Here is a 144,179-nt window from a genome sequence, read left to right as displayed (position 1 = left end):
TATACAAATACAGTTGCCTTGTCTTGCCATTGTTTCTGGCGAGAGCGTGGGCAGTCGCACCCAGCCGTTAAAGCGTACGTGCTGACTGTGTGCTACCTCAGAAATTTCTCATCAGATTTATGGAAGCATTCAGATACCAACATCACCAGATTAATGTAGGGGACAGCTCTTCCAATAGCGGGCTGGATTTAGCAAAACTACATGTCTGATATACTCTGTGCTCTATTGTGCTCTGTGATTACATGAGTGAAGCGGTATTAAACTACTGGACTAACAGCTGTAATCCTGAGTGTGTATGTGTGTGTGTGTGTGTGTGTGTGGGAGTGTGTGTGTAGGGTACTGACAGCTACTCATACTGACTCATGTAATGAATAGTCCAACAAGCATTCTGTGCTATTGTCACTAAGTATAATAATGGCCTTGTCCCAGATTAGTGCACGCACAAAGCAAATTGCTCGTTAATCGCTCAACTACGTGCGTGCATGTGGGCACGTTGCTGTGGTTTATGGCAGCATCTACCAAGTGAGATTCTGGCGTGCAAACACTGCTGAGCACCCTATCTGATGAGATTAAAGATTAATTACTCCCCCTTAATCCCCATATAAAGGAAACGGGCTTGATTGCAGATAAGCCCTTCACCTACAGATTCACGAAATAGTGTGTAAACTCTAGCGATGTTTAAAACACACAAACATTCATGCTTTCTTGCCTGCATACTGTACAAACACATATACATGCGGTAAAGTGTCTGAATATGATGGATAATGTCACTGACTCAGAAATATCCTCTGGGAATGTTTCACTATCACTTGATAATTCAGTATTTGCATGTACACTGTGTTTACTCGGCTTTATGCCTCATGGGAAGAATTCATTATAAATCACTCCAGCTCAAATAAACTCATGCCCTCACACTGCAGCTTCCACAGAGTATTGGATTTGGATCATGCTTGGTGTGGCGCTGCTAAATATTCACAAGCTGAGACGGCATAAACAGCTCCATCTTTAATTTAAATCAAATTTTTTTTTTTTTTATCTATAGGCTCTTGTCATCACGGGTCAAGCTGATGTGAGTCACACACTGTACTGTACGTCATCATTTTAGAAAGGGAGCTGTGATTAGATCACACTGAAGCTGAAAAGTAAATGAGGGAAACAGAATCCAGACAAAGGATCGTGTTGATTTTCAATGAAGTGGCTTCATCGCAGTTTTTCAGCCTTTTGGCAAATCACAAGACTTAATCCTCACAACGCTAAACCTTTTTCTGAATTCTGCCTCATAATTAAAACTAGAGTGGTGTAAGTTGCTGTATGTTGTAAGTCTTTAGACATTTCAATGACGCCTAATGGCTTGCCTACTGAAATATTTGCAAGCAAAAAACACATCTTTGAAATCCAAAAATCCAAAAATATTTAGCGAAAAATCCATAAGCCTATCACTGTTAGCTTCTGATATTCTAGGAAGCTTTCATCATGTGTCTTATTGTTGCAGATGTCAGCTTAAAATGTAGCTGGGCGTGGCGATGAAAATGCTTCCTGAAAGGATAGTCTCATGTTTCCCCCAACAAAGCTGCTGCAAAGGAGATAATGAAGCAGCTTATTGTGTTTCCCTCTGTCTCGGGGTGGCGGTGGTGGTGGTGGGGATGGGGGGGGGGGGGGGGGGGGGCACACATCAGAATGAAAGGAGGAAGTAGTGAAGGAGAGGAAGAGTATTTCTAGGGTAATGGGATGCAGCCTTGGTCTCTGCTCAGTGTGTATTGCATAGAATGAAGATGTGGCCATGGCCATACAATGCTAAGACTAATCAGGTGTATGTTTCCGTGCAGTAAAGGGTGAAGGCAGGCTCTTGTATGGTCTGTCTCCTTCCTCTTTCAGTCTGCTGGCTCTTGTTTTGTTCTCTCAGACCTGTCAGGCAGAATAGAGTCACATCTGCTCCCCATATCTCCTTCAAGTCAGGGGGACATAGTTGGCAAAGCTACCAGCTGCTGGCCAGAATGTATGAGGTTGTGCGTGAGGTTGTGCAGTGTGTACATGCGAGCGCGCACACGTCTGTGTCTATTTGGCTGCGAGTGTTGATGGCTAGCAGTTAACCAGCTCTTGTCACAAGGGACATCATTAGGCTTCGCTCGGCAGAAAAGGGGATAAAGATGGAGGGAGGAGAAGAGGAGGAAATTAGAACGACATCCACTGCCGTCTAATTCCAAAAAGAAGCTCCTACTCTCTGCTTGTTTGGTTGCTTATGTATCTAGTTTTCTTCCCTTGCTCTGTTCTGCTCTCACACCCACACAACTTACTATTGCTTTAGCAACAGATTGCAAGCTCCCAACTATGTTCTACCACTGTCATCCTTTATTACCCCCCACCTGTATTTTTAAAAGAAAAGAGAGGCTTAGGCAGTTATCAGTCAAACTGGATTTTGAATTTTCCTCAGTTTTTGTGTGAGGAAATATAAAGCTTGATACTGCAGCCATTGTGCATTTGTCCATAATAGAATAAAACCATTTTAGATTCACCTCTCTTGCAGCTGTGACTGACATTTGAAAGGGGGCATTGCAACTTCTGTGGTGCGCTGCTGACTGAAACGTCGCAGCCCAGTGATGTTGTAGCTCTCAAACATTGATGTGTTATTCTTTATTGAACAATCCCACAGAGCTTTGGTTATGTACTCTTAACAATTTATGTCTGTGCCTTTATAACAGTCAACATTTTGGAGGACCTTAAAGGGAAACTTTGGTATTTTTCAACTTGGACCCTATTTTCCCATCTTTTTGTGTCTAAGTGACTAATGAGGACAACAATTTTTGAAATTGGTCCAGTATTGAGCGAGAGCGCTTCAGCTGGCAGCTGCTAAACTGGCTGCAATATAATCCAATGGGGCAATAGCACCCCGTCACTGTACGTCCACTAAAAGTGCTTGTTATCGCCACTGACAGGCTCAGATTGTTATTATAAGTGTCTGACAGCGTTATGGAAAGGACTGTACAGAGAAATAAAATGTTTTTCTTTACTTTTTGCTTGATCCAGCGAACCAGGTTTCGCTCAAGGAGAAGTCTTGCTCTGAAATCTCACGAGAGTGGAGTTGTTGTCAGGTCATGTGATGAGCCATTAAAACGTGCTTTGAGGCAAATGGTAAACACCAGCAGACATTTAATAGCATAAGATGCATTCTACAGTGGAATAAAGGTCTTCTGCTTCACCGCATCCCAACTTCTACAGCAGTGACCTGCCCTGCAGCTCATGGATGAGAGAAAAGAAAAAGGAGAGCACATGAGCAAAAAGAAAACGGTATGAAAAAAATAGAAGGAAAATTGCTAAAGAAAAAAGCAAAGTAAGTAACAGAGAAACAAAAAGGGTAGACTCAGTTTGTCCTCTTAGTTCTTAACAAAGCACACTGAGCTTTACAAAGCTCCCCCCCCCCCCACGCACTCCCTCGACTTTGAGGTGGTAGCATTCAGACTCGGGGACTGTAGCAGGCTCCAGTGCTCATGTTTCATCCCTCGCATATGAGAAGGAATGAGGCTTTGTATTATCGCAGCACAGCTCAGATGAATATTACTTAAGCCCACGCACACAGACAATGCATGACCATAAATAAATAATACCCATCTCTCCATGCTCCGCAGCATTAAGAAGTGCAGGAGAAAAACACTGAGAAGCCGGGGGAGAGGAGATGCAAGAGTAATAAAAGGAAAGGATAGAGCGAGAGAGAGACCCAGAGAAGACACAGACAGAGAGAGAGAGAGAGAGCAGAGTGAGGGTGGGAGGGGAAAAGTTGGCAGCTTCTGGCGAAGACTGAGAGACATAGCATCACATTAAAGGCCAAGGCCAAAGACTCCTCAGACCATTAATGAGATTCTGTATCTATCTCCCTCTCTCTCTCTCTTTCATTCTGTGTCCTTCTGGCTCGCACATTCTCTCTTCTCACTCAATCGTCCTCTTGCTTCAAACTTTAATTTCTCCGTTTTGCAGCATATTTTCTCTGACCACACTCTCCTGAGCCTGAGCTTGTAATATTAATATACTAAAACACAGAACATTTTCATCAGATTTGTTATTATAATTGGGGATGGTTTTGTGTGCTAGTACTTATCAAGTGTTTAAAAATGTATTTACTTTTATTTAAAGTTTAGAGATTTGTTTAGATTTGTGTTTGGAGGCTCTCAGACCAGTCATACATTTCATCTAGAGGAAGTAATGACAAGTTAACATCCTGGAAATAGAGACAATGAATCTATACAATATGGCTCAGTTAACTAGCTAGTTGGATAGTGTGCATGAAACATAGAGTACTCTACAAGACCCAAAAACATAACAGCAATAATGTAGTACTCAACCTTCCTGCATATGTCCCTGTGTCTTCAAGGGGGAAATACTTGTCAAGCTGGGAAGAAAGTTTCAGGCCATATAAAGAAATTGACTTCCTACTACTTAGGACTGTAACCTCAGTTGTAAAACAAAAGATACAAATGTAGATGTAGCTTTACCAACTAGAAAAAAACATTTTTAGTTTTGGTTCTATCACCAAACCTATAATGATGTGATTCTCAGAAACATATTGAATACTTAATGTACTATTATATATAATAACATTTCAGTTTCTCCTGACATTGCAGCATTTTGTATTTTCCTCTTGATACCACTACTCCCATGTCTTTATGCTAAATATGAAGCTAAAGCCAGTAGCCGGTTAGCTTAGTTTAGCATAAAAAACTGGAGGTGGGAGAAACAGTTAGCTTGGGACTGTTAAAATATTTTTAAAAATCTGTCAACCAGCATCTCTAAAGATCACTAACATGTTACATAATGTTTGTTTTTATCCATACAAAAACATAAGTGTAAAAACATTATGCTGTAGTGTTACATGTGGTTATGTGCTGGACTATTTCGCAGCCAGGTGCAGTAACTTCCTGAAGTCTCGTTGTCACCGTGAGGCTGCGAGTGTTACCTTTGGACAGAGCCACGTTAGCTATTTTCCCCCTATTTCCAGTCTTTGTGCTACGTTATGCTAACTAGCTGGCATTAGCTTCATATTACTTAAAAGTGGTATCAACATCCCAAAATGACGGACTATTACTTTGACATACTATTGCAGTAGATGACATAACATGTCGGTATCACATATGTAGATTGTTGTAAATGTATGCAGAAAATGAACTGTTGGCTATTTGTTTGAAAAGGAAAAAGATTGTATTTGGATGTTCATCACTTCTAATGTGGGCATTGAATTTCTATAGTCTATAACACCTATATAGACATGATGGAATTCAACTCATGAACCAAATGTCATTCATTCATTTTAGCATCCTATTCTTTGTCTTGTATTCTTGTATCTGTATTTTTTGCACATAATTTAAATACAGTACCACAGGTGAGTGGGGAATATTGAGCATTAAGCACTTTGTATTTTGTTTTGTAATGTTCTGAAATGCAATTTAAATGAGCATGATACAGTGGTAGATAATCAACCTGGATAAGAATCAACATATTGAAACCAAATAGTACCTGCAGGGAAAGTTGAGGGAAAAGTGTTTAGCTTGAGGTGATGTAATTCCTCAGAAACAGCTGTTAGGCATTCTTGCTTGCAGCCCCATATGAATGTATAAATGAATCATTTTAGTCAATAATGAGTAATTTGATAATTTTGCACAGCCAATAAAACATAAATATCACACTGACATTCTAAACCAAATATGCTATTCTTCTTATTTGTTATCTCTTCTTTTCTTCTAAAACTTATATTGTTACCTTTCAGGCTTGCAAAGGATCTCAGGTGTCTCAGTGAACAGTGTAGTCACAGTTCCCCGATCAACAGAGAGACAAGCAGAGATGACCACTCAATACCTACTGTACATGTGTGGATGGTTAAGGGGTGATTTTCAATTGAAGCTGGTTTCAAGTCCCTCTGCACTCTATGAACTGATGGACCAGCATATTGATTACTACTCAGGTTCTCTTAACAAAATACAATACGCACTACATGTACTACAACCATGAGCATGAGGCCAATTTTACCAGTGACACTTAATTGACCTTTGTGTGTCCTCAATTACAATGGTTAAAGGTAAACAGAGAGAGAGTAAAGTAACCTGAAGGGTTTAAGACCCTAGCATTGAAAAGATGGCTGCTTCAACACAATGAATTTCATGCACAAGTGCACCAACAAGTCGCACAACTGAATCAATATGTCGTGTAGGTTGGACTTACAGCACTTAAAACCTCTATTGATCAGTATTCCTTGTGGCTTGCATAATTCAAAATGGCCCTGGTCCATTTTCTGGCAAGCCCTAAGGTCCCTGCGGTGAATAAGGTTCAGACAACAACGATAAACAATCAAGTTTGCTGGTGAAATTTGGCATCTACGAAAACAGTGTGTATATCCGAATTTCTTTCTTTTTGTTTAGGGCAGCAGTTGGGTATAAATGAAGAGTTTAATAGCATAAAAAATAGAAATTGACACACTAAATTCTTTAGAGGGAACTACTGCATATGTAAAACAAAAACATGTATAAAGCCTGTTTGTAGCTGTGTGAAATCTGATAAATTGTCTCAAGTGATTTCACTTGAGGCTCAAGACTACAAATCTGGAATATAAAAGGCATTATCTGAAGAAACTAAAATGTTAAAATTTACACTGGAAACAGGACAAACAGCTAAGCTGTTTCCAATCTTTATGCTAAGCTAAGCTAACCATCTCCTGGCTGCAGCTTCACGTTTAACGTACAAATATGAGAATGGTATCAATCTTTTTCACTTGGTGAGAAAGCAAATATGTGTATTTCCCAAAATGTCCAAAACACTATTCCTTTAATACACTGACAGAGTTCATGTTTGCTTTAATCATTCCTCTTTTAGGGCAACTACACTGTATATAAATATGGAGGACAAAATCCACCGTAAGATGGTGCAGAAATCCATTGTGAGATTAGCAGCTAATATAAGGTTTCAACATCTATCAAGTTAACCATACCAAGTGGATCTTTGTGCTGGCAGTCACGTGTACCTTTATTGCTGTTATTTTGACCTGTCCCATAGTTCACATGAGATGCTGATATATCTCTGATGAGATATAAACATGTAGAACTTTCACACACTGGTAGTCTTACAAATATGAACATGTAATACACTTAACAGTGGATTAGCCTCAGTATGCGCTGTCATAAAAATGATTTGGGTACTGAACAATGAACGGCAGAGTAGACAACTGAAACTGGGTGTTTAAGTGTTTAATAAAGGTTAAATAATTAGCTAAATGTATATTTAAAAATATAATGTCAGTCTAAGCACATTATCACATCATTCTTAACTACAACAGCTTCTCAGAGAAGTTTTGAGACTACCTTTACATGATCTAACAATTACTACATTATCACTGTTATTGAGCTGGTAATGTGAAAAGCAATTACCTGTGCCCACACAGTGCCAACTGTAAATTTGTACACCCTACAGAGGCAATTACCATGCGTCATCATTACTGAGTTTGTCCCGTGCTGAGCACACCCTCTGTCACTAAACCAGAACAAAGGCTTCGGCTGATGTTGTGATATGGCTGCATAAGAGGAGTTGTGTGCGGTGTGTTTCTCTTTGATAGCCCAGTATGTGACCAGCGCTGCCTGACAGGGACTGTTTAATTCAACTCCTACTACCATCACGGTCAACAGCACCAGGACGCAGCCTTTCAGCACCATTACACACACTAATGGAACTGCATGTAATATATCCTCCCTACGCAAACCTTTCTCTCTCTCCCACATGCCGTCTCCGATACAGAATTATCACTCTACCTTCCTTCCCTCCCTTTCTCCTGCCCCTCTGAGTCTGTCACCACCACCAACCCTCCTCCCCCCCCACACACACACGCGTCTCCCTGTCTTCTGGTCTCTCTCTCTCTCTCTCTCCGTCTCTTCGTCGGAGAAAAACGCCCACCTACTGTAGTCCCACTCGAGTGCTGAGTGCAAAAGAAATACAGACTCGACTTGTTTCCGTTCTTCCAGCAGTCTTTACCCTGTGCTTATCATTTCCAAGTTCAACATCAGACATTAGAAGGCTGACAAAGTGCCTGAGGTAAAACTATAAGTGCTGGGTTGCAAGTTTATCTTAAGATTGCAAGCACTCGAGCTCCTTTGTGGCCTCTCAACCTGTAAGCAGTGTTAAAAGATATAAAAAAGAGTGACTAGACCCATATTCATATCATATCATATAAGAAATTCAGGCAACTTTAATTTCATATTGAACAACATGCAACTTTAATATACTTCATACTGACCTTGGCAGTCAGAGCCCACTGAGATTTTCCTTGTAGTAGCTCCCAGCTGAAGATCATGTTATTATAGCCAAAATTATATATAAATTCAGAATTTTTGATGAATGGGAATAACATAAGATCATTTTAAATTCTTTTAAGACTACCACCAATAAATATAAATGTCAGGACTTTATTTTTTACGCTGTTCTCTTGCATGATTTTTAAAGCTTGCAGATGTTTCACAATTCACAAGAGCGTGAGATTTGACAGAAAAAAAGGTCCACTTATGAGCTTTTTTTTTTTTTTGTCTCCTCACCGTGCTGCAGAGGTAGTATTACCTACTCCAGTTTTCCACTTGTCTTTAGGGTGTACCAGAAGAGATAATAATGTGTTGTAATGTAACTTCAAGACTCCATGTAAGAGAGTCCCACTTGGATGCTTCTGGTGGTCCCCGTCAATTTAGCAGTGGCATCCCGGTCTCAATGGAAAACTACGGTTTATTACAAGCTTCAGTTTTATTTCCGAAGCTCTTGGCACCGGCTCTGTAAGTTATGATAACACTGTATTCACCAAAGTAATTTCAGAGATCTTGGAATAAGGCAACATCACTAAATAATGGGGCAGAAAACATGAGATGTTAGACAGTCATGCAGTGTGTAACCAAGCCAACAGTTCTGTCAGATTAGATACCACTGTAATTGGAGGGGAAACCAAATGTGAGCACATCCATAGTCTCAATAATAATCCCTCCTCACAAAAGAAAAACTGTGAGTGTGCACAACTATGGAAAATATGGTAGGTTCAAGTCAAACCAAGTCTGTAAATGGTGATGGAATTGGATGGTTTGTTTACAACCTGTCTGATCATCTGACTGCATGTGTTGCTTTGTTGAATCGACTTTTAGCAAACCCTGCCTCAAGATGTCAGCAATTACTTTGGTGAGTACAAGGCTACAAAAATAATACAGAAGTTGTCTCCTCACCAACATTGAGGAGCACCTGAAATAAAGTTGAGAATGAATGAGACAAAGAGTGAACTTTCACAAGTTTTAGTGGGTATTCCTTTTTGTACTGGCCACAGCTCCACCAATACAGTACTTCATGCTGCACTGTCTCCAGTCAGCCACTAATCCTACACTAGAGACTGGTCTCGAAATGTATTGGACAACAGAAATTGTGCCTCTTGAGCATTTTGAACCGTAAGGCCAGGAGAAGCCTGGTGTAGAAGACAAAACCCTGGATTTTGCTGTCCCCAACAAATTTGTGAGATCAAATATAATCACCTCAAAGCCGAGGCAGTGCTGACTGTTGTTCCTGCTGCTCATACATGTGAGCAGGTTAACGGCACACAATCTGATGCAATCCGGAGCTATTGCAGACATACCAGTCTTTTCAAGCATGCTTGATTTTAATCTGCATCATATAGTTAGAGATAGAAGAGGAAAAGCTGTGATTTTAATGATAAGCTGAAGTCAATGAATGCTCTTGGAGAAACCAGAAAGAACTGGCAGTTATATTCAAAATTATAGGTTGAATGTGGTTGTACATATAATACATGCATAGCCTCCTCGGATGTCACAATTCTTAGAGCAGATTAGTTTGGCCTGCGCAAAAATCACAATCCATAATTCTTGCATCTCTTAACGTCTAACACTATTTCTCTCCTCAAAATTCTGTCTGGCTGTTTTTATTATTTTTGAAAAATTGGTGCACAGGCAGCAATTACGGCAAACTGCTGTTCCACGTCAAGCTCCATCTGGCCATGCAAAGTCCCATGAAATACCATCATCTCTTGCATTTGTTTTCACAAGACAGGAGAATCCCGTATGACCCAAATCTGAATGAAGAACCTAGTGTGTGACCACGTGGGTCACATCATTTGAGCAAAAGCTCTTTCCTTATCACGTAGATCTCAGAATTGTTACGTTCTATGTCCAAAACCATACAAAAAAAGCAATACAGTAACTTTCAAATTGTATCATTTAGATTTTTCAAACAACATTGTATATAAGTAAATGTAGAAAAATTCACATTTTTTAATGACTTCATGCACTGTAGCTGTGTGTATATGTGTACATGCACACTGCACACGTGTAGGTGTCAGAGTTTATCTGCACCCTGGGGACAAGGTGCTATAATGGAGTATTGATGTCGCAGAGGGGTGGGTGAGAAGAGGGCGATAATTAGATTTTGTTCTCACTCTCTCTGCACTGCTCAGATACACAGCGTTTCTAATGAGAGAGCGGCTCTCGCCAATAATTACCTCTGTATTTCCAAAAAGCATTCTCAGCATGGCAAACGGCAAACAGTGGCAACCTGACCTTAGAGAAACCCAACATTAGGCGGTCACATAATTAGTTGTCATTAAATGATGAAATGTGTCAGGACGTGCAGATTGTAAGCAGTTGCTTAATAACCCCAGTAAACAGTCGCCACCAATCCGTTGTATTCGCAGCTGCTGGTGTGCAAAAGCAAAAACTGGACTAGCAAAGCAGACTTTGTGTTTTCTCTGGAAGCACGTTGCATCTTCAGGGTGTGAGTGTTAGGTCAGGTACTGTTCCCTTCCTCCCTGCTCCTCACACTGGGTGCTAATGAAATATTCCCTATAGGGATTATTTCATTACTGGGTGGGAAGTCAAGAGGCCGTAGGAAATGTCAAAGTGAACACACACTAAGACACACACATGCTCATCATATTGGCATGCACTCATTCTACATGCGACATAAGGAATGACAGCAGGTGAATCCAGGAATTGATGATCGTAAAATTAAAGCGAATTCAACTAATCCCTGCAGTAGTTTGACAAAAGTTTTTAACTCAACTTTCTGAACTTTCAGCCACATCTCCTGGCCTCCATCAGCAGACGACTGAACCTTCAAACTCAATCCAATCCTTTCATTATTTCCAAGAGCTTTCAATTTTGCCAAATCCCCAATATTTATGCAAATAAATGGTCACTTGCATATTTTCTTTCAAAAATGTATCTGGAGCCCAGTACCCATAGTTATCAAACTTCTAACAGGCATGATTGCACACATGGAAAGATGTGAGTGGGTGCGATTAGACATGAATTTGCCTGGTATGGCGTTAATAGAGGTGAGGATGACAGTTCCCAGGCCTTTATTAATCTGCTTCCTAAATGAACAGACTAGCAGAAAAAGTGGCTATAATCTATATTGTTATAATAACAATTTCTCAAATGACAATGTGTAATATGACACACTCTTTGTAATGTAACTACAGAAAATGATCACTCAACTTTGCATCTCACCTCAGCCAAAAACAGAGCGAAAAGAGAGTGAATATTGGACTTATGTTCATTAGGTGGCCAAAAACACAGCTCCTAACGAACACCAACGCTGTTCAACATATCAACTTAAAAGGTGATGATATGTCAGTGTTGTGTTCACAACTTGTTTCCGCTGCCCCCAAATGGCCAAAAAAATAATTTATTGCAGGTGTAAGCTAACTTTTTGTTCATCATCATATTTTGTCCAATCAGTCCAAAACTAACTCTGGAGCCCTGTTACATTTAAGAGCACTTTTAAGATATTTGATTGATGAATTTTGAAATAGCTTTTATTCTTTTGTTTAGTTTGCATGTAGTGGTAAAAGTGAAGGATGTTTACGCTTATCTCCAGTCCTCATTTCATGTTTTGCAATTTGATAAATATGGGTCCTTGACCTCAACAATCTGACTTCTTTGCAGACATCTTTTTTGTGAGACTTTATTGGCCCTCAAGTTTGTCTTCTTGGCAGAACTTACTTCAGTGTTGTGTGTTTTCCAGTTCAAATATTACCACAATTTATCACAAATTGACACAAAATGTGATGCAAATTGCGGCACAGATTCAGTCATTACTGAGAGATATGATCATCAAAAACAAAACAAAACAAAACAAAAACTTCTTTTGAGATTCATTGAGATAGTATATCAACACACACATATGGACACACACAATCTTCCACAAACCACAGAGCTGGCCCTTTTCTCCATGGTCTGAGGTCTCCATGGTATCCATAGTCCAAGGTCTCCTTGGAGACCTCATTCACACAAGTTCGAGATGATTTTGATCTCAACCAGGATGCACTGAACCAGCAAAACCACTCTTCACATTTTGGTCCCGTGGCGCGCACACACATACTAACACACACACACAATGTACACATACACATAAGCACACAGGCACACACACACACAAGATCATCTTATTCCTTCTGCTTGACATGGCTTCTGGAGATCAGCACCATTTTCTCGCTTTCCACACCTGGTCGGCTTTCAGGATTGGTTCAACGAGGAGTCACAGTGTAGCATGTTAATGGCAGCTCATGGACATTTACTTTTTGAAAAATCCCTGCAAATATGGCATCAGGTGGAATGTTCTTGGACTGAGTGACAGTGTGACCTGATGACCATGTAGTCAACTCTCATGGGTCCTGCTGTGTAAGTAAGCACAACACAGCACACATATTGGCCACTGAGAAAGTGTATGAATAGATCTTCCCGGAATAAAAATAGAAAAGTGATTAAAAAAAAAAACATGAGAGGTTTTCCAAATTAATTTCAGAATTTCATTCATTATGTCAGTTTCCTGCCATTAGAGAGCAGGAAAGAAAACAGGAGTTGAAACATTTAGAGTGTCATTTCTGCTTTCCGTCTTGGTGGACTGACGGCAGTGGGAGAGTAATAAAGCACCTTTACACTTCACTGCCTCATAAATCCTAATACATTTCATAAATGAACTGCCGCACCCGCCGCTCTCTTACTTAGCTCCCCGTGTTCATTTGGCTGTGTGACTGCAGACAGATTGATTTACCAATGCCCCAGAGCCAGTACCGCACTGCCACTGGGACCCATTTCAAACGCGCCGGAGTCACCCTTACAGGATTACAAGCTTGCGTTCCTCCATTTCCATCACCTCAAATCAAATGTTGCTTTAGCTGGCTTGCAGAGGTTCAGAGTCTGTGTGTGTGTTTGTATATGTAACTGTGTGTGTGGTAGGTTTTTTATGAGTGGATGGAAGATGGCATGCCTCAGGGACTGTTTCGCCACCCTGTTTGATCACTGTTAATATGAGTTCCGCCTCTTTTTGTACCGTGAACTAGAGTGATCATTGATTTTGCGCAAGCTGGATGTGAATTCTCGTCACCTCAGGGGAATACGAGGGAGTTCTGAACAAGGTTGGTGGTTTTATTGTTGTTGTTAGTTCTTTTACCATAAGAAACTGGCTTTTAGCAGGAAGTTCTGTCTTGTTGGTTAATGTCTCATGTCACGTTGACATTTCGCATGTTTCTACAAATGGCTCACTTTTTCTTCATGATTCAGTCGTGGTCTCCTAAGCATGTAGAATATTCAGGCAACAATTAATTTTCCACAATTGGAAAAAGTAATTTTTTCCTTTAATGCAAGCCGCAAGGCCACCGTTTATTACACCTGCTCAAGGCTTGATCATCAAAACGGACTCAGAGTTGGGAGGCAGCGGAGGCCAATCAGTGTGAATCCATTACTTTTCTTATTTCAATATAAAGACATGTTTTCTCTCATCCAGGGGGGTTCAATGGCAGAGAGGCATTTGTGTTCTGGCCTTGCTTTGTGAGTCATCCCGATGAAAGATGAGGACTTGGCAATGCTGGCACAGGCATAACACGCTAGATTTGCCGTGGAAATGTGCCGTGGCAAACCCTCAAAGTGACATCAAGGTCTTTTGCATCGAAGTGGAGGCAGAAGGGGAGAGAGATGAAAGTAGTGCGGGTGGTTTGGGGAAGGAAGGAAGGAAGGTGTGTGTTGCAATACATTTTGTGATAGTGCTTCTTGAAATTCATGATCTTGTGATGGTTTGTATGTGTGACTGTTTATATATTTGTATGCACACACAACAATGCACATTAGCATTTATTACCAATATGATGACCATTACTTGATTTCCTGAAGTATTTTGATATGTTTAAAGTCAAACTGATATTTGAATTCACACCACATTTTGTGTTAAGAAATATAAACTATAGATAAAAACCTCTTTTGGACAAGCTGAAGCCAGTTAGTTTAGCTTGCTAATGTTAGTGCTTATTCCCACTAAATGTTTCTTTTCATTCATGCTGTTGCAGCTGCTGCACCCTCAGTGATGTGTTCTTCTGACATCATAAATAGGAGTGTATTAGTTGCCTCTTGTATGGGTTCATGGTGATGGAAAATGACCAGACTGTTAGACTTGCAGCATAGGACAGTCCTGTAACCTCACAACTCCATACGTCACCCAGTGATTTGAACCATGACACAGGGTAACATACGTATTGCTCAAATCACAGAAGGTACAAAGCAACAAACTCTGTTTACTGTCCATCCACACAGATATTTCACCAATCAAATTACAGTATGGATATTTTCACGCCCACTGGAGAACACTGATGTAGCACCAGAAAAATAAATAAAACTTCAATTTTATTCAAAATGCTTTTTCATTTTTATATTGAAAATTATATAGCCTTGTTTTACTGCTTATTAATACTTTTGTATCTGTGGTTTATCACTGCACAAATAAAATAAACTGATCTTTACATGTTTCTTTATAGACTTGGGTTTATTTTCCTCACCCAGAGTTAGTTGACAGACTACATTGCAGCTGTTGACATTGGCGTGGCAGCTCACTCATCCGCAGTGATATAATTGTGTCCGAAAAGAATGGGTGGGTTCTGCACTTGCCTTTTGAAACTACAAACAATGCAGTCTGCACAACTTGCCACCCATAGGTGGTGATTCATTCTCAGGGTGTGCCGCGCAGTTCCTCATGTAAACCCTGGTTCCCGTAAAAGCTAGCAGCAGAGGAAAATCTCACCAGAGGCTAAATGTAATTAGCTTTGAGAAGTGACTCTGGAAAGAGTCGCTTTTTTTGTAATTAAAACGAAGCAGCTCCTCATGCAAAATTCAATCTAACAGGTTTTGGTCAACCTTGCTAAGAGCAACAATTATTGAAAATATAAACAAACAAAGGAGATGATTAGGTGGGTCTGTTGGAGATTTGTTACAGCTACAGTGTTGTAGCATTAGAGAGGATCAAACAGCTACATGTATATTAATACTCTGGTTGCACATGGTGAATGTGTTTACAAGAGAATAATGGCATGTACATGGCCATATGTATGTCTCAGCACTTGGGCTACTGTATGTCTGCTTCTTTTAACCACTGCACAGCTTTGATTAGACATGAGCAAGACAGAAAGCTACAGGATGTATCTCCCTCTATGTTAATAGTCATGCTGTATCTGTGTATGCCATTTTGTGCTTTCTGTGTGCTTGTCTGTCTCAGTAATTGTGTCTTTGGATATACAGTACACTACAGAGGACGTGTGGAGCACTCAAGCGTAATCTGGTCCTAATCCCTGCCAGAGGCATCCAGCAGCTGGATATTAAAGTGGGATTTTATTTTTATTTTCCTCCAACTGTCTCATGGATGCGATGTCACTACCTGCCATAACAGCAGCAGAAAGTAGACTATAGTCAACACCAACCTTTCCCTCTCCACCTATGAAATAATCATGGGTGTATTTGAGGTCAGAGATGTTCGGCGGAGTCTGCGTTTTGAGTTTAATAAACCGTCAATCACACCTTCTTTTAACTATTCATACATATAAACCTGCTGCGCGTCACAGAGATCACCATCACGCAGAAGGAAGACAAGCCTCCCCATGATATAAAATGTTGCCTTTCTTTGTGAGCGTGCATGCGCGAGTGTGTCTCCTCTGCCAATTTGCGTGACGAGGGAGATAAAAACCCCACCGCCATGGGTAATTAATAAATCAGATTGCAATGATGGAACACTGGGAAGGCGTTGTTCCATTAGTCGCCATCCCCATCCTGTTCCAGTATCTTCCATCTCAGCGTCGCCGTTCGTGGCTCCTAATTAAATTGTACTTTCTGTCGATTGTGCTCATTACTCAGGCAAAACCAATCAGCGGTCTGCAGCTGGGTCTGGCGATGTAGATAAATACGGGAGTAAATGTTGGTTGAGGAACACAACATGGGGTATGTCTTTTGCCTCGATTGTAGAGACAACACGGCGGTGCTTCCTTTGGCGTGAGTTTCAGCACAGAAATGCACCGGAGAAGAGTCGGTGCTTTCGTGAAACTGTCTCCCGATAGTCTAGCAAAGCCTCATCTACATTGAAGAAACCAAAAGCAGGACAACAGGTGAGAAATGTCTCATGTTCTAACCTGACCTCACCTTTCCCTCAAAGAACTATCAATATGCATCACATCAATATTAGATCATTCATACCACCAGTAGGAGGACCATGTGATGTTCCTTAGCTGTACCTCTTTCTTTGGTGCTTTATTGCTGAAAGTTTTTTTCTGGTTATTTGTTTCTGTGCGTATTCTACCTCCCCCTGCCGCAAGACTTCAAATCTCACCTCTCTTCACCTCACTCCCACGCTGACTCAGCTGCATCTGTGTGTGCTTCACTTTAGGACATCGCTGTACAATTTGACTCGTGACAGACTGCACTTGTGTCTGTGCAAGTCTCTCTCTTTTTCAAATAGCCGGCGCTTTAAAAGAGCTCCTTAAAGCTTTCTGTCAGTGTTCTGGAGGCTTGAAAGCAGAGAGGTCTCTGCAGTGTTGATGGAGGTTCTACCTGATAGGATAGGCCTTTTCCCCGACACCTCATCCCGCCTGACCAGTCAACCATTCCACTTATACACGCTGCTTCCACCTCAACACTACAAAGTGATAGGAGGGAGGGGGTTTGTGTGTTTGAAGAGATGACAGCGGGTAAAATAGGACTGGCTTTGCCATTAATGAGAGTTTTTGTAGTTAAAATGAGGGTCGCAGCAGGCAAGTGCTTTGCTCCAGTGCAGTTTGATACATAGCCAAAAGTCCAAACTGTCCGGGGAAGAAGTTTGGAGAGGATCTAAGCTGCCTTTTTCAAAGGTATTCTGTCTTAAAACTACAAAGCTGTGAATTTGTCTCACAGTATTTGAAGGCTGGAAGATTGACATCTGCATAGCAACAAGAGGGAAATGATAGAACTATCATTTCACTCTTCTTGCTGCACATTCACAGCTCAACTGACTTGGTTCATCAAACAGTTAAAGGTAAAATTTACATCTTGGGAAAAACGCTTCTTTTCTTTCCCTTTGAGAATGAGATGAAAAGATTGATACCAATCTGGTGTTTGTGCATTAAACAAAGAGCTGGAATCAGGGAATGTTTAGCCTAGCTTAGCATTAAGAATATAAGCAGGGAGAAAACCAAAGCTTGGCTCTTTCCAAAGGAAAGAGAAAAAATACACCTACCAACAATATATTATATATTTTTTCATTTTGGTCAAAGCCAGGCTAGCTGTTTCCCCCTGCCTCCAGTCTTTAAGCTAAGCTAGGCTAAACACACCCTGACACCCAGCTCCAGACATGAGATTTGTATAAATCTCTCAAATAACCACAGTGCAAATAAGTGCATTTCCCAAAACTGTTGAATTATTCATTTAAGTCCACCCTTATATTTGTCCCAAGAAACGAAACAGATGAAACTGAGCAATATAATTCAGCTGTTGGTCTCTGAGAGTACCCAGTGGGACAGTTTGGGGTTAAATGTCTTGTGGAAAGAACACATGGATGATGGTTGCTGGGGAAAGGGAGAGCATTATTCTGTCAGTTTCAACACACACATATAAGTGCCAGAAAATTCTCCCCATCAACCACACACACATCCACACCCACACACAGAATAGGTTTACATACACACCCTGTTGGAAAAGTAGGGTGCTCAGCATCTCTCGCTGAAAGGCAGAAAGACAAGTGATGCAATGTTTTGCCCATCACAGTCCTAGTTGGCTAGTGTGTGTGTGTGTGTGTGTGTGTGTGTGTGTGTGTGGTTGTATGGGGGGTGGGGTGGGTGGGTGGTTGGGTTTGCAAGTGACAGGGCGAGATGGTGAGAGAGATAAATAGTCACACTGAGGGAAGCGATAATGGACTTTTCTTGTCTGCACTGTGTCGGCGTCTGCAGACGACGAGGCCAGAGCGATGACAGACATGCTGATGTGTTTAACTGCTCTCATTCACTGAGAGAGAGAGAGAAAGAGAGAGAGACAGAACAGCGGAAGACAGACAGCAAGAAAGAGGGAGGGGGGACGGGGGGAGTGGAGAGAAAAAGATGCTGATGCTCTTTAACTCCCTTCCACATTGCCATTGGCAACAAGACCTCCGTCGGCGCTCTGACAGATGCATGGTAATGAAGCCCGCTTTAGGTGAAACCCGTCGCCGCCTTCTCCTCGCACATTCACAATCTGTCCCTCTCTCTTTTTGTCTCGCTTTCTTTCTCCTTCTCTCTCTGTCTCACACACACACACACACACACACACACACACACACACACACACACACACACACACACACTACCTATCTATCCATCCTTATCACCATAAGAAATAAGTCAGTGTGAGAGAAAGGAAAAGATGGTAGAAAAACAAGAACAGAATAGTCATTTTCAAGATATTACCTTTTTGTGACTTGAGGATTTATGGGGGGAAATTGACAAACAAAAAAAACCTTTCCTCCCTTTCCTCTTCTGATATCTAGCCATTGCAAACAGTTTTGGTTTCATTTGTCCAGATTTGAAGACATCAGTCTAATCTGCCTCCACCCCAACACAATGGAGGTGAATGTTTGCAGTGCTCCCAGCATTGACAAATGACAGTGGAACTACCTTCTACTGAAGAAATAGACATCGAAAGACATGTTGCTGTTGTTTTCAGAAATGACTGACAGAGCACATCCAAGGCTTGGATGGACATGACCCTCTCCCAATTCATTCATCAGTAAACAAAAATATAAGTCTAGCCATACTAGCAGAAACTGTACCGTAGCTAAATGTTCACAATGAAAATACCAGCATATTGAGGTTTTAGCAGGTATGTTTACCATGTTCACTGTGTTGGTTTAGTGTGTAAGCATTAGAGACAAAGTATAACTGAGTTAGATGGGAATGTCATAGGTTTGAGCAGGTATTTGGTCATGAACTAAAGTGTTGGACTGTATGAAAATTTGACCAGATGATACACCAGGAGATCAAAGCTATTACAATTCATCCTCTGGGGACCATGAATGTGTTAACCAAATTTTGTGTCAAGGTCAAGGTAATCTTTATTAGCCAGCAGTAAATAAATACAATAAACAACACACACCAACCTACACACAAACAAAATACACAAAAATAGACAAAGAATTACATAATACTGTTCAAAAAGCCAATTATAGCAGGGACAAATATGTTTTTAAGTCTATTGGTCCTGCATCTAGGCAGAAAATATCCACAACCAGATGGACGCAACTTGTACTCACTGAACAGGGTTTTCTTTGTGGCTCTTACTCTGTACAATAGGGAGAGTTTTTCAAGATTTTTTCCTGCAATTTTCCTGCATTCTGCATTCTTACAATGTCTTCCAACCTATTCCTGTTTTTCAGGGTAAGTGACCCAAACCAGCAAATAAAAGAAAAGGTTAAAACAGACTCAATAAAACAAGATTAAAATATTTTCATAAAAGAGGTGTCAACATTAAAACTTCTGAGATTTCAATAAAAGTACATATGCTGGTGGGCCTTTCCACAGACAGCATCAATGTTAGAGTCAAATGTTAATTTGTCAATTTGTTGTCGGGGGCAGCTGTGGCTCAGGAGGTAGAGCGGGTCGTCCAAGATCGGTGGTTCAATTCTCTTCCAGTCCACATGTCGATGTGTACTCAGGCAAGATACTGAACCCCAAATTGCTCCTGATGGCACACAGTTCAGTGTGTGAATGATTAGATTCCTTCTGATGGGCAGGTTGGGACCTTGAATTGGAGCCCCTTCCATCAGCGTATGAATGTGTGTGAGTGGGTGAATGTGACTCATAGTGTAAAAAGCGCTTTGAGTGGTCAGAAGACTAGAGAGATGCTATACAAGCTATTTACCATTTACCATATGGTCCCCAGATACCTATATTGTCAGACAACTTCATCAGCCTGGCCATGAATAAAAGTAAGGGGGGAATTGGCAGAGGCTTCTTTCTGAAGTCAATCATTTTTTTTGTTTTAGACACGTTTATGTCCAAGAAGAGTGTTTACACCAATCACTAAAATCATCTACCACTGGACCATGGTCAATGTCATCATCACTGAGCAGGGACACGATGACAGAGTCATCCACAAACTTAATGATGTGTCTACCCTCGTAGACACAATCCATCAAGTAGATGTTGAGATATATCAGCAGTCATAACTTTGACCTATTGGTGGCGCTAGAGGAAAAGTCAGAACATTACCAAAGTAATTTAATGGCAATCCATCTAATAGTTGTTAAGCTATTTCACTCTGAACCACAAGTATCAACTTCACACTGGCGCGAGAGGAAAAGTCAGGGGATTATGAAAGTCAGTATCCTCAGGGGACCATGACTTTTTTCTTTTTATAGAACCTTATATTTCGCTTTTTGATTTAACAACATGCACAAGAGACATGACAATCACAAATATGACTCACAAATCTATGACAATCAAACAAACAACAACATCAGCTCTGGCAGTTGTAATAATTATTAGTTAAAGTAATTAATCATAACAATAGTAACAATAATGGGATAATAAGGTAGCGGGGGAAATTAATAGCAATAATAATATGACTGATAATAAAAATAAAAGCTGGTAAAAATAAAAAAGAGGGACACAGAGAGAAGGAAAAATGAATAATTAAATCAATAAATAAAATACACAAATGGGGTGGGGGATTGGGGGGGGGGTTGTCTCCAGAATGTTGATTATCAGGTTAAAAGGTTAAGAGACTGATGGCAGCGATCCGAGCTGGACCATGAATTTCTGTACAAAGTCTCATAGCAATCCATCAAATAGTTGTTGAGATATTTCAAAAAATTCACTCTGTCAGATGTACATACTGCATTTTAAATCAATTCACTTTGAGATTCTGGGTTTGTTTTGGATAAATATAGCAACTATGGCATGAACTTCCCAAATTCCAACAACTAGTTTTAAGAATTTGATACATATTCAATATTTTGACTCACGCTTCTGGATGAAATCTTCTCTATGGAGAGCCAGTGCTGAAGAAATTGGTTCCAGAAGTAAGAAAACCTCACTAAAAATCACACATTTGTAGTGACGCAATTCATTAAAAATCTAGCCATGGAACATTACTCTACATTATGTCATGTGGTTCACCTTTTATGTCGAAACAAGGATGGTTGATTTAAAAAAAACAATCAAATGTCATGTTTATTCAATATGTTTCAGCACCCTTTAATAAACACAATTTCCTGTAAGCCCTGGACCATTGCAGGTTAAATGTCACCATCGACAGAAGAGATGAGTCAAGGGGATGAGGCTAGTTCAGACACGTCTATTGTAACAGCAGGACAGAGAGCGCTGAATTATGTGGTTTTAGCAGATACTACATCTAAAAAGCTGAAAAATTACTTTACAATAATGTTGGTGGATATTGTGAATATGAAGGAAACTAATTTACAATTTGTGCATACCTGGGCTGCCATGCTGATCAATATTCATGGCTGTTGTTTTAAATTGGCTTTGCTAAAATCACACACACACACACATATATATATATATATATATATATATATATATATATATATGTCACATATATATACACACATACATAAATACATATACACACATATATATATATATATATATATATATATATATATATATGTGTGTGTGTAATAGGGAGTCCTGTAGTGGATGCTCATTTTTTTAGAATATTGGTAATAAACATGACATTTTTCAGAAAGACTGATGAGAGAAATTCTTATGACCAGTGGTGTGGCCTGACATTTCCACTAGGTGGGGCTACGGCTCTAGTATTTTGTGTATTTTTTTTGTGTAGCTCTGTGTATTTTGGATGTCCAGCCAGCTGCTGGGGGCTAGCAACTAGGCTAGCGGTTTCTAAAAGTTTAAAAAATTTTTTAGTCGCCACTTAGCGACTGTTATCATTTTAAAATTATTGCCACAGTATCACAGCCGTCTGTGTACCTTTGCCTGCCTTCAGCGGGTAAATGTTATCTAATAGGGCAGCAGCAGTTGGGTGGACCACCGCCCAATCTGGCAACATTTCTTGGGTGTAAAATTTTCTGCCCCAGATCCAGTTATTTTCGGCATGCAGTGTCAACCAATCAGAGGCTACCAGGAAAAGCTATACATATTACACACATACCACTATCGGGCAGAGAAAAGTACACCCTTTGGCACACAGACAAAGATTGTAGGCAGCGCTTTTTCATTAGTCATCACACGTTTCAACAACAAAAACAATTTTTCATTAAAATATGTATTTCACAATAGGAATTACAGGAGGGGCAGCGCCCCAGCACCCTTAGTGGACCACACACCCCTGATTGTGACAGGTAGCCTAATATTAGATGCAGAAAAAGCTAGCAAAACAGCAGCTAGCCTAGAGGTAGCATCAGGACTTGGAAATATAGTTAACATAAACAGCATAACCTAAACCTACAGTTTGATTAAACCATAAATTATAAAATTGAAAACTTTGAATTTACATTATGTGAATGTTATGAGTAACACCTGTGCTTTTCCTACTATGACAGGTCAAAATGTCTGCTGTGAAAAAGGCCTATCTCTCAAAGCCTGAGCATATAAAACCGATAGATACCACTTGAGATAAATGACAGAACATGTTTTCTCAGTAACGGATTTAATATGCTTCTATTAGCAAGAGAAGGCAGAATGAGAAAGCAGAATAGAGAGAGAGAGAGGGTGAGAAAGGGAGAGTCTCAGTTGTCTGATCTATTGGTCACTTCATCTTCCAACTGGTTTTCCCTTGCCGTGCAGTTCGTTTGTCACTGCCACCACAGGCTTATGTCTCACTTTCCTGAGGAACTGTGTGTGTGTGCTTTCCACTAGCCAAGACAGAGACAGATGGGCCGACTCCCACTGGTTACATGTGTTTGCTCTCCGTCAGAACGCTCTGCCAAGAGGTCTGGACCTGCATGCCACTGAGGGTAATGCTCTCTCCCAGCGGCTGCCGGGTTGCTAGTTCAAAACCCCGGCCTGCTGTTTCCCTGAAACTGGCCCATTGGGGTTGCAGCGGCTGTACATGGACGAGCTTAGGAAAGTAATGGAAAAGTGCAGATGAGAGGAGAGTTTGTGTTGAACACATTTGGGTGACACAAGCGCACACACTCAAAGGAAAACACCCCTTTTTCTCTTACTCTCTCTAATTATCTGATATAGCACACCTGTCTGGCCTTTGCTAATCCTAGCTGTTCAATTTATCCATTATCCACAGCACCTGTCTATCAAAACCCATAGAGTGACCTAAATGCTGTGACAGCCCAATCAACCAGAAAGCAATGACATCAGTGCCATGTAGAAACTCAAAAAAACAGCCTTTGTAAATCCCTGTGTGACACAAGTGCAAGTGGAACTTTTTGTCCCAGTTTGGGGGTTGACATTTGCCTGTTTTTTTTTTTCCTTCCTCTGGCATCAGCAAAGGATTTATGATGAACAAAGAGAATGAACGCTGGATAAAGAGCTGAACTGGCCTGCAGAGCTGCCGTCCAGAGGGGGAAATAGTTTTGTTTGATGGGAGTTGTGTTTTAAGCCCCGCGGTCTGTGCTGGGTTTAACATCTGCTCTGCTGTCGCACTCAGGGACGAGGTGCAGAACACTGTGGCACATTAAAACACAGCCTGCTGCACACACACAATGGTCGAAGACATAGGCCTTGTTCAGACTGCCAGCTCAAATCCGTTTTTTTGGCATATCCAGACTGTATCCAGATTGAGAAGTCTGAACAGTGAAAAAAAAACACATGAAATGAGATTTTTGCAAATTGGATCCAAGCCACATTTGGAGGTGGTTTGAAAAATGATTCCAATCGGATTTCTACAGATGTGTCTCAGTCCAGACGCTCTGGTTGCTCAAATCAAATTTCAAAGTATCTTTTGCGTCACTCACAACGCGTCACACGGCGACGACGTCAAATCCAGAGTGATGAAAGTGCATCAGAGCGGCTGAGCAGAATCCACGTTGCTACTAGCAGGAGGAGGAGTTCTTTTAGGGTGAGATGATTGATCTCCATTTCTCATGCTTCCACGTTGGAAAGCTGCAGCACCAGTGTATGTAGTTACTGACACCTACGTCGTTACCACAGCAACCCATGCAGATAGGTTGGTAATGTCTGGAACACACAAATCCGATCTGATCACTTGCAAATAACAGTGTGGACAGTCTGTCTTAAAGATCTGATTTGAGAAACAAATCTGATTTGCCTGCAGTCTGAATAAAGCCATAAAGAGGCCCACTACCAGAATAAAGTTCCCGTGCCTAAACACACACACACACACACACACACACACACACACACTATTGCTCACAGCTTCCTGTGAAATGTGACAGTCTGACCTTGGAAGTTGAGCATAATGAGATGTAACCAGTGATGCAGAGTGTATATAAAAGTACAGAAATCAGCTTGACTTAGTACATTGACTATAAGTGAAAATCAAACACATTTATTTTAGGCTACTATGTTAACTCTTATTATGCAAAACAAAAGGAAGATCAACTAATTTCATCCTTCAAATGAACTGTGAAAACAAGTCCTGACAGATTCTAAAAGTAAGATTTGAGATGATATTTAACATGTTCGGAAAGATAGAAATGAAAAAGCCTATTTTAGGTTTTGCCATATGGGATGTGAAAACACTTTAAAGCTTGCTATCTTAGCGCCACTCTGACAGAGCGTTATTACTCTGAGCTTGCATCTGGACACTTTGTTTTACGGAGTTGACAAGTGTGAAGTGTTATGAATTCAGTTATCTTGCATGTCTTTGCGTCATCAAAGATGAATGTGGTTTTTGTGGTGTTAGAATCAGGCTGGGGCGTTCATGTTTGGGAAGAAACACAAATGTGGCTGTTCGGACAGAGAGACCTACACACTGTTAAGTTACTGTAATACAGAGCATGAATCACATCAGATCTCTCTGAATATATGTGTGTGTGTGAATAGAGGGTGTGTCTTTTGGTGTGTCTGACAGTTACAAGAGACCAGTTCACAGGGAGCCTCGGGCTTTCTTCCGAGTAGTGTCATGACCTTTAATACACTTCTGTTTAGCCCTGGACACACACACACACACACACAACTGTACAGGCATATGGACACACACACACACACACAACGCATACATATTTGTGGCATACACAGTCTCTATCGACAGACAGACACAAGGGCAACACTATACTCACAAACAAAGGGAGGGAAAAGCATCCTTGTGTGGACCGAGTTGCTCACAGTGTGTGTTGCTGAGCAAAAACAAAACATCTCATTGTTGTGTGAAACAGTTATGCAAAAAAGAAGTGCTCTACCTGTTCTGAACAAATTATGTTTTCACTGCAAACAAGAAAAAATGGACAGATGGTAGCATGGACGATGTCTCAGTAAACAGAAAACAGGAGAAGAATTGGTTGCCAGAATGTAAACAAGCAGGTGGGCAACGGATTTAATCATTTTCCAGAACTGTCTTTGTGTGTGTGTGTGTGTGTGTGTGTGTGTATGTGCGTGCGTGCGCGCGAGCTTGCGTGCGCTTCCGAATCTGTCAATTAAGCGAGCGAGCCGTTCGAATCCTGGAAGGTGAGCGAACGAGGAGAACCTGGGTAAAGGTGGTTTCCATGGCAACCGCTGCACTTATAGCACTTTCCCTGCTGTACCCATTTCACCTTTGCCTGCGGTGATGGTTTCCACACTGTGCAGCCAAAAAAGGTTTCCTGCCATGTGATAACAAAGAACTGCAGGGAAGAAAACCTGATGCATGGGAAAGGAGTCGCGGAGATGACAGCAATGACAAGCTATTTCTGAGAATGAAGCGCCTTCACGGTTTCACATGCCAGGTAGGAGAGAGGTGAGGGAAAAATGGAGCGTGTGATAGGGGGATCCATCAGCGGCTGCAATAACAGGCTTGTCAACGATCGAATTAGAGTCACGAAAACACTCCTCCTGTTAAGCTGAATCCATTAATTGCAACAAATGATTATACGGTTATTTTGGCCGCTCTGCTCAGAAGGCAAAAATCAATGCAAACATGCTAAAGGTTTCTCTGGCAGTATAAACTATAAATGCCCCCCCTTGGGTGACAGAGTATGCTGTTAGAAAATCTCTCATCCTCTGCTTGGCTGAAATATATGAGATTATTCTCTCTTATCTTGGAGAGTTTAATTGATGCCTGTTGTGGATGCTTGTCTTGCGAGAATGGGAGCTGCCTGTGTATGTGCAGTGCATTCAAGTGTGTACGTGCGCAGATGGTGCTCCAGCCAATTAGAGAAGGAAAGTGGAAAGGGAGCCATTAGTGCACAATTAGCTCTGATTGCTTCAACATTGTTTTGGTGGGCTGCAGCGCTCTGTGAAATGACCAAATGCTGTCGCGGGCCTCCTGCTCTGGCCCCTCCGCCGCGGCTGATGCTCGCAGGCAGCCAGAGGGAACGGGAACAGGCAACGAGACGGTGAATACGTTTCTCGTTGTCAATGCGCTTTTCCCCCCCCCCCGTTCAGTCTGTTGATCTCTTCCTCACCATCGCTTTGGCTTTGCTGTTGCTCTTGCTCAATATTTGCCTGATGCAATACTGCTGCCTCTCTGTTTCGCTCCCAGTGTGTCTACTTTTTCACTTAACTCTGCTTCAGCAAGTCTATTTTTTCCCCACTGTCTCTTTCATTTACTCGTTACTTCTCCGACTCAATGGCTTTCTAGACTCTATCTCATGAATGTTGTTTCCTTTTCTTTCCTTTTTTCTACTTTTTTTTTATTTAACCTTGAATACTTCTTTCCTTTCTTTCCTTGAAATTCAGCCCTTACTATTATTAAGCACCTCTTATTTTGCCTAATTGTGTTACAAGATTCTTCTAGACATTATCATTCATTTGGAAGAAGAAATGAAGCCCTTGGATATACCATAGGGGTGTAAAGAATAAATGAGACTTATTGGAAAACTGATACTAGAGTCAAATTCTGCATGAATTTTAAAAAAAAAATGATACAGTCGTCAAAAAACAATAGCTTCACATAACTTTTTCTAACTTACTGTATGTGTGTGCAGCCTGACTGTCTCTTGCTAGCTCGCTTTGATCCTCAATCACTTACCTGCTTCAAGAGATCTATGACATTCTCACTCAGAAGGAAGACTGGGACTACCGCATCTACTGCTCCCTGACATCTTGACATTGCATTCCCATTCTTCAAAATCCGTAACAGTGAAAAAACTAACATAAACCTTGCTTTAAGAAGACAACGTGTGCGCTGACAGTAGTTAGCAAGACAAGCAGTCAACACAAGGCACGTTACACCATCTTTAGCGTAGCAGCTCATGCTACTTTCAACTGGCCTAAATTCCTCCCGAATACTGAAGAAGTGTTTTATCTAAAGAGACATGCCCCAAGAAATTCATCCTCCAGCGTGGCTGTTTACTAGTTTTGATATGGGCAAGTTATAATTTTGTGATGTATTTCTGATTCAGAATTTGAAATAAAAACAGTGTAAATAATTGATTCATTATCTTTTATTACTAAAGTTTGACATTTTAGACGTTGTCTTGCTGAGAGTTAGACAAGAAGATTGATGCCACGCTCACGTCTGTGCATTACAGTACATATGAAGCTATAAACAGAAGGACAGTAGCTTAGTTTAGCTTAGCTTAAAGACTGGAAACAGCTAGCAAACAGCTGGCTTGGCTCTGTCTAAAATTAAAAATAAATCTGCCTACCAGCAGCAGTGTTATAGGGGGTATGTGCTGGACTATTTCTTGACCGCAGTGACTTCAGTGGGTCATTTGGCCAGAGTGAGACTGTTTTTTTTTTTACCTTTGGACAGAGCCAGACCAGCTGCTCCCAGTCTTTATGCTAGACTAAGCTAGCAGACTTTTTTTTTGTTGGTACAGACATTGAGCCAGAGTGGTATCAATCTTCTTGTCAAACTCAGCAAGAAAATGAATAATCATGTTTCCCAAAATGCTGAACTCTTCCTTTAAAAAAAGCAATCAGACTAATTACAGTATAATCAAATCAGCATCGAATGGCAATGTACTGTATTGGATTGGATTGTGGAGTGTGTATCTAGATTGAATCGTATCGTATTGACTGAGAGGAACAGATATACACGCCTAATGTGCTATAGTGTGACTACATCACATGTAAAACTAATTAAAGTGCTTCTTCTTTTCTGCACCTGAATTGCATGTAAAGGCTAGATCTACACATTTCTACACTTGTTTGTAAAATATGGTCATTGAATAAAAGATTGCATTTATCACTGTGCCGGCTGGGATCGATAGTACTCTTGTGAGGAGAGGGGTTAGTCAGCAAGGACACAGTAAGATAAATTGGAGAATATATGAAAGTACAGAAACCGTTATTGGAAAAAAAGAGATTTACCACAGGGGTGTAATCTGACTGGTCCTTTGATATTCAAAGATATTATTTTTTAAAACTTATTAAGAGCTTGAGCAATTTTTTATACAGGAGACATCCCTGAAGTTCCTACTTATATTTAAATTTGAGTGTAATCTTGGTGGCTGTTTAGGAAGCTGCAGTAATATCAAAGATTTTACTGTACCTTCTAGTGCAAGTGTGTGTGTGTGTGTGTGTGTGTGTGTGTGTGTGTGTGTGTGTGTCTCAGGGCTCAGCAGAGGCACAGATCTTTTGACAGAGTAAGAGTTGAAGACGACAGGGAGCCTCAGCACTGGGGTAAATTTAGGATCCTCACCGAGGAGTAGGCTTCCTGCTTTCTCTCATTCTCTGCCTCTATTTCTGTCCCTCTCCCTCTTCTTCTCCCTCTTTTTGTCTTTCACGCTCTCCATATCTCCATCACACCAGGTTCCCTTCTGTCTCCTTCAGAGTCGGTTGCTTCTCGGCAGGGTGGGAGTAAAGTGTTGATTGGTACCATGCTGGCAAATGGCAGGAGATTGGAGGTAGCCTGCTGATGCAAGCTCATGTTGAGCCCACACCCCCTTTCGGCCTGGTCTGGCAGGAACAAAAGGGATGAAGCAATGGCAGGGGGCTGGCGGACAAAAATAAAAACAAAACGAAATGCCACTGAGTGAGAGAGACACTTTCAGCTCGTCTTTATTTAGGCTTCAGCCACAAATAGTTGCTGTTTTGTTTTTAATTTCACTTGTCAGTGCACTTACCAGCCCAGACACTGTTTGTACGAACCCAAACTGTTATTTTGTTGTATTTGATTGATGCACTGGATTGTAATTACAGTCATTTCCATCAGCGCTCAAAAATTGAAAGGGTGGTCCTCTGGACTGAAAAAGAAAGAGCTTTTTTGGCATCTTAGCCTCTTATTGACAGTAACAGTAGAGATGGACAGGAAACATGAGAATGACATGAAATGTCCCAGGTTGGAACCAGGGATGTTGATTAATGACAATGCTGCAGAAAGAACTTCCATACAGTGGGGACACATGAAAGGAAAAACATGAAAACGATGAATGACGACACAAAATAAATGCAAAGGACTAGTTGGTGTTGGCAGATGTGGTGTTAAAAGATTCAGTTCCAGTCCCTGCCTGTTGTTCTTATCAAGATTTTCTAAAAATATGTTATATTTCTATCCCTGTGTTCTCATACGAAAAATCTGCCAAGTTAAAGGTTAAACCATTGAGATGCATAAGTGATTTGAACCAACTAGGTGTGAAAAAGCCTTAAATGATGGCATATCTGTAGATGTGCCAAATGCAGCTGGGGAAAGTATGTGCCAGCTCTACCTTTTTGAATGAGGCCTGGGGACGGAGGGATGAGAGAGGTCGAGTGGTGGGATTAAATGGGGTAGAATGGAGATGAATGATGAGCCAGGAGGTGTCGTAGCAAGGAGGTCCACCTCAGAGTGGGTGCATGTCAAGAATTCTTCTCTATTTCTTTGTTTTTTTCTGTGCACACTGTATCATGAATTAGCAAGGCAAACAGTTTTTGGTGGAAGTCCGTTTCTGTTTTGTAGAGGAACATACAAGAATAGCCTCATGGCGCCCACCCTAATCTACCTCATCGTCCAATGTGTTGTCCTCAGTTGCTCTATACGTACAAACCTGGCCGTACATGTCTTATTCAAAAAGAGTGCTCCATATGTCAAGATAAAGTAGGTTAAAAGCTGTGTGAAAAGGGATGTTAGATCCTTAAAAATGTGCCTTTCAGTGTCGCCAATTGTCATTCTCTTTAAAATGCTGGTTGTCATCCAGGCTGGATTGCAATTTCCCTGAGGACCCAGAAACCTCTACACTTACATGTCAACTAGTCTGTGCCAGTTTAATTGTAAATAAAACCACTAATTTGTGCATCACTAAGTAAATGTGATGTGTAAACAATGGACATGATAAAGGCCTTAAAGTGGGTCCTGCTTTATAACCTAGTCCTGACACACTGTCTTAAAAAGGAGTATAGTCGTTTAAAGTTTATTTAAATGTTCTTTGTAATGTATTGTATGATGACCCTGATGAAGGCCAAAACCTGAACATTGGTCTCACACCAAAGTTCCAAGTGTTGCTAGAGTTTTAACCTCTATAGACTTTTAAAATCTAGTTGTAAAATTTCATCACTCTCCCCAGTGAAACACTGAGCTCAATCATCTGAGTATCCTCCAAACCAACACTTTAGATGAGATAAGTGATTTGAACCAACTAGGCGTGAAAAAGCGTTAAATGACCACAGTCGTAAATGTGCTGAATGCTGCAAGGAAAGGGAACAAAGCACACACCACCTCTACACACCCAGAACACTAAGCCAGAGGCAGAAACATGAGGATTTGCTAAATGTCAAGTGACTAAGAGGGCTGCTTGAATTTTTCTTCATTTTTCTAAAACCAAGTGACTAGACATTGCATGTTAGGGAAAAGGCTTCGGGTGTTTCTGCAGGAAAAAAAAAAATTAGAACAGAGGATGGGGACTATGGAGTTATGGAGGACAAGTAAGCTTGTTGAACTCGTTGCCAGTTTTCCACTCTCTCTCTCTCTCATAGAGAAAGATTAGCTGGTGCGCTATAAAGGTCACAATGGTGTAGTCCTCTTTGGCGATGTCAGCCATGGGATTGGATTGGCTGGCCTTCAAAGGGAGGGATTACCATCGAGCCGGAAGCTAAAAGTAACCCAGCGCTGACGGCCCAGTTCGCAGCCAAATGACAAATTACAGCTGGTCTGGTTAGGTCCATGGGCCAGGAGGAAGTGTGTGTGTGTGTGTGTCTTTGCTGCAGCAGACAGATGAAGACTCCTAGAAGCTGGCTGAGTTCTTACCCCATTATACAGACGAGTGCCTCTATTCTCCCCCTGTCTCCACTTCACACACAATGCACACACACACACATACACTCCCAGTGTTGAAGTCCACATGACTCCACCGCCCTCTGCCTCCTCCGCCTCCAGGACAAAGACATCACAACACACACCTCTAATCTCTGACATGCAAGCAGACATACCCTTCAAAGCTAAAGGTACCGGAGCAGATGAGACAAAGATGGACACAGCGGTGGCGATGCTACACGCAGCCACGGGAGACAAGCAGGAGACATAACCCGTCCCTGTTTATTCCTATTCATCAGCGCCCTGTCAGCCACACAGCTTGACCTTGGCATTGTATATCTACCTTGTATAGAAAGTTATGAAACTGACAAGATCTTTGAAGATAGATGTACAGTATTCAGCTGTGTACAGTAAAGTGTGACAACAATCAGTGAGGCAGATGAATAGATAAAGCAGGGCACAAAGAGCAATCCTTGTTTGTAGAACGGTCTTTGAGTACACAGCTAATTGTCACAGCAAATTTGCACTAATTGTATTTATTTGCCTGTTGCCCTACTTTGGCTCATTGACCGCCGGTATTACGGTTGAGCACCTGCGACAAAGCTTGCTTCTACTTCCAGGTCCTCAGGGTCCCTCTGTCAGTGTCTGTTTAAGGGATGCCCGAGTGAGCAGCTGTTGCCTTTACACTGTTAAAAACTGCTAGAAGATCACAAAGTTAGATCAACTCACCATAATCTTTCCGGATTTCAACTCAAATGCACTTTCCTTTGTATATATTCATGTCCTGTAGCTATAGTTTTCATACAGGGCTCACTTGGGGAGTAGATAAATAAAGCAAATAGTTACAAAGTGCTTTTATGTGTAAAAAATGAATAATGAATACAAATAGTATGAAAATCAGGATGAATGGCAGACAGAAAATACTGTATTTTGTACAATGGATGCACAAACAGACAAACTGTATGACTTAATTAAGAAAAAAAAATACATTAAAACTGTATATAGTTGCACTCTATTCCCAAACCCACACTTCCAGTAAAACACCCCCAACGGGGGAAGCACACACAGTAATTCACATACTCAAATTACCTTATTAGAATTCATTCATGTGGGATGTGCGGAATGCATTTGCTTTCAAATAAAATGATTTGAACATTATTCTGGCTTTACTACTGAATACGCTTCCCCATTGGGAGTGTTTATATTATAAAAATAAATTATGTTAACACTTGTCTATATATAAGCTATGTGTACTGAGCAGTGACTTAAATGTGGCACATTTACAGGGAGGGGGAGGAGATGCGAACCTGGCAACGGACGCCGCTGCAGGTAACCCAGGTCATTCATGTCTTGTTAAAAAAAGAGCACACCAAAATACACACTCGATAAGCTTGACAGATGAAAGTCCTCCAGTCACTAATAGGCCTTTTTCATGTCAGATTTGTCATAGAAAAAACTCAGGTGTTACTAATGACATTAATGATGCTCATTCAGGTGTCACAGTAAGTCATGACAGTGTGACAGTGAGCCAGCATGTGTGATACTGGGACCCTGAAACTGAGGCAGACAAATGGAATTCAGCCATTGTTAATTTTAGTATTTACGCCTGTGCTTTTCCTACTGTGACATGTCAGAAAGTTTTTTTCAACATGACATTCATTCAACTTTGGTGGTGTGACTCTGCTCATGTGAAGCTCTGAAACAAATCTGAGCAAGGTGGTCACAGACATCACATGTCCCCTCCCTCTGCAGAGTCTGACATTTCTGTTGTTTTTGTGGCTGCCAGCGGCTCTTCCTCGCATGGACAGTCACAGAAAGAGAGAATTCCTCCAGTAGGTCAGTGCTCCTGTTAGCTGCTGTTAGCTCCTGAAGCTAAAACGGTCTCGATCAGCATATATTTGAAAATGAGCGCGGGCGGTTTCACAGACTCACATTCGAGGGTGGGGGCTGGGGGAGGTGGATGTTATCCCTCTACCATTTATATAAATTTCATGACGTTGAGAACTCCCAAACGGTTGACTCTACATCAGCGTTGGCTCCGCCTTTTCAGGGCTGATTTTAAACAGCATGACAGGTTGATCCATTTTCAACCCTTGTAAAAAACCCTTATAAATTTGGTGTCAATGTCAATATTAACACCAGCACTGATGTGTTTCATCACAGTAGTCATATAATTTAGTTTACAGCTCAAAAAACACGTTTAAGTGTGCAGCACCTCTGTAAGTTGCACCCTTGATAGTGGAGCAGGATCACTGAGTGTGAGCGTTGAAGATTTGATGAGGAATGGAACGGATAGATGAATGAGATACGTCTTGGGCATGAATGCTTAGACAGTACATGAAACGTGATTAGAAAATTACTTGAAAATACTTGAAATGTGCACCACTAAATATCAACTGTCATAAGAGACCTAAAGGAGTTAGTATGCGTCAAACAAAGTACTTTTCAAACGGTGGAATGTCATCTGAAACTCCATTCCCCCACTCCCTACCGATGCTGGAATTGGGAGGCCTGCATCAGACAATTTTTGTAACTGACAATTGGACAAGCAAAGCCGCTTCATGCAGCAATTGGCAAGGCCCTGTGCCCCCTTGTAGATCTGCCGCCCTATCAAGTTAACACATTCTCCTGTCAGATGAGTTTTTGAAAATCAAAACTCACCCTATTTGCCTGGGGAGTGGAATACACAACTTTCCAACACCTCTCTGTGTGTATGCAATGTTTAAAAATGAGGCCTCAGGGGGCTGTTGAACAGGGCAGGTGGTTTAGTTTCTGCAGAGGCATACAGGTGGGACGCTGCGGGCCACAAGTTATAGTCTCTTTAGTTATTGCTGGTTGCTCGCCACACTGATTCGCTGGAGAGCAGAAAAGCCAACAGACATCACTGACTCATCCTTCCTCCCTCTCTTTTCTGTGTGTCTCTCTCTTTTTTCTCTCCATTTCAGTCATCCACAGAGGACGGGGGGGCTTCTTTTTAGTGTGCAGCTCCTCAAGGCATACACTCAGTTTTTACACACAGATATAAAGTGGCAGACTCACACCTTCTCTTCACACATGCATAACACACTTGATCATATAAGCATACTGTACAAACATGCATGCCCTAAGCTGTTCCAGGGCACTCAAATACACCAAACCACACATTTGCATATGGTTTTGTACATTTGAAGCTATATACTCATCCTTTTTCAGGAATTTGCAAATGTACATGACCGTGCTTACTTTCACTATGACTAATTCATTTCAGCATCTGTGATCAAAGCACTCCTTAAACATGAACTCTGCACAGCATCAGGATGTACATTTTAAATGTAAGTATACTATATACTGTACGTGCCCAGCGTTGGTTTTTATTTCGCCAGTCTTGATGGGAAAAGTGAAGGGAGGCGAGTAAATATTGATGCACATTCTGTTCGCTCTCAGCCTCAGTCCATCTGGATCCACTGTGGCCTCTGGAGAACAAACAACCTGGAAGAAACTCTCACCACTCCCTCCCCTCACTGCCTGCTTGTCTCCCTGTCTTTGTCTTTCGATCCATCGTCCCCCCTGTCCCTCGCACCTCGTTAAGTTTTTACCATGCACTCCACTCTCCTTCTCGTCATTCCCTTGCAATCCTCCAAGAGATACTTTGCTCACATTTCATGTGTGTGTTCCCAGTCACAACAGATGAATTATAGATGAACATCCATGAAGCAGAATACCAGAGATCTCTCGGTGCATTTACACACGCCCCTGCCACAAAACTAAGGCCCTGAGCAAGGGAAACGTTATGATACGGTCATTTAACAAATGCTTTTATCGTAAGTGAACAGTAATACGTGGTGTATTTTTAGCCCGGACCTCAAGGGGCTTTTACTGATTGTTGAGATCCAACATGCGACATAGAATTTACTCTGTAGCCAGCTGAGATGTTGCTTCAATATCTTATTGTTTCTGCTCAGCTCAGTCTATATGTAGGGCAGAGAAACAGAGCCAGTGGAAAAGATGTCCTATTCCCTGTTATCTTCTGTGAGAAAATAAATATCTAAGCATGTCCAAAGCCTCAGAAGAATCTGGAGTATTTGAGCAAGCCATCCGTGAAAGTGAATAGTAAACGCAGTGCCTGTCGTCATAGCTCCCTCATTGCCTAGCCTCTTTTCCTCGGCAAGTTTTTTGCTTTCTGGAGATGATTCTCCTTCTTCTTCTTCTTCTTCTTCTTCTTCTTCTTCTTCCATCTCTTTTATTAAACAGAATCATTTTTTCTTGTCAGGGTCTTCCCTCACTCCATCACTTTTTAATAACCCTCCTCTTTTTAATGAGTTCTGTTATGTACACAGGGGGCAGCGGCTAGGGGCCAATTTGTGATTTCACATCAGATCAGATCAGAGAAATCTAAGAAAATAAAAGTGTGTGGTGGTGGTGGTGGGGGGAACACACACACACACACACACACATACAACTTCCTGCGTATCTCCTCCTCTTCTCAGCTACACTCACAAGAGAGAACCTTGCATCTCATCTCAGCAGTCTAGGGAATAGCTGCGCTCCCCAAGCCGCCATTTTGGAAGCAGGCACTGGAACAGCGAGTCACCGAAGAGAGCTCCTTAGAGGGTGAAGGGGAGAGAGCAGCAGGGAGAGAGATAAAGAGGAATGTTGATGTGTACCCGTGTGAGGTTGGTTAACTTCGCACTTCTGGATAGGCCTAATGAAGCTCTCCTGTTCTTCCTCGCTGGGTTTTGTGGCTGGAAGAGTTGCATAGAGGTGAGGGAACTGGTAATGGGAAGCAAGTGGCAAAAACCCTCAACTTTGACAAGTGGATTTAGTCTGTCTCGCCCAGGTTTGGATGCAGAAACCGACTGGATGGGCTCCACTCTTCTAATTTTCTTTAGGATGTCCGGTGACATGATGGTGAAACAGGGACTGAGGAATCATATTGAAAAGACAGACTTTCTTTATGGATCTCACTTTGTTCTCAGGGGTATTGTCATGTTGAAACATGAAAGTGCCTTCCTCAAAGAGTTCCAGACCTAAAGTACAAAAACTGATGCATCCCCATGCCACATGGCCATATAGTGAACATGCAGGAATTGCTTTATAATTCACTCAAAACACTGAAAAAATAAATACCTTTCAGGAAAAGGTATTTATAATGGACCAGAACATCCGTGAGCAGAATGGCTTTGAAGGTATCAGGTCCATATTTAAATAGTAAAATGGATGTGTTTTGAGCTCATCAATTCAGAAATATCAGGAGCCTTGAATGTCTTATACAAGAAGATTTATTGAACACTTTATCGATTAAGGAGACATCTGGGTACAATCAAAGAGCAGTCCTGACACAGTGATTGCTACTCAAAGTCTGCAGGAAAACTCTCTGCATGCCTAGTTAAACTTTCAGATAAGGATTTGCTTCTCAGGCAGCCTTGGCTTGAGACAAAACATAACTGACTTTAGCAAAGGTTCCCGTGAGAACAACCAGATAGAGAAGTCAGCCTGACCCAGACAAGGACAGACAGCTTGCTATATGGAAAATTCCTTCACAATTCCCTCTTTCTTGATCGTAACAGCATCAGTAATTACCATAATATCCTTCAGAGTTGGAGTAATATACACCTGTCTTAATCAATCAAACATCATGTGAATGAAAGTACACAAAGATTAATATGAATAAATTATATAACAATTAATAATGTAATGTAGAATTAATAATGTAATGTAATAATGTGATGAATGTAGTGTAGTGTAGTGCAATATAGTGAATCTCAAATATTTAACCCTTAGACATGTTAACACCAATCCATACACGCCTAATTAGAGATATGAATATATTTTCTTAATTCATCAAACCAAAACAGAGGAAAATGAGTCTTAATAAAACACCATAGAAATAAAACTAAACATCTCAATTCACCCATTTACCTGACTCTGAGAATATCCAATTAAAGCTAAAATAATTCACATAAATCAAATATATGGCAGAGAATGAGCAATCAAAATAACCATATGGAAAAATGAACATCTACATAGCATATAAGATTCAAAAGTACTTCATGATTCTAGCGATTGAAATATGTAGTGATCATCTGAAATATGTACAAAGAAACAAAAAAAAATCAATGTTCAATGCAAGTTACGTACATCCATGTATGTGAGTACATACTACTATGCATATGAATTGAAAATATCAAATGCATGACTGAATTAGATTGAATTGAATATATAGTAAAGACCAAAATAAAAACAAACAATATGCATTCCTAGATTAACTAAATGATAATTGAATCAGAAGACAAACTTAAGTATAAGATTAACTATAAGAATAAATCATTAACAAACCTAAAGAAAACACACACACACACATCTGCAGTTAGAGTATGATGTTTACCTCTTTTCACAAACATAAGGATACACTTATGAATCACCATCTGTCTTGTTAGGGTTTTCTTTCCTTCAACATGGTGGAATCCAATCTTCAGATCCTCGGAGATCAACATACATCAACTCCAAACCATTATCACTATTGCTTACCATTTGCTGAGCAGTAGTAGCAGTAGTGATTCTCCTTAGGTGCGTACTATTTTCTGGTTCCTGGTTTGTCTAAGAACCACAATAGTGGTGGCACAATTAACATGGTAACATGGTGATCAAGAAGAATACACATAGTGTAGTTCTGGGGCTACAGCCTAACGCAGTTCTACCTAGTCTTTCCATTTTCAATGGAGTATTAGCTTGGTCTCTGTAAATTTAAAATGTGTGGCCACCATGTGAGGGTGATCTCTCTGTTCTCTTGCCCAATTGGATAATTCTGTAAGCAATAACTGCGGGTGATTTGTCTAAACAGTGATGAGTCCTACTCTAACCTCAGTTATTTCCCACCTTCTCTTTTGAAAAGTCTGTTCAGGGTTGTCAGTTACATGTAACCCTAGTTGTTCACATCTATGGAAAACTAAGTTTATGGAAGCCTGACCTGTATATTCAAATATATGGCTTATTACTGTGACTCCTGTCCTATCTTGATGAGCAGTCTCAGTATGGGACAGGTAAGGGTCAGTTAGTATGTATAGTCCTTTCAATACACTAGTACTACAGGTCTGAAATTCCCTTGTACATACAAGAATTGTTTAGTCACATGTTCAGTGAGGAACTGAAACACAGTCCTTTGGAGAGTCAGTGATAAGTCAGTGGACCCCATCAGCTGTTATGTTTTCGGTGTTAGTAGGAACCCAGGGTCAGCATAAGTAAAAATATCTACTATGCCCTGGACTCCCAAACCACTGGTTTACTGCTAAACACTTTGGTGCTCGTCGGCCCTCTTTTTCTCTTCTGTAGTCTGGGAATGAATCTCAGTCCTGAGTGTGGCCACTTCCACCCAATTCCCTGATTATTTTGGGAAACGGTGGAGTGTCACTTAGTCAGGGGCTTGGCCAGGTGAAACTAGACAGCTATATTTAGTCAGCTATGGTATGTTGTGGTGTGTGGAAATCCCTCTTCTGGTTCTTACACCTGCTTGCAGTGGCTGGCAGGGACCAGATGGCTGGACACGTGTCTCTCTCCCTCTGACCTTTGCTGCTGATGCTGTTGTCAGTAGCACCCGGAACGGTCCTTTTCCACCTAGGAGACAAAGACACTTTGTCAGAGACTTGATTAATACAAAATCACCAACCTTTTCAACATTTCTGTTAGTATTAGTACAGTCAGTCAGTTAGTTAACTTACTCTGTCGGTTTTCATCAGTCCAAAGCAGAGTGGTACTCCCCATTAGTACTTCATGAGGATGCAATTTGTACATCTCATTAGATCAGACTTGTCAGTTAAAGGTTTGCTATGACTTCTTCCCATGTTGTTATTCTGCAGTCACTCTGAGACTCTCTGTGGTCTTCAATATTGTATCATCTTCCAATGGGAAGTCCCCTGGAGTCAATTTCGAGCCGTCCTCGGGGAAGTTAGACTTGCAGATCAACTTGTGTAGAAGGCAGACAGAGGACAGTATGAGTTAGGATCCCAGAGACAAACCCAAATTGTCGTGGCAATTTTGCAATACCACGCTGACAAAGAGGAGTGAGACAAAGATCTCTTTACAATATTGTCACGTTTACTTTCAGAGCATCACAGGCTCAATTGCCTCAGTTTACAATTGCTATTTTAGACCTGTTGTCATCATTGTTTTGGGCATTTCTCTTTTATAGTACATTGAAATCCTAGCACTGCTACAAGACTCTGAGGCCCCTTTGACACATGCAGTCTATCCCTGAAATGTTCAGGAACATTTCCTGCATGGGGTTGTGTGTGAATGGGAGCAGGGATCTATATTGGGGGAAATCTGTACTGCCAATTTCCCACATCAAGACCTAGTAACATTTCTGGGAAAATGGTACAGCTGTGTTGTGAATGAAAGCACTTTCACATTGAGCGAGTGAACCAATCACAAGACAAGACATTGCTATTTTCTAATGTTTGAATATTTTAAATAAAATGTTCACACTCTTTTATAAATGTTTATTAACGTAACTTTAACGGTATTGCTTTCATAAAGCCATATCGATTATTCAAAGCTCCGTCAGACGCTGAGCCATGCTCAAGCTGATTATTCAAATCTTTAAACCCGACGGAGCTCTGAATAATCAATATGGCTTTATGAAAACATTACAATTAGTTATGTCAATAAACATTTGTGTGAACATTTTATTTAAAATATTTGAAGACAACACAAAAAATAGCAATGTCTCCTCTATTCAAGCAGCGGCTCCCTTTTAAAAGTCTGCGTTGTGTGTCTGTGCTTGGTGTGACAATATTACAGCATCATGTTCCATTTAACGTTATTATCTTACCTTTAATATCACAATCCAAATCATATCCATAACATTAACGACTCTAATGGAGTGCAGAGCAAAGTTTTGGTGCACAGGCATATGGAGAACAGAGATGTGAGGAGTCAGATCCATGAAAAAGAGACAGTAAACTGGTTTGTAATTAAGGATTTAAAATTCACTTGTCACTCCTGTTGATTAAGGTGGCTCAGTGGGTGGATATGCCACTACACCAGAAACATATGTAAATGTAACACCAGTAGGAGCATTTATTCACACATATACACACATTGCAATGATGTTCACAGCTAACATTATACTGCTAACTTCATACTCTGCTCCGGTCTGGCAGCCGTTATCAATAACCCGCTCTCTCTCTCAACCACACTCGCTACAACCTACCCCCCACCCCGCCCCCCCCCCCCCCCCCTTGCCCCATCTATTCTGGCATTGCCATGGCATGTGTGAAAAGGATGGAAATGTTCCTGAATGTAGCTGCATGTGTGAATAGTAAAAATAACTGGCAGTACCTGAAAGGTTATTCCAGTAATTTGACGGGAACTATTTGTGAAAGAGGTTTGAGTTATCTTTGCTACAAAGGCTGTCACTGTTTGTTCCCTGCAAAGTTTATTCCCTGCCAATGGTCACACCTCAATCATCTTCGGAAGAAGTAAAAGTTTTATCCCTTTAATAGACTATCCACTACAGTATATGGAGACTTATTAAAGAGTTATTCATTTACCTATATTTCTTTCGAGCAACTTTTATTGTTATTTTGTGTCCAAACCATTGCTTTATCCCCCCTTTTCCTACATGGGTGGGCCTATGAGCAATATGTACCAGCTAATGGAGAATAGACTGAGGAAAGACACACAACCAAATGTCCACAAATTTTAGGGGTTGTGAGGGGGTACATTGACTTACCATGGAGGAAGAGCAATTGTCAGCTCGTTTGGTTTCAGAATGAGCCAATGCATTTCCACATGTCACAGGATTGCAACTTTATCTAGAATACATGCTCTTGTAAGTGTGTACAGTTCAGCTGCTTGTGCCAAGGTACCATTAGGTAATGCTCGAGCTTCTTTCACTACCTATTTTTATTAACTACGGCATAGCCAGCAAGGTATTTGTTATCAGATGGTATATACGCTGAACCATCAGTGTAGAGAATCAGATAGGAATTAGGTATTGGTTTCTGCAACAAATCTCGTCTTGCAGATGTGCTTGTCTCAATAATAGCAAGGCAATCATGCTCATTTTTTGCCTCAATCAAAGGAAGGAGAGTGGCTGGATTTAAAGAGGTGAACGTTTCAAAGATATCTGGGAAATGGAAAGAATGATCAACTCCTATCCTGAGCGACGTGGTGCCGTCATATGCTGAGTAGCAGAGCATGTTAAAGAAGTCAAAGGAAACCCCAAAGTATGGTTTACATTTTCTAAGACCCTGTCATTTGCAAATGCCATCGTCATTTCAAGTGGTAATTGTAAAAAAAACAAACAAAAAAACCCCCCAAAATTTTGATATTGAATGAGGAACATGCACCACACAGTCCCAACCTAGTACAATGGGAGAAGATGTCTCAATCATGATGGCAACTGAAGCCACTGATCTAAGGCAACCTGGCCTTCCGAGGACCACAGGCGAAAGTCAAAGACAAGTACTACACAACCGGTAATGAGACCCATGTGTCTGCACCAGGATGCCTGTAGTACAGACATCCCTCTCATGTACATGCATGTGAAGCTCATGTACATGCATACGAGCTTCACATGCATGTACATTTCATACATGTACATTGCTCATGTTCAGGAGCCCCAAGGCTGGGGCTCTGGAGAGTGCATGTTTCAGTTCATGGAAAGATTTGTGCATTTCCTCAGTCTATAGCACAGTTGGGGGAGCAGATTGGACTGTGGCTGCCCGCAAAACTGAGTCCATAGCAGCGTGCTCATAAATCCAGTGCCTGCAGTCCCAAAAAATTAGAGCATCTCTTTCTTAGTCTTCGGAGGAAGCATCTTGTTCAGAGGTTTCACTCTCTCTCTGGTGGGAGGAGGCGATGTCCATTCTTTACATGTCCCAAGTAGTTACTTCAGGCAGACAAAACTGCAGCTTAGCCAAAGAGGCTCTGTGACCACACTCAGCCAGTCTTTGCAGGAGCAAGATGGAGTCAGAACAACAAGCTTCCTTCGATGGAGAAGCTATCTGCAGGTCGTTAACATATTTGAGAAGGGTGATTCCCCAACTGGAGATCTTCTAGGTCTTGTTTTATTGCTGTTGCATACACGTGATGTAATAAGAAAATCTTGAGCTCCTCAATTCAGAAATATCAAGAGCCTTGGATGTCTTATGCAAAAAGATTTATTTAACCCTTAATCTATTAAGCAGACATATGGGTACAATAAAAGTACAGTCCTGATACCGTGAATGCTGCTTTAAGTCTGCAGGAAAGCTGTCAGCATGCCTAGTTAAACTTTCAGACAAGGATTTGCTTCTCAGACAGCCTTGGCTTGAGACAAAACACAACACAACTTTCTTTAGCAAAGGTTCCTGTGAGAGAGACCAGATAGAGAAGTCAGCCTGACCTGGAGAAGGACAGACAGCTGGCTATATGGCTATCATTCCTTAACAGGATGATTAATTAGCTTTTACCACTGTAGTGCCAATGTAAATGCAACAAATGCCAACAGCGCTAAACAAGCAGATATTAATGCACTGAAGACCGGTGCCAAAGATTCTCTCCAAAAAGCCCAGTACTGCAGAAAATACTGTGGAGAATCAATGTGGTACAATAATTATCAGAAAAAGATGGTTGATTTAAGGACTCAGGTTTATCCAAGGTACTTTGTCACTGGATTTACCAATTTTGTTATTTTATTGCATTGTACTTTGTGTAGACGATTTATGCTACTTCTAATAATAACCTGAGTTTTTACATTTTTCTTATCTCTCAGGGTCAGGGTCGGCCACCAAGCAGCATTCACTGTCTTGTCCAAGGACACGAGCAGGCGAATGTTTGTCACATGGGCTTGAACTCATGCCTTCTAATTAAAGGACAGCCTACGCACCACTCCACTCTGCTGCCACTTCAATTATGAGAGGCTTGAGCTTTGTTCCAGAGGCAGAGGGTTTCTCCACTTTGTCTATATAGCATGGGGAAATGTCACCTTACTTTGAAGACCAGACAACTACATTTCATGGTGGCGGGGTAAAATTAAACAAATTACTAAAATGTTACAGGTTGAACATTCTTGAATGTGTGTGTGTGTGTAAGCTGCAGCTCCATTCACCTCTTGTATGTAGCAGTATGAGGAACATGGTGGAAAAGACAGCAATGCAGTGCTTAAGGATAAAATAACCAGCAGCAGATTATAATAAATACCTTCATTTATCATTCTTTCCCAGGGCTCAATTTGGAAGAGTATTAAAACCTTAATATCTTAGTGTGGCCCCTTTGGCTATGTATGCTCTTTATCTATGGCTAAAGGTAAACATGGAGATTTTTAAAATCTCCATAGATCTTAAACTCCATCCAACAAATTGTTTATTTTTTTTTCAGCCAGAATAATAATTATAATGTAATACTTTGTTGATCCCTGGGGAAATTCTCTTTCCTCTCGGAGATTAGAGGTCAGGGCCAGCAATAGAAGAGCATCCCTGGAGCAGGTCGGGATTCTTTGATTTGCCAAGAACACAGTAGTAGTAGTACTAATGATTTGAAAATGTTTTCCAGCTCAAGGTCCATATGCCCTTGCATGCAGTAGGCTGTATTTTCAGATAGAAATGTCGATATTTCCCATCAATTTACATTCATGACTTCAATTGCTTGACATGAAAAAACACTACAACTTTATGTGACCCCTCCCCCGAACAGCAATGTCCAATCATAACTGGGCACACCAGGCTTGCCAAGCTTTGGATTTCCCTGCATGTTTTAAAGTAAATCTATGGAAGCAAATAAGGGTCATTGATATTTTGAGCTTGTGACATGGTTTGTGAATGTGTAATAAAGTATTGCAGCTGTAGAAATATTTTGTGCATGTGTGGAAAATCTGAGAGATGGACACACAAATTTCCTACCTGTGTATGCAACACTGAAGTTACAAGCTGCAAACGTCAAGTTACAAGTACGAATTTTGACCCTGTTTTTACAGCTGAATCCGACTGGTCAAACATAGAATCAACCTGTCCAATCAGAGGGCAGATGCTTCTGTTGCATTCATCTCCCTGCAGGTCCTGAATTTTAAAATGGACTATGGTGCGAGCTCTCCCATGACCCAAGTGGGTTTAATTGTACTTGAGGATACGTAGTTAATAATGGTAAACATTTAATGTGTTGTGTATTTAGCTTGCAGTTCGTTTGCTGTTATTGTGAGGCAACACAGTTGTCCAAATGCATATTTTCAAGTTCAGGAAGGCCGCTTTATGTACAGCAGTTGATGTTATTGTATGACTATAAAGTGTTGCGCTGCCATTGATGAATTTGAATTTTGATTTTTAAGATCTTTCTTATAAGAGTAATATCCAGTCTTCCCTTGTACCAATAAGTAAATAATTCACTTTGTGCGGTTGCTAAATACATCAGTGAGAAGCAGTGCTGTATCAGCGGACATATCATTTGTGTGAACTGATATCACCCATTTGCTAGTAGACATGAGTTGTCTTTGTCATATTTCAGATACTGAAGGAGGCCAAAGACTAAAGTTCCATCCCAAAACTTCAGAGGGCCATGGTAATAAAATGAGTGTCATCAGGGCCTATAGGATGTCACAACTTTGATCCAGAAGGCCAGATGACCTGCATCAGCTTGGTTTGCAGTGTGCTGTACCAGCCTCAACCACTCAGCAGCCATCATAGATACAGATCAGCAGGAAGCATGACATGCAGGAAAATGTATCACTGACTCCACTGCTGTGCAAGAGGTGGTTGTTACACTTAAGTCATACATACAAAATACATATATATATATATATATAATATGATATAATATTATTCATCCAGTTCATCTATTTGGCATGAGCATCAGATCTGTTCAAACTGTCAGTGCTGCTTTCTGAAAACAGAAAAGTATTTCAAAAGAATATAGGCCACATCTATTATTATTATGTTTCCTAAAAGTAACTTTTCTTTTTCTCCTTGACATGCAAGGATTCAATATGTGGATTCTTGGAGACATTTAATTGTATTTTTTCCAGAGGCCACAGAGACAGAGGATGCCCCTGCATCAGATGAAGACCACCTGTGAAGTATCCACAACTACATTTGCCATATTAAATTGCCCTCTACATGACTGTTCATTTATATTTGTGATTTGTAATCCAACTTTCTGTATGTATTTATTCTAGTGCCAAATCAGTTCTTACAACTAAAAAAAAACCATTTCCGAGACATTGTTACATTCTCCAAACACATTGGTTGGTCCTCATCCAAAAAACCCTTTCTCTTGTAATGTTAAGAGTTAAACATGCAGTTTGGCAGTTTCTTGCCATTTTTTTCCCTGACATGCAGCTTTAGTCTCAGTCCACTAACTAACAAAGTCAATGATAGCTTAACCTGCTAGCTAGCCAGAGTTGAAGTAAAATTTGTAGGTGACAGTTATCATTCCAGCCGATAACACCAGAAATGACCAGCTTTTGTCTACCTCTGTCTGAAATCAACGACCCATTTTTTTGAAAATGACTCATCTGCCATCATTGTCAGTGTAAACTGCATATTGGATTGAAAATCTTGACAATCAAAGCAGCAGCTAAAGAGGGAGGGGTTTTTCATTTTAGTCTAACATGTTTGCACTTCCTCTTGCTTCAAACTTGCAGGTGCATTGTATGAGTGCCTGATTTTGCACCATATTGTAGTCAAAATGTTTGCTAGGTATTACAAACATATTTCTTTCTCTTTTTGTGCTTCTTTACTCACATAAATGTTATGGCACTCAGGGTGACTGTTTACTTTTAAGTAAGTCCAACATGATGGTATATTTACTGTGGTAACAAATTGTTCGTTTGCCAAGCTTACTCCTGAGCTAAGTTGCTAAATGAGGCACCGAGGGGCTTGACACGTCTGTCTACCAGCCTGGTCTGAAACTGACTGGACCGGGAGAGATAGAGGAGTGATGGAGAGACAGTCTGCTCTGACCTAATGGTGTCATCTGTTGTGAAAAGGCTGTTGTGGTGTAGTCCCGGGCTACTCTGCCTGGATGCATTTATCGGATTCCACAGGGGCTCCAGGAATCAAAGGGATCAGCGACACTTTTCTTGCTGAAGTTGTACAACATTAGTTGGCAGCTTGGCTGAGGTGTCAGGGTTCCTTGTCTCCAAATGGAGGCTTGAGAAGCAGTTTTGATAGCCGTGTAGTTGGCAGTTTCTCTGTGATTACAGAATATTTTGAGCACCATATAGAGTGGTTCTCTAAAGGGCCAAGAGTCTGCAGCCTCTCCTTCCAAAGACCACACCAGGTGATTTTGCTGATTAATTCTCCATCTCTGCCTAGGAAGATCAGCTGCAAGAGGTTGGAATGAAAACCTGCAGTCTCTTGAGCATCCATGGCACATATTTGGACGCCGCTACTGTGGAGCGATCTGGGTTTTGAGAGAATGGAGCGATTCTGAAGCCAAGGGGATGATGTAGTGCTTTGGCCTGGGCTCTTCTGGCCACAGAAGGATGGAGGAAGTGTGAAGTGAGATGACACATGGACAAACATCATGTCAGTGACATGATGATGGAGGGGGCCATAATGATGAATTTCATCACCTCATTCTCCATTTCAGGGCTGTCAAACCATGTGCCAGTGAAGGACACAGGCCTGGGAATGTTTTCTACAACCAAAGCCAACAGAAAGTACAGATGAGATCCTCTGTCACTGAGATGAGTTAATCAGTCAAGTCATCTTGTGCGTATGGTGGTGAAGATAAAAAAAATCATAAGATAATCAATGAAATGATGAAATGAACAACTATAACACTTAATTACGGCAGTATGCTTTCCTTCTCATTTTAGTGACATCCTTTTAACATTCCAACAAGATATTTTATTGGTAAAGGTTAGCGACTAACTGGTGAATATGGGGCTGTATTTAGCAGCTAAAAAAACTGATCATTTCCTCTGGATTTGGTGTGGACCAAAACAGTTAAAAGAGAGTGAATATTGTTATATTTGCCAGGCAGACACAAACATGACTCTAAATGAATGCTAATGTTTCTGCATGTCTACTGAATGTGTAAATAACCTGCCTGCTAACATGTTAGCTATGATTAATATGTCAGTGTTATGTTTACAGCATGTTTACCAAGTGACCAAAAATTCACTTAATGCAGGTTTAATGAACATTAACTCTTGGAATGCCAATATACAACTTTCAAGTATTCCAGCCAGATTTGATTGAAAATTGAAAGTTTTTTCAAGCTGTAGACTACTCTACAAAAACAGAGCAAAATATGTCAAGGATCAATCATAAAACTATCATTAAAGGTGATGAAGATTTTCAAAATGATCTTCACTCTACATCCAGTTAGATTTTTACATTCCTTTCCACACTTTGTTCTCTCCGTCTATAACTTTCAGTTCTGTGTCCAGTGACTCCAGCCCCACCCTCCATCATAAAGCTGTATTTTGCCTCTTCTCTATGTCTATGTGGAGGATGTTTTCCAACCTCTCCAGCTGGAAAAAACTGTCTGGGCTGCAGCCCAACACCGGCATGCAGGGCCAGTTGGGTAGTTCACTCTGCCAGGCCGTCTCCCCGGATCCCTCCACCACCACTTCCCCTCCCTCCCTCCCTCCTCCTCCTCCTTTGGTATTGGGGTCACGTTTCCCTCCATTGACAGGGAAGACTTCTTTAGAGGGCGGATTAAAAGGCCTCCAAACCAATCCTGATAGGAGGTGTCTGGCAGCTAATGTTGCTGGGTGATATGTCACAGCACTGAGGAGTGGAGAGGAGATATGGGGGGAGACAGAACTGGAAACTTCTGATTGGCTTTGACTGTGTGTGCAGGTGTGTGTGTGTGTGTACGCACATGTATGTGTGTGTGTGTGTGTGTGTGTGTGTTGCAAAGGACATTTTCGACTGACCAAAGATGAAAGGATAACTGTTGTTAGTCTCCTCTTATGATGGCTGATTAGAGTGATGCAATCGACTGAAAGGAGGCCTCTTCACACACAAACAACCTTCCCAAAATCGTCATACACACATCAATGTACAAAGATGTGAAAACACAAACGCACACACACAGGCTGGCTGGATCACAAATCATCAAACGTGTCCATATGACTTCATTTAATTTTTGCATAAGAAAACTCCACCTTGCTGTCAATTTTCAGATCACCAGCTGGCTCACTTCAAGATCACATTAAGTATTCTTTTTTAGTACAGAGTATGATGAGGGCATGTGTGTGTGTGTGTGTGTGAAGTGGTGTTAATGTTGAGGGAGTCAGTGCTCTAATGGCAGATGAGTGACCCAGTCAGAAAAGGTCAGCAACACTATAGGGCTGATATGGTGAGCCTCCACTCACCAACTAATTAAATGTCAGTAAGTCAGAATGAAGAGAGAGATAGATAGAGAGAGAGAGAGAGAGAGAGAGAGAAGATGGTGGGGAGGAAGGGGGAAGACATGGGAGAGAGAGGGAGAAAGGTAGACAGGGAACGGACCTTGTTGTAAATGTCATGTGTTACATAAGGTTTCACTCTTTGTCAGCTGACAGTTCAGAGGCAAAAAGGAGAGAAACACTTTCGGACGGTTTGTCCATGTTAGAGGTTTGATGAGTGGTGACCCGCAAGATGTGCTCTTTTTTTTTTTGTAGCTATCTTGGCACGTAATGCTCATTGTTGTAGCGTTTCTGCTATGCACTTCCATGTATTATATCAGTTTGAGATAGTTTGAAGTTGCCACATGAAAATGTCACAAATTACATCAAAAGCATTCAGAAAATCTTTGGTTCATTGTCCAACTTCAGTGATCTCTCAAAGTAGAAATACGTGATGACCCTCCAGCAGCCAATTACAGTGTTACACTGTGTCCTTCTGCACCTCCTTCTGGTTGCTTTCTAGTAACAACCACTGCTGCTCAAGCTAGCAGGCTACATGCAAATAACAGGAAGCTTTGCCAAGCATATTTGAACTGTTCAGTAAGACAGGTCTGCTTCATTAATTTGGTTTGTTTGCATAACCCTTGTGCTTTGCTGACATAGGCTTTACTTCCTAACTGTTTTGGATTCCAAAGATCCCACTGTTGTGTGTGTAAAAATAATATTAACAGTTGCAAAGTCCACTTGCAATTGTCCACTTTTTCCCTTCTGCCCTAATTATATTGCGATATGTAGAAAACTTTTTAAGTGGTAACCCTTTGCCACAAATTGGACTTGCTAATTTGATGAAGGTGACAAAGTTTGGTAAGAACCATAAAGCATTGTTATTACACCAAAAAAGGAAATATTTTATGTTTTCAATGTTATATGGGCCATGCATTGAAATTATTTCATTTTGTTTGGCAAAAAGTAATGACAGACAAATAAAATGTACATTATGTTATCATATATAGTGTCACTACATATGCTTGGGGTGAATTAGACCACTGGTTCTCCCATTTGATTTTGTTCCAGGATCCTCCACCAAAATAGTCATAAATTCTGTCATTGTGTTACTCATGGATGGAATAAGTAAAGAGCGAAAATAAATTATTTCCTTTTTTGCTGGGGACCCCCTCAAGGACCCCTGGGGGTCCCCGGACCCTACTTTGAGAACCACAGAATTAGGGGATTAGAGAGGTCTAATTCCCTGCTCTTTGTTTCTTTTCTGATATATGATATGAACTCCAATACCAGAAGTCAACACAGACTTATTTGAGACTTAGGAATGTAGTGGTGTGTAAAAAAAAAGAAGGAATAGTCATAAAGTATCAAGATGATAAAACAATGTTAAGTATGTTTTTTTGAGATGCTAAAGAGAGCTCAAACTGCCTGTAGTAATCTGCTATGTAAAGGTTCTGTGTTTGATAACAGGCCCACTCTGGGTGATTCTGAGTCTGGTTTTAGAAAAAAAAAAAAGTGGGAATTTACTTTCATTAATTTGGCAGAGCAGGGTTGTGTAATATTAGGTGGTGCAATACAGATAATATGCTAGCTTCCTCCATTTGGGAGGACTTGATTTTGGCTTGACATTCCAGCCCTAATGTTTCAGCATTCCAAATAATATGCATTGATATTGTTAAATTGTGCCATGTTATGTAGGAGATGATTATATATCACCAAATGTGATATATAGTATCACATATCTGATTTAGGTGAAATATAGTCCCAAACATGGATTATTTTTAGTTCTGCCAGGTGTGGGGAGATGAGACGTTGCAGCTACTAATTGCAGTTGCTTTACTCTCAAAGTAAATATCTGGCATGGCTCAAATGATCCCCCAGGCACACATGAATGATTCAGATGTTACTGTAAGCAAGGTGACCAAAGGACCAATTGCTCACTAACTTTGCGTATTTCCTTTAACTAACATGAAGTCTCAGAGGACTCGAGCTAGCTGCTGCCGTGTTTGTTTTTAGAAACAAGAACATTAGTTTAGGAGTTTAAGACCTGTTGGCAAAGACTGAACTGATGGCATAGTTGCTCAGCACACATGCTGTGATATGTGTGTGTGTCTGTGTGTCTGTATTATGAGAGCAGGGTCCTTACATTTTTCCTAGGGGAAGATATTGGAAGCGTCTCCTCTCCCCCTAAAAAGCTGTTGAATTATTCACTATGCCCCAGTTTCTGCCCATTAGGTTGACACACTGCTGGAACTCTCTCGCCTGGAGTAGTTGACAGCTTTCTTACACACACACACACACACACTCACACACACACATATCCACATGCGCAGATGAGGTCACACACACAAGAGCTCTCTCTTTCTCACGCATACACACACATATATTTATGTATTATAACACTCCAGCTCTTTAATAGACTTTTCTTTAACGCCCGCTGATTCTGTCACATAATCGTCTCAGCTTTCTCATCTCTCTTCTTTTCAACCTTTTTTGCATTTCTTATTCCACCTCCACTTTCACTGTCTCTCATTTCCATTCTCAGTCTCTTGTCCTGTCTCCTCACCTGCCAAATCTACTCTCACAGGTTTTCTACAATGTATGCATTATTGTCACATTGATGTCCTATTTCAGCGGTTGTCGTTACGGCCGTGCTCTCAACCTAAATCCAACAGATGTGTTTCAAAACTTTTGCATTCAAATTTAAACCAACAACAACTGTTTTGGTTTTTTTTGTCCACAACAGTGACACCACCTTTTAAGGTAATGTGGTGAAGCTGTTAGCAAACATTTGCATATTTATACAGCTAATATGGAACAACATTAGCATTCATTTGGAGTAATGTTTCTGGCCTCTGGGTGAAAATAAGAAAATATTCACTCTCTTTTTAGCTCTGTTTTCAGCCTCCACTACCCCCTGAGGGAAATGTCTAGCTCTTTGTTCACCAGCTAGCCGCTAACCTTATCTGTCTGCTGTTTGGTGCTAGGCAGGTAGCATACAGTGGGTCTTTAGTGCCTTTTTTGCTGCAAACAGCTGCCTTCTGTGGCTGAAAATGATGCCAATGAGAGAGGTGAGAGTCCAAAACAATTAGCTAAAAGAGGCTAAAGCTCTACATAGAGCTGACAGGAGCTGCAGTTGTGTGATAATTCTGTGTGGATGTCTCACTATGAACAACCCCTTTCCCATAAGCAGTCATCTGATCCATTGTTAATATAAAAATATTGATTACAGCTACTCTAAGTATATTTGTAGACATGAAATTGAACAATTTTGTCCATCTTGAATCTTGGGGGTGAATCTGACGTCAAACACTCTTTTCTTTGTCATCTCTGAATCATCCCTCTAAGCCAGTAATTGCAGCCCTTCCCGTTTTTTTTTTTTTTGTTACACACCACTTTTGTCCCTTGGAGACTGGCTGATGTTGTTTCAATAAACTCAATATTCTCTGAGAGCTAAAGTGAAACGCAAGTGATGGAAGTCAATACAACTTCTATGTGGTTTCCTGGAATGCACTGTTCAAATATTGAGCCCTGCTTAAAATTTCAAGTCCATCTCCGAGCCTTTCCCTGTGATGCAATCTGAGATATTCAAACCCAATAATTCATGTGCGGATATGAATGTTTCAGTTATGGTGGAGGAAATTAAACTGAATTAATGATAATCAAACTCCAGGCACTGTTGCTATTTCAGGCTCAGCAGGATAAGCTAAGCTAGATGGATACTAGCGCATACATGTCAGTCCGAGAGTCCTGCTCATTACAAACTGCTTACAAAGTGGGGTTTTTTTTTCTAGATGCACATTCCTGTGGAAATTGGCTCATTTCTGCACAGAGAAATTGAATAAAATATCCGAGTAGGACTTTCTGATTGGTCTGGTGAGCATGTCTGGCTAATTGTCACTGCTTCCCTTAATGAACTTCACACTGGGAAGCTGCTTCATCTCTGTATCCATTTTTACACATATGGCTCCCTAATGGTCAAAGAAATCAATATTTAACACATTCACACAATATTATGACATTTATTTTTAATTACAATTGAACTTGTGGTAATTAGTTTGGGATAAATGCGCTTCGCCCATCCTATGACAATTTGAAGCAATCGATAATTAGGCCAGCTTTAGAAACGTATCACTTTGTGCAGGCTTGACAGGGTGCGAGCAGTTAAAAGCCTCTGCTCACATTCCACGTTTTTGCATATTTTTGTGAATTTAAAATCCCAAATGAATTGTCTTATCTTCATTATATTCCTCTATTCCTAGATCTCTCCATCCTTGGTGCTAATGATGCGCCTGAATATCCTCCCTCCTGAATCCATCTTCTCTTTTTCTCTTCCTTTCTGTCTATCCATCTCTACTCCACCTCCCCCTATGTCTGTCTGTGCTCCAGACTCTAATGATGGGGCGATCTATGTGTGGCTGTGCGGTGTGTGTGTGTGTGTGTGTGTGTGTGTGTGTGTGTGTGTGTGTGTGTGTGTGTGTGTGCATGATATGTCAAGGATGAAAGGCTGACAACGAGCTGTCCACCTACAGTGCAGCCAAGCACCCAAGAAGGTGTTATTATGAAGTGTATGAAATTCACACACATCACACAGTGTGCATGATACATAAACACTGTAATGCTGAGAAAGAGTGCAGATGATTAACACCAATGGCCTACACACACTACCAGAGGAGAAGGGCAAAGTAGTAAATGCTCCTAATCATAGCTGGGGTTTTTTTTTCTCTCTGAGCTCAGAAAGCTAGAATTCCTGTCTCTGGTTATGTTCAAGACTATGTGCTTTATTACAGCTACAACCAGGATTCACATATCTGTATTTAAACCAGGGTCAAGGCCAGGAAAGGTACAAGCATTTTTTGAAATATGACACAAAACGCTCAAAGTGGTTTTACAACTAAAGGCTCAGCTGCAGCTGACCTTCAATTAAAGTCAAAATGGCCCTCATTTATCAAAACTGCACCCTGAACATCATAAAAATCAGTCACAAAATGCAGCATGATAGATACAATTGCTCATGCTCATGGCTATGTACATAAATACACTTTTTTTTGTTCATCTCAGTCATGTGGAGGATATAATAACATGAACATCTTAAGGATATGTATCATGTGTCTAAGAAGGGGTAGGAGAAGCTTCCAGCTCTCATACTGCATCCTTAACCGTGACTACTTCACAAAGGAGCTTTCTTCAAGAAGGAAAGCCTCCAGTGCACTGCAGGATGAACGAGCTAAGAAATGTATTTCTTATAAGGGTTCAATGATGTTTACACTATAAAGGCACAGTGATGTTTACACTGGGTGTTTGGGGACGCCGCTGTAGGGATCTGACTTCATCCTGCTGTTGATGAAACCCAGTGTATGATGCGTATGATCGTGTTGAAACTCAGGGACGTCACGAGGAAGCAGTGTTTACTCCACAGGATGGAGTTGGTTCTGTGAAATGACCCTATGTTCCTCAGTCACCAGACAGGCATATGGGGCAATCCGAACATCCAAACACACCCAGCAGAAGGCTGATGAACAAACACACATCCACAACTAAGCTTTTATAGAAAGCAGACACTGGGTATCATGGAGCATTTTCATATTCTTTCCCTGCTCCAGCTCCTGCAGTTATGAACTCTTAACAAATTTAGCAGTGTCAGTAGTCATATTAGGCGACCCAAAACAATGAGAAAATATTATTAGGTTGAGCTGCAGTGTGACAGAAATAAAGAGGGAACGGTTCAGAATTAGATGCTAAAAACGGTCCATGACTTAGAAGGGAGGAGGTCAAGAGGAGGTGACAGTCATGGAAATAGACAAGAGAGTATTGTCCTGATCGTGGACAGCGACCTGCACAAAGACCCTGAGGCAGAGTGAGAGAATTTACTTACTGAACTACTGAAATAAGTTGTCATGCCAATATATGCTAATTTAAAAACCATAAACAACAATCTCAGTATATTGGCAATCCATGATGATGATTATATGGTGAACAGAAGGTGTTCCAATAAGTTTAGTTTAGTTATTTAAACTCCAAATTCATTCAGATTAAAGTAGTATGATTCTTATCTATCTGTACATTCCTTGTTGGACAGGCCTGGACAATTTGTGAATATATTCATATCTTAGAGAAAATTCTAAGATAAGTGGGAGAAAGTTGGTGAATGTGACAAAATCAGTCATACGTGTCACTTAAGAATGAATCTGTCCATTCGAGTGGTTCTTGCATGAGGCCCATTGTGCGCTGAAGGCATCATTTGGCTTTTTCTGAGCAGTAAGACAATGAATTGAAATGGTTTTATTACTCCATATCACTTTTGTTATACTGCTCAGATCTCTATGTTTCTGTCTTTTTACACTGATTTGACTGGATGTCTTTCCTTTAAAGTCATGTATACATACAGTTTTGTTAAATCTGTGTTGTCAGTCTTTGCTTCAGACTTGTGTTTGACACATTTTTACAACCTTTGTGCTCCTGGCTAAAACTCTCAGGGCTGATATAACTGTGTATGTATAAAGCCTAGGAACACAGATTAAAATCAGATTTTAAACCATAAAAATGAACTTTGTTTAGTTCTGCACATTTATATGTAATGTAATGGGATTTTCAGTATGTGATAGCGTTGGCATATGCCCTGCAGATGACATCATTACATTTCAGTCAGGACACTCGAGTCAAGGCTTTATTTCAACAATAACAAACATTTGAATTTGGTGGTTCTGGCTCTGCTCTGATGATTCAGAAACAAATCTGTGTGAACCCGACATGAACTGTCTCTGAGCTGGTGAACCCCCACCCCCCTCAACCAGCCGAACCTTGGGTACACAACATTTGAATGAACAAGAACGCATAAAGAGAAAAACATTCTGATTTCACCTACATCTAAATGCTAATGCAGGAAGAGACTGGGAGAGTGGAGGGAGTTAAGTTAGCAGTATAGTGGGATGCAGTGTTGAGAATTCAAATGACATCAAAACTTTGTACAGCACTATACAGGGATCACCTAGTTTATATGGATAGGTCATGGTCATACATGATCGGATGGTATATGGAATGTGTATATTAAGCAGCTTCTGGCCTTGCCTGAACTACTGCAAGGCTCCATTTGTGGCCGATGCTGCTAGTTTTCCCATCTCTTGGGATGCAGAGCTTGTGTCCTGATTACCAAAGCAAATTATTACACTCCATGAAAGGTATGGAGTGACTTAGTAGCATTGGATCGCTTCTTCAGACTCATACATTACTGCTGGCCTCTTTTTGTGATCTGTTCACTCTAAATATAAACAAGCGTTGTATAATCTAAAGTTTTCCAGTGATCACAGAACACGTCTTTTCTCCATCTACATATCCAGCACAGGATATATAGTACAGTGGCACACATTGTTGTTCATAGTGTCGTCCTGGTAAATGTTCTTTGTTGCAACTCTTGTGTATGAAAAATGATGGAATGAAGACCACAAATATGGTGTGGATCATATTTAGTATCCTCCTCAATTTAAAGAAAAGACAACTTAAACTGCAGTTAAATACGTGACAGGAAAACATGCACTTAAAGTACAAAAAGAGAAAGACGAGGACCTCAACTATAATAATGACATGATACAATAATGAAAAAACAACAGCACACAGCAGGAATAAAAGTGCACCATAAATAACTTAAACAAAGGCTAAAGATTCTTCAAGAAGGCACCCAATTTACATATACATTTAGGGTTATTACAATGTGACAGCAAAATAGACAGAAACATACACTCAAAAGAATGCTGGGTTGAAAAATAACCCAACTGAACAGCTTGGTGTAATTGATGTCAAACACAGAGAATGCCTTGAAACAAACATCAACAGCCCCCAGCAAGGAGTCTGTTTCGATGGCGTGGCCAGAAATTATTGGTGAAGGCCTGGCATGTAGTCATCTCATCCCCAAGGCACAAAATGTGCGAGAACGGTTAATTGGTCTCTGTATTTTGTAAATACTCAACCATGTTGGCCCCCACCTGTTAATTACACATCAGTCACTTAGTGTTGCAATATAACTGAAACTGAAGTTATGGAGCTTACTTTGTGATAGTATCAAAATGCAAAAAAGAAATAAAAGTAAGATCACCAAAAACCATCGATTGCAAATATGTATAAACATTGCAAAATATGAGAATGCAAATATGTTTAAGGCAAACAAATTAAATTTGTATTCAAACCCAGTCTTTGCAACTTAATACAAAACTTATTTTGAAATAGTAGTTTGGGCAAATAATACTATTGTTAATATTACTTTAATGTTGATAATGTCATTAACAATTAAAAACACAAACCCACACACCTGCGCTGCTATTTGCACACATCAGATCTTACAGGTATAGTGTTAAGTGAATAAATTTCATTGTTTGGAAGCTCCTATTCATGAATACACAGTATATGATGAACAATCCTGGTGCTAAAAAGAAGGACTGTAGATAAAACACCAGACCAATTTAGCCATCAGTAACTTCAGTCATGCCCCTGTGTTTGAGAGTATTAGGCACTGCCATCATAAAAATCTGCTCCATCTCAAATAGTTGGCTACCGAACTCCCGTAATCACTAGAGGGTTATCTATGAAGGTAATTTAGGGCCAGAATGTTTGAAAAGAAAAAATAGCAAACTGTGAATGTAAAACGAAATGAGAAATTAAACTTCATAGTTATCAATCATATCAAGCAGTAAAAACGTCCAAAAACTAAAGCAAAACTTAAAGGTTGCATGTCAATAAATGACCTCTGGGACTCCTCAGTGGTGGGTCTGAAGACTTTTCCTCTTCTCTTGTAGATGGATGGTGGAAGCAGAGTTGGCACGACCTTCAAAACTTTCTAACCTTTAGCATCTAAACAATTTGAGCATAATACATAGTGTTGCATTAACATTTAAAAAGGTATGCTATATATAACAGTTGATATTTCTGAAGCAGTATTTTTGACTTTTCTGCCCTGGTGTTGACTATAAGAGTGGTAACTATAAGAGTGTTGATTGCGTAGCCTATTATAATCACAGGAAGTGTTGTAACATCTTATTAAGGACTGTTTAAAATTTAAACATATTTGTTTCATGCTGATTGCTGTTCACTGGAGGGCTTGCTTTCAAAAGGATGTGAGACAAGTCAGAGACATTTTAGATTTTTTTTTTTTTATCACGGTAAAATGACTGACAATGAATACATACGTGCCAGGTTTTTAAATTCATAAGGACTATTTTGAATTTGTTGGCCGACTTTACTTAGGCCGTCTGAAGGACACACGTTTGGATATGCAACAGAGATGGAGGTAGACAGAGAAAGGACAAAAAAGCAGAGGGAAGCAGAGCAGACATAATCTATAGCATCAAGGATAATGGAGTATAGAATGGACATTTTTAATCCAGAAATGGCACTTAGTGGCATATTTTAGAGCTACTTAATGGAAGGCTCAAATGCAACAAGCAACAAGTTTCTCAATACAAAGGCAAACAGCAAAGTTGTATTTATCAATTGATATTGTGTTATAGAAGTCTGAAATACAGTCTAATTTCAAAAATATCTGGGCATATGCAAGGATTCTATCACCAACAGCAGCCCAATTTTCAAAAGGTTTTCCTGCTGCCTTGGGATACACCTTCCTTCTGGAAGTCTTGTGATATCTGATCAATTTTGAAAACATGGAAAACAAATGTAACAACAACAACATTGTTTGAAGAAATGATGTGGGCTTGCAGGAAGCATCTGTTAGGAGAGAATGCTAAGAGATGTCCATTCTATAGATCAATCAAAGACATATGTTAGACAACCCAGTCAGTTATGCAGTTAATTAGACATGTATATCACTTTAGACAGTCAGACAGGTTGTTACTTAGGTGAGCCAATAAGTCAGGTCTGTTAGTTGGATCAGTGAGGTAGACAGTCCAGAGTTGGACAGTTCAATGAGTGAGAGAAGTCTTTAATATGCCCTTTTATCAATACACAGGATATATTACTATCATTTTCCTTTTCTATAGGCCCAATTCAGATTTTCACCTAGAACACATCAGGCTACAACCTTCAGATATTCAAATATTTTTTTCACATCCTTCCCACCTGACTACCACATGACATTCTTGCATATGTAATGTTGTTAGCTAGTCAGCTAATGTTACCAAAAACTGTTAAGATAAAAAATGTGCAGTGGGACAGAAAAGACCACCACACATTGAATTGCAAATTTTCAATATTTGCAATAATTGTTACAAAATAACCCCCCCCCTTCCCCTCTAACTGTATGAGATGGATCAAGAAAGTTTGACAATGGACAAGTGGGAAAATGAATGAACCAGCTGGGTGAAAGTAACCCAACCAGCTGTTCAGCTGCAAATGAACCCCTTTGAACCAGCATGAGCAACCCAACACTGTACATAAACAGCCCAGCACATTTTTGAATGTAAAAATATTATATACAGTAGATACTACTTTGACAAGTACTTTTTCCTAACATTCATTATACCTGCAATGTCACATTAAAACAAGACATCACACTTTTCTTTCAGACGGTTGTCATTACAAAAATTATAGACCCCCTTGAGCCTTTACATCTTCCAGAAATTTTTGGGATTCTGGTGTTAATGTTAATATAAATATTAGTTTCTTTATTTTCTAGCAACCACTCCCAGAAGCCAACAATTCCCCTTTATGTACTACACACATTGGGTATTTGCCCACTCATGTATACTGAATTTTAGTGGCAGTTTAATGCCCATATCCCGCATGCATAACAAATAATTTGGTCACTAACTTATCAAAAAGATCTAATCTACTACATGGTAAATCTAATTTTCTATATTTATTAGTAAATAAATACAAAGTTCTATAGGCTTTCTTCTGCAGCTCTTCAATAGCTATCTTTAGCAGACCATCATAATTTATTATGATACTGAGATATTTTAATCAATCTGTAGATCTTCTCCATTACATGCAAACTTACAAATACAACCAAATACTGTAACCTTATTGACCTTCATCTTTGAATTGTCCAAAAATACAAAAACTTGATCCATTATTTTCTTCATTATTGCATTTGTTTGATCCATAGAAAACCAAAATGTAAAAGTACCATACTCTAAATGTAACTGTCTATCATGGTGTCAATAATAATAACAGGCTTACAATCAATCTGTAGAAGATATTCTTCTAACAGGTGATAAAGTTTCATCCTGTCTAATTCCAGCTAATCTTGGATTTGATACCATTAACAAAAACACACGATTTGATATTTTTGTACATATTCATTAATACATCCAGGAATTTGCCATTAATACCTACTTTCAGCAGTTTGTGCCAGAATGCATCTCTCCAAACTGTATCAAATGGCTTATTGTAATCAATAAAGAACAGAAAAGACAAAACAATAGAAATCAATGTTTCAGTAAAAAGATGTGATCAGTGGTGAAGTAACTATTTTTATATCCTGCCTGGGTTTCCTCAAGGATAGAATTACTCTTTCATACAGACTTGCATTGAATTAAGGAATAGTATATGGAGTAATTATATCTCTGTAATTTTTACAATCCATGATTTTACGTTTGATTAGACCAACCACCCAATCTTGCCAGGATCCAGGATCTCATCAAACAAACACACATACAGTACAGGCTTGAAAGTAGACCAGCAGCTTCTCCATTGTTCAGTTAAGAATAACCCCCATTGATTTCTTGTTCAGAAAAGCTAACTTTTAAAGGAATGCTTTGGGAAATACACTTACTTGCTTACTGTCTTGCTGAGTGTTAGATGAGAGGATCGATACGACTCTTATATCTGTCCGTTCAATAAGAAGCTTCAGCCAGCAGCTGGTTAGCTTAGCATAAAGACTGGAAACAGGAGAAAACAGTTAGTCTGGATCTGTCCAAATGTAACAAAATCCACCTACAAGCACCTCTGAAGCTCACTTATTAACATATTATATCTCATTTGTTTAATCTATAGAAAACCAAAGTGTAAAAATAACAATTTGTGGTTTTACAGGAGGTTATATGCTGGACTATTTCTTTGCTGGTTGCAGTTACTTCCTAAAGTCTTGTTGCTTCCCTGAGGCTACCAGGCAACTGAGACTCAAGAAAGTTACTTTACAGATTAAATAGATGAGAGTCAAATTGAAAAGTTCACATTAAAGTTGCAAACTTTCAATTTTGACCAACCACTGGACCTCAAAATTGGCTGAATGTTGGGCCTCTTTTGAGGTTGACATGCTGCTAATTGGCATTCAGCTGAAAGTGACTCACCTCTGTTGCTGCCTCTAGGATTTAGCTGCTTCAAAGTTAGCCTTTCGTGTAGTGTTTCCATCATTTTGTCCATCCCTTGGAGCGACAGACTAGTTCAAAGGGAATTGCAACATGTTTGTGGAGTTTAGCTCTGACCGGTGCTAATTTGCTGCTGCAAATTTAATTCCTCACAATAATGATGATGCTAATATATACTTTGTGCTTTGAATTAGAAATACAAAAAGGATTGCAGCAACATCACTTAGCTGAAGGACAAACTGTCTGGCAAGTCTCTTTCTTTTGCTGATTCTATAAAATTGCCAAAGTAAAGTGGCATGTTTCATCATATGGTATTATATAACGTTTGAGGATGTATTAAGTTTGCATGGATGTAGACCCTACAGACAACTGCTTGTCCTGACCACTGAGAATACACGTTTCAGTCCAGATGTGAGATTGATCTTCTTGGTGCAAATGGAGATCAAATTGATAAATGTTTTATTTTTCAAGGAAATTAGTGCAGATTCATTTTGCGATCCATTTGGGTCATACACTCCCTTGATAAATGAGATCTTGCGTGATAAATGTGTTTGCTTGCGTGGTCTAATAAGAAGACTCGACTTGGGTGTTCGATAATTTTTTACTACTTGTTCCCATTTTTATAGAAGCAGAAAGACATATGGTTCTCATCTGCATCTCAGGAAAAAAAAGCAGTAAGGCTATGTGGGACATCAATTTGTGTCAGACATTCAGACCCCTTACAACATTTGGAGAAACACCCACATGCTATACTGTCCCCTATCATTTTCGAAAAGGCCCCCTTACAGCAAGTGTGGCCTCACATGCAGCCAGCAAAGCGGAGAGCCACAGCTAGTGTCTTTTAGCATTCATGTATTCACTCAGAACTCAGTCAAAGCGGAAAAAGCTGTGAACACAGCCAACTGGGGATCTCTGGGAAACAGGTCTTGTCCCATTTCATCCTTTATAAATCAAAGCACACTCCAGGACTTGGATTGAGAACAATGCCCCTGGAATGGGACGCCATCCATCTCACTGCTCAATGCAAATGTGATGGCTGTGTTTGCAAGCGGAAAGGTTGCATGCTGCACATGCAGGCTTGAATGCATGACTTTTTTTGCATTTTAACTGTGTGCATCAGTACACTGCAGCATCGGTGTGTCAAATGTGACTGCAAGGTTTCAACCTCTGAGCTCATTACGGCTGATAAGTTGTCGGTGAAAACGGCAACGGTAGGGGTGGGTTGGGACCTACGCGGTTAACGAGGGAGAAGCACCGAAAGCGCCAGAGGAGTTGGAGCTTTGTCCTTCCTCCCACACTCAGCAACTCTCTCTTTCCCTCCCCTCCTCTGCCTCATCTGCTCATCCTTGGCAGACTCGGGTAAACCGGCGCTGAGGAGAGGAAGCGGAGGGAAGGGAAAAGGAGGGAAGATGTGGAGTGAAGAAACTGTGTTAGCTGCATTAGCATATCAGACACATGGTGAGGGCTGGAGATTGGGTACTGGAGCAGATGTCGATTTACATATTCAACGTCAGGCCAGCGGTGCATGTATACATAGGTGTGTGTGTGCAGGAAAAAAAGTAATGGATGTCATGAGTGTGAAAGAGGCATGGGTGGAGAAGAAGTAGATAGAGATGGAATGAGAGTTGAATCCCAATCGGAGGAAAACGCTCCCCGCTATCCAGTTTGACCAGCGACACTCATTTCATTCTGCAAAGTAAATGAATGACTTTCTTACTCCTTTGTTTTTGGAATAAGATTAGCATAAAAAGACGATGGCTGTGATTGACGGGTGTGTTTTGCAGACTTTTTGGCAGGCTTGGGGAGTCGATCAAAGCCTGAAAAGCTGTCTGACAGTATTGATGTAGTTAATTAGAGTAAACACAGAGCACTCAGACGCCACCTCGTTATCTGCTACTTGCACACACAAACTCGCGTTAATATGTGTTGCTTTTATATCTCTATTCACCAGCGTGAAATGTGAAACCTCTCTCATCTACCTCTATATGTCTGTTTGTGTTTCCGAACATTTTTTAAATTTCTTCCACTTCATCTTTCCATATCCTGTACTCTTTCAAAACTTTCCAGCTCTCTTTATTTCTTGCTAACCTCTCTTTTTTCGTCTTCTCTCTGCAGCATCCTAACTTTGTGTTGTACTCTCTTTCGATCTCTGCCTCTCCATCTCTTCCTAGAGGGAGAACAGGTGGTTTCAGCCTTAGCTACTGTATATTCCAACCGCAGAACAGCAAGGAAGCAAAACACACATGAATCACACTCCAGGGCTGCTGGGCAGGCGTGGAGTGTACTTTCCAGAGAGAGAAAGTGTGGTGCCATGTGTGTGTGTTTGCACGTATGAGTGTGATGGTAACAAAAAGAGAGAGAAACAGTATTGAAATGGAGAGGAGAGGAGTGATGGTGAACGTTATTATGCTGCACGTGCACATGTTGAACATGCAGCCTTGTATCTGTTAGAGGACAAGGTGAAAGAGGACAAATGTGAAATGTGCACCCACATACATGGACACACAGGTACAATCACAACGATCATGCACAATACACACTGTTTCATGTACATACATACACGTAACACTCACACACTCATAAAAATTATCTAGGCTGCAAATAAAAAAACAGGCTGAATCTTGCATTGTGTATCTACTATAGCACATAACTACTTGACCATCCATTCACTCACACACACACACACACACACACACACACACAAACACACACACACATTATTTGCTGAACACATTTTCATTATTTATTTTTATTAAATATGGCTGTTCATGCACTGAGTGCCTGACACTTTTTCTCACTATAGCTCATAACAATAAATAATAGTATAAATATTACAAATTAAGGCCTTAAATATATATAGACTTTATTTATGGGATTTAAATATTTGGATATATATTGAACTGTTACATAGCCAATGTGTTTGACTGCACAGACACACAAACACACACACACTCTCTCTCTCTCTCCCTCCCACTCTCTCACATTTTTATGCTATTTATTTGAAACTTATACCATCAGTGATTATACAATGAGTGATACAGAGTGTAATTTCATTGACACTGAACCAGCAGTCAGGGTTTGCTCAACCTTATAGGGCAGTGAGGATCAAGTCAGTGGCAATGAAACTACCCATTTTTCCCCCACTGGGACCAATATTGCATCTGGTGATGGTGGTCCTCCTCCACCAAAGACCAAGAGGACCTCTACAGTATGGGACTCTTTCACCATTTGTGAAAGGGATCCCTCCAAAGCCATTTCTAAGCTTTGGAAGTCCAAAATCAGCTGAGGTAGGGATTCAAAACATTATAATACATCATCTCTACATAATCATGTTATATGTTCATCACATGAGAAAGCCCACCAAATCAGGCATTTGCAGCCAAGCAGCAATTCCCAGCAAACCACTCTTGGTCAAAAAAAATTACAGTGATAATAGGTAAAATGATCTGCGCTAATCTTGAGCTTTTCCCTGTGGTGGAGGGGAGAGGTTTCAAGTCATTTGCCTTTCCAGAGCCCAAATATAAGATCCCATCGAAGTACTTTTTCAGTCTAACTGTAGTGCCTGAGCTTTATGAGGCAATGAGAGGGGAGTTGGTCCAGTCACTTAAGGCAGCTGAGGGAGGTGTCATCAACCTCACTACTGATCTCTGGACCAGCTACCACAATGCTCACACATATCTCTGTATTACTGGGCACTGGTGTGAATGTGGAGGGGAGTCTTCAGTACAGAGGAAAGCAGGGCTGCTAAATGTTGGTGTGCTAGACATTGAGCACACATCAGAAAACATTCTGTGCTGCCTTAAGGAAAAGATAAGAGCGTGGGAAGAGTCTGTTGAGCAGTCTATTACAATAGTGTTTGTTGTTTCAGATAATGCAGCCAACATAGTGAAGGCCCTGAGTTATGGGCACATTCGTTGCGTGTCCTGTACACTTCACTTGGTGGCGAAGCACTGGAGTTGACCAGGTTTGTGAGATCCCTTCTCTCCAAGTCCACAGGCATCTCTGGCTTTATTCATTGCTCAAGCAAAGCCAGCAACAGACTACATGAGCTGCAGATGCAGCTGGATCTCCCTCTGCACACGCTCATAACAGATATAACAACAAGGTGCAACTATACATTCTATATGCTCCAGCAGCTGGTGGAGGTCAAACAGGCACTCTCAAAACATAGTGTCTCCATCTCTGAGGTCATCCCCCTCCTGCATGACTTGTACTCCATCATCAGGTCACTGTATTTGGGAACTCTTGAAGTTGATGGGGATGAATCTGTTGCTGTCATGGATGGTAGTGATGATCAGGATGCCAGAGTTGTAATCGGGTTGCTGCTGAGTCCAGGGAAAAGCTAAAGCTAGGCTAGACAATAAAGTTAGCTGTTTCCCAAACAGTGTTGATGTGGAGACAATGAAGAGGACATCTGTCTGTAGGATGGATCTGTGTGGTCCTGTGGCTGCACCTGCAAGAAACACAGAAGAGACACATGTCACCAGTGGCAGCTCAGTCTTCTCCTTCCTGCAGAAAAAGAAATCGGCTACTCCAATGAGGACACATGCACCATCAGGTGATGTGTAGGCGTACCTGCCAGATGGGGACATCAGCCTTAGTGATAAACCCAGTGAAATACTGGTCAGGCAAGCTTCAGTGCTGGCCCTATAGCAGTCAGTCCACAGCGTACAAGCCTAGATCCTTGCCGTGTGGAACAACTGGTCCTCATTAAAGTAAATGAGGATTTGAAAAATAGCATAGGAATATTTGATCAGTAGAACAATCTCTCCCACTCTCTCTCTCTCTCTCCCTCTCACTCACTCACACACACACACACGCCCACACCACATAATTAACATTGTGTTTCACTTTGTGAAGAAATAAAAAATACACCTCCCCCCAAAAAACAATAAAAACATTAGGTATTGAAAAAACCCTGCAATCATGCACACAAACGTCACACTTATTTAATTCTTAAAAAGTAAAAAAATCCAAAAAAAGAAAGCTATGTTGAGTATGAAAACTCTAGTTTATGCATTTGACTTCTTAACACTGCATGTGTTGTGTTCATTGATTCACTGAAGTTTATTCATTCAAGTTTATAAAAACCTTTTCTGTAAATTGCCTCTTGAATCTTGATCTGAAGCTCAATTCTGTAAATAGTTTTTTAATAAACAATAAATTTCTGATCAACCCAACTTCTGATCAAACATATCCATTTCCGGTTTAAGCCCCGTCCATTCCGAGTAAGAATACAGATAATTTAGTTGGTTGAACAGATACAGATACAGACACGGATAATGGTGTACTCGCTCATCCTTACTAGTTAGGCAACAATATGTCATTATGGCAACAATAAACACCACAGGGTTAAGGTTAGGGGACGATCATAGTTACGGTTTTTGAAAAACTGTCCCAGCTTGTGGTTGGAAACAGGAAACATACAGTGGTCTCCTGTTGCAAAATCTACTTTTGGCAAGTTCGGGTTAATCCATCCACCCAACCCGCCACCTCCGAATGAAGATTTGTCACCTTATATAGACGTCATCTGAACTGCGCCACGTCATAATTACTTCGGCCGATACGAGTAACATTACTTGCAGGCCTCTGACAGGATGCAAACTCATGTCTCTCATATGAAAGTCCCTTACTTTCCGCCTCGCCACGTAAAGGGCACACCTCCCTGCATTGGAACTTCATATAAATCCTTAGTTGAGTTGAATAAATCCTAGAGGAAACTCAACTCTGGCAATTTGTAAACAAACAGACATTCTTTGCATAGGCTGCCTCGCCATCAGCCTCTGGAAATCTCAAGTAAATTGCTTGCCTACTTCCCCTTTCCCTTGGTTTAATTGTCTTTATTTATTGGTTCAAAAGCTTGGGTCTGAACAGGCACTAATTGTTTTGTCATACAAGCGAAATATCAGGTATGAAATACAGCTCTTCTCTCAGTATTATCTTTTATTTTATGAACAGGTCATTAATAAGCTAGTAAGAATTAAGAGGATGGCATGTTGCCATCCATTGTGTGGTGCTGAACAATGACTATCACACGAAAAAACAGTTTAGCCGGACTCTTCACCAAGACAAATCAATGTGATGAATTCCATGTGAAGAATAATGATATTTAATATCAGCTAGTATTTCAGACAGGACTTAATACCAAAGAAGCATTAAAACAATCACACTTTTGTACACATATTCATGGTGCCCAGAGGTTGAATCTTAATGACTTTGGTGACCACCTGACTTTTCCTCCAGCGCCACCATGTGGTTTACATTTGTAGTTTTAAGAAAAATGTTAGCTGAATTGACATAAAATTTGGCATTATCTGGTCAAAATTTCAATTTGTCCAAGACCTTGGTTTATGACTAAATATTTACAAAACTAACAATATTCCCATTAGCCTTAGCTGTACTTTTTGTGTTCGCTAATTTAGTGCAGATGAGCAAATTTTAGCACGCTAACATGCTTAACTAAGATGGTTAACCTGGTAAACATTGCATGTTAGCATGCTAACATAATCATTTAGTTCAAAGCACTACTTTGTGAAAGTAAAGCCTCACAGAGCTACTAGCATGGCAGTGCACAATGAATTTACTAAGCGCTGATCTGCCAACGAGATTATTGATTACTGTTCTGTTCTGAACCGTTAGATAACCATTAACAGTCTCTTTAACCTTCTGTTTGTTTGTTCCACAAGCACATGAGCGTCCAATTTGTGTGCCCCTCTATTTTCTCCTCCTGTCTTCTTTTGTCTCTCAGGCATCTCTTTCTGGACTAGCACCCATCCTGGAACGGCTCTGCTTCCCTGGCTGTCGGTGCCATTTCCTGAGGTTTTGGATCTGGTTCCCCATCCTGCAGGACTTCAGCCTGAATCATGTCTCTCTCTCTCTTTCTCTCTGAATGATGTCTTTATCGTTCTCTCTCTCTCCTGTGTGAATAATGTATTTTCTTGTCTCTTCTCCCGTGTATGTGAATGGTTTGACGTGTGCATGTGTTATCTGTCCTCCTGCCAGGTATCTATGTTGATGGAGGTCACATGGCTCAGGTTCTATTCTGTTCTGGTGGCACCTGGAAGCTGTTTAGCGTCCTCTTCATCAGATTCTTCATATATATTATAAATCCATTATAATTTTGTTATCTTGTACAATGCTGTATTCTATATCTATATCATTTGTGTTCTGCTCTGTACACACATCTATTGCACATCTGTCCTCCTCTGTTGCTCTTCCTGAGATTTCCTCCATCTTTTTCCCGTTAAACATTTTTTTTTAGGGAGTTTTTCCGTATTTGAACCAAGGGTCTAAAGACAGGGGATGTTGTATTGCTGTAGAGACTGTAAAGAAGCAAATTTGTGATTTGTGATATTGGCTATGCAAATAAAATTTGACTTGACTTGAGTACACTCTCAGTCCTTTTACAGTATACTCTGTCCAGCGGTGTCATGTCTTTGGGTGCCACAGTACACCACAGTTCACGTGTACAAAAAGTTGCTTGCATTCCTATTTGGTATGTAGAAATTAATTCAGATACATACAGATGTATATGCACACAGATTCAGATGTATACACCATGTATACACCATACCACAGATGTGTACACTACCATATATAGGTATGTAATATGTACAATGTGTACTCACACAGACATATACTTAAACAATACCCCCACCCGCTTACTCTCCACATACTACAATATAAACGTATACAGCCACATACACATACATACATGTACACACACGTCTACACACTCCCATACCCAGCATGCAGTATACAGTATACAATTTACTGTATACAGTGTTATCAGACACCTCCCTGGGGCAATATGTGTTTTGCCTGTGGCTACAGAATATTCTTCCTAGACTGACCATCTCTCAAACCCAACAGTCATCCACGGGTGTCGGCTTGTGTGTTTGTGCCTGTGGCAGTATTGTAGACTGATATTGCTACCTCTCGCAAGATTGCAGCCACCTTCAGGGCCTTCCTATCCTCCATTTCTACTTTTTCAATCCTTCACCCACGGCTCGCAATCTCCTGCTGTATATGCCTCCCTCCTTTCCATCCCTTCACCTCCCTGGTCATTCCTCTTAACCCTTTTTTCACTCTCCCAGTTTTTCTCTGTACTTTTCCTTTACAATTCCACTCTCTCCCTTTGTGCCCGCGTCCTCTTTCTTCTTATCCCTCTTTCTGTCCCTCTGCATCAGACTTGGTCCGCTCTCACACTCAATATTGTATTGATTGGTTTCCCTCTGTGTTCTCTGACCTTGCTGTAATAGTGCCAGAGAGGTCACGGCAGATAGATTTCTCTGAAAAAGACACTGTCATGTTCGGTAATCTATGGTAGCACCGTGCCAATTAACGACAAATAGACCGCAGACCTTCCTCGTTTAGCGTTTTAGTACGTGAGGTCCTGCGGTGGGAAGGAAAACAGCAATCTTTGTAACGGCAGGTGAGTGAAAATGGTCATAAGAGAACTCACAAGGCTGCTGTAGAGGATGCTGAATAGGAGCGTGAAATAAAGAAGGGGTTTTAGGGGAGTTCAATTGAAATGTACTGTATGGCGGAGCTGAAGGCCATGAATTACACACTGAGACCAGGTTATTGCTTTGGATACATGGGCATGTCTTTCTTCTTCTCACTGTTTTGCACACATTTTTGTGTCCTCTTCCCTGCTGAATGCACTGTTGATATGTGAATAATAGAAAACACATCCTCTGGCCAGTCAGACCGCCACAAGTCCCCGAACACTCACTGTAGCACACAAATACACAGTGATACACACACGAGCTCCGCATCAGCTGCCCCAGAGGAATGCTTCTTTCACAGATGGTGTGAGAAAATTCGATGCTTCCATAGTGACACCCTCATGAAACTTTCAGCCCCCCCGCTCCATCCTCTTCTCTGCATTTCAATCTCAGACATCGTTCTCTCCCCCTCCCCGCTGTTCCAACTCATCTCCAACACTCCTGTCATCGTTCTCTCCTCTTTCTCCGCCGCCCCTCCCTTCCTTTTCTCCCTTTTTATCACCCGCTCGTTCTTGTCTCTTTTTCAGTGTCTTTATCGACAGCCACTGCGGCCACTCCATCCTCCCCCCAGCGCAGCACCAACTTCCAAACTTGTCTTCCCTTATTCGTCTGCCCTTCCTCTCTCCAGCAGCTTTCTCCAGTAGCTTTTTTCGCTTTGCTTTAAGGTCAGACATCTCACTCTATTCCCTCCTTCCCTCCCTAACTCCCTCCCACATTTTGCCGGTCCCTCTCACCCAGTTCCTCTTTGAGCACAGTGCTGTCATTGAAGCATGACTCTCTGGGAGCTGGGAGTGCTAATGTAGGAAACTGTTAGCAGACATGCCACTGCAACTTATTCTTTCTAATGGGAGCAGGGACTCCTTCCTCTTTCCACATGAAGCAGCCCCCCACCCCCTCCCATCCCCAGCTTTGCATTATACATCGTGGACATCACCACTGAAACAGCAGATGAATCAGAATGTATGCAGGAGAAAAGGGATGCGACTGCAGTTTACGTGCACTGGGAGACGTGTAATCTAGATAAAGGCCTCATCTGGTGAGGGTGTGGCATGAATGGCATTCATCTAGCTTAATTTCAGACCTCTGAATCGCCACCAATGACTCCGATTTTTTCAGTGAATAAAATAGGGCTGGTGTTGTGCTCATTGACAGCTGTTTCCCAGGATGTAAAAACAGCTGAGGCAATCAGTAGATGGGAGTATAAATGGGGATGACCTGTTCCAGAGTCAGAATTAGCGCCAACAAAAATGACGATAAGTGTGGACCAATTAACTCGGCTTAAAAATATAACAACTCTAAACTATTTCGAGATGAATGTTAACTGTTCTCAAACAACAGACAGGATTGATACAGTCAATACTGAAAAAATATCCCCCCTCCTAAGCATTAACATAAGCTAATACCAGACTGGATAATGAAGGGAAAACAACTAAATGACATTTCACTCTGGATATTAAGATAACATTGATCAGGATTATTCTGTTACACATTATAGGAAACATAATTTAGTACAGCATACATGGTCCTCAGAGGATGAATTTGAACAACTTTGAAACCCTGACCTTTCTTTTAGCGCCATCATCAGGTCATAATTTCAGTTTGTCTAATAGTTTGGTTGTATATCCAAATTCCTTCCAAACTAATGATATTCCCATCAGGCTCAGGTTGTGCAGCTAGGTTGCCAGTGACGGGCAGATAAACCATTTGCTTTTTTAAAATTTATGTCTATGTGTTACATGTATGTATAACAAGCAAGATACAATGTATTAAGGTCAGGTTTAGAGGTGTTGGTAGGCATATTTTTGTAGGGTCAACCTGTTTTCAGTGTTTATTGTCTGCTCTAGCTTTGTGCTTAACACAGAGATGTGAGAGTGGTTTTGATCTTCTTATCTCACTCTCAGAGAGAAAGTGAATAAGCTTGTTTTACCAAAATGGTGAACTATTCCTTTAAGAGCTGTTCTACCATCGCTCCAAAAATAATTGTCTCCAACTGGCTGGCAGTATTATTACGACACCTCAAAAATAGTTCAGTTCAACAATTAACCTAACCCTTACAAATCAGTACACAAAGATACTGTATATTAAACTACTGACAAAACCACTGTGGTGTAAGTGTGAAAATGCTCTATGAGGTGTTCTGATGATAATGGACTCCAGGGAAGAGTATTCACCTCATTATTTTCATATGTAAGGACACCTTTTTGTGTATTATCACTTAGGCTATTCCCTTGACAGCCTCTGTAGTATTGAGCAATTTTACAATGAACGTCAACTACTGTTTGTTTATTGTATAATACCAGCTAAATGTTTTTGTCTTAATTTACCTATAGGCATATGCATGATGTCATGTTTATGGAATATACTTGCAGCTGAGTTTTGACACGTTTGACACATTGTCACTGTTAACAGTATGTGAAAGAACTGACATGTTGATGCATTTCTGACAAACACATACACACACACACTCTCTCTCTCTCTCTTGAACCTTCCCGTGTCTCTGTGGGGCAAAACACACCAACAGTGTGTCTCCAGGTTCCAATCTCCTAACCCTGCAGGCCAAAGATAGCAGCAAGGGGAGGATTTAGAGTAGATAGGGAGCGAAAAAGAAAGTGCTTTCTTTTATTCATACAGCCTCTCCGTCCAAATGGAGTCTTCTAAAGGAGTTACATTACGACAGCTGGTAAGGGAGGCAACACACGCTACAGCCCAATGAATGTGGTGCCACATTAACCTGGCAGTGAGATGTGTGTGTCTGCATGAACGCACCACCACCAGGAAAGGTGGAGATGGGGACATATTAGGCAGGGCTTAGACAAATCTTTCAGACCCAAATTCACACTTTATGACATTACAGAGAGAGGAAAGATGGATAGGGTCATTGTATGTGCTCAGCAGGGAATACAACATGGGCATTAAAGGGTTTGCAGCCATGTATGCAATAGCTGTCAGCTCCCTAATGCAATTTACTTTCTCTGCTTTCTCTCATGAGCCATATTCAGAGGATCACCAAAATGATTCTGCTGTGCATGTGCCAGTATCAATAAGTCACACAGGTGTATGAATGAATACATTAGGTCTGAGACGATGGCTCTGTGTCTGCTGAGCCTGTCCAACCGAGCGGGAGGCTAATTTTCAGGTGAAATAGATAGGATGGTGTGGCTATCTTAATCTAAGCTCTTAGTGGAAGGGCTGTTTAGCGTGTCTATGTGCGCACCTCATGCGTGCCTGCGCTTGAGTATGTGTGTGTGTATCTTGATCTATTTAGTTTTTGTCCCATCTTAATCTTGGTGGAAGGCTGTTAATTAACCCTGCTGTCAAGCCGGCAGACGTCTAAACCAGCAGCCGTCACTTCTCCTGGGTCTTGTTACCGCTGTAATTAGCGGCGGATAAGAAATTACACATGCCCCCACTCCCTCCCGTTAAGATTAGGACACCTTGCCGTTTCTCATTCTGATGCATGAGTGTACCAGTGACTTGTTTGTGTGTCTTTGTGTGTGTATGTGTGTGTGTTGGAGGGGTAGACTGGGGATGGTAGTCGATATACTGGGAAAGCCAATCATTGAGCAGCATTGTGCTTTCGTACAGACACTAAATTCATAGGCTGTGTTGGAATTCTTCACACTAATTACTGAGAATATGTAAATTCTGCAGGTGAAGGGTATGATTACACTTGCAGCACAAATAGAAATGACTAAATACTAATCAAAATTGTTTTTGCCTTGTTATTTCTGTAGAAATTACCCAGTCAGGGGACATTTGAGTGGGAGACATCCCATGCTGCAAATTACAATTACAATTCAAATAATTTATTGTAATAATCTATTGTTGTGGTTGTGCACAGTGAAAACACTCCACCTTGATTCATTCCTTGGTCCATTCAGCCTGGTCACACATTACAGTGAACACATGCAAACACTCAACCACATCATTCACCGGCGGGAAGCCAGTGAGGGATCACAGCCTGGTTACTGCATCAGGAACTCCTAGAACACTAACAACAAAGAATGCAGTGAAGAAGTAAGCTTTACTAACTTTGGGACAAAAAGGGCTAAAAACAGGCAAATAAGAAAGTCTTCTTCGGGTGTCCAGATGTGAAATTTCGCTGCACACTGCATTCTATGTAATAAACAGTGCAATTTTTTTATGTGGTGACACTTCACTTCAAGTCCCCATATTTAGCATTTATAATCAGTATTGAAACAGTTAATAAAAGGATTTGTAACACACTAGTTGTAAGCAGTAAGTGTTAATTAACGTATTTGTCAAGAACTGTAACTTCTGTGGGCACCCATAACTGAATTTCAATTCAATTCAATTCAATTCAGTTTTATTTATATAGCTCCAAATCACAACAGAAGTTATCTCAGGGCACTTTTCACATAAAGCAGGTCTAGACTGTACTCTTTATTTTACAGAGACCCAATTTTCCCCCATGAGCAAGCACTTGGTGACAGTGGCAAGGAAAAACTTCTCTTTAACAGGAAGAAACCTCAAGCAGAACCAGGCTGTAGGTGGGCGGCCATCTGTTTTGACCAGTTGGGTTGAGAGAGAAAGAAGGAGTGGAAGAGAGGAGAGAGAGGCATAGAGAAGCACAATAACAACAATAACAACAACAATAATAATAGAAATATGACTAGTAATAATAATAGTAGGTGTGGGTGTCAAGCAGGACCACAGCAGCACAGGGTCTGCAACCACGACCCATGGAAGCTCACGGAAATCTATAGGAACCTGTGAGACGAGAAAGCACAAAAACTCAGAGGAAGATGCCAGATTAGTGACATGCATTAATGGTACATGAGTGGGTACAGCTGGAGAGGGGGAGGAGGAGAGAGGAGCTCAGTGCATCATAGGAAGTCCCCCGGCAGTCTAGGCCTATAGAAGCATAACCAAAGGAAAGTTTTAAGCCTACTACCCTAGTTTAAGCCGTAGAGAGAGTGTCTGCCTCCCAGATCCAAACTGGAAGATGGTTCCACAGGAGAGGAGCCTGATAGCTGAAGGCTCTACCTCCTATTCTACTTTTTGAGACTTTAGGAACTACAAGTAAACCTGCATTCTGGGAGCGCAGTGTTCTAGTGGGGTAATAGGGTACTATGAGTTCCTTAAGATATGATGGTGCCTGACCATTAAGGGCTTTGTAGGTGAGGAGAAGGATTTTAAATTTTGTTCTGGATTTTACAGGAAGCAAGTGCAACAAAGCTAAAATGGGAGAAATATGATCTCTTTTCCTAATTTTTGTTTCAGTACACGTGCAGCTGCATTCTGGACCAGCTGGAGAGTCTTTAGAGACTTGTTCGGGAAGCCTGATAATAAGGAATTGCAATAATCCAACCTAGAAGTAACAAATGTGTAGGCTAGTTTTTCTGCATCTTTTTGAGACAGGATGTGCCTGATTTTTGCAATATTACATAGGTGAAAAAAGGAAGTCTTTGAAATTTGTTTTATGTGGCAGTTAAAGGAGATATCCTGATAATAATTATGAAAATTCTGAAAATAATTCCTTCCTTACAGTGGTGCTGGAGGCCAGGGTAATGCCATCCAGAGTAGCTATATCATTAGATAATGTGATTCTAAGGTGTTTAGGGCCAAGCACAATAACTTCAGTGTTGTCTGAGTTTAGTAGCAGAAAATTGCAGGTCGTCCAGGTCTTTATGTCCTCAAGGCATGCTTGGAGTTTAGTTACTGATTGGTTTCATCTGGCTTCATTGATAAATATAACTGGGTAGCATTTGCATAACAATTAAAAATGCATGGGGTGTTTCCAGATAATATTACCTAAAGGAAGCATATATAAGGCGAGCAGTATTGGTCAAAGCACAGAACCTTGTGGAACTCTGTGTCTAACTTTTGCGTGCATGGAGGATTCATCATTAACATGTGCAAACTGAAATCGATCTGATAAATAGGACTTAAACCAGCTTAATGCAGTTCCTTTAATGCCAATTAGATGTTCCAGTCTCTGTAATAGAATGTGATGGTCAGTGGTGATGCAATTAGGAGATCATTTGTAACTTTCACCAATACTGTTTCTGTGCTATGATGAACTCTAAATCCTGACTTAAAATTCTCAAATAAACTATTGTTATGTAGGAAGTCACACAACTGATTGGAAACTGCTTTCTCAAGGATCTTAGAGAGAAAGGGAAGGTTAGATATGGGTCTTTAGTTGGCTAAAACTCCTGAATCAAGAGTAGGCTTTTTAAGAAGAGGTTTAATTGCATCTACTTTAAAGGACTGTGGTACATAGCCTGTTACTAAAGACATATTGATAATATCTTGTAAAGAAGTGCTAACTAAGAGTAAGACTTCCTTAAGCAGCCTAGTTGGGATGGGGTCTAAGAGACAGGTTGATGGTTTAGATGAAGGAATCATTGAAGTTAGTTCAGGAATGTCAATTGGAGAAAATAGTCTAAATATATATCAGATTTTACTGCTGTTTCTAAGGTTCCTGTGTTTGAGGATAAATTGATGCTGGTTGAGGGCAGGAGGTTATGAACTTTGTCTCTAAAAGTTAGAATTTTATCATTAAAGAGCTCATGAAATCATTACTATTGAGAGCTATAGGAATATGTGGATCAATAGAGTTATGAACCTAGGACTATTTTTATTTTCCTCCATTTATGAGTAATAGGTGACTGGGGCATTTTAGAGGACCTTCCTTTATGTTTTAAGACTATCTTGACGGACTAAGCGAGATTCTTCCAGTTTGGTGGAACGCCAAATCCTTTCAAATTTTTGCAGTGTTTGCTTTAATTTGCGAGTTTGGGAGTTATACCATGCAGCTTAACCCCTTTTGTTTTATCATCTTATTTTTTAAAGGGGCGATGAGGTGGAGTTCGCAATGAGCCTGCAGCACTATCAACAAGATGATCCATTTGGGAGGGACTAAAACTACAGTCCTCTGTAATATTGAGACATGGCATTGAATTCAGTGCTGATGGAATTGCTTCCTTAAATTTAGCTACAGCACTATCAGATAGACATCTAGTGAAGACATTTTTGTCCAGTGGCATGTAGTCCAGTAATAGGAATTCAAAAGTTATTAAGTAATGGTCTGATAAAATAGGATTTTGTGGAAAAACTGTTAAATGTTCAATTTCCATGCCATATGTCAGAACAAGGTCAAGGGTGTGGTGGTAGACAGTGAGTGGGTCTATTTACACTCTGAGAGAAGCCAAGTGAGTCTAATAATAAGGTAAACACAGTGCTAAGGCTATCATTATTGATGTCCACATGACTATTAAAGTCACCTACTATAATTACTTAATCTGTATTTAGGACTAAGTTTGATAGAAAAAAATCTGAGAATTCAGATAAAAATTCAGAGTATAGGCCAAGAGGACGGTAAACTATAACAAATAGAATTGGCTGTAAAGTTTTCCAGGTTGGGTGTGAAAGACTAAGAACAAAGCTTTCGAATGAGTTATAATTAAGTTTAGGACTAGGGTTTATAATTAGGCTTGAGTTGAAAATGGCTGCAACTCCACCTCCTTGGCCAGTGTCTTGAGGAATGTGAGTATTAATATGACTGGGGGGAGTCAATTCATTTAGGCTAAGAGTCCACATTTAATTCTCCTATTTTGTTGTACTGTTGCAGTGGTGGTATTTATTATTATTAGATTTTTATGAATAACTCTTCTTTTTTTACTTTGGATTTAATCGATGTAAGTGGTCGGGGGGCAGACAGTTTCTGTGTGGTTTTGGGTGGGTAACTGCTTTAATGGAAGCGCAGAGAAGCATGTAGGACTGCAGCTCTGCCTCCTGGTCTCAACTCTGGGTTGTCATGGTTTTGGTCTACTTACAAACTCAGCCATATTTCTAAATATGAGAGCAGCTCCATCCAATGTGGGATGTATGCCGTCTCTCCTAATCACACCAGGTCTTCCCCAGAAAGTCCGCCAATTGTCTGTGAAGCCCACGTCGTTTGCTGGACACCACCTGGACACCATCTGGTATATAAACAGATAATGAGTGACAATATTGGAAAAACGGTTGTATCTATCTATCTAGAAATACAACAAAATAAAGCTGAAATGATTAGTTGATTAATATATTAAAAAACTGATATGGAAAATTAATTGGCAATTGATAATCAATCACTTATTTAAGTTATTTCTTATTAACTTAAGAATGTCAAAATTCACTGGCTCTAGTTTCTCACATATGAATGTTTGCTGGTTGTCTTCCAATATAGTGAATTAAATACCCTCTGTTAAAATGAAATCTGCAATTTCACTACTTTCTGACATGTTTTGAGGTGCATTATGTCTTTATTAGTCAACAGCAGAGAGATGACAGGAAATGCGATTAGAGAGAGACCAAGGAATGACATGCAACAAGGGTCCCCAACTCAAACTCAATTAGATTTATCAAGAAATTAAGCTGCAGATTAATCATTACTGAAGGCACTGAAGGTAATGATTAAGTATTTTTCACAGTGAAAAGTATGTGAAAACTACTTTTGCATGAGTTACATGAATGTACAATCATATTAACATCAATCTATCTTCAAACTGGACACTGAACAGACAAGGAAGGAATATGCGTATGAGTAATGAGGAGGAGAATGTATTTAGAGACATTTTTTCTCTGGGACAAAGGCCAATTTGAACTTTCAGAGAACTGGCAGCTTCACCAGTGAAGGAGGAGAGGGTTCTGCTGTGGGGATGGGCAACAAAAGTGATCCAGTAAAATACCAGAGAAAGATATGCATTAGAATGTAGAATAAGTTAATGTACTATAGCCCTCACTGTGTTTAAGCCGATGTGGGTGCTGTCCATGGTCCTGATTGGGATTTTGGACAAAGTTTACAGCTCTCATGTAGCATGTTGACCTGCGACCTGCTGAAATATAAACCAGTGAATGATGCATTTTAATGTCCATCAACAATGACGTGAAGAAAACACATCAATAAGACACCGTTTCTAAAATCAACTCAGCCTCTCCAATAGAAGTTTCTAGTTAGCTGAAAATATTCCCTGTGTTCCCAAGTACAAGAGAACATTCCTAATCACAGACAATAAAATGAAAGCAGAAGAAGAAAAGAAAATTTCGCTTGCAAGTCACCATTTTAATTAATCTCTTCTCAGTCTTGGTGGAATTAAATATTTCATTACAAAAAAAATGAGGAAGAGACATTCTTTAATTCACTTCAAACGGAATGGAGTTAGTAAGAAAGCTCAACTCCCAACTTGGCATCTGCCTTCATCCCGGCTCCTTCCACATGAGGAGATAAACAAAAACTCCAATGCTTTCATGCTGTACCGTCATGTGCCTCATCTGGTTTGATGCATCAGTAATGAAATACACAATAGGAGTTGAAATACTTCCTGCCTCTCATGCAATTCTCTCTGATTAAAGGCCTTTATTGATAAGCAGGGCATGTGGAGAGCCTAGGTGTTTGATGCTTACTTCATCAAAACATTTCTTCTGAGTCCTTCTGGAGGACAAGACATGCATAGTTTACACACTTGAAAGCTCACACACACGCACAAAGCATACAGGCAACGAAAACATCCAGACTGGCAGTGTTTGGTGGTATTGAGTGACAGTAGTTATATTTCTCTCTCCATTAAGAAGTGTAATGACTTTCATGCTAGTTAAAAATATGTTGTTACTTCTGTTATAACACTCCTCTCAGTATCAGAATGTATCTTCTATCTCCTGATTTGTTTCCAACATAATTAGTCTTTCTCAGTGAAAGTATTCCAACCACTTTGATTTCGTCGGGGGACAGGATGACAAGAGCATTGGACATCAACGCTGTTTGGTTCCCTTGATCATTCGAAGGCGAGGAAACTAAATTATCCTGATTTCTGAAGGTGTGAGAGGATGCAACTGACAATTGTACATAATGAAAAAAACATGAGGCGAAGCAGAAGAATCACTGATCAGAGAAAGGCTGCAGTAAAGCAGAAGTATTTACCTGCTCACTGTGAAACAGCACTGAGAGACTATAGCCCTGCTAGCTGTGGGGCTGTACTTAGGCACAGTGGTGCTTTGAGCTAAATGCTAATGGTAACATTGCAACATGCTCACAATGAGCTGCCTTTTTCAGTCAGATACATTTTTTTGGAGCTAAACTCCAGTGTGCAGAAACTCTACTTTGTTCTAACGTGCTCACAATTACAATGCTAACATGCTGATGTCTAGCAGCATACTGTCCACCATGTTCACCATCTTAGTTTAGTGTCTTAGCATGCTAACATTTGCTATTAGTATTAAACATAAAGTACAGCTCGGGCTGATGGGAATGTCATGAGTGACCTGATGGTGGTGCTACATGAAAAGTTAAGGGATAACCAAAGTTATTTCAATTAATCTAAACATGCAAACCTGAAAAAAAAATGTAATGGCATTCCATTGTTGCTGCCTTGACATTTCACTCAAAACCACAAATGTCAACAACATGGTGGCACTAAAAGTCAGTATCATGTCGTGGGGATTCATCATCTAGTGACTATGAATGTCTGTACAGAATTTTGTGCCCATTCATCCAGTAGATATTGGACAGGATAAGTGAAAACTTTGACTTGCTAGTGGCACCAGAGGAAAAGTGAGATGATCACCAAAGTCATTCGGATTCATCCTCTTGGAACAATGAATGTCTGTACAAAATTTGATGACAATCCATCCAACAGTTATAAAGATATTTCAGTCTGGATAAAAGTGGTGGACCAACACACTCACACTGCCATCCCTAGAGCCCTGCTGCTATTGTGAACAAAAAAGGAAATTTGAATATTTATAAGCATATAACTAGCTTGCTGGATAAAAAGCTGAATTTTCCGTAGGAGGAAAAACTCTTAAAGACCCATTCTGTGGATGTGAGTATGGGCTGGCAGACAAAAGAAACCGTGGGTGCTGGAAAGGGCAACTGGTGTACTTGTGTCAGCGGCATTGACACTGGGGAGATAAAGGTTGGGGGTGGCACATTGATTTCTGCTCTGATGTACGAACAGTTAGCCACAGCAAATTAATGTGACGCTGCGCAATCTGCCCCGCCTGTCTCCCATTACACAGGACTGGAGCCCTGACAAGCCACAGCTAATAGATAATGCATGTGAGGGAGTGAGATTGAAGGAAGGTGAAAAAAAGAAATAAAAAAAGAGCCAGTGGGGAGTGGTGTGAGCAAGTGAAATAAATTGCACAAGCAAAAATTGGGAACAGGAAGGTGCACAAAGTGTCACGCAAATGAGGGAAGTGAAGAGAGAGAACAAGGGATCGAATAAGGAGAGTAGAAAGCAATAAAGCTGTGGTGAAGAGATGCAGGCTCGCTGTAAAGGGGGATGGAGATGGAGAAAGAGGCCTGAGGGCAGGCAGACAGGTCGATTGACGTTTACCTCAGACACATGAAGACACACGGTAAAACACACACACACATTAATACACAATAATACATAATGGTTTAAATTGGAGAAAGTTACATAGATGCACCCATGTATACACACACAGGTATAGATAGACATATATACATGCAGAAACACAAACATAACAAAAAAGACATACTGTATATACACACACACACACACACACTCACACACATACAGACACAGATGCAGGGTGCTGATGCTCAGCCAGTGTTTGCTTACACACATTCCCTCAGAATGATTAATGTCTCTTTGCTCCACACACTGACCCACGGGGCACAGCAGACCAGTGGCTGAACACAATTTATTAAGTAGCACAAGTGTGTGTGTGTGTGTGTGTGTGTGAGAGAGTGCCGTGGTCGGAAAGGGAAGTCTGTATGCAGATCTTACATGCAGAGGGCTCTCCGTAGGGGTCTGGACATTCAAGGGTTTTCAATCTTCTGTAGAAGAGGGCAAACCAATGATAGAGACACAGAGACAGAGAGAGAGAGAGAGAGAGAGAGAGAGAGAGAGGAGGAAGAACTTGTGTAGAGACTGGCTATAGCAGTGTTTCCATGGTGATGTCATCATTCTGTCTGGATATACCATCCTATATGGATATATATATATATATATATATATATATATATATATATATATATATATATATACAGAAGTCACCTGTCTCACCTGGAGCTGACAGCCAGAGGGAGACAGACACATCACAGTGACAGACACAGAAGAGACAGAAAGAGAGAGAGAGTCAAAACCACATCACATTCACGGCATGTCTTGCTCGAGGCGCTGAACCTCTAAAACTGCTCCACTGCTTGGCTGCAACATGGCTGACCCTCAGCTCTGACGCTGAGGTATGAATGGGGCCTGTATTTATGTGTAACTAGGAAAGGATACACAATATATTAATTTCAATTGCTTGTACATAGCTGATTTAAGTTGTCTTTACTGACAATATACAATAACAAAATAGATATTCATCCTATAGGTACAGTAAGCTATATGCATTTTATTTGGCTGTGTCCTAAATCACTCCATAGTTGCTATCTAGTGCTCTATATTTTCTTTTAAACCATTTTATTTAGGAGTCAAATTACAAACAGTTACAATTACACCATCAATATTTTTTATTTAAACACAAGGCTTTTAACAATAACTATATGATGGGATCATATTACATATGTTTTAGCTTCCTCACACTGACTGCCTGTTTGTTTTAGAATTGATTGTATGTTTCTTAAAGCATTGCCCTGCCAGGCACCTAGCTACATTACTGAACTGATAAATCCTTATGAACCTTCATGTAACCTGAGATTCTCGAGCCGTGGCTTATTAGCTTTCTCAGAGTCGAGGCTAACAACCAGGGCTGATCGAACCTTTTCTGTCAAGGACCCAAAACCCTGGAACGATCTGCCAGAGAAGATCTGCTAAGCTGAGTCTGTGTGCTCTTGTAATTACCTCTAAAATCACACTTTTTGCACATAACTTGCCCTGGTTTTAGTTAATTAATCTCTCTCTATTTTATTCAGTGGTTTCTATCCACTGTGTTTTAAGTCTGTCTTGTTTAATTTTTGTCTTATTTTGTATTTTATAGCACAATGGCGGTTGTCTGCTCCTTGTAACTTGCTTTATAAATAATGTTTATATTATTATTATAATTATTATTATTATGAAAAAAATCCTAAAATGAGACAACCAAGGTATCCTAAGATTAAGTACTGTACAGACAATGCAAAATAAGTGATTTTTATCAACAAAAGATTGTCAAATAGGGAATGCAGGGACCAAGTTGGGCAATAGCCAGTTCAAGTCTCATATCCAAACTGGAAATAATCTTTATAACCTTAAAGATAACAAATTACATGTAGAATTTGAAATTTCATAAGTTTACTGATGAGGAATTCTTGGTGTAAAATGTACAGTATATAATACCCTCAAAATTTGTACAATGGACGAAAAAAATAAAATTTATAGCACTACTGTAATGTACTATGTACATTACTTTTGATCAAAATTCATGCAATGAAATGTTTTGTGAAAATTACAGTACTGCAACAACTGTGAGTGATGATACAAAATGATGACATTCCTCAAGTGTCTTAAGATCACAATTTACTGTACAGCTTACTATAAAGTACTGAGTGTTTATTATATTGTGCATAGTGCCCAAGGGAGTGACACATAACCAGTGTCTGGAGGTTTTTTTTTTAATCCTGTCATGTACAGGAAGTCATGCTTGTCATATCTGTAGTTTGTTTGGAGTGCAGAGATGGAAAGGAGATTGCACAAGACGATGATGCAACAGGCAACAATGTTGTGAGGTCAAAGACAGAGTCATCAGCTTGCATAAGTAATATCTGATGTTGAATTTTCTTTCTAAAACTTTAAGAAAAGCTTTAGGAATGTACTCCTTTGAAAAAAAAAAGTTATTGTGGTTAGCTTGAAACATCATCCAGCTCAGGCTAGCTGGATGATGTTTCAAGCTAACCAAATAGACACAGTTTGACAAGCCCGACTGCTTTTATCTTTTTTGTTGATTTAGCTAAAGCTTTCATCAAGTAAGGATTACAAAAAGGGATTCTAGTAACGATGCAAATGCCTGGTAATGGACACTGAAGCCATGTCATTTGAATGTCTTTGCTGCCCTCTTCTTGACAGACCAACCAGAAATCCATACACCAAATAGGTGCAGAGAAAAGAAGAAAAGATGAACAAAGTAGAGGACAATTGAAGAAAGCTCATATTCTGAAAGCAGTGAGGGCACTGTCATATCATTTCATCACCCTTGGAAAAAAAAGTGTCATACCAGTTTCAGTAGCAGGAGATAAGTGACAATACAGAGCAGGAGATAGAATCTGCGTCACTGTGGTCTGCCACAGGCCCGCACTGGAGATGTAAGAAGTGAGGTTTTCAAGCTTTTGGCAAGGATTGCTGTACAAGACAAAGAAAAAATAGAATCGTCAGGCCATACAAGTCCTCCTGTCATCATATACTTCACAACGCACAGGGTGATCCTGAGTTATCCGGAGGGACAGCAGAGAGATACTGTAAGCTTTTGCACACTGTGGCAGCAGCAAGAAAACATAGTGAAAATGACAAAACAACATTTAAAAGTCTTCCATTAAATCTCAGGTTCCTGACAGGGTTTGGAATAGATTTTTTGATAATGATAGTGTGACTGTATATATTTTGTATGTGGTCTTTTTCTTGAGAGTTTCCTATTTTCAGCAATATTTTTATAATAATAAAGATTATACTAAGAGTTAACTGCGTATTTAGATATAATTCTTTAACCTTATTTTCAGTTAAGAGGAGTAAAGAGGAGCAACAACCACATTGTACCTTGACATTCTGACCAATGTGGTTTAAACCAAGAAATCAGTCAGTTGGTCAGCGTCAGAGGCGGAGGCTGACTCAAAAGCAAGCCTCAAAATCCAACTCTTCATCTGAAACTGGTAATGTGCAAATGTAATAGGTTACTGTGAAAGTTATATATATTTTCTCTCTGACCTTTATCATAGTCTCATTATCCTGATTGTTATCCCAATACTGTAAATTGCATGGCCATAAGGCTGTATTTGAAACTGTTCCTTTTTCTTCACAAGTTACAGTATCTTTAGTAGTTTACCACAGGCCTTTGCATTTACACCTGGTATTAATAAGCGTTCATGTTATCTCAATTTTGCCTGCATTGTAATCAAGTGACAACTACCATGGCTTAACGCTGAAGCCAGTGGTGTAAAGTGTAATGCCACTGCCAGCCATTAGATGCTGGCTCCAAAAAACCCCTGGCTCGAATCGACTGAAATTCAAAAAGCGTCAACTTCTAACTAGAAATACTGAGTCAATCATCTTTTTCAAAGAGATTATAGTCTCAGTTGTTAAATTTGGGCCCTCTAATAAGTGTTTGGAAATTACTGGTCTGTGCTGTCCATGGCTCCAGGACTCACACTGAGTCAGACTATTGTTACAATATTTCTGTAAGTTTAATGTTACTTGATTACGATATCTGCTAAAGTAGCTAATGTTAGCCCAAGTGTGCACTGCTTGGTGCACACTCTTTCAGTAAGCTAGCTTTGGTCGCTTCGGTCCAAGGTAGTGGGCCGTGTTTCCAGAGTGTGAAAGATATCTCCCCACATTTCTTAATTTGCCCTGGCTCCAAATGAAAAAGATGGCACCGACCATAAACAGCAGCTGAGTAACATCACATCTCATTATATCCAAACAGTTTAGGATTGTGATAAGGGGTTGGTTTCACAGATATTTTAGATTGGTCTGTTATGTTAGGCCAGTCTTAATTTTGCTCATAGATTAGTCTAATGCAATTAGACCATTTCACCAAAAAAAAATTTCAAAGCCAAATATTAGACACCTTACCCCCTGGCTAATTCAAGCCTGAAACCCATGTTACCATAGTAACAGTGACACCTACTGACCAGTTACACCCAACAGCAAAAAAGAGGAAAACATGGCACATAATTTGAGGTTTGCTAACATTGTAATGGAGCGAGCAATGAGAAGGAAAAGAGCTTTTAGAGACTGCAGTAACCTACTGGAAATATACAGCAATGAGGACATCGTCAGTCGTTTTTGTTTGCCCAAGGAAATTATCCTGAGCCTGACTGAAGAATTAGCAGAACTACTGAGCCCTGCCATATTAAGAAGCCACAGCATCCTGCTACAGGTTTGCACTGCGTTGAGATTTTATGCAACAGGAAGCTTCCTAAATATTGTTGGTGACACTGTGGGTCTCACAAATCTTCAGTGTCACGGGTTGTACTCAGGGTATAGAGGGCTCTTTCAAATAAGCTCCCTCAGTTTCCAAACTAACCTGGTGAGCTAAATAAAATCTAAAGTGGGTTCTTCAGTATTGCAAGGTTTCCCAACATTGTAGGAGCTATTGATGGGACACGTCAGAATTCAGGTGCTGTCAATTGATGAACATCTGTTTTTAAACAGGAAAGGATATCACAGCCTAAACATTCAGGCTGTCTGTGATCCCGATCTCCAGTTCCTCAACTCATGACTCATGAATATTATGGAACTCTGAACTTTACCTCACCACCATCATTGATGGAGTCCTGTTGGGGCACTCTGGTTACCCTCTGTAACCATGGCTCGTTACTCCCTCCCTGAACCCTACTACATGTGCCCAGAGGAACTACAATGCAGCTCACGGTTCGACTCATAACACAGTAGAGAGGGCCTTTGGAGTACCAAAGAGGCATTTTCACTGTCTTCATAGAGAACTGCAGATGCCACCTGACAGAGTCTGCTACATCATCTGTGCAACTTGGCAAGGTATCTGACAAAAACAGGCTATTTTAATTGCAATCTGTTTCAAATATTAAATGCTTGATTATCAATTAATGCTACAACTACTGTATAATCAAGATTGTTTAATTCACTAATCATAAGGGATCTCCGGCTTAATGACCCAGAAGGAGAAGATATCAGAGATGAATATTGGAATGAAACTATAGAGGACATACAAGATTCAGAAGAGCAGAATGGAACTGGTTGATACGTACAACAGATGTATGTTGACAGACTTTTCTTTGCCTTAAATCACAACTAAAAATCCCATGAAACTGAGCCACTTTGCTGCCTGCCTCCCCTGTCCATTCAGTTACATAAAGAAATTAAATAAGTAACAAATATAATATAGTCTCAGTTTACAAGACAATTAACATACATTCATCCAATAAATTATTCTGATGACTTAATAAATAATTACTCAGTTAAAACCTCAAAATCAATTAGCAGTTGAGTACTAACAGAGAAAACTCTTCAAATAATCTGACAAAAGAAATATAGCACTGCATTCTGAGTAATTCATGTTAAGACTTGCCTAAATTACAGAAACTACTAAGTATTAGAAGCACACAACATAATTATTAACTGCATTTCCAACTTCAATTTATATTGCTGAGGTTTTAAGACCTGGATTTCAAGCAACAATTTTCTTTCTTCAAGTTGGAGATTTTGGCATTGTTTGTTCAACACCATGGACAGAGCTGCACTAGTTCTCTCCTACATTAAAGGGCAGACCTCTCCAGTCAGACCGGCTGCAGCTGACTCTGTCTCCCCATCTCTTGTCCTCTCTCCTCTCTGATCAGCTGGCTCCCTTTCTCTTGCTCCCTGCCTCTCCTCCTCTGCTGTCTCATTCAGACCGTTCAAAGAAAAATAAAGCACCACTTTATTGTGAGGCCCATGTTATAGCTTTTGTTGACATGTAACTTGCCGGTAGCTTCCTCATAGGCTATATCGTTAAATCATCAACTAGCTACCGGCTCAACATTAACATACCAAAACCACCATCACAAAGTAAAACTTTTTTTTTTTTGACTGATGTTACCATCAAAACAATCGCTACTTCTAGAGACATTCCTAATCTATATTTATCTGTGTTCTCCTCTTGGCTGTCTTTGGCCTCTGTCTCTCCCTCTTGACGTGGTGAGCTGCTCTCAGCGCCAGCACTTAGCGGTGTGGGGAGGGGGGCCCGGTAGTTGCGCCTCTGTTGACTCCACGTACGCACATGAATGGTAGGGGCAGTGTAGGGGCAGTATGGGGATGTGACAGGGTCAGGGGTCAGTGGGCACAAAAGCAGCGACAACAATGCTGGAAAATTTTGAAGACAAGTTAATAGACCAAGTCTGCAATTACCCGTATCTGTACAATGTGTCATGGCCACTGCACAGTGACAGGTATGCTTGAAATAACAGTGGTAACCTCTTCGAGTGTCGCCATATTTATTTTTTAAATCATACATCTTCCTCTTCTTCTTCTTCTATGCGTTGTTTTACATCATGCAAATCCAGAAGTTCTATTTATATCTTTAGTTCTCTGGTGTGCCCTCTAACACTAACACTAACACTGTTTACTGTTGTTGCAATTTTTCCCTATCAGGTTTTTTTTAATTGTTACACTCTTCGATATATTTTCCCAGTAAAATGTCCTTGTAACTATTCTTCCAAAAGAAGAATACTTATATACTTTGAAAAAAGTCTTAATTCACCAGAATTCATTGTACTGTAGTCCTGCTTAAGATAGTCAAGAACTAAACTGATCTGTGCAACGGGAGTATTTGGATCTAACTATTTGTTATATCTAAGCCATAGTCAAAGTCTGTCTTTGTGAAACCAGCCCCAGATCTCAGTATGCAAATTGGATAGGCATAAGCAATGCCATGGAAAGGTTTCATTCATCTTTAAATCACTTTTTGTAAGGCAAGACTCACTAGCTACTGCTGCTACTTGTAGCTTTTGCCAGACTTTACTGGGTGGATTTTTGCCTTAAGAAATGTGGACTGCATTTACACCTGGCTGAGATCCGATCACAGTGTGAGCCAGACCACCTCCAGACATGGTCTAGTCAATGTTATCACATTGTAATCCTATTGCGTTCTCCATGCATTTACACCTGGTATTAACATGTGTTTTTCCTGATCCAGGATATCCAGACACAGATGTTAATGCCTTGTGTAAATGGGGTCTCACTGTGGAATGTTACATGATAACAAATAGTCATGTATGGTGAAAGCCCAGGAAAAGCTAAGTGGAGCTTTGAAATAGTACTATTTAAACATAGTAATGTAATGTCTAGATATAATATCTCTCATATTAAAACAGCTGTTCAAAATAACTGCTCAAACAAACATATAAACATAGAAGAAGAACAGAGTAATCAGTATGAGTAGTGAACACACCACATATCAAAAACCAAAGATTATCCACAGAAAAGATAATTAATTGTTGAAAGCTCTGGGACTGACAATCTGTGAGAGTGCAGAGTAGAAACACTAAACAGTAGCTGTGTAGCACCAAACAATGAGCCTAATAATATATAGATAATGAATGCCTTAATGAAATAAATTAAAGGATTACCACTTTATTGGATCCGTGGTCTTTTCTCATTTTCGTTTTTTTTTCTAAACTAAGAAATGTAACTGAAACATATATTTTAAATATACACACATATACATATATTTAAAAGCTGATAATTAGACATAAGAATATTACATTTTTTAAACTAATATTGTGTTATCTTAAATTTACACTGTATGTTTACAGAGTGAATCATTTGCTTCATCGTGAACTGAAATAGAATTGAATAGGCTGAGAACATGACAATCTGCCATTAATGCCAGTCAAATGTGACTGCAGCCCTCTAGAGGGTTTATCAGTGATGTCCATGTCTGTGCTGTACATCTGCCTGCATGTCCTCAGGCAAAAGAACAACATCACAATCGATGATTACCACAAAATGAACCACTGTCAAGAGGCAGTGGCAGAGATGTCCATTAGCTTTCCTCTGCTGTACTCCACACATCCAAATTGGGAGACCACACATGCATGCACAATCGCATACACAAGGCTAATACATAATTCATAGTAATATAACAAATGATGTATAGTTCTCGGGGTGCTTCTGACAATGTGTAATAATGGAACTACAGTCGCAGACAAATCTGCACATAAACAAATGATCAGGATTGTCATGAATAGAATGTATGACGCTGCAGGCACCCTGACATCTGTAGGATGGCAGATGTAAGAGATGATTTGGTGCGGGGGTAATTGCATTGATGTCATAAGAGAGAGATTGCTGCATATGCCTGCGTGTGTGTGAGTGGCTGGTGATGGGGGGGTTGTAAATTTGAACTGAATTATACCCCATTTCATTCATGTTGGTGAAGTAACATGATTGTAGCCTTAGGATTTTTATTAACCCTTATGTAGCCATGTAAGCTTTCCACAGTTAAAGCAAATTCAGCCTTTTAGTTCAGATTTAGGGAGAACGTTCCTCAGTCATTTTCCCCACCCAGATTTCCCAAGTTAGTTCAAGAAAATCATTCTTCCATTTTTAGATTATTATCTGGCTCTGGGGTCATTGTGACAAATGACCTTTTTTAACAAAATAGTTCCACGTACAAAGAAGCTACAGTAACTGAACTCAGACCAACACATTGAATGAATGGGGTCCTTGAAATGGGTTGCCAATTGGGAATCCAAGTGGTTGTGTTGTGAGGCACACGAGCCTGACATAAATACATACCACAAATAAACTAATAAGCTCCACACTATCTCAGCAAAAATGCTGCCCTTCTCAATCGTATCTTTGCATTGTTTGAAGCTAAATTGTAGAGCATTACTTGTTGCAGTAATGTTTCATAAGGTGGTCCCACAAAGAACATAAATCCTAATTAATGAGCAGCTCCACATTATGGACTGTACCTGCCATGTTCCGTCAGAGTCCAAACAACTTCCAGTTTTATTGATGTCAGATTAAACGCCCAAGTGGGCAGTGACATATGCGGAAATGCTGTAGTGGACCTGGGTGACGGGTTTGACCAGTGTCCAACAGTCCAATACAAATGGATCCAACATGGGTTGAACAAACATGCGTCTGCTGACTGAAAGTCATTTTTTGTGCATTCCTGATTGTGTTTCCACCACTTATGAGGAAACGGTGAAGATTTGGTAAATACAACATATTTGATAACATTAGAAAATGACTGTTGTATGAAATGTACAGTAAGTCAAGTTGTTCTTTGTATTTACTCTTGTGCAAATAATGTTTGATATGTTTGAATGATAACCGTAAAACACTCAGCAGATCACTACTTTGGAGACAGGCGTCTCTGTATATCTCCTCTATCTATTTCTGTTTTGGTACATAATGAAATTGGCCATTATGTTTCTCTTGTGTTCACTTGCATTATCTGTAATTCACACACTCACGTTTTTGGTTTTTTTTACTTTTCTGTATTTGAACTACAGAACAATTCAAGTTATGAATATAACTAACTTGTTTTCATATCAACACAACAAATGTGCACTCATCATCCTGATTGATACTAGTGGTAATCAGTGTCTGCTTACTACAAAATTAAGCTGTATAATTTTTAGCAGCCACGCATGCAGCAAACTGCACCCCAACAGTTTGCAGACGATGGTAACTGTAACAGGCTGACAGTAACCAAGACTTCTTCCCAACTATGTTCTCCACCTTCTTCTGGTGGGATCCCAAGATGTTACCCGCCCAATGCAAGATATTTCATTCTTCAGTATGTTTTGTCTCTGCAGTGGGTCTCCTTTATGGTCTCAGTTTCCACAGGGAAGTGTTGTAATCATCTCAACTAGGTCCCTTCAGTGCAAAGGAGCAGTGGTTCTAATCTGGACTCCTGCCCTGACACATTAACAGGAGGTAATTTTGGCTGCTTATATTGACTACTGCAATAAGAACTTGCCCAACATAGTGCCTGAATCTTTGCCGACTGCAACCCAGTTCGTCTTTATCTTGCCCTCTCTCGTAAACAAGACCCCGAGATGCTTGAACACCTTCACTTGGGGCAGCAACTCCAACCCAAGGGAGGTGATCACAGTTTTCCAGCAGTTACCAGGGCCTCAAACTTAGAAGTGCTGCTTCTCACTGTCTCAAAGTGCATGCTGAAGGTCAAGGTCTATTAATAACTTAACTACATCATCAGGAAAAAGCAGAGATGCAGATGTTTTCCACTCCTGTCTCCACTGCTGGCTGCACCTAGAGATTATGTCTATAAAAATCACAAACAGAATTGATGACAAGGTATAGCCTTGGAAAAGCCCAACTCCCACCAATGATACAAGTGCATCAGAAGAGATCACCATTCAGTCACCATTAGTGGGAATCTAATTCAGCTTGCCCCTTTTGCAAAATGGTAATATACTGTGACCCTGCATGTGGCCTCTGCGCATAGTACCACAGTTAACTCAAATTAACACACCTTTTTTTCTCACATCTGTGCAACACAAAAAGATATCCAATAGTATACTGCAAATCTTATAACTGGACCTGCTTTGATATAACATTCAATACCACTGATTTCATATTTTGAAGTCTTAAAGTAAAGAAATGTGTTCCTTTCGCACCTTGCAGCCAATTTTTTCCAGTGGCCACTCACGGTATTGCAGCGAAAAAGGATTTTCCCCATAGACCACCATTGTAAAAGAGATGCCTGTAAAACTGTTGACAGGATGCCTCGAACTGCAAACAAGGTCAATTATGACTCTTTCTATTATGAACTTTTGATCTATGGAGATTTTATGTTTGTAAAACTTTCCTCAAGCCGAGAAAAGCGATTTAAAAATCTGTGACGTCATCACAATGTAAAGTGTATAGGCCGAGCAGGAGCTCGCAGGCGGGGCCAGCGAGGGGAAACACTACTGTGGACATTCAGTGGGCTGCACAACGTGGAAGCAAACCTGGAAGCTAGAAAGTTTTTTTGGCGTATGCACCAGGCGAGCAATTCCTATAGGACTGAATGGGCGCCATTTTTAGTCCAGTATCCAGCTCTTATGATACAGTGATGCTCTGGCTCAAAATGACATCACACAAGCAAGATGGCATCTCCTGGAAAGGAGATATTTTGGCTTCACTTTTGCATAGCGGTAGGAAGTGGAGACACGTTGTCCATATTTATATACAGTCTATGTATCAGACTGGTTAACCAGCAGCTATAAAGTTCTGTTAACTAATAAACAAGATGACCAACAGCCACAAATGGACGTTATGACATGGATACTTCATTTCCATGGTAGAAAGCAGAAGACGTCAGATAACGTGAGTCAGATACAGCTTCTCTCTCTCTGTCTCTTTGGTCGCTAGTTTCATCTCTGATGGTTAAATGTCTCTGTGGCTGTTGTGTGAATTTATCTCCTTAATCAGAATGCAGCAGAGATCATATAATGTGCTGTAGGTAGTTTGCTTGTTGAAGTTTACAGTGAGCTGTCTGGAGTCACTCATTCATTCTTTTGGAATTGATCCAGTTTTTAATTGAGTGGTTGCTCAGTCACCTGTTGCTGTTGTGTGATTAGTGAATGAGTGTGCAGGAGGTCTGGCTGCTTGCTTGTGACAGTTTCTTCAGTCTGTTTTTAAGCTAAGCCTTGTATTGAGTAATAAGCTTAAAGTAACTAGAATAGCAAGGGTTAACATGTCAGCTTTGTCAACTTTGTAGACTATATTTTGTATGTCGTGCATATAGATAAGAGTGTGTAAGTCATGTATTTGATACATGCATTAATACTTTTTGTGAACCTAAACTTTTAGATCTATGAATGTTTTTAGTGTTCAGTCTTTCTAATATTCAGCACTGATCTGAACCTGTATCAGATTATAAACTTTGTGGTACTTTATATATTACTGTATACTAAGAAAATAGATAGGAAACACGTGTAAATCATGTGATATGTTGTCTGTTTCTGATGAGAACATAAATCTGTTGTCACAATAGAACAATACTATAAATCTGAATTTCACTTTGTTGATAAAATGATTGTTTTTGAAAGCAAATTGTTTTATTGGCATATAAAATTGCCCCCCACCCCTCTGATTTCATCAGGTGGGGGACGATGATGTGTATGATGCAGTTTGTTGTATGATTCCATGTTGGATGTCCTCCTGTCCTCCCCACTTTTTTGAGTCACCAGCCGCCACTGCTTTGATCATAGTAATACCTTTATCCCACTGTGATCCAAAATTGTAATGTACTGTACTTTTGCACTCTCAGAGATAATCCCAACATTTGGAGACACACTGGTAGTTAACGAGAGATTTGTCCTGTGAGTCAGATTTCTTCCTGCACCGCTGTCCTTCTCTTTCAGTACGGATTACTCCCAATTGTGAAACCCTGATGATGACTTGCGTCCTCAAGTCCTCACTTTTTAGGCTAATACCCGCAGAGAGAATCTCTCCACAACTGATAGTGTGAGAGAGGGGATAACAAATGAATGTTATTAGAGGAGAGAGAGCAGGAGAGCTGCAGCTTTGGAGGACAGATTAGCAGTAATGCCAGGTCATTTCTGCACGTGGCTATTAGACTCTTGCAAGACCTCAGTGGGAAAATGAAAGTGCAGCATAATTACCTGAGTCAGATCGCTAAGAACTTCCAGCCTGGCAGACCACAAGTTTGGAACGCAGAGGAGAGAGTTCAGTGTTCTATCTTGCTAATGACCATAATCAATCATTTATCATATACAGAATCAAAGACTGCAGACGGTTTGATTCTGTAGTAATTTAGTTTAAGAAGCTTTAGCCACCAGAAACGATTGGCAGGGAGCTGATGCAGGGAAGACAGTGAGCCAAATACGTTTCAAAGCAAAGAAATGATTCTCATTCCTATAACTTTCAGCTGCCACACAAACGGATATGATCTATATGTAAAGCATGCTGGCTGCACTCTGGCCCTGCTTGAGAATTATTTTGGGGATCAATTCTTTTTATTCTTTTCTTAAGAATTCATATCTTACCAAGGACAAGTAGGAATCCAATTTCCTTGTAATTCTAGAACTCGCACATGCTCGCAGGCACCCACACAGAAAATGCATTAACACTTGAATTTGAATGCAGGCAAGCAAACAAATACATGTATCTTAAAGCCATTACTGTGAGGTTGTACAGTATAGATTGTGTAGTGTAAAATGGCATTCCGGATTCTCAAGGATTTGGATCAGGAATGTGTACATTTTTACAGTACAAGATGTTGGACAAAACCACTGATAAACCAAATGTTCAGAAACACTAACGGCCACATAATACAGCGCTTATGTTCTAACATCTGCAGTAGGTACTGTAAGGCCCATATCAGTGGATTTGTGTTTTTCTGGTCTTTTGTTTGTATCTCTATCTAGAAAATGTTCACAAACAATATAGTTCATAGTTTAGGCACTCAAAGCCCTTGGGTTTTGGTTAAATATTTAGCAACTCGACAGGGACTTGAAGCACAAGACCAAATTTGTTTACTTCATTAATATTTAACCAAAACCACAATCTGTCTTTACCAAAGTGCTTCTGTTACCTAAACCTAACCACATGCAGGACAGAGGACCCAAACCCTGATCTCCAATATATGTCAATATCCTGTGCTTTGTACACCCAACATACAGCTCTTCCTACGCTCAATGTTGCCTTTGAGCAGAATCTAGGCAGCAGATACATTTCCTCAAAAACATATTTGGCTAAACTAATTAGCATCATTTCTTGGATTTGGATTACTCTTGAGAAAGTGCTGCATAAACGCTTCAAGGTCATGTAGTCTTTGAAAGAGGGAAAATCACCGGGCATCATTTACATGTTCACCTCCCTGACATGCAAACCTTATTTAAACGATCAACATTATTTTCTCAGCTTCTCTCAAAGTTGGAAGTTAGCTTCATTTTAGATGATTAATAATCAGATTCATACTGACACGAATAAATAAGCACTGAAAAACAAAACAATATAAGCCGTTCAGCTGCTTCAATATTACCTTCGATACACCCAGTGCCCTCAGTAAAGATGAGAGCTTGATGCAATGACCAAAGTCAATCTAAACTGTTGTGATGGACCAATCTACCCACCCATTTTTAAAATTAATAAAAAATAAAAAATTAATAAAAGCATTGTTATCCCTCTCATGTGTAGTTTGACTTAACAGGGCCGCATCAGTGTTGTGTGTTACTTAGGCCAGTAGCTGTTCATGCACTGCCGATGGCCTCAGTGGTCCACACATTGTACATTCACATTGCAAGAAGGAAATTGAGGTACCCTTGGGCAACAAGGGGTTCTGGGTATGACCAACAGGGAAGAGACTTCAGGATACCAGGCATCTCCCAACTAGTCTGTGAATACTCGGGACCTCCCTATCAGGACAGGGTATTTAAAGATAATTTTTGCCAAATTTGGGAACCAAGGACTTTCAGTGTGTGTCTGTGCGTGCCTTTTATTGTTAGTGGTGGAGTCCGCCATTCCCGTACTGGATTCAGCTACCTGCCTACACATTGGGGAGTCAAAGAAAATTATGCATTCATGTAATCGAGTGTTACTGTTTTTAATTTTATTCAATTGACATCAGCCTCACTGTTTTCTGTTCACTCTCTTTATACTGTATCAGGGATGTATTAAGTTACTGCTGATACAGACCCAAACATTTCTACTGCTGCTGATTCACATTAAAAGTGTTTAAACTGGCAAAACACAGATTGGCTTTTATTTTGAAGCAGCCACAGGAAATGCAACGTATTTGTCACAGAGGTTAGTGCTGGCAGTGAGCTGTAGCTCAGGAGGTAGAGCGGGTCGTCAACTAATGGGAAGATCGGCGGTTCAATCCCCGGCTCTTCCAGTCTGCATGTTGAAGTGTCCTTGGGTAAGATACAGAACCCCAAATTGCTTCTGATCACACCAATGGCTTTGCCACACACTCACCCTGTGTGTGAATGATTAGATTCCTCCTGATGAGCAGGTTGGCACCTTGCATGGCAGGCTCTGCCATCAGCATATGAATGTGTGTGTGTGAATGGGTGGATGTGTGTTAAAGCACTTTGAGTGGTTGGAAGACTAGAAAGGCACTATATAAATGCAGTCCATTTACCATCATTCATCAAAAAACGTGTCCACAAAACAAGATAAGATTTTTAGATTTAGCAAAGGAGTGGTCACAGAGAGCTGTTAGATGAAGAACTGCAGCTCCTCAGCAAGGTAACAAACGTAACTCTACCCTGATATTGTGTGGAAAAACTACTCACACTGTGTGCAGCATGAAATTGCTGTTGCAATTATTTTTGACTGACTTCTTATTAAAACATTAGTTTTTGGTTGCGCTCTGAAGTGGTACACCGGTTGCTCCTTGGCTGTATTTCTGATGAAGTAGCTGCTCAAGGAGTATTTTGCTGTGTTATTAACCCACACTTCCTGTTACCAGGACAGAAATCTTAATGATTACAACTTTAACGTCAACACTGGACTTCCATAGTAATGCTTACCTTTTATAGTAAAATGGCAATGTACAGTTAAGCTGTGTGACAAAAAGATTTTTTAGAATGAGTGTGAATAAAGCAACATACAAATCTGTAATGAAGTAATTATCTTAGGTAAGCACTATAGAGGTGGTCATCGGCTCATATATAACCACTACTTGGACACATTCAAACTGGTAAGACGATGCTGAAAAAGAAAAAGGTCAAATGATTTTGCATGATGGCATTGTTTCTTCTACTACAAAGATAGCGCACTTTTATCTCACAATTATAAAAATGTACAGTTTGAATACATACCATCACATGATTAGTTATCTGCAGTTCTGTGTTTAAAATTAAACTTCATTATCAAGATATGGAGAGCTAGAACTTTAAATTCACAGGAAAGTAATCACCCCTGTTTCCTGTGAAGAGGTGAGGGAAAGGGTTGGAAAAGTTTGCATAAAGGCTTTGAGCTGACATGACAAGAGTCACTTTATATATTCAGCACAGACAACGTCAGAGAAAACACAACGGTAAGAGCTTATAAGATAAAACCTCATCTCATAGCGATCACTACTTGGCTTATATGGAGGGAGATTTCCATTCATTAATCTAAATTATGCATCAGTGATTTTTATTGATTTTATTTGCCTAATTATTATTATTGCAGAGTTGTACAGTTTGACAGTATAACAGTGATGGAGAAGACAGGATTGGTGATCTTACTGTCTCTAGGTTAGTACATCACATAATCATACACAGTCCTACTTAATGGATTATTGTTCACTCACTAAATTACCATGTGTGAATATGTTTTTCAAACTTCTGACACTGAATTAATTTCCTTTCAGCGTTATTGACACTTTCATCATGTGCTATCAGGGAATACTACCATGTGCAGCTGTTGAAAACCTGGACCGAAGCTCAGAGTTATTGTAGAGAGAATTTTGCTGACCTGGCAACCATAGAGACTGAAGAGGATTGGGAAAAAGTGAGAAAACTATTTGACAACTCTACTAGACATATATGGATAGGACTTTATGATGATATTAACGGCTGGAGGTGGTCCATGGACAATACATATCTCTACAATGGTGGCGACACTACACTTGGAGACTGGTTTGCTTTAGCAGTGAACAGCCACCAAAGTGCTGAGCATTGTATAGAAATATTCCAGGGCACACTATATGACCAGAGATGTGAGAAATCACGAAGACCAGTGTGCTATGATGGTAAGCATACACTTTTTTGACAATATTTTTCATAGTTTAGAAAGTATGTAAAATCAAAGATCACTGTCAGCCAATTCTGTCGAATGCTTTATGAACATGTCACACTTACTATATTTTCTACATCGCTGAAAGTGGTCCATGAAATAGCTATGCTGTATAATTTCAGAGACCTCCAAAACATACATCGCAGTTACGACTCCTATGACATGGTCATCAGCTCAGAGTCACTGCAGGAAGAAATACACAGACTTGACCGGCATGAGAAACCAGCAAGAAAAGGAAGCGATCATGAGCGTGATCGATGATCAACCGCATTGGATTGGTTTGTCCAGAGATTCTTGGAAGTGGTCTGACCAGAGTAGCTCTTTGTTCAGAGCCTGGTGGACTGACGAGCCCAACAATCAAGGTGGAAGAGAATTTTGTGCATCCAATTTTAAGCAAGGGTGGGCTGATATTCCTTGTGACTACAAAAGTCCATTCATTTGTTCAGGTAAGCATCCACATTTCATTTCAACAAATTATCCAGTTTTTAATTCAAAATGTTTTATTTTCATTTTATGTCTTTCGTTGGCTGTTTTAGGAGGAGTTTGACATTTTAGGGGAATATGCTTATTTTCTTTATTGCTGAGAGTTTGATGAGAAGATTGATACCACTCGTACATGACACCGGTATCAATGTTCTCCTGTAACTCTGTGCAACAATTTGAATATGCATATTTCTCAAAATGTCTAGCTATTCCTTCAAATTTTTGGATCTACAAGTAGTTGCTGCTTATGCCGCACTAAAATTTTATCCCTTTATCTGCAGTGAGTCCCACAATGAAGCTGTTGAAGGTTGTGCTAAAACCTGAAAGATCTGTGGACCTGAATGATCCCCAAGTGCAGGAAGCTGTTCTGAAGCAGGTCAGTCTCATTCTTCCTCTGGATAATATGGTTAAAAACACAAATAAATCAGCTAGACACACTGCTTAATCCATTCCTTACACTGTTGGTCTTGTGTTTTTAGTTTTGAAAAAGTTCAAATCAGACACCACTATCCAAACATCTTATATATGGAATATCGCTCATACTGCAGCACCATGCACAACACTTTAACATGTGGAGAAATTCAAAGCTTGACAGACCTGCCATGCCTGGTTACGTTTGCAGTGCTAGGATGCAAAGCTGTGACTATTCAGGGGAGGGTTTTATTGAACAGTCAATTGTAGAGTGTAAACTTTTCCTCTGGCTGTTTAAACCATGACATTTACAGAAACAATGCCATGGCCTCAGTGTCCTTAACGGTAGCTTTAGTTTGTTTAAGTTTCAGAAGTTGGGAACTCCGTCTTCCAATTCCAACTGTGTTGAACCTTAGATTATATTTTTTTTAATTGAACAAAATGTTTTGACTGACAGTTCACATTTGCTTGGCTTGACAATTTAGGAACAGCCACAGAAAATCTTATGGAAAAACACTAACACTAGCAAATATTACATTGTTATCAACAATAAGTGTTATCTGTCTTGTAGATGGAGAAACATATGAGAGACCAGGGAATCCAGAAGTTCAGACTGAGCTGGAGGAAGCAACCAAATGGAGAAATCTTCAATAAGAGAGAGGCTCAACTATAAATGCTGTCTATTACTTGTTTTTTGTTTGTTTTTTTTAAATACAAACAACTATTCATCAAATGCATTCATTTAGACTTAGCAAAAACACATTTCTTGGTATTCTTTACTTCTAATTCATATGCAGATTAATGATGATGAATAGTGGTGAAATATAATTTTACAATTTATGTTTTGAAATAGATTTGATAAGGCTGGCACAACAGAACTGTTATGTAAGGAAACACCAATATAATAACAGCACGATAAACAATAATTAAAGCGCCACTTAAACAAACAAAAAGTACATAATTGGTGTAGATAACTGTTTTGCTGTGTGATTCACCTGCCTGTTTACTTGTGCAGGTGATCGTTAGTACAACTGGGAACACCTGTGGGTGTTCCCAGGTTATTTAAGTCCTGGCTGCAGCTCAGCTCACTGTCTCTCGGACTCGCTGTCACTCGCTCCCTGGTTTGCTTCAGTTATGCTGTTTTAGTTTATGCTAATGTTTTGTTTTGTACCATACAACACCCACACACATCCTCCACTCATGCACATCATACACTACTGGCTCGACTGATTTCCACACTCCATATTGTGAATATTTAGTTAGCTTTTTAATTTGGTTTAATTTAGTTAAGTTGAGTTAATAAACTTATTTTCTGTTAAAACTAAGCATGGTTTGTCTCCCGTTTTGTTGTGGTCAAAGAGCGGGTTCATAACATATGTATCTGTGCACTTGTTAAATAAAAAGTCCTCATGGTTTAAACAGATTGTGGTGAAGATGCATTTTTAAAAAGGATGGTAGATTACAGTCTAAGGCCATGGCCTGGGGCCAGGATTATGTACAAAGGGCTGGTTACTCATTATAATTGGCCTTTAAAACCAAAACTTCTCATTTTTTCATTATTTCTCTTTGGCTGGTGAGATTCATTTGGCACACACACAACATGGATTCTACACAGTAAACAGTTGGAGGGGTGAAGAGCACACTAGGGAAAGATTGTGAATCTTTGTCTAGAGGTTGGATTTGCTGTATTTGCTCCTGGATAGGCTTATGTGGAAACTCCACATAAGTCCTCCATCATATCTAAGGTATGACTTGTGGGAATATGGAGATTCAGCTAGTAGAACATTTGGGAATCTTTGGAAGGCATGGAGAGCAGGTGGCAGGGATGTATAGATTTAGTGAATATTTATAAGACTGTGGGAGATGAAGAAACTACAAAGTTGTTATACAGGACAAATACTATAGGTAAACAGATCCTATAATCAGCGCTTGTAAAACAAGAACATAATCTGGCAGTATTTTGTACATATAAGGCATCCTTTATAAAATGTAAGATGTAATTGATTGTTTTACTAATGGCTATGTATTCATTTACACATGCTTAATAGAATGGATTCTTACAGCAATCCATCTGCAGTTGTAAATGTTAATAAGTTGCTCTGCATCTGCAATTTTTCCAGAAGATAAGTGGTCAAACAGTTCATTGGTGGGAGTATTTTCCGCAAGTTTTCCTTATTAATAGCTTTAAACAACCTATAAACCTTATAAACAGGGATGTCATATAAGAAAGTGATACCAAAAATCCTTAAAAATGAGGATTTTAACTAAGAATTGCATTTTGCTCTTTTGTGATTTTTCTACATTATTAAAGAGTTTGCAGCAGAGAGAGGAAAGAGAGGTCATAAAAAATGTAATGACATTTGGTTCCTGACCCCCCAGTTTTCAGTTTCAGTTTGCTGCTTTTTTAGCCAACGGTATATATCCAATGGAATTGTGAATGTATACACAGTAAATGCCTATATTTATTGATAATAGAAAACATTTTTGATAATGCTTTCATTACTTATAGATTTCGTCTCTACTTAAAAAAGTAGTTATTCTTGTTTGTATAATGTCACTTGTGAAGCAAAAGAAGATGCTACAGTTTTCCATTTCAGGAAATACAGATAAAAAACGAAGATATGATTGAGTGCTGCTGTACGGTGAGCTAGTTAAAATGACTTAAGTACAACCGCAAAGTATCTGTTCGCAATATTGAGTGGCAAACGTGTAATCAGTACGCTTGTAAAACATAACCTGACACCCATATGGTTTGTTACACAGAACCATCTGAGAAGTTGTCCTTGGAAACTGTTTAGAAAAGGGCAGGGACATTCAAAAAAAAAAAACTTGACAAGTGATTGGATGAACCATCTATCTATCACTGTCTGGCAGCTGGATTTGTGACGCTGATTGGTCCAAACCACCGGTGGTTCAGACACAAGCGCATAACTTGAAGCCTGACAAGATGGATTCTTGCATGATCTCACGAATCCAGCTGCCTCGCAAGGTAATGTAAAACACAAAAACTGTCAAAACAACAAAGAGAAGATACAGATACAAAAGCATGACTTACAATTTCTCGACAAAGTTCCTTACATGTCTCCTCTGTACACGATGTATAGCCAATCACTTGTTTAACATGCATATTTTAAGAGATATTGATGGTTCATTCTAGGTGTGCATATATAATTCATTTACATATTCATATATATAATTCACCACCTCCAAAGGCTCCTTGTTCTTATTGACAGAATGGATTTGTCTTTGACTGGGTATGACTTTGTGCCTGCTGCTGGAGCTAAATCCCCGAGCTCTCCTTTGTCTCCTCACGAGACAGCATCTAATGAAACATTTAAATATTTATGTGTTGAAACTTGTTTACCTCCCTCTGTCTGGTGTACTGTAGGGTGGATGAGGGGGAAAGCTGACTCTCACTCTGTTCTCTTTGAGCAATGTCCTTTCTCTCTTGTTTCACTCCTTCTCTCACTTATCAGAGTTTGTGAATAAATGAAGGTGAAGACAAAAGAGAGGAGTATTTTCAAAGACCAAGGTCAGACAAATGAAGCCATACATTATTTTTATTATTGTTTTCTGTCACTGCCTCACAATCCACCTTTTCCGTATGAATTAAAAAACAACTGATTGTGGTTCACAGGTTGTTTCTGAGATGAGACGCAAAGATAAAAGTGAAGGAGTGTGCACACACTCGCGCATGTATGCATGCCGTGTAGTGGTCTTAGATGTTCGTTTCCAACACGGTGTCAATGACAAGGCCAAATCAATGCTTAAAATATAAACATCAGTTTGTGTACTGAAGGAAAAGGAAGTGGAAGATTTTTTCAGGGGTTTCTCATGTCGTCGTCTTGGCTGTTGATGAGGAGTCAAAAAGTTGCATGCTGAGGGTGTTTTGCAGCCCAGACGAAACTGAATCACTGCTAAATGATTCAAGAAAAGCACTGATTTTGTCACATGTGACTGACATTACGAGCCTGAGAAGAATGCAAAATACTGCAGTCCTCTCCTCCTTCCTACCATAGCATTTCTATGATGCCCCCTTAGAAAAAAAAATCCATATAAAAGCAAAAGCACAAACATTAAGGAAATGTACTCCAAATCCAGAAACACAGCAATTACCACAACAGGTACAAGAAAGCGAACACAAAGATGAGAAAGAATTTGCTCCAATTATTGAAATTCTATGAATACTAAAACACACATAAAAGGAAAAACACACACGAAAATTGCTACAAAACAAACTGATATACTTGAGGTGCTCCAGACCGCTATGGGCGATCATAGAGCTGTTGGTTTAGACTTAGCTGTGGAAAAGACATTGTTGTTTTACTATAAAATATTCAGAGATGAAAAGAGTAGTAGAACATTTCATATTTGATGAATATGTACAGTAGTAGAATTTAAAACATTTTCATTTTTTTGGACACTGATTGTTGATTTATCTAGAGGTTCAAGTTCCTTCTGGGCTGTCGCCACATGATCTTAATAACAGGACTAAACAAGCACAAAATGAAGCTCCTCAATTTCAATTTTAATAGAATATTGAGTGGAATGTGAATCTAACAAATCCCAGACTGGATGTTAAATCCACAGTCAGTGCACCTGTACAGTAGCCTGTATAAAGCTCAGTAAAATGCAGAGAATACTCACTTTTTTATAATGGATGATGTTACAATGGGTGATTATTTAAAAAAAAAAAGACTATAACCATATGCTTCCGCAGTTTATATTTTCAAATTATTTGTGATGTTTCCCTCAAAATTAAACTGGGCATACACAGTGAGGCATCAGATGTCTGTCAATCATCTATCTGTCATTTATTACATGCACATGTGTTCATGCCACACTGACCATTTCACACTCTTGCAGCTCATATTGCAACAATCATAACTAAAACTAATTAAAGCGATGGAAAATAGTCATCATTCTTCTCAGCCATTACGGTGGAAAATCAGAATTTGCAAGGATTCTTGGTGCTTTCCTGCCAACAACTGTCGACCAGCAAAATAGTGTGAAACTAGTTGCAATGGCTAAAATAAGCTAATAAGTCTTCACAGCGCAGCAATGGTCAAAATCTCCACAGGGTACCTTTTAATGTTTGTGTTGTGTTTGTTGTCTGTGTGTGGGTTTGGATTTGCAACATTTTAAGTTGAAGTATATTTCTCTCAAAGGATAGGTGTCAGATTTTTTTCAAGTCTATCTAAATACAATGTTTTTAAAAGAGATATTGGTTGTTCGCTTTAATTATTACTTCTATTCAAACTTGATTCGTCTAACTCGGCTGCTAAAGCTGAACTTTTGCACAGAACAAGGACTGTAGATTTTGCCAGAATGTCTTATATTATAGTTTTGCCAAGAAGGAATCTCCTGAGGGCTAGTATAGAGAGGCAGAATGATTACAGAAACTAATAACTTTCTCAATGAACATATTGCATGTGAGTATTGTACCAAGACACACTTGAAAAAACATACAAACCCTCCCCTCAAAAAAACCAAACCTATATATAATGGTTGCACTTTTACACTTCAAAGTGTTGTTGTATCTTTTGCATTTCTGGATTTTTGGTCTTCTTTGTGTTTGGTCCTTGAGGGCCACCATACTAATGTTGTAATGGATACCCTTTAATATCGCATTAAACAGTTAAATGGCATTTTTACGTTGGCGAGGCTCTATGTATTATTCAATGTCAGCTTGTATACTTGTATGCAAATGTATGTACATGAGATGCTAAAATGCTGCTTGTTATCACTTCCATGTGAAGTGCATGAATTGCTACAAAGTGGACAGGTACATCTGATGGCATAGAATACGTCCAATTTACATCTGCTTTGGTCTTTATGGTCTCTGAAAGCAGAGACTGGGTCTGTAGGCAAATGGACTTTTGCGTTATTTTTATTATATTATTCTTTTTATATTATTGTTAGTAATAATGTGCTTACTATATCTTAATTATGATTTAATTCTTTATTTGTATAAATCTAAGATGACTGAAATGAAGTAAAGCTGGTGAGCTAGCAGGTGGACGTCATACAGCTGAAGTTGTTAAAACTCACTGCTCCGTCTTTACTGCCACTCCAGGATCTACCTGTGGGCTTTCTTCATGGTTGACCATATTGAGGTTTATTTCCTGTTTTTGCTTTTGCTGGTTTTAATGAAACAGTAAATAGCTTCATTTACACATTACTGCTTTTATCCAAAACGCTTTACATTGTTTTTCTGCTGCTCACTCACCCATTCACTGACACACTCATGCACTGATGGTGAGAATTGGCCTTTATAAATGGTAGCGTCATTGATTCATACAGTGCAATTTACCACAGAGACCACAAGCCACACAGGGTGGTAGCTTGCACCAGCAACCATCGAGAACAATTTGAGGTTTCAGTATCTTGCCTAAAGACACTTCGACATGCAGACAGGGGGAGTCAGGGATCGAACCACCAACCTTCTGATAAGCCACAATTATGTGTATCCACAACATGAATCAGACTCCTCACATCAAAATAAATATATAAATGTTCTTATGAACCTTGAAATATGGTCCCATTCTGTTACTGAGACTAGGTATATGAGCTGCAAACAGAATACAAGTGTCAATCAAGGCTGAAAATGAATGGAACAGAGAATTGGCCTTTATTAATGGTAGCTTCCTTGAGGCAGAAAAGCATATTCGTCATACAGTGCAATTTACCGCAGAAACCACAAGCCACTGCAAATGGGTAGAGCTGAAAATGTGCAGTTGATTGGATTTCTGCAGGTAATGAGAGCAACTTGTCAGGAAAGGCATGTGAAAAACAGTGATCCCTATAAACCCCCAAAAACCAATAGAGGAGCCAGCATTGGTGAAGAAGTCAAGGGCAACTACTTTTTTCTTGATTGTAATTCTTTTAAAAAGGAAATAAAAACATTTTTTCAGTCTAGCATTCTCTAACATTCATTTACCAGGGCCATAGTGTTGTTTGTCTTATACTGTATATATGTATATGTATGAATGTATAGTTTTCTTTGTATATAAATATATTTGCCTCTTTGTTTTATTGTTTTATTAACCTAAAAAGCACTTTTAATTGCTATTGTATGAAATGGTGCCTGATCTGGCAATAAATCTTGCAGAATAATGAACATGGCAACATTAAGGTGGCAAATAAATTCAAATGTAGGTTAAAGATACGTAAAGACTCTGCATGTAACATAAAGTGTTGAGCAAACTCAATACTCAGTAACACTTGCTTAATTGTTTTTAAGTAACAAGTAGGGAATACTTTTTGAAATTCAGTAACAACATCACTGTTACTAATCCCAGTAGAACTGTTACAACATTTTGGGGGTTGGCCTGTTTGCTGTTTTACATGATGGGATGGTTGATATCAGTTTAATCTCTGTGAATTAAGCGGACAGACTGTCCGAGACATGCTAGTTTAGCACAGGAAGTAGAGGTGTGTGGATGCAGATAGTCTCCACTAATATGTGGAATATGCATTCTGGTAACTCCAAAGTTGTCTTAGTTACATGTCCGTTATGTCTACATTCAAGGATCACCAGGGCTTTGTTTGACATTGGAGGGTGGAGACCTGCGAGCAGTCACTGGGGCTAAGCTAGCTGTTGGTGGTAGGTAAATGTGTCCAAACTGAAGGCTAACTGCTTGTTAAACCACAGTACCTCACTTTCCATTTCTACATGTTAAATACAGAAGATGTGACGCATGTGTGGAGTCGGTGGGGTTGGTGTTTGCACCTACAGTATGTCAGAGCTGAGAAAATGAAAATGTAAATGAAAGAAATGTAATGAATAATGTAACTAATTACTTTTTCTGGTGAGTAATTAGTAAAATAATGTAATTCCTTTTTTTCAATGAGTAATAAGTAATTGCATTTTTCAAGTAACCTGCCCAACATTGATACATTTTTTGATATGCTGTAGCTTTTCTTCAGTAGAGATGCTTTTATGAAGTGTTAATATTAAAAGGTGCTTGACTGTACTTCTATGTAATTTCTGGTATGTGTTTTTCAGCTTTATTTTTTTTTTTTCAGAATGTTGTCAGGCCATTTTGGAAAATGCAGGAAATTACACACAAACTGAAGCAGATGTAGATGAATCTGAGTGGATACATTGGATGGTATATGTGTAACACATAATGATGATATATGACTGTGTAAGTGGATCTGACGATGAATTTTCTTTGAAGAGACACAGTGAACCTACTGTGTATGTGTGTGTGTGTGTGTGTGCATGTGTGTGTGTATATCCTCACACACGGTGAGGCTAATGTGTCCAGACACCTTGCGGGTCCCAAAGTGACTCTTGCAGTAACAGATCAATCAGGGCTGGCTGAGTAGACAAGCTCCCCACGCCTCCATTGTGATACCATTATCTTCCATTTAGGAAGGAAAAGTCATATTGATTCTTGCCATTATGTCACTGCAAATTTGGCTCTATTTTGCTCTTTCCAAGTTCTCTGCTTTCCTGAGAGGCAAAGCTGAAAGCTATGGAACTTAGAAGAGTTTGTACACAAATAAATGGCTAAATGGCTTTAAGTGGCACAAAAACGTTTGAAGGTATAACAACACTGATCATAATATTGAAGAGGATACTGTATGTACTGTATGTACAAGGCCACTACCCAGGAACCAGATTTTTCTTTCATTGTGTAAAGATAACAGAGCCAGAACATAGCAGGAATGTTGATAAGGATCCTTTACATTTAGTTATTGAAGAGTTCTAAGATTCAAGATGTACTGAGCAGGATATTGTGCAGCTGAAAAATAATATATAGTATTTTATCATCAAAAACATAACTCTAACAGCAACTATAACACAAAACTTCACTGGAATTATCGTTATTATTACTGGTATTGTGGTTGTTGTTCATTATAACTGGGTAGCAAGCAAGGGTTGTCCTTTATAGACTTAAACAAATCATATAGATTATGCCCAAGTTAATTTTTGATAGTTACAATAGCCTGCCACCAATGAGCATTTCATTTTTATGTCTCAATTTATCCAGATTATCTATTTACTAGTATTCTTATATACTATATAATGCAAGCTACAAGCATTTTCCAACCATTATTTATGTCAACAGATTCAAAACTCTGTTTAAAACATGACATCTTTAATGATGCAGCAAACTGATACAGTGACTGAGAGTAAACACCACTGCGGAAACAACGAGAGTGAGGGGGTCTGAACCAGCTTCCACTGTCATTTACTTCTCTCAATGTCTGCAAGTTTATTTTTGATGTTTTGCCGCTGGCCTAAAAATCCCTCTAATAATGACCAGTTGCTGCCAGCTGTTATGGAAGGTGAAGATCAGATATTCTGAGGGGTTATTAGTTATTCTGAAAAGGCAAAATGTTTAAACTTTTGAGACAAACTATCAGTATGATTTTTCCAGTGAAAATCACACATATGTTTCCAATGCTTACAATGCTTTTGGACAAACTACATTTGTCTAGTGCTAATTGTTACAGATTTATCGGCAATATGCTTAAATCAACTGATGAAATCGCCCTGCTGATACGATATATTGGTCGGGCTCTAAAGGCCTCACTGAACGCATTATTGACACACGTTATTCGATGCTCCTGTGGCGCACTGCGGACATCAGATTTGAAATGCCAACACCACAGAAACAACATAGATTTGTCCTGTTCTTTGTATTTAATGCTGCATGAGTTGGATGCAATAAATGAATGAAAAGGAAAGAAAATACAGAGGAAGAAAACAAAACTAAGAGTGTCTGTAAATCATCTGTTGAGTGTTTGATGGTTATTTATTTGTCCTTTAGAATGTATCTGCCATGAAACAATCAGATAATAACGTTTTATTTCTCTCATTCACTCTACCGCTACTCGCTCTCCTGGCTCAACCACCGCCAAGCTCTCTCTCTCTCTCTCTCGCTGGCTTGTGCTCTCAGCTTGCTCACTCTATCTCTCTTTTTCAGCTGAAGAAAAAACAGCTTTGGTTGCTGGGTCCTCATATGACGTTCCAAAATTGAAACAAGGTCATAGTAGGGGGGGTCAAGGTAGTTTGATACGCCTCATAAACCTTTTGGTGCACGTTTGGCCATTTGAAACAATAGGTGTACTTCAAAACGCATGTGTCAGACGCTGTCAGTGCGTTTGGGCCATTAAAGATAAGAAATTAAAAAAAAGAAAAAAAAGAGAGACAGCTACACAAGCAATGAGATGAATACTCACACTGAGGACCTTTTGACAGAATGTTTCTATTGATTAGCAATTTGTAAACAGCGGCAGTGCTTTTATCAAAATTTACAGTGGCCTCTGCACAGTAGAGTTTGGATTAGCGAAGAATGGAGACTGCAGTTGACCTGGAAAAGTGATGGAGGGCAGCTGTGTTGCCACAGAGGGGGGGTGGAGTAGGAGGATAAAGACGGAACAGAGAGACAAAGGTGGCGTTGAGGTTATACCGTACTTGCAGTACTGTAGGGACAGCGAAAACCTCTCATAAACTGTAGAATACTGAACACTCCTACTGAAGTAGAAAGATTACAGTAGTCATTGATTATTAGACAGCCATTGCCAGTGAGTGAACTACAGCTGCTGCTTATTGTTCTCACTGCACAGCCACAAGGACACAACCTGTATACTGCTAACTAACATTACACACATCTTATGGTACTTAATTACAACATTGTAACTTATATGTAATTAATTGCCATAAGATACTGTATTTATAGCTTTGAATAGTGTCCTCACAGTAAAGTAGGTAGCTGTGAACAGAGATACTGTATACTGTACTATTTTATATGTTAAATAAAGATGTTATATGTAAAGATTTATCAATTAAATGATGCATTAGTGCATTTACCTTTAGCTGAACAGAGTGCTTTGAAACGTTTTATATTGTGTTTTCTTAGGAAATCCAACATAGAGTTGGTTTTACAGAACAAAAAAAGGATGAGGCCACTGTTATTTTAACATAAGAGTATCATACTAATGGTTATATACATATACAGTATAATTAATGCAGCAATAAAAATAAATTAATCAAATTATGTACCAGAAGACTGTGTTGGTGTGAGTGTGTTGCTACAGGTAGATGAAAATTCAACAGTCAACATTCAGTTAGGTGCATCTTTGGATTTTTGATCCAATAAAAACTTGTTTTACATAAAACGTGTAGCTCAATACTTTCACTTGCATTTGCACAGTAACAGTGCATTCAATCACATGTATCTCTATCTGTTAGAATCTCACAAACAGGTTAAGGTACATACAGTAAATAAATCAAGTGACAGGAGTGTTGCATGTGTTTCTGTGCATGTGCTTCTCTGTCCAAAATGTTTGTACTATATAATAGTTAAAGATGTAAGCAAAGCAGGGAGGGCCAGCAGGGGACGGACTGGTGAACCGGGATGCAGCTCCTGCACCGAGCAACAGCTGGCGTCACCCCAGCATGTACACAACATGTTTAGCATTGCTAATCACTTTAAATAGTCACATTTGAGAGCCAAACATAGACTAGTTTGATTGTTTGGATGACCTGAGTGCAGCATGGTTCTTACCTTTATGAAGTCGTCTTGAGTGGAGGAGTTTTCATTTGAGATCCAGAAAACAACATGCTTTCTATGACTCATCATCATTGTGTAAAAAGTTTTTCGCAGGCATCAAGATTTTGAATATTACCATTCATTTCACATTATTCATGTCTAAACATACTACCTTGAACACCGTTAATTGAAATAATTTCATCTTTATTCTGCTAGAACATTATGCAGCTATAGAGATGTTGGTGGTGAGTCAAATGAATGAATGGGCATATCAGGCAAGTGGGCCCAGCTGTGTACCTGAATGGAAGGTCATGAAAGCAGCTCCATGAATCACCTCAGCAGGGTTAGCCTGCCACAGATCCCCATGATTTATCCCTAGCAGGAGAGACCAGCCATGAGAGGAGGTCAGATGCATATAATATGCAGCCGAGTACGCACATACAGTGTATTCACCTGTATCTGCCTGTGCAGCGGGCACACACATACGTGAAGCCACGTGCCCTCAAGAATGCCTAACTGCACACACGTGCAAACATACAGACAAACACACACAAATGTGGCTCTCACCCCCAAGGTCATTAGCGGCCCAGCTATCCCCCTTGTTTGCTCATAACCAAGACAAACTGCCAACAAAAGGCTGATAAGCAACACTATCCATCTTTAGGGGCGTTTGGCGGTGCTAGTTGATTTAAATGGGTGCTAAGCAGTTGCAGAGGACAAGGTGGGGGTGAGGTGACTCTAAGCTGAGGACTGGGGAAAAGAAGGTGATAATGCGATTCCGCAGGAATTCCCTTGCATGGTGTCAATTGGATTAGATGCAAAACCAGAACGAAGGGAGCATTATTTGAATTTGCACACTGGATCTGATATTTTTTTACAGTTTCTTTTGACTTCCATAAGCTCTAACCCTGTCTTTTATTATACGGACCAAAAAGTAAGAATGTAAGTTTGGGCATTTTATATACCTATTGATATTTTTCTCTAATTGCTTTCAGGTAATATGTTTCAAAATTACTATTCACACTTTGTTCTCCCACGGATTATACACTAGGTGTACAGTTTTTACAGTAATGCTTTTGTACTTAGTAATTTCCAGATCTAATAAATAAAACAATGTATTAAAAATGCATCAATATGTTTTTTTCTTATGGGTATGGCTTTATGAAGATGCCTATTCACGCATCTAGCAGACACTGAGCAACAATGAAAATCATTTATATGGCGTGGTGTTTCTGGCCACCTGACGAATGTAAGTACAATAATAATTCAGTCTCCACCAACTCCTGAGAAAAATATCTGTCTCTTTAGGTAACAAATGCTCTACTGTGCTACTACACCAGCTAGTTGCTAACTTTGTCTGTCTACCATATTGTGCTGGCTAGATAGTATACAGCAGGTTTGTCAGAGCCTGAGCTTTCTTTCTTCATAAAAACATTTCCTGCTACAGCTGGAAATGAGTTTGATGAAACAAACAGTAAATGTGCAGGCAGAGAAAAAAACATGAGTGGAATGATGGTAAAACACTCCGTAGAGCTGAGGGGAAATGAGTTGGGTGATAATTCTTTGTGGGTTTTATCACCACAAGCAACACCTTCCACATTACATGTTGTCATTTCACCCACTTTTTTGTACAACAACTTTAAAGCTGTTGCTTTAAAGATAATGAATATCTTGATTCCAGTGTTGTGCAACTAAAGCAATAGTTTTATTTGTAATTCTGCAGAAATTCTTTTAAGTAATAATGCACAGTATTTCAGATAAATTATTACTTCACTCTTTTTAAACTATAAAAGTAAACATAAGTGAATGTATGTGAAAATCAGTAACACTAGTCCAAAGAAGTTTGATACAGTAAAACTACAATTCATCGATGCATAGATTTCACACACTATATTCCTGTTGATATTTGGATATTTGACATCCCAATATACCTTTGTTTTGACAAAAACAGGTAGATTTTTCAGGGGATTTCTTTCCTCACTGTCTTCTTAGTGTATGAAGTTTCTTTTTTCTTTTTGCAAAACACCATCCGCTTAAGAAGACTACAAGAATGAACATTCACACTCAAATATCAATTGATTTATGCAAATATTTTAATTCAGGTGTAAGCAGGCGATGAATCATGTCACTCACAAGCAAAATTGTAGCATTGTCTCCCAAAGATACTATTTACAGAAAACAAATCTGCAACAACGCTCCAAAATAGAAGTGGATTTGAAGGATAGGACAGCTCAGAGCAGCATGTAATGAGCTTTACATATTAATTGGTTAAATCCAGTCACAGTGCATCTGTGTGTTTAACTTCCCCATCAGGTTACTTCTTGGTTCTCACTGTAGCTCAGGACATTTCTCCACTCTATTTTGAAGATTTCCAGTCCGTTTGACACCATGCGGGCATGCAACTAGACAAAATATACAATATGGGAAAAATATCAAACAGGTAATTAATTTATTTAACTGTCTATGTCACTGCACTGCTTACCTGCTGTAAAACCTGCTGTTGAATCTCCTTGCTGTTCATGTCAGCCACAGACCAAATCTTAATCTTCCATATTGTTTGTTTTGTCACCTCTGTGGCATGAAACACATAACACACAAAAAGTAAAAACATGAGCATTTTACATGCTAATAGAAACATGCAGTGTTTTTATGTATTCACCTTTGAAACAGAAGAAAGGTATCGTCAATTCACTCTTTGCACTTGTCCATTTCCCAGAGTTAGCGGAAAAGGCCCCAAAGAAGTGATTTGACAAGCGCTTATTAGGTTGGTCAGTGTCCCAGTTAGTGAAGGTGGAGGTGCTGTTGTCAGACCAGAAGGCCCAGGGTTCTCTGTAGAGGCCGATCCATGCCGACCCAACCTTTGATTCCTTCAAAGTGAGTTGGATGTTGTCATTCTCCTCTTTGTTTCTTATGCTGGCCAGGTCTCCGTGGTGCTCCCTGCAGTAGGCCTGAGCCACCGACCAGATTTGTTTCTTCCTCACTAAGACATAACTTGTGGTACTGTTGGCTTTGAAAAAATTTGAGACAGAAGCGAGTGTTAAAACAGACGCATAATGACAACCATTCTCCTTTATAAATGCAGGATAATTAATGTTTATTCATACCATCATAACAGACGAAAGAACAGGAGCTATTACAGGATAGATCGTTCAATTGCATTTTTTTATTAAACGCTACACAGTACTGATTTGCGTCTTTATTGTTTGGTTGGCCTTGAAACCAGGTCGTAAACTCAGCCGCTCTGTCAACATAAAATTCCTTGTCCTCCATTGACCACCTCCAGTATTTAAAGTCATCATAAAGCCCTATCCATATAGATCCATCACTTTTGCCTCTTTTGTTTGCAAGAGTCAGAAGTCTTTGGTTGTCGTTGTTGTTGTCGATGGTGGCCAGGTCAGTGAATCTCTCTCTGCAGTAAGTCTGAGCATCAGTCCAGCTCTTTTCCAGGTCCACGTAGTGGTATTCTCTGCTGAAGTAGGCAGAGAGAGTGGACAGCCCTGACAAGACATATTAAACAAGAGCTTTTTTATTCTATTTTTATTAGAAATATGGCAGATTTCTAAAAGGGAAACATTTACGTAGTATTAGAATGATTTCAGATTACACAGATCTGAATGCTCATTTATCATGCAACTTAGTCCTACTCACAGGGAAAGGTGAGAGTAAACCTTCAGAACAACTTTCAGGAGATCACATGATTGATCACATCTATGCTCAGAGGAGGAATACTCAATCAGACATACAAGCAAGTGTCTGTCAATCAAACAGATAAGTTTTTAACCTATGAAAAGGGGAAAATAGTACCACAATGTCAAGTGCAGACAAGATGATTGGAAAGTGATTGCAAACAAAATCACTGCCAGATTTATCCTTGCTTGCAACACTACAGAATGCAAAAAAGAAATGTTGTAACATCCTATCAAAGGTGCATGTGGAGACAACACACATTTGAAAGCAGCAGTAAGCTAAAACTACCCAATTCAGAATGATGAATGTTGATTCAGATTATGTGTTGTTCATCATGACCAATAATTTATTGTACAGCCACTTCAAAACATGTTTTAGAACAGCTCCCAACCTTTTATCCAGTAATTTGCTAGAAAAAGGGTACAAGTTTTAAAAATAAACCTCATTTTGTGTAGCAGAAATATGTTTTTCTGGTTTGTGCCCTGTCAACCATCTTGAGACTCTGGGTCCTAACCCCCAGGATGGGAACCACTGTCAGATGTGTCTGACTCTGTGCTGCAGCCAGTTCCTGAAAAGCTACTCTTAACCATCCTTTGGAGCTTTTTTTTTTTTAAAGTCAAAATAAATTCAATAAATAGCTTAGTAAATAGTGAAGTGACTTTTATCTTTTATTTAAGCCCAAATTTTCACTTTTAACAGTAAATATAGGCCCTGGAATAAAAAAAAAAATCTTTCTCTGGGTAGGTATTTTTCTCTAATCATGACTACTCATCACATCATCACTTGAACTGAGCCTCAACATCTCAAAATGCTATTTTTATATTCATAGATCTCGTTGTGAGCATGAATCTCTACATTTTGCCTTTTCATTGTATAATTTGTAAAGACAGAGGGGAAAAAATGCAATCACACTTAAGGACCCAAATGACATCAGTATGTCTGAAAGCTGCAGTTATTAACATTGCTGACCTGAGAGCAGTAAGATGACCAGTGTTGCTTCTTCCATTCTTGGCTTCATTCACTGTATAATGGATATAATTACCTTCATTATTAACATCACCATTGCTACTTTGCTACTGTCAAACTTATTATTATCAACCACATAATCATCTTTATCACCATCATTATCCAATATTAGAATTAATTGCCAGTGTTCTATGCGGTGAAGATGTTCACAATGACTAAATATTCTATTAATGCATTATTTCAATTTCTAAATCTCCTCTCAACAAAAAATAACACTACTATTTACTAGACACAAGAGGCAGTTGACTAAAGATTCCCAAAGACATAGCAACTGTAAGTAAAAATGTGTACTTTCAACATAATATCTACATTTAAAAGTTAAAATGGGGAAAATCAAGTGAATGAAACTCACCTGACAGGAGCCTCTGCTCTTCCTCTGACAACACAGTATGTGGAATTGTCTCAGTGATACAGATCATTTATAAGGATCAGCATGTACCTACAGGGCAGGACTAAACAGTCTTCAAAAGTGTAATGAGGTATAAATTAGTGTGAAAAAGGAGGTGGTTTACAAATATCCACAATAGCTTTAATTGTTGGATTTTTAAAAAATTTACACCTTCTTCTACACAGTAACGTAAATCGTAAAGGTAAGCTAATACATAAATAAGTAAATAGTAAATAAGTAAATTGTGTAAGTGAGTGTAAACACATAAAATAATAGTATAAATATATCATAGAATTGGGATGTTAATATAAAAATACAAGAAAATTACAAGTAAATTGGGTATATCTGAAAAAAAAGCAGTTTTTAATTGTCTTTTGTACTTTGAGTATGGCAATGTTAATCTTCTGAATTTAATGGTTTGTTTTGTAATCCACGTGTATTTTAATGTGTTTGTCAACCATAGTATATTCAAACTAACTCTTTTATCAATGCAGCCCAATGCAAAGTGTAGGGAAAGCGGAATTAAAGTTTTATTCAAATCCTACAGTAGATGTAATGCAAACAGACACAGGTATCTTGGACCTTTTCAGAGGAACAGTGAAAGTGATGCAGTGAGCAGAAAGCAGGAGAATGTTTTAATAATGAAGTATACTGAGAAAATTTAAAGCACTTCATTCCATTAGAGTCATTACAAACAGGAAGAAAGCCAAAAAGAACGTGAATGATAATGCTTTAGATTACGGGCCACAATGTACAGGGTAATTATTCCAGTTCCCATGGTATACTAGTACAGTAAATACATACATGTAGGAACAAGGGGACGAGATGTGAATATACTGAATAAGGGGATAATAATCTGGGAATTAAAAAAAGAATCTAAGTATTTTTTAAGCAATGGGTATCTATTCTACAGTGTATGTATGACCTACTGAGCAACAACTTTTTCTTTTTTTCTTCCTCTTATTTTCACATATACTGTAGCGTGATCTTCAAGTTTCAAGTAACCCTGCATTCAGTGGATTTTCATTTTCACCTCGAGTGATCTCCTTTCTCAAAGGAAAAAGAAGGCCACATTTCAGAGAGCTGTCCAAATTCAACTTGTTAGCACAGAGGGTGACATGAAGGCTTTTTCCTTTCACCCTTCCGCTCATTTTGGAGCTGACATCAGTTTGGAGTGGCCATCCAAACATAGCTACAGGTGGAAGTGGTGAAATTCTTTCAATATGGAGTAAGATGCCAATCATAACTTTGACAAATTATTGTGCAAAGACAGAAAGATGGGTGCAGACCTGTGGTGTGCCAGTCCTAACAGGTTCAGGGCTTATTACATCCTTCAATAAACATAGTATATTCCAGAGTTGTTCGACCTGTTCATTTTTAATTTTAATGTCTGTTGAACATATTACAGTTGAAAAAAATAAGGGTCTATTGCCAGACAAGTTATTCTGTGCCAATCTATATGCGTATACATATAGTGTATTAAATAAAGATATTACTTAGTGAGACATCTTCCTCTTGGTTCCTTTAATCTATGTAGTTCTGCCAAACAAACCAGCTCATTTGAATCCTCTGGTTTATGTCTTTCGCATTAGTCTCTAACAGAAGAGAAAACAAAAGCACAGGACAAAAGCAGAGTTTGATATGTTTTTAAAGTGTGTAGTTGTAAGGTAGATCAGGTGATGATATAAGGTTTAATCTTAGATTAGTCACTACTAATCCACATCGTTAGTCACAGATTAGTCCACTGTCAGCTTCAGTGCACAGCAATACAGAGAAAGTCATTAACATTTTCATTGTACATAAATGATGACATTGTGATAATTGCATCCAAACTGATTACCACAGGCTATATTTTAATGAGAACTTATTACCTCCTGTAATTTATGAACTTACATAAGACACATAGCTTCTGATCATTTTTAAATAACGTGCTAACTATTGTATAATGTATGTGTACAAATATGTAATATTTTAAAGTAACTAAGTAAATCTTACTAAGAGTTTGAGTAAGTTAATAATAGAGTATTTACTGTACTGCAGAGTTATAGAGCTTGCAGGTTTGTTAAACTGTAAACTGTATTTTTACTGTATATTTGTATTCTTGGTCATGTGAGCCTTGTTGTGTTTGCTTTTATTTCATTAGAAAAAACGTTTTACTGTAAATGGTAGGACTTGCTGCTTAATTTAGCAAGGGATGAACTGAACCTTAGAGAAATGCAAATCATAGGGAAAAAAGAGATAATTCAAATAAGAACACAAATACAAACAAGCATAGGCAACATAGTTAATGAACTAGAGATGAAAGCCAGGGAAAGGTGGCACTGTGTGCCTGTGAACACTCAGTCATACCAGTGTGTGTACACAGTTGTGTGAGTGTTGTGTAACATGCTAACATGCAATACAATCATGATGTTGTTTGTTCAGAGTTGATTGTAACCAATTTATTCTGTACTCTGACAAAGAACTAGAGATCTTAAATATTTTAAGAGCCTCTGGAACTGATAGTGATATTGTACAAGTAGAGTAAAATATTATCTGCATATAAAGAGACTGTATGCTTTGTATTTTCAATAGTGATAGGGGAAACTTCTGGATTTTGTCAAATAATGTGTGCTACAGGTTCTAGTGAAAATAAAGCAGAAGAGAGGTGGCCAGCGTGGTTGTAATACTCATGGACTGTCAACAAGGATGGAGTCTAATAGTCTGTTAGGATGTTTGAACTACTTAACATGAATCATGTCAATCAAAGAAGAACCAAAACCACTTTGTCCTGTTCTTCTATCAGAGGGTTAGTATGAAAACATTTATTTTCAAATTCTTGTCAGCCCTCATGCATATCCTCGGTCATGTCTGTAGCAGATGGTTTTATTGATGGGTTACGGTGGGGTCTAAAAGGTCACAGTGCCTTTTTCCGGTTTTTTGTACTAAGCGCTAGTCTTATGTCTGGTCACTTAAAAGTTTCAATATGAATAAGACTGTATTGTTACTTTAATATGTCTTGTTTCAAGCAATAAGTAGCTTTGACCCCTGATGCAGTCATAAAGGGTTAAGGCTGCAAGAGTGTGATCTCAAACTATAAAGGTTCTGTTACTCCTTGAGGCCTGTGTTGCAGCTATTGAGACCTTTCTGATGTCAGGAACTACACAAAAAAGACAAGAAGGGGAAAAAGGCCCAGTGACACATTCTAATGGTTAAAAGCTGAATGGTGTTGAGGTTTCACAGTCTTTCAAACCCAGGGGAGTAAATCAGTAAAAATGTGTATAAATAAAGGGATTCACTATGAAAAGACTGGCACATAATTCAGTACTGACAGAAAAAAGGCAGAAATTAATCCACTCAAATTAACACCAAATTAACACAACAAGTTATTGCCTACTTATTCAAATTTAATTTCGGGTGCAAACAGCCATGCAAGTGCACTCACACATGATCAAGCTAGTAAAACAAAAAATTAACATAATTTTGAGAGTTTGATTTTGTACTTATTAACATTTGGTTTGGATCAAGTCAAGACAGAGAAAAATCAAATAAAGCACATACGCATACATGTGCACACATACACACACACTAGAAAACAAAGACCAACCCCCTGCAGACACCGAGGGCAAGCATGCAGGCAGGAATAAATCAGAGCTCCAGCCAGGCAGATGAGGTGTATTTCACACTCAAGGATTGGCCTACTCTGAGCAGCACCAGGGATCATTAATCTCTTGGAGCAACACATCCTCATAATGAAACAAACACATAGGTCGATTGTACCTGCGCTCCAGAACGACTCATAGGAGCATTTCCAGAACGACCCATGGGAGCGTTTTCTAATATGCGGCTTCTATCAGCAGTAATTGTAAAAAATAATGATGTTTTATGGTGTGACAACGCTGTGGTTAAGGTCTGGTTAGGTTTAGACATAAAAACCACTTGGTTAGGGTTAGGGAAAGATCATGATTTGGGTTAAAATTCTCACTTGAAATGTGATGTGGGTTAAAGTTACTTCCTTAAAGTTTTGCAACCTTTGTCATCATGGCGACAGTAAACATCACAACAATCAAAGTTACGTTTTTTTTAAAAACTGTCCCAACTCGCAGTTGGAAACACGACCCTGACGAAGCGAACAGTGGTCTCCTGCAGCTAAGTCCACTTTTTGCTAACTCTCTAGCCATCCAGCCAAACTGCCTCTGCCTAATATGAAAATCTGTCACCTTATATTGACGTTATCTGAACTTCCCTTGGTCATAATTACTATGAAATGTAATAAATGTAACTATATGGTAATTTTTGGCAGCTGAGTTATCAACCTATACTGTTGTTTTTCTTGTGAGGACAGGCTGCTAGGAGACAAGCCCTCTGGCCTGGAGCTGACACAGGTAGACCTGAGCCGGCTGGGCTCGGGCCACGGGTTTACAACACTAATGGTCTCATTGTGTTATCAGTTGTCAGATGGTACAGAGCTGATGCTGTTGACCTAGATGGAGGTGTACCCCAGCCAAGAGCCACAAGCCCTCATGGAGCAACAGCAGCAGTGTTTGAGCTGGATCTGGGGCTGGACTGTCACTGGTTGGATCTGGACATGGAGATAAGGCTGCTAGGGCAAACGTTGGGGCTGCAGCATGGGACTGCTACCCAAGGGAGCTGTGTTGAGCTCATTATTCAAAGGAAGGTACATCTATTATTTATTAGTCTTTACTCATTTAAAAAGTAATTTCCTGATTTCACTTATTATTTCTCTGGAGCAGTAAATGTTCTGACTCTTTAAAGTTGCCAACTTCATTCTCTTTTCACTTCAGGATCTCAAGCAGCTTAATCTGATGATCAGTGAAGACCAGTAACATTGATTTGTACGGCTCTAGATCAGTAAAATCATCTTAATGGGAACACTTTCTACATTCAGTGAGTAAACTGGACTTTCTTCTCTAACTCTAAGCTCAATGAGGTTGAGATATCTAGTGTCAGTCCTGTGTCAAATGAAAGCAAATTATGATGAAACTGAATTAAACATCCACAGTAAAAGCTAAATGAAGTGAAGAGTGAGAGATTTTTCATCATACCAGATGGTACAGCAAAGAAATCAGAACTTCTAAAATCAAAAACATTATATGTAAAACTTGTCTTACTTGAGTCTGAATAAGAGCTTAAATGTTGAGAGTTTAAATGTTGTAAATCAAACCAGCAATGCCTGAAGTTAAAAGTAGTTTAAAACCAAATACATCATGCTATCACATTATATCCTACTGAAGGCAATAAGGCAACAACTTTAAGATTTATCAGTGTTTATTATATTTTGCTGAAATTGTCTAACTCAGCCTGACCCTTTGTTGCAAATGGTTACACAGTTAGATTTTAACTAACTCAGGAGACTCAGAAGCAGTTGACTGATTTCTCATTCAGCATAATGCATGTGTTAAACTGACTTGTTTGTTTAACTGTAATTGGCTTCTGCATGAGATGAGAAGTGGCAAAATTATGTTTATGATGGCAGGTTAAGACAGGCAAATTTAGTCCAAAAAAAAAAAAAATCACATTTGGCATGTCATCAGATGCTGTTGAATACAGCACTGCAGGCAGATACCAGCACACTCATCCAGCTCCAGGTGTGTTTGTTCAGCAGCGTCTATGCCAGATGCCAGAGGAGCTTTCCAGTCACAACTGGAGCAGACACAACTCAAGAGTTCCTCAGAGCGAGAAATAAAAACCAACACTACTGCTGACAGCAAAAATAATTAACTTGAATTCAATCAGATGATACTGTTGAACAGTTGTTCACTGTGCTAAATTAGTAGTACCACCAGACAGTCTGCTACTCAAATGTGACTTCTGTGATTTCTGATTACAAACATGCCATTTTGCCTATGAAAACAAGGCTTTGGAACAATTGTTCATCTGATTGCTTTTTTACAGTTAGAAAGTGAGTTTACAAAAGGGACTAAATTGAAAACGTAATTTGGTTCTGTGTTCATGGTAAATCAGTGACCCTACAGATGGTATCTTCCTTCCATATAACTGGCTGGCTTTTCTACATAACTGACTTAATCATTCACAGTCACAATAAATAATGAACCCACTTTGGTCAAGACTACAGCAGTACTTTAGTCCTAATTCTTATAATACGTGCCAGGCTAATTCTTGCTAATTCTTCAGTCACTTCCTGAAGTCTTGTTGACACTGGGAGATTGCTAGGCAACCAATGGAGGCTTCAGGAAGGGTATACTACCAGATAATAAATAGTTTGTCACATTTCCCCCTGTAAAACTACTAAAGTGTCAGTTTTACATTTGAGTTTATAACGACTTAAACAAAAGAGATATAATGTCCGAGCTTTAGAGGTGCTGGCAGGCTAGCTGTTTGCCCATTTCTAGTCTTTGTGCTAAGTTAAGCTAACCATCTACTGGCTGCAGTCTTGAATGGACAGATATGAGAGTGGTAGAGATCTTCTCATCTAAAATGAACAAGCATATTTTCAGCACTATTTCTTTATGTTCAAAGCTGGAGGTGGGAGGCGATTAACCTTGCTTAGCATAGAGACTGGAATTAGGGGGAAACATCTAGCTTTGCAATGTCTGTTCAAAAAAAGTTCAAAAACATGCCTACCAACACCTCGAAGTCTGACTAATTAACACATTGCATCTAATTTGTTTAATCCATCTATAATTGGAAATGTAAAAATGATAATTTGTTGTTTTACAGGAAATCATGCGCTGAAACAATTTCTCGGCAAACAACAGCTGGGCACAGTGACTTGCTGGAGTTTTGTTGTCATCATGAGTTTGTCAGGTGGTACAGTCGTGCATCATTTAGAGACTTATGCCAAAACCTGAGTTTAGGCTCCAGGTTTAATGCACAGACATGAGACTGCATCAAAATCATCATCTTACTCTTAAAAAGTAAGCATGTTTCAAAAAATGTTGAACTATTTTGTTACCTTATAACAATAATGTCTCTTTATGATCATTTTCTATATTTGACTTGTGCTTGTACTGTAGTTTTTATATTATTTTAGCCAACAGTCTAGATGTCTTTCTGTTCCGATATCTTCACAGGGTGTTGTTTGGGAGAGAGGTAAGCCTATTCCATGATGTGTGTGAATTAATTATCTATTGGGCCTTGTGTTTGCACTCAAGACTGGTGCCTGTTTGTTTGAACTACATACACAAACGTGAATATGAAATTATCTAGACTAACAGGTTGAATAACAGGACACAACTGTATATGAAGACTGGAGAGGGCTTCAGTGCAGACTGGGTGAGTGGCACTAAGCAGTAATGAGGGTGGAGAAAGTGAAACAGACATTATTCTTTGGGGTGACAATGGTATAATCATATCAATGTTCCCTGCAGGCAGAAATACAGTACAAACACAATATTGTACAAAGACCAAGAGATGCTTAAATCTCTGGGATATTTTTACCAGTCTCCTATTTTAGAGAAGTGTCTTCATCATCAAGGGTAACTGGGACAATGTCCTTGCATGACAGTGTTATTTATGACCTGGCTTGATAATCTACAGCAACAACAACTGACAGAGCCTATATCATGTACACTTCCTAAAGTCAGCTCATTGTAAATCCTTTACCTAAACTTCTGAGTCTGTGTGCAGTGTGCATTTGAAAGTGGGTGCGGTAGCCTATATGTGTGCGCGTGCATGAGTGAAGAATGGTGACTCACAAAGTCAAGCCAGTGTAATACAGTTACCAATCCCCTTAAAAGCTCTCAGACAGGTTGCAAAAATACCACAGAATGAAATGTTCCCTGCTTGGATTAATAAAAACCACAGCAAAGGGAGTTCACATGAGCACATGTGATGTTCATCGAGGTATAATTCACACCAGCCCCGAGGAGATATGTATAACACTGTCACACCAATTTGCCCATTCTCTCCTCCACTCCCCTCCCGCTGTACTCGCATCTTCTTCCTCGCCCACCCTCCCCCTCCTTCTTCCATCGCAGCAAACAGATGGAGGTGTCAGTGGATTTCCACCTAAACACAAGCCAGGGCGGAGCCACCGGCCTCATTTGCATGTTCTGGAGTGAGGAGCTGTCTGTTTGGGTCACAGAGGTTTCTCTGCTGACCCAGCTGCGTGTTCTGTCTGCACGGAGAGGTCAAGGGTAGGTCAGCGGTGACAGGGATGGAAGCTCTGTTCTGCCTTTCTATTACTGTAACCTCTGAACGCACCTTTTGTTCTTGGTCTTTTAGTGCGGTTAAAAATAAAGCACTGTTTCTAACTTAAAGCAACACTTCACCCCAAAAAATACTTTCCTGGTCTCATTTATTCATCCTGCAGTGCTGCTTCAGAATTTTAATTTACAGAATTTACACACTTGTGATGTTAACAGAACTGGTTGTTAATTTAGACTAGGGAATGGTATGGATTCTTCTCAGCTGATACTGGCTAATTATAGAGGGTATTCATGTGATGCCACCATGGCTGTCACTCCCCTACTAGGTGGCAAATGTGCAAAGGTTAGCATCTGCCACTGTGGATTCTCATGGCGAAAAATGGTAAACACTGTTAAAATGGTAGTTTCTTCAAAAACAGATTTAGAATGAATGTAGGCAAAAAACTTCAGAGACAAAGAGAAATCAGAAGAGTAACAATGTGACAAGAAACTTTCTAAGCTGCTGTGTAATGCTTAACTAACCATTTATTTCTTTCTGAGAGCATATGGAGCTGGAGCTGGGAAGTGATTAGCCTGGCCTAGCATAAATAGTTAACAGTGTTTAACTCCCTTTAAACCACAAATTACCATTTTGCATTTTTGTTTGTGTACAGTTTGAACAAATAAGATATTACATGTTAATTAGTCAGCTTTAGAGATGTTGGTATTTTTGAAATTTGGAGAGAGCTAGCTGTTTCCCCCTGCTTCCAGTCTTTAAGCTAAGCTAATTGCCTCCCGGCTCTAGCTCCATGCTTTTCTCATTTATGAATGAGTATATTTTCCAAAAATGTTTAACTATTTCCTTTAAAAAAAATAACTGTAAAACCAGACATTACATGCTTACAGACTTTGGTTGGTGTGATGTTGCTTCCCCAGTTATTTGTGACATATGCACAGTATGTGCATTAGGAACAGAGCTTTCCGTAAGCACCCGCTGCTGGCCAAAGAGCCGACATCTCATTTAAATCCAGCAGGCTACTTTATTATATTATATTTTTGATTCTAATAGAATAGCTTTAATTAACAGGTTGTGATTTGCTATGTGTATACATTTATGACCACGAGCCTTCACTTCAAAACAACACATGATGATGGAGAAATCTGTCTGTATCAGTCCCGCCCTCACATGCTCTATATGAATGTGTGTGTGTGTGTGTGCTCAGCTGAGAAGTTGTGTCCTGCAGAGTAGAGAACAGATAGTCATCTTCAGTGTTTGACAAATATTATCAAAATAATTAATGACAAAACACATTAAGAATTGCATTGATTGAACAGACAGGGGACATCCTCATTAGATGGGCTACTTCAGAAAACACCGAAAAACACCAGTGGCAGCAATTTGCCAGTTGTGCAGTAACTATTAAAAAGTCCACTGAGAGCGCTGCATTTTCCATATACTCCACACAGACATTTATGGGCTTAATGAATGAACAAATTAATGAATTGTCTTTATTATATAAGTTGCAAATACACACTAAAACAGGCAATGCTGTCAAAGTAACAGTACATGTAAAATACATTAACCATTATTGTGGCTTGTCTTAATAAACTGTACAGTGCAGGTGTCAACCAATAAATAAAAAATAATGATTCTTAATTACAAAAGTTCTGATCAGTCAGGAATAGGTGTGGTTTTAAATAAAAATAGCTATTTATAGACAATTCAGTATATGTTTACAATCTGAACTCATTGAAATATGCAATAATTAAGATCAGTGGACCCCTGGACCCCTCTAAATGTCTACTTTTTCCCACTGGCTGGCTACTTCATATCCATGTGAAAGCCAATTTCTGGCCACATTTAAATGTCAGCATGCCCCAGACTGTCTGGAACGGATCACTGTTGATTGTTGATAGTGCCCTTTACTTTTTTATGTTTTATTAAAAGGAAAGATTTGTTTCTTTTCTTCTTGATATCACATCTCTTTGCATACATTGCAGCCATAACATTTAGTGATGATGAGGGAGGCATCACTTTAAAATCTATGACAATGCATTCCATCTGAACTGATTACTGTTAAATTGTACCTTAAAGCAATAGCCAACCTTATAACTTGAACAAATAATGTTAAATAAAAGTTCTCAGCCAAAATGTTAAATGCATCAGAACCACCCACCTACATAATTTAATGCTCTCAGTGGACTACCGGGTCCTCTGTATGCTCCATGTGAGCATCTCACAGGGTTTCTCGGCTGCCCCTACCTGACTGAAAACGCCCTGGAGATAAAAGGGGGGTGGAGGCAAATACATCCTCTTGCAAAAGGGTCAGGCAAGTCGACGTGTGCCTCCAGCTCTCATGTGGGACTGCTGTTCCGTCTGTGCCCAAGGTTCCCCCAGAATCCATTTGCAGACCGAGTGTGGATTTTTAAAAGCGTGTTTTAGTTATTTAACAAGCTCTGTTGGTTTGCTCTTAGTTCTTCAAGGCCATAGTGGTTCACAGCTACTGTCTTCTTGTTGTTGTCATGTGTCTTTTCTTTTGTCTCTTCCTCGCTGTCCTCCTCCTGCTGTCTTTTGTTCTTCCTCTGGATCCATGCGTCTGTCCCATTGATTATACAAACAGAATAGATCTCCTTTATCCACCTCCTCCTCAAGCCATTCCTTCTTCTTGGTGTCTGCATTTCCAGAAGATTCATTTTATGTATGTGAGACTGTGCTGCCTTTTTTTTTTGTTTTTAAAGCTCCTTCACCTAAAAAAAAAATCTTTTCTTTAACTTTGCCAGTGGTATCTACTAAAAATATTCAAAAACTAAGCAAAAGTAAGTTAACGCTGCAGATCTTGTTTTTGCTGTGGTGGTTGAAATTCTCACCTAACGGCAGTCACTATAGGACATGTAATCAGAGTGTGTTGAAGAGAAACTGAAACATGAAACTGGAAGAGCTCAGTGAAACAATGCTTTTCATCTTAGTGTTTATTTACTCTTTAATAAGGTTCCCAGACATTCTCCTAATGCTTTTGCTAGCTTTAGCTGCACAAACACCTCTGCACAAAATTAATTCCCAAATGTTTCTTTTGATCAATTTATTGGAAAGGTCTACATCTCTCCTGGATGTGTATGTTTTGGTCAGTGTAAAGGATAGGTTCACAATATTTCAAGTCTGTCTTATAAAATGGTCAGGTGCCCAAATGATCACTGAAAGAGGTTTTGCTAGCTGTAATCATTCCTCCTGTTCATACTGACTATTAGAACATCCCTTCCAAATCTGCTAACAATGTCAGTGATGGGAGCCAAAATCCACAGGCCTCATTTTGTCAAAGAATGTAGTATATTCAAAATTTTCTCTGAAGCTTACAGAGGCTTCAGCAGTCTGAGTTAGTCATATCAAGTGGATATCTGCCACATTTACAGTCTTTTTAGAATAAAATTCACTCTTTGTGTTTCCCTGTAAAGCTGAAGTGGAAGGATCGTAACAATAAGAGGAACTTTGGCACAAAAAAGACTTTTAGAGATCCACTTCATTCAAAAAAATGGTTTAATCCTGCATTAACTTTTTAGCTTTTTTTGGCTACTTTGTGGCAGTGGAAACAGCAAAATGTAACCACAAGATTTACATTTAGCCTTATAAAGTTGATATGGTGAACTTGTTAGTAAACAATTATTTATTATACTTCCAGCACATGCAGAGCAGCAATGGCATTTATTTATTGGAGTGCTGTTTCTGCCCACCTCCTTGTCTCCACCAGCTCCTGGGGAAAATGTTTAGCTCTTTAGCTGCTAATGCTCCACTATGTTCCCTAGATAGTCGCTAACTTTGTATGCGTTTCAGTGTTGGGCAGGTAACATACAGTGGGTTTTTAGTAAAGTGAGTAGTAGTAAATTGAGATCCATAAAACCAAAACAATGATGTATAAAGCTCTTTAGCTGAGGAGAGGAGCAGAATCTGGTGATCATTTTTTGTGGATTCATCACTATGAGTGACCCCACATTACACACAGTCATCTGGCCCATCATTCATATAAAAATATTGATCAGTGCAGCTGTAGAATATTTATGTGATTACAGCATTTTTTTTTTTAAATTGGTAGATTGCATTTATGTAGTGCTTTAATCCAAAGTTCACCCAATCACACACACACACACACACACACACACACACAGCGATCAGGAACACTTGGAGTTCAGGGAGGAGAGCATATTCGCTCATTTGTAATGCACAGTTCATGTATTTGCATCTTGAGATATTGTCCAGATCACTTGTTTAGAAGAAAGCTTAAGTGAAGCAGTGGATGATATCATGCTGCTGGTCATACAATCTGAACAGGGTTTTGACTGAACTCGGGGTGAAGTTTTTATTTTTAATTCACAGCTCTCTTTTGTTTCTTCCTCACATTGTCTCACTTTTACTCCCTATGCTACATAATATAAACCCACACGTACTATACGTTCCCTACTTTTTGTCACTTTCACTGACACCCAAAAAAAAACCAAAAAAAAAAAAAACCTGTGTGTTAACATATGGAGATTTCCAGTTTTGTCAGCGTCAAGTATCTTAGAAAAAACTGTGTGATGTTCAGCTGATGAAACAGATGGTTCATTAGAAAGTCACAAGTATCCCGCTAAGTCTTCCACTCACTTCAGGAACAGACCTCAGAGGCTGAGACTTAGAGTTTGGTGGTAAGTGTGCGTGCCGCTGCCATAACAGCAGCTTGATGTGAGATGTGAGTAGGAGATTACAGTGGGCAGACGTCAGATGTTTAAGTAAAGGTCAGTCTTCTGGTGTTAGTTGCAAAGTCATGGGCCTTTATGGAAAGTTTATTGTCTGATAATATTTGAATCAGATTCTTTGTTTGGCCATATGTTTGCTCCATTCTCCTTCTCCATTCTCCCTCTTCTTTCTCTTGTTTTATTTCTGTGACTTTATCCGCATATTATATTTTTTTTCCTTCCATCTGGACAACTATTAAGTTTTAGTTTCCATGGCAACATATTTTCTCTTCAGCTACTGCACAGAGCATTTCATCTGATTATAGCGCATATTCTTGTCTTTTTTTCCCACCTTTGATTGAATAATTTCTTAGTTATCAGACAGTGATGTTACTGGAGAACACAGATGCTGTAGATACATATGCATAATGTAAAGATTATTAGGAAGGTCATGTTGTTTGGAAAACCCACTTATTTTTGTTTATTTGTTTTAGTAATACCTCACATGTCATTATTACTGTATCAATTATACTTTTATTTATTATTTATCTGGTAATTTCTCTTGTTTTTATGTCTTTGTAAATTTTTATTATATTTGTATTTTTTTAATTATAATTACTCTGTACTCTAGAGGCACATTTGTGATTTGGGGCTATAAATAAAATTGAATCAAATTGATGTGACACATTTCCAAGTATTGTTAGTAGTTTCTGCCAAAGTAGTTTACATCAGAAGAACTTTTATGTCACAAATATGATAAAGGGCATAGCCACAGGAACAGGTTTTGAGCAGTGAATGCTGTGCTCTCGAACGACAACCCGCCCCACCCTCTTCACCCTTGAACAATACACAGGGCCATAATATGAATAAACCTATGACAAAATATAGAGTTAAAGGATGTCGCTATATCCACTAAAACATGGCAGTATCAAAATGACATAGAACTTTAATATAATCAGGGATGAACACACATCACGCCTCACTACAGTTGGTTGAAAACTGCATTTCAACTTCACACAATTCAAAATATCATGGGACACTATACAAAGTGTTAAAGGGAGACATTAAGAAAGCTGTGACACTCAGGTTTTTGTTTCTTAAAGGAGTTTTTGATCACTAGTGGGGCTATGCAGCAATGTTTTTACAAGTGGGTCTGGTTCTGTATATATTGCGCACAAGGACATACATGCACAATACACATTCCTACAGGTTCACACTTTTCTACAGTGGTGCTAGTGGTGCTAACATGCAAAAAAGCATAGCGATGCACCTGTTTAGGCAGTGAAAAAGAAGACTGCTGGCAAATAAATGTGGATGAAAACAATGCACAATATAAAATATTCTAAATAATCGCCTCTGCAAATGTTTTATGAGGAAGGAATTGCATTCAACATGTTTGTTACAATGTATTTGGTGAGAAACAGTGAATGTAAACACAACTTCTGTTTGTTTACAGAAAGATCTCTGAAGAAAACTCCACATGGCACCTTTAATGCAGAAACTGAGACAGAAATGTTGAGGAGTCAAGACAGGCCTGTACAGGTGATCACATAGAAACCAGTTTAATGTTGTTAAGTCAGTCACATTCAACCACCTGTCAGGAATAACCTACCGGTTAGGGTCAGGGTTAGGGTTATGGTGCTTCTACCTGAGCCTTTTCATACCTTTATTCCAGTGGGCTGCGGTGTGTTTACCTCCAAGTAACATTCTGTTAACTGGTTCATTCATGGCAACAGCGACACTCAATCACATGTTATCAAAGGCTCATGTAAACAGATTAACCTCACCAGCGTGGGCCAACAGCCAGGTATTTCTGTAATGTCAAACGCTGCCAATGAATACATCATGTCATGTCAAACAGCCAATGAGGGAATGAAAAGGTTGTGTGTGTGTGTGTGTGTGTGTGTGTGTGTGTGACTGTTTGGTGAAAAGCCGCCTTTTCATACTCACTGTGCCCTTCACACCAAACTCTGATGGAGGCAATGTGGGTGATCGCTTAAACATGACAGTTCAGGCCAAGCCATTCATCAAGGATTAATGGTAAAATATTAATAGCTGAGTCTCCAAAAATAAAGATATGGCTCTGGACCATTTCCTCTTTTTGAATAGCATCTCAAACATGTGCCTTCCCAAAATGAAATAATGTGTTTCTCTATGCCAAATATTAGTAAATCAAAGAAGCTATTGCTTTAGTCAATATTCATACTGCTTTTAAAAGCCATGATACTAATTTCCATTTTAAGGAAATAAGCTTCAGTCCATTAATATGATAATATCAGCCACCCTACTGCTGTTACAATGATTCTCATGCATGAAAAGTAATTGTCCATTTATACAGAATCCTCTCCCTAAGTAATATATTCAAATTGATTGAATTCTGCTGTAGGCAGAATGAAAACTAATATGTTGACGCTCTTTGGGCTTTTGGGGCATTCACTGTCAATTATTTAATAAAGAAAACTACTCAAACGGTGTCACAAAATGTAGCCATTTACCAAAACAATAGAGATATTTCACGTCGAGCTGAAAAACTGTGAATATTCCCACAAGTCGTTACTAAATATCATAATTCAATCAAGCAGCCAGTTATTTCAGTTGCAGGAGGTTGAAAGATGAAAATAATCCTGGAGGATAAGTCTGTGGTTTGGATATGAGAAAAAAGAAATTCAACAAAATGAGTGTGAAAAAAAACAATCTCTCTTGTCAGTTTTAAAATTTACTTGAGTCCTTAAAGCGCTCGGTATAAAAGAAACTACAGTTGTCTACAGTTTCATGACAACTGAGCCAGCCCCATCTGCTGATGAAGACTCTGATACAATCGAAAGCTCCAGAGGAATCGAGTAAGTGGCCCTTGAATTGATTATTTTATCAGCATATTGTTGTTGAGTCAAAACATTGTTGAAGAATATCTAAACCAGTTGTTCTCAGCTACATGGGGTTGTAAGATAAATCTGAGGGGTCACGAGATGTTTAACATGACAGGAACCAGTAAAAAAACATTTATTCTTCAAAAAAATTATATTTTTTCAGATTTTTCTCTAGCATAAATTCTGATGAATGAAAGGATGAAGAAAATTTAATAATCATTCTTTGATTGAACTGGTCACAACCAAGCAGCAACTACTACGGCTTGAGGCTGAAGCCAATGTGGAAGTACCTTAAAATGTAACACTACTGACGGCCCCTAGATCCAAGAAATGTGTCAACTCCTCTCTAGAAAGTCCATAATTGTCATTGTATAAGACTCAATATGGTCTCAATTGCTAAATTAGAGGGCCTGTAAAAAGTATCTGGAAGGTCATTATGGAATTATTTGAAGACTTATAGTAGCTTTGATGTCTGCTGTGTGGGCGTTGATTGACAGCAGTGACTGACAGCTCCAGGACTCGCACTGAGTCGGGTTATTGTTGCAATATTTCAGTTTAAGTTTAATGTTACTTGATTGCTGGATTTACTAATGTTACTTGATTATGATACCTGTCCTGTTAGCACAATTTAGCTAAGTACCTAACACTCAAAGAAGCACAACGTAGCTAATGTTAGCCCAAGTATGCACCATTCAGTGTTTCACAGCTAGTGTTCGCTTTGGTTCGTGGTAGCGGGGCGTGTTTCCAGAGTGGAAAAGGCAACTCCCTGCACTCCTTAGTTGGACAGTTCTGGCTCCAAACAGAAAAAAGTGGTGTCGAAAATAAGCTGCTGTACATCACTACATCCATCTTTATATACAGTCTATGGTCACAACTAGTACAATATGCAACCAATAACAAGGCAAGTAGTAGTTTTTTAAGGGGTCACAAACAAAAAAAGTTTGGAAAACACTGATCTAAACCACTTTCTTTGCAAGTGAGCGTATCTGAAATGTTCATAATCTCTCATTGGACAGGAAAACTGTGTATACAACTACATAGGTAAAAGTTGAACCAGTCAGTCTGTAAATTGAGATGGACAACAGACTGGGTAATAATCGCACTTTCCGCCCTCAAAATAAGTTTGGCTAACTTGGGCTTTGCCCTCTGTGGTGGTCAGACTGCTGAGAACAGTGTTATTTTTCCCAACTGGAATGATGGCCAAAACTATAAAAATAAGACCAAAGTGCCCTCAAATCAAAAGTTCAGTTTAGATGTCATTTCCACTCCAAATTGTGACATCCACTATTAAAACCTGAATTGTATAAAAGGAATCATTATCATCATGAGTCACCTTTCCTTTAAAAGTACTCATATTGAAGACTCACTTTGAAAGACTGACAAAGAAACAGTTTGAAGATAAAACACCTCTTTCTTCTAAGAGACTGACAGATATAGTATTTTTTTTCATATGTCGCCTGTTAGAGCGAAACCCTCTCAAATGTCGCATTACATCCGGCCTTTTTCTACATCTGCCCCCTAGTGTGAAGTGACTCACAGGCTTCAGGCGTTGGTGAGGGAAATGAGGAGGGTGGGAATGAACTGTAGCATCAGTGCATCATCTGTATTGTATGAATAAGGGGCGGTGAGACTTGACCCCAGACACTGTGGATCTTGGCGGTTCGCTGCCCATGAGGCCGTAGAGGCCGGCTGCCATGGTGACCTCCTGAACCCTGGATGTCAGTGCTAGCAGCAGATTAGCCTTCAGACTGCAGTGAGAGAGAATCTAGAGATTTCAGATTTCTGCTTCTGCACGAGTGGAGGGAGGGGAGAGAAGTGAGAGCAAAGGGGAAAAGCGGAGTGAAGAGGAGAGAGTGATAGATGGCGTACTGTGATGTCTCTTGAGGGTGGAGAGAAAGTGAGAAAAAGAGGGCACGAGAGAGAGAGAGACAGAGAGAGCAGGAGAAGAAGAGTGCTTCAATGTCAGCAGCAGGATCAAAGGAGAGAAAGGGGAGGCAGAATTTGGCAATGAAAGCACCTGAAATCCATTCAAATTAAAACACACGCTGACACAAAAGTCGTCGCATGAATACAAAGAGCGACTTAGCTGTGTTTGTTTGTTGAGCCTGGAGAGAGAGGAAGAAAAAGAAAATCCATTTGTAGGGCGCGTTGTATACATATGAGTGTTTGTCTGGCTGTTTGCCTGCCTGCCTGTGTGGAAGTCCCACCGCTCGACTGTGTATGTGTGTGAGAGCATGTGTGTGGACATTTACTCGGACGTGTGTGTGTGTGTGTGTGTGTGTGTGTGTGTGTGTGTGTGTGTGTGTGTGTGTGTGTGTATGGTTGGAGGTAGGCAAGCGTCGGGGAGCAGGGAGCTGGGGAGTTTTAGGAAAGGTCGTGGAGCACAGTGGCTTGGCATGGTGGCATATTTCATTTATAAACTCACTGGGGCATGGCTGTGCTGCAGGGAAGATTAAGCTGTAACTCTTCAGATTGGACTGAAAATGCACGGCATGTTCCATTAGCGAGGAAAAATAAACCCTCTTTAGACCTCCAAGTAAATTAGTGATGTCGCTGTGGTTGATTTCGCCAGCACAATGCATTTTATAGAGAAAATTTATTTATTTATTTCATGTCGTAGTGTATTGGCTAAAACTGAAAGCGAGGCAAAAAGATATGAGAATGGATAAGATATGGCATGAGGGCAATTATGAAGTGTTTAAATCTGCATTGCTGATATTAACGGTGCTTAAAATTAATCTAACTAATAGGAATTAGTCACTGGAAGTGCAGAGAGCTCTGAAAAATAACAACCAACTCTGCAGTTCTATGTAGCTTTTAGTTGTTTTTAGCTGCAAAGGCTCCCATCTAATGGCTCTTACAGCTTCCCATTATAAAACCCCAGGGAGATATTTTCTTCACAGGAGCTCAGACAATCTAAGTGTTCGCTACCTTCCCACCTTCCCATTACCTAACAGCAGCGAGCCTAAGTAAACCATGAGCTGCTGAAGATCTAGCAAGCTAAAGAACTGTATATTTTGCTGAAGTGTTGATACTTCTACTACCACATTTGTGTAGCTTGTCTCACATACATACTCACACTTTCTCCTCTTTCTTCACCAATTTCAACTGACGGGCCCCCAACTGACATGCCAGAATTTAATAATTCACCCACTTTTTTGAAATATATATATTGTGGTGAGCTATGGTTACTTAATTCAAAGATGAGCCTCATATTGTACTTTTAAGTTGTCATCACTAACCGTAACCTGAAATATACATCATAACGTTGAGATCTGTGATTTTTTTTCCACTTGGTTCCATTTGTAAATCTACACAATGGTTCCGCCGACTAAGCGTCCCCGTCTTAATGTTACAAATGCCATAAGATTGTGTTGTGAGAGAGACCCTGACCCAACATGCATCGTGGAAAGCGACAAAGACATTGTGAGTTCAAGTTTTTTGCTCAAAATCACATCATCACCGGCAGTAAACAGCGGGACCTACTCGGCTCTCACTGCTGCAGACAGAAGCTGTTTTGAGGGGGGCAGTGTGCCAAAGAGTCAGTAGGGAGGAATGAACAGGTTGCAGCAACTTTTTCAAATATAAATTTGAGGATTTTTTTCTCATATAGGTTGCCAAAAGACACTACCTACCACATTACTTTGTTTGTTCTTATAACATTGCTGTGTGGGTTGAAGTGTGGGACATTTCTCTTTTATTATCCGGTGAAGGATCTGTTTTGTTGTTTGCTTTGTTTTGTTGTCAGACTCTCAATGTTGACTCAGGAAGCACACAGAGAGAAATGTTGTGGATCATATGTTTGTTAAAGAAATTGACCTGAAGTTACTTTCTCTTCTTTTAGGTAGACTGAGATGCATTTCTCATTGAGTGTTTTGATTGTTTGGAATAATTACATATTACTTTTGTGTGATTATAGCCTGATGATGATTTATTGACACTAGGAGGAAGATGGAGAAAAATGTAGTGGATCACATTGTTGTTGTAAAATTGATTTGGAGTTACTTTATCTTCTTGCATGCATCAATTGCATCTCTCATTGAACATTTTAATTGTTTGGCATCATTACAGTTATTTCTTTCATATTGTTTACACCTACCTTAGGTAAAAATCAATAGGATGTTATTATAGGCTATCATTGGCTCATTTTGAGATTTTACTCTTTGTACTTGCCTGTATAGTTTGCAGTGACTTTTGCAGTTTTGATATTAAAGTTTCTTCCAAAGAAAAAAGTGTTTTGTGTGTGTGAAGAAGACGAAAGTTATATTGACTAGAAGTAGTCCAGACAATTTTCATTCCCAAGAAAATAACGCATTGATTTTGTTTTTAATTTAATTGAGGGAATTGTTTAAGCTGTTTTTATGTCAGCTGATACATAACACATAATGCTATTCAATGCAGACTAGTAGAAGGGCGAGACATCTCATCCCAAAGCAAAAATGTCATTGAGGACGTTTACATGCACAAAATATTCCAGTTTTTGCACTTATTCTGAAAAAGACAATATTCCTACTAAGCTGCTTACATGGCTAGTGAAAATGAACATTCCCGTTTACATGTAGAGGGTTTTCCGGGTTTCCCTCTGCTCCAGTGGGAACCAGAATCTCAAGATCTCTGCAGGCAGTGAAGTAAACCAGCAAGGTGAAAAACATAAGTGAGTATGACTCATATAAATTTATAGTTACAGGCACATCCAGTCTCTAGGTTGTCCCATGATGTTTACTACACTGCTGAGTGTTTTTGGTGTATCACACCGAGCCGTCACTGTCAGTCCATGGCTGCATATCAAGATAATAACCAATCCCCTCCGTCCCTGTTGAGGAGAAGGCGCGCTCTGTTTTTCCAGCCCTCCCTGAACAGCTCTCCACTCTCCTCTCATTCCTCTCCTCTATCTGCCTTCCTGCTCCAGCATATGTCATTTTGCCTGCGCAGGGGTGCGTTACACAGCCTCTATCCCAGCCTTGCAAACTGTTGGCTAGTTGGTTTGTTTACAATGCAAAGTGCTGACCTTATACAAGCAAGAGGCCATGTGTGACAAACTGTGGTTAAAAACCTCAATTAAGACGTATATTCCGAATGTGCTGTGTACATGTTCAAAGAATGCTCCTAAGACCTGAATAATATCAGCATATAGTATATAGTAGCCATCATTCTTTATGTCACATCAAATATAACTGAAACTTTGCTTTTGATTTACGACTTAATATATTTTTTAATACAATAAAACAAATGAAAATGGCATGGTCAAGAATATTGGTATCCTTAACTTAATATTTTGTAGCACAGCCTTTGGAGGCAGTAACTGCAGTCAAGCACTTTCTGTAACTCTGAATAAGGTTTCTACACTTCTCCACTGGTAGTTGGGCCCACTCTTCTTGAGCAAACTGCTCCAGTTCTCTCAGGTTTGATGGTTGCCATCTCCCAACTTTCAGCAAGTTTCAGTTTTTTCCACAGATGTTCAACGGGATTCAGATCAGGACTTATAGCAGGCCACTTCAGAACTTTTGGGTGCTTTTTGATGTATGTTTGGGGTCATTAACCTGCTGGAAGACCCATGACCTGCAACTAAGACACAGCTTTCTGACACTGGGCTGTATGCTTTTGATTTCATTGTGCCCTGCACAGATTCAAGGCGCCCAGTGCCTGAGGCAGCAAAGCAACCCCAAAACATCACCGAGCCTCCTCCAAAAAGCTCTAATTTTGTTTCATCTAACCAAAGCACATTCTCCAAGAAGGACTGTGGCTTGTCAACATGCATTTTAGCAAAGTCCAGTCTTGCTTTTTTGTGTCTCCCACTTAGAAGTGGAGTCTTCCTGGGTCTTCTACCATGAAGCCCATTTTCATTCAGACAGCAACGGATGGTGCAACTTGAAACTACTGTACCTTGAACTTGAAGATCAGCTTGGATCTGTATTGAAGTTTTCCTTGGTTCTCTCTTCCATGCTTGGCTTATCTTTTTTGTCTTCAGACCACTCTCTAGGTTTCCTTCTGTTTTCCATGTTTAATGTGATGCACACAGTGACACAAAACAGCAGAGTGAGTAATTTTCTCCTTTTAAACTGGCTGCATGAGTGATTATAAGATTGAAAACATCTGTGATACTAATGAAAACACAATAGTCTGCTTAAAGTATCACTTCAAATCAATTATTTCTTACAACTTCTGAAGGGTACCAATAATTTTATCCAAGCTATTTTAGAATGTCTTTGTAGAATCAGCATGAATTCAGTTATTGTCACAACCTTTTTTGTTTTGTTCCACTGCAAACCAAACATAGATATGCATGGATAATAATATATCTTAAAATATCTTTTCATTTCAACACTGTTCAGGGCAAATGGTGCATTATTTTAATAAAATGCAAGGATACCAATAATTTCTGCCATATCTGTAATTCAGAATATCCAAACAGAATATAGTGTTTACATGACCTGTATCTAATTCAGAATATTGTCATATTCAGAATAATAGTGGAATATTAGTGTACATGTAAACGTAGTCATTGTTTCAGTTTTTAATTAAGGGAATTGTTTGGATTATTGTTATGTTGAACTGTCCATGATGCTGAATGTGCACATAATGCATGTGTGTGTGTGTGTGGGGGGGGGGGGGGGGGGGGGGGGGGGCACATTAGCTCTTGAAACGGGCCCCCTTGAGGCTGCCATTGGGCAGAAAAACACGTTACATGAGCCCTCAGAAACTCCCTGCAGATTAAATTGACCTAACTAAACACTTTGAAGGCTAACTAACTCTCAAATACACACTATAAATTATCTTTAAGACACTCGCTAGCCTAAGGCTACAAACAACCCACAATGCAACACTCTCTATAGGAGCCGGTGTTACACAGCTGCTCTCCGTTCAAAAAGAATATAGATCTTGTGAGCATGTAATTGTCTAGTCTTTGAATTCAAGGCAATCCCACTTTTTCAAATGGAATTTCCAGAATAAAATACCATCTTATATTCAGGCAAATAGGGTAGTTAAATTAGAAACACAAATCCAATGTGATGCTCATGTTTCTCTGTGTCTGCTGGACGTGATTAAAAAGCCAAGAGTGTGTGCCTTTATAGTTCATTTTCCAGTCTTCCTGAACCCTAATGGTGAAAAATCCCCTAAAGGAGCTTTAAAAATCAAGAATTATAATAAGATTAAGAGCATTTACTGAAAGTTTGCTTGTATGTGAACCAGTCTCATCAGTTACTTGGCTGAGTTTTATATTATTATATTATATTATTATAACCGATGGAACTAATGGCCATAACTAAGTTGTAATAAACTGGTTTTCATTTAAAGTGACAGGTCTGTGACGCAGTCTCAATAAAAATTGAACATTATACTTCATAAGGTACCATTTATTGCAGGGTTCATGGCTGTTGAATTGGACCACATTAGATTGTGCATGAACTTATAATCAACTGTGAATTATAACATAGTGTGAATTCTGCAGAAATACATCACATTATATCAGATATCTCATTTTGAAACGATGAAGTGTTTTCATCTGAGGATACACATGAGAATATGAACACGCTGGCTTGCGTGTTAACCAGCAACGAGATGCATTCATTTCTCAACAATAATTCACAAGAGTGTATGCATTTGGTGCACGTACATCACCAGAAAGATCTCTTCCCGCTCAAACTCAGCTGGGTGTCAGGAGAAGGCAAACGTGCTGCTCCATAGTTTATCATTTAACATATTTCACTTTTCTTTCACCTTTAGCGCTGCTCAATACCGTCTGACAGCTGACCTTTAGTGGGAGAATGAGAAAGGCCTGTAACTGTAAGCACCCACTCACACACAGCGAGGAGAAATAGGCAAGTGCACACACTCTGCTAAGGTCATAGCCCAAGGCAGTCAATAAGAGTGGTGAGCTTTTGTGTTTGCCAATACTGGCCAGCAAACATTTTGACACGGCTATATGCTAGAGATGAACATGAGGAGGAGCTTCTCGGATGCACAGATGGAAATACATACATGTAATACACACACATTAATATAGGTTTGCTTTGTTTTGATGTTAAAATAAAATAAAAATATGACACTTCTTAACCTCACCGTAACCAATACTCTATAAGTTTATGCAAACCGGATTTAATGGGGCCTTTGACACTCAGCCATTGTTGCAGCGGTTAAGCATCCAGACATGCAGGCAGGCAGGTTAACAAAGGGAGTAACATTCACATCAGCTGCACCGTCGCGCACTCTCGTGTATAAAAAAAAAACACACTCAGAGCTGTGTGCACGCTGCTCCAAAATCCTACAGAGAGGAACATTAAGTCATACAAACACCTTGAGTGTCAGCCTTGGCTGTGAAAGGGGGGAAGATGGATGGTCTTTAGCCTCGGCTGCTCAGGCAGTGATGAATGACCAGATAATTTTCAGGCCACACACACAAACAAGCACATGAGCGCACACACCGACGCACACACACACACACATCTGAATGAACACGCTTGCAAAAACACACCTATAAAAAGCACATAAATTTGAACAAAGTACAGTATGTGTACTCACGCACAAGCGCACAAAAAATACACATCCGCACAAGGACACAAATGTATTCTTGCACAACACATACACACATGTGTACTGCATGCAGACGCCGCCTCTGTCTCTTTTAGTCCACGTGGGCCCGGCTGTGATGTATCTGTGTATCCATCTCACACTCTGACAGCACAGACAGGTCTTCTCTCTGGCTGTAGCGTGCGTGTGATACTCAACCTCTGTCCTCCCTGCTATATGTTTCCATACTCTGCCCGCTGATGACTGACTGACTGCTCTCTGGAAACAGATCCCACAAGAATCCATCGCTGTTCCTCTCAAAATAGACAGATGGAGGCAGAGGATATTGGTTCGATATAAAAATAAAAAAAAAAAGATGGACAATTACACAGAGCTGTTTTATGGTGTCCCTGGAGACGTTGGGATGAGGACGGATGGAGAAAAAGTTGAAGGGAGCACAGAGAAATTCACATGCAAGGTAGAAACAACAGAAAAGGATAGAACAATAATTCCAGTCAGCATGTTTTTTTTCTTTTGTTCTTTTTAGAGGTACTGCATGTGGCATTTTAACATCAATAAGTCATTACCATGTCTGAGAAAATTAATGTGAACCAACAAGACCATCATTAACAAGACTGGCAACCTCATTGTATTTCAGATTATGTCCCGCTGTGTTGGATTAAACAAGAACACAAAAGAGGAAGGCTTTTTTGTTTTTCCATTAGCACAAATACAGCTAAAGCTTTATATTTTTTGCATAACCAAGAATTCTAAGGAATTACATTAATGTCGGATGAATCTGCAGCACGCAATTTGCATCCAGTGCCAACATTCAGTGCCAAAGCAGGAGGTAGCATGCCCTATACTGTATGTAGCGGAGTGGAATGTAAGGGTGTGGAGTTCAGGGTGGTGAATGACTGTCATGAAAGAGACTGGAGTCAACAGTTAATACTGGCTTTTTAAAACCATTACCACAAATGATCACTAAATTCAAGCAAGTTGGTTATTATTTATTTGCCATAACCACAACCTTTCCCGAACCTCACTCACCATGTAGTGTCTATGTAGAGATATCGTAGAAAGAAATAATTTTAATTCATCAATTTTTGGCATTGGATGTAATCATCCGATATCATTTGCTTTTTTTTTTTCCAGCAATAGGGTTGTCTTGCGATGCCAGATGGTGAACAAATTGAGTGAGTATTCTCCTTGTGAGATTTCTGGCACTCTTTGAATTTTTTTGTTTCTAACAGACCTGCTGTCTGGTCTGCCATCAGGTCTGGGTTACCACTTATATTTGTGGTCACCCATTCATGGACATTTATTTACTACCCCGATGGTCAGTCACTCACAGAAGCTCATTCACCCTTTACTGTTGATAAAACATATGCTTGGGATGTCCACGCTGAAATATTTGATTGTAAGTTTACAATAAATCATTACAGTAGTGAAGTGACTCTAGCTGCATACATTGAATTACTGTGATACAGCTGTGCTGCTGTAAAACTGCAGCAGTCCACTGCTTGAAAAATACATCAATCCCCTGTATTTCCTTATGTTAACTTAATGCAACTCAGTATTAATAAGTAAATACTGCAAATTCTGCTTTTAAACATTTAGTACCAGGAAACACTTTCTCATTCAAGGGAATAGGAAGGTGTTAAAACTTAATTACATAAATACATATTAAAATATTTACATAGTGTTTTTCATGATTAATGCATGCATGAATGTATGGGTATCATAAATGCATATATTGTGCAGAAATACATAAAGTGGTTTACCTGAAGAATTTGTCATATTATTTAACACCTGTCACTGGTATAAGCTCTGTTCTCTAAGAAAAATGTGCATAGAAACTTTTCCTGGCGATGGAGGGTGAGTACTTGACACATAAAAATTCAATTTAGCGGTGAAGGACTCCTTATAACCAACCCCGTGGCTCAGAACTGATAATCCAGCAGATTCAACTTGAGGACAGTGTGAAAGATCCTTTGAAGATACATCACGGGTACGCTGTGGGGCTGAAGGTTTTAGTTCTACATTCATTCTGACTGTAGGCTGAGAAAGGTCTGGGTGCCTTGTGACACACCTAAAGAAGACGTATTGATCATAGGTGTTACTGCAACACCTTTATTAAAATAGTTATTAATGTTTTAACTGTCTATTTCTGATTGATCATAACACAGAACTTCATGAAAACTTTTTCTTTTGCTGTTCTTAACTCAGCCCGTGTCTTTCCTGGGAGAGACCCCACATATATATTTTCTTGTTTCGGGTTTGTTCAGAATAAATAGACACAACACTAAGTAGTTTACATGAGCAATAACATCCACCGTGACTGGAGAGACAAAGAAAAGAGCAGCGCATACACAAACTCACACTTCATCAACAGAAACGGAGAGCACACTGTATGATTGACAGGTGATCTCTGCAAAGTGCAGTGCAGAAACACCCCAGTAATGAGCACTCAGTACCTCCGATGGAGCCCAAACAAAACAAAACGTAAAAAAATATTCCATGGATTACCATTTAAAGAGAGTCAAAAAATGTAAAGGAGATGGAGTCGGTAAAGTGAGAGGAGTGCTAAGAAAGCCGAGTGTGGATAAGAGTATTCACATGGTTGGGCTTGTCACTTCTCCGTCTGGCCTCCCAGCCTCTCTGACCCTCCCCCCCCTGTGTTTCCTCCTCTTCCTGGGATGATGGAGATGGGGAACTGAAAGGGTGATCACCCACTCTGTGTGTGTGTGTGTGTGGGTGTGTGTTTGATGATGTGTCTGCATGTGTTTGTGAATATATACGCTTGTGTCTATGTGCACATTTTTGTCACTTTGTATGGCTGTGTGCCACAATGTATGTGTAGTTGGTTGTCACAGTGTACTGTATGTGCATTTGTTGCATCTGTGTGTGCATACCTGTACATTTGTGTGTACACTCTCCTTCAGTGTGTGTGTGTGTGTGTGTGTGTGTGGTTGTTTATCATCGGCCTGTCACCAGTCTCAGGGTGCTGGAGACACCCGATCTGTAACAGGTGGATACACTCCAGCACACACACACACACTCTGCAGAATGTAAAACAGCTCGGCTTGCAGCCATCAGTCTAAATCGCTTTTCTGACGATATTATCTGTGTGTGTGTGTTTGTGCGTGTGCATGATTGCATGTGCATTTTGTGATCTTAATGAGTAACGTATATATTTGTCTGTCATTGCATATGCAATGCATGTGAAATGTTGATTTAGCATGCAAATATATCATAACAGTGCTGTTTTTGGATTTGGCAAAGGTTTTGTCTCTGTATCAAGGTGCAAAGATTTGCACACATACAGATGCTCTCTCTCACTCTCTCTCTATCTGTCTCACACACACACACACACACACACACACACACACACACACACACACACACACACACACAGAGGCAGCCAGGCTATGCCTAGTTAGCGTAATGACACATTGGAGGGCCATCAACTGTCCAGGAAGATAAACAGTAGTGACTGGAGGGCCCATTACTCCCAGTCATGCCTGAAGGAACACATTTTAGATGCTCTATCATTACCGACCATATTAGCTACAGTAAAAACCAAGAACAGTGAAGCAATAGGCTGATTCTGTCTCTGAGGAATACTGTAATGTTTTGCAGGATAAACTGTTTAATTTGTTCATATTTTGGTTACTTTCTCCAGTTTCTGTGAAGTGTTTGGCTCACAGTTGATGATGGTGAATGTCAAACAAGATTTCAGATGCATTAACTATTCCACTTTCTGAGGTAAACATCGTCCAGCAATAAAAATAGTAGCACAAACACCACCAGTATTTTTAAGATTAAAGTTATCGTCCGACATTAACGGAATACTTGTTTGCTTTCTTGCCTGGAGTTAGGTGAGAAGATTGATACCACTCTACACACAAATAGTGGTATCAATCTTCTCATCTAAATCTCAGCAAGAAAGTGATTAAGTCAGGGCTGTAGTGGAAGGTAAATAGCCTACACCATTTACTCGCCTCTTAAATTATAAAAGCATTAGCGCAGTACCCCAAGTGTTTAGGCATACTTCACACTGCTCATACGCTAAAACCGGGCTCCCTCTGTTATAGTTTTGGATGTAATTTCTCGGATCACTTGTTTTAGAACACTGTATCCTCATGTCAGCAGCACTGTATCCTGTTAACACAGAGCGACCAGCCACCCACCACTTATTCATGGTCCGATTTAAAACAAACGAACCCTTACGCTGAAGCTAGCAGGCAGAAAAACTGTCTGGAGCCACTTTCGCTGAGCAGACGAATGAATCAGAGTTTTAAAGGAAGGACATTTGTCATCTGAAAAGTGCTGCATCAAAGAATAATCTGTTATATAAAAGACCAATGACTAATGAGCACACAAGTAAGGCTAAAGTTGTTTTACATTAGTCTTTACCCATTAAGTTCATCTAGCTGCTGCTTTAATGTATCTTCATAGTTCAAGGTAGCTGCCCGGCTCACAACCTATAATACCACGACATTATATTATGTTGTTAATT

The 144,179-nt window shown here is 39.7% G+C and overlaps 2 protein-coding genes and 2 long non-coding RNA genes across 4 annotated transcripts; 2 read left to right on the top strand and 2 right to left on the bottom strand.

Moving 5' to 3' along the window:
- The first annotated feature begins 41,713 nt into the window (after window positions 1-41,713).
- On the top strand, window positions 41,714-49,178 carry LOC137197951 (uncharacterized). The gene is made up of 3 exons (XR_010931540.1): window positions 41,714-44,590; window positions 44,988-45,231; window positions 45,458-49,178. It is a non-coding gene; the product is annotated as an uncharacterized lncRNA (long non-coding RNA).
- A 6,692-nt stretch (window positions 49,179-55,870) lies between these two features.
- Window positions 55,871-68,446, bottom strand: LOC137197950 (uncharacterized). Its single transcript, XR_010931539.1, has 4 exons — window positions 65,655-68,446; window positions 61,062-65,532; window positions 60,545-60,650; window positions 55,871-57,666 (listed from the first exon to the last, which is right to left on the bottom strand). It is a non-coding gene; the product is annotated as an uncharacterized lncRNA (long non-coding RNA).
- A 27,725-nt stretch (window positions 68,447-96,171) lies between these two features.
- On the top strand, window positions 96,172-100,278 carry LOC137198323 (macrophage mannose receptor 1-like). The gene is made up of 5 exons (XM_067612077.1): window positions 96,172-97,442; window positions 97,559-97,939; window positions 98,106-98,429; window positions 98,748-98,842; window positions 99,449-100,278. Exons 1-5 carry the CDS (start codon window positions 97,406-97,408, stop codon window positions 99,548-99,550), a joined length of 939 nt encoding a protein of 312 aa, XP_067468178.1. The 5' UTR covers window positions 96,172-97,405; the 3' UTR covers window positions 99,551-100,278.
- Window positions 100,279-112,547: 12,269 nt separating this feature from the next.
- LOC137198654 (galactose-specific lectin nattectin-like) lies at window positions 112,548-115,080 on the bottom strand. Its single transcript, XM_067612526.1, has 5 exons — window positions 115,044-115,080; window positions 113,714-113,884; window positions 113,047-113,394; window positions 112,870-112,958; window positions 112,548-112,789 (listed from the first exon to the last, which is right to left on the bottom strand). The coding sequence occupies exons 1-5, from the start codon at window positions 115,078-115,080 to the stop codon at window positions 112,697-112,699; spliced, it is 738 nt and encodes a 245-aa protein (XP_067468627.1). The 3' UTR covers window positions 112,548-112,696.
- Window positions 115,081-144,179: the final 29,099 nt, after the last annotated feature.

Source organism: Thunnus thynnus, chromosome 15, assembly GCF_963924715.1.
Source record: "Thunnus thynnus chromosome 15, fThuThy2.1, whole genome shotgun sequence".
NCBI lineage: Eukaryota > Metazoa > Chordata > Actinopteri > Scombriformes > Scombridae > Thunnus > Thunnus thynnus.
This window is presented reverse-complemented; position numbering and strand designations above follow the sequence as displayed.

Bases quoted from the DNA above. Each gene is read 5' to 3' on its own strand.
- LOC137198323 (XM_067612077.1), top strand. From the start codon at position 97,406: ATGGAGAAGACAGGATTGGTGATCTTACTGTCTCTAG. The intron at 98,430-98,747 runs GTAAGCATCCAC...CTTTATCTGCAG, and splicing joins AAGTCCATTCATTTGTTCAG to TGAGTCCCACAATGAAGCTG. The intron at 98,843-99,448 runs GTCAGTCTCATT...TCTGTCTTGTAG, and splicing joins AGGAAGCTGTTCTGAAGCAG to ATGGAGAAACATATGAGAGA.
- LOC137198654 (XM_067612526.1), bottom strand. From the start codon at position 115,080: ATGGAAGAAGCAACACTGGTCATCTTACTGCTCTCAG. The intron at 113,395-113,713 runs GTGATGGATCTA...ATTTTTTCAAAG, and splicing joins TGCAAACAAAAGAGGCAAAA to CCAACAGTACCACAAGTTAT. The intron at 112,790-112,869 runs GTAAGCAGTGCA...TATTTTGTCTAG, and splicing joins AACAGCAGGTTTTACAGCAG to TTGCATGCCCGCATGGTGTC.